We start from the raw sequence: 144,179 nt of genomic DNA, 5'->3' as shown, positions 1-144,179 counted from the left end.
AGAGAAATATTATATGCTACCACTAATGTGAACTTTGAAAAATGTAAAACAAATGGTTTATAATGTAGAATATAGGGGAACTAGCAGTAGAGAGCAATTAAGGAAGGGGGAGCAATAATCCAAGAAGAACAGATAAGTTATTTAACGTTCTGGGGATGCCCAGGAATGACTATGGTCTTTTAATTTCTGATGGATATAGTAGGAACAAGTTCACAGAAATGTTGCTATATTAGGTAACTTTCTTGGGGTAAAGTAGGAACAGGTTGGAAGTAAAGCAGTTATCTTAGGTTAGTTGTCTTTTTCTTACTCCCTTGTTATGGTCTCTTTGAAATGTTCTTTTATTGTATTTTTTTTTTAATTTTTTTTTCATACAGTTGATTTAAAAAAGAAAAAAAAAGTTAAGGAAAAAAAAACAAGGAAAAAAATATGTAGTGCCCCCTTGAGGAGCCTGTGGAGAATGCAGGGGTATTCGCCTACCCCACCTCCATGGTTGCTAACATGACCACAGACATAGGGGACTGGTGGTTTGATGGGTTGAGCCCTCTACCATAGGTTTTACCCTTGGGAAGACGGTTGCTGCAAAGGAGAGGCTAGACCTCCCTACAATTGTGCCTAAGAGCCTCCTCCCGAATGCCTCTTTGTTGCTCAGATGTGGCCCTCTCTCTCTGGCTAAGCCAACTTGAAAGGTGAAATCACTGCCCTCCCCCCCTACGTGGGATCAGACACCCAGGGTAGTGAATCTCCCTGGCAACGTGGAATATGACTCCCGGGGAGGAATGTAGACCTGGCATCGTGGGATGGAGAACATCTTCTTGACCAAAAGGGGGATGTGAAAGGAAATGAAATAAGCTTCAGTAGCAGAGAGATTCCAAAAGGAGCCGAGAGGTCACTCTGGTGGGCACTCTTACGCACACTTTAGACAACCCTTTTTAGGTTCTAAAGAATTGGGGTAGCTGGTGGTGGATACCTGAAACTATCAAACTACAACCCAGAACCCATGAATCTCGAAGACAGTTGTATAAAAATGTAGCTTATGAGGGGTGACAATGGGATTGGGAAAGCCATAAGGATCACACTCCACTTTGTCTAGTTTATGGATGGATGAGTAGAAAAATAGTTCAGGAAACAAACAGACAAAGGTACCCAGTGCTCTTTTTTACTTTAATTGCTCTTTTTCACTTTAATTATTATTCTTGTTATTCTTGTGTGTGTGCTAATGAAGGTGTCAGGGATTGATTTGGGTGATGAATGTACAACTATGTAATGGTACTGTGAACAATCGAATGTACGATTTGTTTTGTATGACTGCATGGTATGTGGATATATCTCAATAAAATGAAGATTTAAAAAAGAAAAAAAAAAGAAAGGATGCAGAGGAATAGGAACACTCATTCATTGCTGTTGGCAATGTAAAATGTTGCACCCATTGTGATAACAGTTTGATGGTTCCTCAGAAAGCTGAGCATAGAAGTATTACATGACCTGGGAATCCCATTACTAGGTATATGTCCAAAAGAATTTAAAGCAGAGGCTTGAACAGATATTTGCATATCGATGTTCGTAGAAGCATTATTCACATTAACCAAAAGATGGAAGCAACCCAAATGTCCATCAGCAATGAATGGATAATAAAATGTGGTATATACATATGATGGAATATTATTCCGCTATAAAAAGGAATGAAATCCTGATTCACGTGACAACATGGATGAACCTTGAAGACATTACGTTGAGTGAAATAAGCCAGATGCAAAAGGACAAATATTGCATGGTCTTGCTGATTTGAAACAATTAGAATAAGCAAAGTCATAGGATCAAATTCTAGAAAGTAGGTTACCAGGAGATGGAGTGATGATAGGGAACGGTAAGATAAGGCTTAAAATGTATAGGGTTTTCATCTGGAATATGGAAATGTTTTGGCAATGGATGGTGGTGATGGTAGCACAACATTGTGAATGTAATTAATAGCACTGAAATATATATCTGAATAAGATTAAAAGGGGGAAAGTTAAATTGTACAAACGGTAACAATAAAATTTTTTAAAATATCCATGGAACTACACTATCTAAACAGTGAGCCCTATGTTAAACTATGGACTTTAATTATTGATAAAATTATGAAAATGTGCTGTCATCAATTGTAACAAATGTTCCACACCAATGCAGGATGTTGGTGGTGGGGTGGCATAGGGGGGTCCTGTGTTTTGTGCATGATTGTTCTGTAAACTCACATCTTCTCTAATAAACAAACAAACAAAAATATATATATATTGCAATCCTGAACTGTAAATAGTACCTAAACTATTTATATGTGTGACATATAAAAGTCGGTAAAAATCTTCTACTGCAAAAACAAAACAAAACAAAAAATTAAAAACAAAAACAAGAAACAAAAAACAGTAGAAGCTCACAGCACACTTGCTCGCATGTCCGGCAGCCCTCTGCAGTGCTGTGCGGAGCCAGCCTGCACTCCCACTGTGGGTCTCTGACTCTCTTTGGCAAGAGCAGTATAAACCCTATGTGCATTGCTTGGGTGCCTGTATGTCCCATGCCAATCAATTGGGTGGCAACCTGAAAGAATAAGCTAGGCAAGAGTTCTGGCTTGTCCTCCAAAAACTTGCCCCACAGGCAAAAGCAGCTTACAGATAGCTAAAGCAGTGTAAGAAACTATTAAACCAAAGTATCCTGGGGCAACAGATTATCTGCTTTTAAGAAATACAATAGAGCACCCAGGAAAGAGAGAAAGTCTCTTTCATAGGGAATAGAAATGGCATTCAAATTCCTGTAAATGGAGCATTCCTACAGCCACCAGCAAGCACAAGCCCAGGAGGAGACACAGGCTCAGGAAAAACAGGCAGGACCCTGCCCTTCACTTTTGCCTCTCCATGGTAGGGCAGCTAAACTTGGAATGAGAATCAGCCAATGCAGAGCCAAATTGCTAAGACCATGAAAGGTGTTTTTTGCATTGCCTTGTTTGTTTTTGTAAGCTGCTCACAATCAAGGAAATCTCTGTCATATCGCTAGCTGAATACAAACTTAAGGACCAGATTGCTCAGGGACTAAATCCCAGAGGTAACACTTTAAAATGTTACAAATATGCAGGATGAACCAAAAGTTTACAAGACAAAGAAACAGGAAATGATGGCCCATCCAAAAGAACAAGATAGAAATCCAGAAACCATCAACAAAGAAGACTAGACTTTGGACATACTGGGCAAAGACTTGAAAGAAATGATTCTCAATATCCTTAAGGATATAAAAGGAAACAAGAGAAAGAACTAAATATATCAGGAAATTGATGAATGAACAACATGAAAGTCTCAATAAAGAGACAGAACTCTTAAAAAGGAACCGAAACAGAAATATTGGAGTTGAAGACCATAATAACTAAAATGAAAAATCTCCCAGAGGGTTTCAACAGCAGAATGGATCTGGTAGAAGAAAGAATCAGTGAAATTGAAGACAAGACAATTGAAATGATTCAGGCTGAGAAGTAGAAGGAATAAAGAATGAAAAAAAAGTGATCAGTGCCTAAGAGATCCGTGGGACACCATGAAGCATAATTATCTATGCATTATGGAATTCCCAGAAGGATAAGAAAGAGAAAGGGGCAGAAGGAATACACAAAGAAATAATGGCAAATAACTTCCCCCAATTTAATATAGATATAGACATTCAAGAAGCCCAAGGAACTACAAAGAGGATAAACTTGAAGAGAACCTTTCCCAAACTGGTTCTTGTAGTCAAACTGTCAAACACACCCAGACGCATAGTAGTCAAAGAGTCAAATGCCAAGGGCATGGAGAGAGTTCTGAAAGCTGCAAGAGAAAAGCATCATGCTATGTACAAGGGAGTCCCAGAAGATTAACTGTCAAGTTCTCATCAGAAACCATGAAGGCTAGAAGTCAGTGGGACAAAAGCACCAAAAGAAAACAACTGCCAACCTAGAATTTTATATCCAGTGAAAAAGTATTCCAAAAATGAGGGAGAAATTATGACATTCCCAGATAAACAAAAACTGAGAGAGTTCATCACTACTAGACCTTCCCTACAAACAAGGTTAAAGGGAGTTCTTCAGATTGAAAAGAAAGGACACTACAAAATGAGCAAATTGACATAAAGAAATAAAGACCTACAATAAAAGTAATCATAAAGGTAATTATAAATGCGGGTAGTATTGTATTGTGTTTTTTGGTATGTAACTCCACTTTTTACTTCTCACAGGTTCTAAAATGCAAGTGCATAAAAAGTTATGATAAATCTATGATTTTGGAATACAGGGGACGGAAGTGTAAGGAATAGGGTATGTGTATGATATTTAAATTAAGTTGGTATCAAACCAAAAGTGATTGTTACAGATTTAAGAAGTTAAATTTAAGCCCCATTGTAACCACAAAGAAATAATTCAAGAAATATATTCAGAAAAAAATGAGAAGGGACTCAAAATGGTATGCTAGAAAAGCCAAATAAATATGAAAGTAGGCATTAACAGCAGAACTGAGGAACAAAAAGGCATAAGATTTACAAAGAACAAATAGCATAATGGCAGAAGAAAGTCCTGCATTATCAGTAGTTACTCGAAATATAAATAGATTAAACTCTCCAGTCAAAAGGCAGAAAATGGCATAATGGATTTTAAAAAAAGCATGACCCAACTATATGCTGTTTACAAAAGACTCACCTTTTACAAAAGAGATACAAGCAAGTTGAAGGGGAAAGGATGGAAAAAATATACCATGCAAATAGTGTAGCACAAAGAAAAAGTATACAAATAACTAAAATCAGAAATGAAAGGAGGGCCATTACTACTGACCCTACAGAAATAAAAAGGATCATAAAAGGATACGATGAACAACTGTATGCCAAAAAACTAGATAACTTAGATAAAATAGAAAAAATCCTAGGAGCACACAAACTACCTATACTAACTCAAGAATAAATAGATCTCAACAAACCAATAAAAAGTAAAGATTGAGTTGGTGATCAAAAGCTCAGGACCAGATGGCTTCACTGGTGAATTTTACCAAACATTCCAAGAAGAGTTAACACTAATCCTGCTCAAACTCTTCCAAAAAAAAAAAAAACTGGAGAGGAGGGAACCCTTCCTCAATCATCCTATGAAGTCACCATCACCCTAATACCAAAGTCAAATGAAGATACTACAAGAAAAGAAAATTACAGACAAATACGCCTTATGAAGACAGATGAAAAAATTCTCAACAAAATACTAGCAAACCAAATCCAACAGCATATTAAAAGAATTATATACCATGATCAAATGGGATTTATCTGAGATATGTGAGGGTGTTTTACATAAGAAAATAAATTAATGTAATATACCACATTAATAGAATAAAGGAATAAAAAACACATGATCATCTTAATTGATGCAAAAAAAACCATAAAGGCATTTGACAAGACCCAGCATCCCTTCTTGATAAAAACACTCAGTTAACAAAGAGTAGAAGGAAACTTCCTCCACATGACAAAGGGCATATATGAAAAAAACACAGCTAACATCATACTCAATGGTGAAAGACTGAAAGCTTTCCCTCTAAGATAAGGAACAAGGCAAGAAAGGCCACTGTCACCACTGTATTCAACATTATACTGGAAGTTTTAGCCAAAGCAGTTAGGCAACAGAAAGCAATAAAAGGTATCCAAATCAGAAAGGAAGAAGCACAACTTTCCCTATTTGCAAATGGCATGATCCAATATATAGAAAATTCTGAAAAATCTACAACAAAGCTACTAGAACTAATAAACAAATTCACCAAAGTGGCGGTGTACAAGATCAACATGCAAAAATCAGTGGTTCTCTATGCACTAGTAATGAACAATCTGAAAAGGAAATTAAGAAAAAGTCCCATTTACAATAGCAAATAAAAGAATCAAATACATAGGAATAAATTTAACCAAGGATCTTAAGGACCTGTGCACGGAAAACTACAAAACATTGCTAAAAGAAATGAAAGAAGACCTAAATAAATAGGATGTTCTGTGTTTAGAGATTGTAAGATTAAATATTGTTAAGATGTCTATTCCATCCAAAGGTATTTACAGATTCAATATAATATGAATCAAAATTCCAACAGCTTTCTTTGTAGTAATGGAAAAGCTAATCATATATGGAAGGGTAAAGGACCCCAAATAGCTGGACACCAAAGGACAAAAAAAAACACATATTTGTTAAAAAACAAACAACAAAAAAAAAAAATTACCGATTGTGGAGTCAAAGAAGTCTAAAGGAAGTAAGTTCCATACTGAGAGAGGAGCTTTTCCTAGGTGGACAGAGCTTGGCAGTTACTTTCTTCCCTGGGGCAATCACTGATTTGGGAATGGGTGGGTAGAGGATTGGGTCTGCATTGACAGGGAAGTTGATGCATAATGTCTGGGATGCAGAGTTTCCATGGATACTAAATGAGATAAAATACATGAATCTAGTAGTTTCTTCCCATCCCCCGTCCCTGCCTTCTGAATTTCCAAATTCTGCAACTTCCACTGATTTAGACTCAGGCAATCTCAGAGCTGGCAAAGATACTTTAGGTTACTCTAGGTCAGTGGATCTCAACCTTGGCTGCATATTAGAATCACCCAGGAAACTTTTAGAGATACCCATGGGGGAGGATGGGGACATCCAGACCAATTAAAGCAGAATCCCTCTGGGTGAGGACCAAGCCTCAGCATTGTTTAAAGTTCACAGAGTGATTCAGGTATGCAGTCCCATAAAAAACCACTGATTTAATTTGATTTAATTCAACCCCCTCATGTCATCCCTTTATTTTAGGTTAGATTTTTATGTGTTCAGCGCTTTTCTGTCCTTTCTATCCCTGCAGGCTCAGACTACTTCTAGGTTACCTCTGTACCTTCTGCAGCATCAAACATAGTGCTTTGTGTGTAATCTCACTGATACGAAATAATTCAAATAAGCAAATTCATAGAGTCAGAAACTAGAATACAGTTTACCAGGGCTTGGATGGAGGGGTGGGTAGGGATTGGGGAGTTAATGCTTAAGTGGTACAGAGTTTTTGTTTGGGGTAATGGAGAGGTTTTGCTAATGGACAGTGGCTATGGTAGCACAACACTGTGAATGTAATTAATTCCACTGAATTATATATTTGAATGTGACTAAAGGGAAATTTTCAATTGTATATGTTATTAGAAGAAAAATTTTAAAAACCATAGGACTATGCAATACAAACAGGGAACTGTAATGCAAACAATGGACTATAGATAATAGTATAATTATAATAATATTGTTTCATCCATTGTAACAAAGTTACCACACTAATGCAAAGTGTTAATGATCAAGAAAACTGATATGTTTGATATGTATTCTTCTAATCTTTTTTGTGAGCATTGGCATTCGTGTGTGTGTGTGTGTGTGTGTGTGTGTGCGTACTTCTGTATGTATGTGTCAGTATATATATATATATATATATGCGGTCGGGGTTACTGCTTCTAGGGGGAGTGGCGGCCGGTAGCCGAGCCCTCAGCTCTCGGGGCTGCTTAAAGGGTACCGGCGGCGGGGGCTCTTTCCCGGAGGCGAGGGCGAGGCGGAGGACGTGGCCGGGTCCTCGGCGAGAGGCGTGCAAGGTATGGAGGGCGGCGATAAGGACAAAAACACTCTTCATCCAGTAGGAGTATGCGCCAAAGAGGCTTTATTCAGGGGTGATCACAGGTTATATAGGCTGGTAAGAAGGGCAGGGCTGGAAAGGGGGTGAAGTAGCCTAAAATGGCAATACTGAAGGAAGAGGGGCTAGGATTGGTTCTGAGAGGACGCAGGAGCCATTGCAGCGGGCGGGGGTTGTTTTGGCCACGGTGCATGCGCACTGGCAGTGGCAGGAGTGGCCTTGGCACAAGGGAGTATGTGGGTAAGATAAGGAAGTGGGGAAAGGGCAGTTGGGAGAAAGGCGGTTTCCTCCGGCAAGCCTCCCCTGCCAGTGGCATTTTGGGTGAGGAAAAGGGAGCTGCCCTGACCTCGCTCCTCAGGCTCGGGGGGGCTGCAGAGGGCACTCACGCCCGTACCTACTACCCTCCCCAGGGGGTGATATCAGGTCCCCTGGCCCAGGCCTGACAAGCCGAGGTACAAGCTCAGTCCCCGCAATTCCCCTTTCTTTTCTAATTAGAGGAAGAGGCTTTACCGGAGAGGCCCGCTAAGGGTGAGGGAAGGGGGAGGTCAGGGAAGGGAAAAAGGGGTTGACGGTGGCTCAGCGAGGCTGGAGCTCAGTGTTGGTGTGGTGCCTGGGCGCTTGACAATGGCTTCGCTGCAGCGGGTTGGGCGAAGGTGAGGGGTTTAAAGTTCAGGGGTTCAGAGAAGCTGGAACTCGAGGCGAGAGCGATGTTCAGGTGATTGAGAAGGGCCTCGCGGTTGGCGAGTTGACCGGTGGCGTTGAGGTCGCGGAGGGTTGGTTGTTATCTTGGAGTGGGGGGCGTCAGAGGTGGCGAGTCGCTGATACTGGATTTGCACGAATGAGGAAAAAAGGGCATCTGTTTGTTTTCTTACAAGCTGGACAATTTTGCGGATGAGGCAGGGTCCTAAGATGAGAGCTAGAATAATTATTAATAGGGGGCCAAGAAAAGGAAGGATGTATGGGAGGATGAGAGTGAAAAAACTGGACCAATAATTGGTGGCTTCATGATCTCTTTTACGCTTTTCTAGTCCCTCTCGGACCCTTTTTAGGCTGTCCTCGACGAGACCTGTGGAATTGGCATAAACACAGCACTCTTCTCCTAGGGCGGCGCAGAGGCCTCCTTCTTTGAGGAGGAGAAGGTCAAGACCTCGGCGGTTTTGGAGCACGACTTCAGAGAGGGAATTGACAGAATTTTTTAGATGGTAAATAGCGTTTTGTAAGTGACGAATGTCCTCGTCAACAGCCGCCCTGAGGTGAGTTAGGGCGGAGCCTTGACTGGCTAGTGCAGCGATTCCGGTGCCAGCGCCGGCAAGACCTAGGAGGGAGGCAATTGTGAGGACGGTGATGGGCTCTCGCTTTTGCAGTGGGGCTGGAGCTGCAGTTCTTTCCAGACGGAGGAAGAAGTCTTCTTCGCTGTGGTATAAGACCCTAGGGATAAGGACAATTAGGAGGCAAGTTTCTTTATATTCGCTGATGATATTTGTGCTGAGACAGGGGGTAAGTCCTGTAGAGGAGCAGAGCCATTGGGAGGAGTTATGAGGAATGAGAAATTTTGCCGAGCTGCTGGGAAATGAGTAGCTGGCACAGGCAGTGAGGTCGGGAGAGTTACTGGAGCGAGGGCGGACGCACTTTCCTGTATAGGAGACTGAATGAAAGGTCAGGGGGACGGCAGAGGTATTCCAATTGCATTCCGAGGGGCTGTCTTCTGTGCTTTCTGAAAAGGAGAGGTTGGAGGCAACGGGCTCGTACAGTGAGGAAGAGGTGGAGAGGCAGAGCCAGCAGGAGGAGGTAAAATTGGGGTTGGAGGAGTTCACTGAGGCAAAGGCGGCTTGGATGAGGCTGAGGAGGGGAGAGGAATAACGAGAAGGGGGCAGAGGAAGCTGGGGTGGTGGTGTTTGAGATGTAGTTGAAGTGCGTTTAGTTGGAACTAAGGTGCGGCTGGAGAGCTGTGGAAAAAGGGGGTTAATGGCTTTATTGGGACCAATGTTAAAGGGCTTTTTTATAACAGTATATTTTGGCATGATTGGTTTACAGCCTCCTTTTTTATTAGAATAAGTGATCCTCGGTCGCCTCCTTTCTCATAGATTCTGAAGCCCCAAGTTTGACCGAGTAACCAGGAGGGATTAGTGGGGAGCTGCACTGTAAGATTAAGATGTGTGCAGGATCCCTTACTTTCTTGGCCGAGCCAGTTAACAGTAGGGAGTTTGCACCCTGTAGGGGCCCACTTTAAGGAAAGGTAATGATTAGGAACAGGAGGCTTCCAATTAGTGGCTAATGTTTCACACCCCCAGTATGCACAGTAGTACTCGTTGGGGGAATTACAGTACGATTTTTCAGGATTTGAGGATGGGCACATGTAATATTGGGTTTGGGGGTTACTTACCTTTCTGGCGCAGGTTTCTTCGACTCTGGAGACAAAGGTGGCGAAAGGCTTACTCGGCTCCTGGAAGAGCTTGGTGAATTTATTAGGCCGACAGGCAGAGCAATTGGCAAACGCGCGTAAGGCGATGCCTCTGAGGACAGTCCAGAAGGTAGCAGGGACATTAATATAAGCAGACGCATTTAGAAACGCTCCAGTGCCCAAATAGGCTTCGGGGGGATGATAGACTCCAATGGCTGCGTCTTGCTCACTTTGCTTAGCTGCTTCTGCTTGGAAGTGAGCACGCCAGTCAACAAACTGACCGGGGTTAAAAATTGAACGGGCAAGCGAGGCCCAGTCTTGGGGGAGGCAATAGTTCATGGCGAGATCCTGTAGTATTTGGGAAGCATATGGGCTACCTAACCCGTCCTCCTTGATGGCCTTGCGAAGCTGCTTGATAGTATCTAAGTCAATGGGATACCAGTCATGCGGCCTCTGTGGGGTGGGGGCAAGGTTAAGAGGAAAGCAGCGAAAAGCACGAGAGAAAGGAGGACACGCTTGCAGAGGACTTGGCGCGGGAGTGGGGGTAGGGGGAGCGTTGCCCCAAGGGTTGCCTTGAGGTGTAGAAGGCAGCCAGGGGTTGTTAGTCGGCAGGGTGGGAGGAGCGGCGGCAGCTGCCGGTAGCGGCTCCGAGGGGGAGCTCGCCGAAGGGGGAGGCGGGAGTGGGAGGCCCCAAGCGTCGCAAGATGGCGGCGCGGTGGGAGTGGCTAAGGCATAAGATGGTGGACTAGCTCCGCCCTGTGAAAGGGCGGGGTAAAGCGCATGCGGTTTCCGGCCCAGCTTAGGGCTGACGTCATCGCCGGAGCATTTCCTCCCCTCAATGGAAGAAGAAAGAGGAAGTTCGCCATCTTGGCGTGGCGCAGTGTTATTTTGCTTTTTGGGAGTCACCTCGAGCGCGTTGTTAATCTGCTCGACTAAGGATTCCGTGTCCGAGTCATGATTTGAATTAGTATCGCTATCTGAATCTGTTGGCTGGGTTGATAGGGCCTCTTTGGATTTAACGGGGCCTCTATCAGGGGGGAGGGAGCCTTGAAGGCAGGAGCGGATGGTTATTAAGGTGGGGAGCAAGCCGGGAGGGAAACGCTTGCTCTCATGTTCCATGGCGTTGGTGACTCGATCAATAAGGCGATCATAAGTAACAGGGTCCCAAAGATGGCAAGTGGTGAGCCATGGGTTAAAGGGCAGCAGGAGATCCCAGTATATCTGCAGCTGCCGGACAGACACTTTACAGCTATGCATGTCTAGGAGACCCGCTAGAGCACGAACTTGAGGTGCCTGACATGTAGATATACGATTACCCATAGCTGAGGGGAGAGGAGGGGAGTTGTTCCCGAGCCGGGCCGGCCCGGCTGGCGGGGAGGAGGAGGAGGAGTTGTTTACCAAGCAGAGAGAATGAGATAAACTGTGGCTGCAAGGCCGAAGGAGACGGCGAGAGCAGAAAGCAGTGCCCTTTGACAACGGGAGCAGTCAGGGGGGGGCGGTTGCAAAGAGGCACACGGCACCAAATGAGGAAATAAAGATACAAAGAACTACAGCAAAGTAATGGAGGGGAAGAGGGAGAGTGTTAGGAGGAACGGGGGTCATAGAAGTGCGCATACAAGAGGACGAAGAGAGCGTGGGGGAAGGGAAGAGTTCCTACTGGATGAAGAGAGCGTGGGGGAAGGGAGGAGCGGCTTCGGAGCAAGGAACCTCACACGGCTCCGGAAGCGGCGAAGGAGAGGCGGCCCTTACCTTGCAGGCGAGGAAACGGGAAGCTGGAGAGGCGTCCGGGCGAGCGGGCGACCTGCCAAACTGTCGTGTGGAGACGTTCCTCACACGGGGCACCAGTTGCGGTCGGGGTTACTGCTTCTAGGGGGAGTGGCGGCCGGTAGCCGAGCCCTCAGCTCTCGGGGCTGCTTAAAGGGTACCGGCGGCGGGGGCTCTTTCCCGGAGGCGAGGGCGAGGCGGAGGACGTGGCCGGGTCCTCGGCGAGAGGCGTGCAAGGTATGGAGGGCGGCGATAAGGACAAAAACACTCTTCATCCAGTAGGAGTATGCGCCAAAGAGGCTTTATTCAGGGGTGATCACAGGTTATATAGGCTGGTAAGAAGGGCAGGGCTGGAAAGGGGGTGAAGTAGCCTAAAATGGCAATACTGAAGGAAGAGGGGCTAGGATTGGTTCTGAGAGGACGCAGGAGCCATTGCAGCGGGCGGGGGTTGTTTTGGCCACGGTGCATGCGCACTGGCGGTGGCAGGAGTGGCCTTCGCACAAGGGAGTATGTGGGTAAGATAAGGAAGTGGGGAAAGGGCAGTTGGGAGAAAGGCGGTTTCCTCCGGCAAGCCTCCCCTGCCAGTGGCATTTTGGGTGAGGAAAAGGGAGCTGCCCCGACCTCGCTCCCCAGGCTCGGGGGGGCTGCAGAGGGCACTCACGCCCGTACCTACTACCCTCCCCAGGGGGTGATATCAGGTCCCCTGGCCCAGGCCTGACAAGCCGAGGTACAAGCTCAGTCCCCGCATATATATATATATATATATATATATATATATATATATATCTGTTTCCCTAGAGAACCCTGACTAATACATGTTTTATAGAAATATGTAAACAGTGTATGTATACACAGCCATACATACATAGAGAAAAGAAGGAAGAAAAGAGGAAACTATACTAAACTATTAAAAGTAGTCATTTCCTGGTTATAGGATTACAGGATTACATATAGAATATACGTAAATATTATGAAATTTTTATAAGAATTGTCTCATGTGACTGAGGGAATGGGCAAGTTCAAATTCTGTGGGCAGGCCGCAAGCTGGGACCTCTGACGAACGTTTTTGAAGAAATCTCCATAAGAAGCTGACTAGCTGAAGTACAAATGGAAATTCTGTCTTTTGACTGCTGAAATCATCGCTTCTCCTTTTAAGGCCTTCAACTGATGGACGAGATGAGACGTCTCTCATTGCTGAAGGCCACCTCCTCAGTTGATTATAAATGGAATCAGCCATAGATGCAGTCCACTTAACCGATGATTTAAATCTACAAAATGTCCTCACAGTAACAATCAGGCTAGTGCTTGCTTGGCCAGACAACTGGACACCGTAACCTGGCCAAGTTGATACATGAACTTAACCATCACAGATACATAAAAAAATTTTGTATTCCATTTTTTTTTATTCAACAGTCATTCAACTCTCAGCACCACAGTCTTGTTTGCCATTAATCTCTCATGTGTCTAGCAATGCCTAGAACATAAAATTCAGTCCACATAACATTGCTGAATGCATAGAAGGATGAATAATTGAACAATATGCCCCAAGCATTTATTTCATGTCAGTAAAATTACTTGAAACATCATTTAATAACTGTATATGATTCTATTGTGTATATATATATATCATGTTTTCCATAGTCATTCTTTTATGTAAGACATTTCAATCATTTCTAAATTTGTCCTTATTATAAATACCTTTCCACACAAGTATATCTTAGGACAGATATCTAGCAGCTAAATCACTGAATCAGTAGAAATGAACTTTGTAAATCAAAAGGCATACATATTCAATTATCCAATTACCAGTCACAAAGAATACAACACTATTAATCACAAACAACATCGAAAAAAGTCACAAAGGATATTTACAGAGAAAAGTCTTTGCATCTTTTACTAATTTTACCATGGCTTTGGGCAGGAGTTTTTCCTGAACCATCTCATCCATTCTCGGATAAAACAAAGTTGAAGGCAGGAGGCCTCAAAGCCAAAATTATATCCCACAAATGCATCAGGATAACAACGTAAGTCAAAGAGATTTATTTCTATATTAACAACTCAGCAGGAGCATTTGCTTCTTGTGGCCAATTACACGGATGAATTAAACTAAGAGTTCAGGCTTTTGCGGTAGACACAGATTTGAATCAGTCCCTGTAACCTGAAGATTGTCCTCTCATAATGTCTCTCATCTCTCTCTGTTCTATTCTTACAGTATCCTCCCCCCCTCGCCATATCCTGACTCTCCAACATTTTGCTCATCCTGCCATTGCCACCAGGTTAATTTTCCCTAAACCCCAATTCATATCCCTTCCCAATGTCTATAAGGGAGAGTCCTGCTTCAAGTTGGGTTGTAGAAGTTTGTAATAGTCCATCACTCTCTGTGCAACTGCAAAAAGAAGAAGAAAAGAAAAAGAAAACTGGATAAGCTACAAAAAAACACATATTTGTTAAAAAAAAAAAAAAAAAAAAAAGATTGGAGAACTGTGGAGTCAAAGAAGTCTAAAGGAAGTAAGTCCCATAGTGAGAGAGGAGCTTTTCCTAGGTGGATGGAGCATGGCAGTTTCTTTCTTGCCTGGGGCAATCACTGATTCAGGAATGGGTGGGTAAAGGTTTGGGTCTGCATTAACGGGGAAGTTGATGCATAATGCCTGGGACGCAGAGTTTCTGCGGACATTAAATGAGATAAAATACATAAATCTAGTAGCTTCTCCCCATCCCCAGTCCCTGCCCTCTGAACTTCCAAATTCTGCAACTTTCAGTCTTAGAGCTGGCAAAGTTATTTTAGGTTACTCTAGTTCAGTGGATCTCAACCCAGGAAACTTTTAGAAATACCCATGGGAGAGGATGGGGACATCCAGACCAATTAAAACAGAATATCTTCTGGGTGAGGACCAAGCCTCAGCATTGTTTAAAGTCCACAGGGTGATTCTGGTATGCAGTCCCATAGTAGACACGAGGTTACCACGGGCTGGGAAGAGGGAAGGATGGGAAGTTATTACTTAATATCTCCGGGATTCTGTTGGGGTGATGAAAAAGTTTTGATAATGGACGATGACAGTAACACAATATTGTGATTGTAATCAATACCACTGAATCGTTCACTTAAAAATGGGTAAAGTGGGGAAGTTTATGTTACACATATGTTAATGATAAATTTTTTAAAAATTAAATTTTAACTTTAAAAAAAGGAGAGGAAATTATATGTCCAAGCCAGAAAAATTAATACCTTACACCTTTGCATTGACCAAGGAAAACCAAAAGCGAATATATTTACAGGGAAATCACTTCAATAAAAATGGAAGAAAGGGGCAGTTTATCCATATCAAAAGACTCCTCTGCTCCCACAGGGTTACTCACATTTCTGGAGACTCACTGACTTTTCTTTAATCAAGTTGGAACCAGAAAAAAAGCAAAGGCATTGACTTCATGATCAGTCAAATTCAGGTTTGGTTCCCTACTCTACCAATGAATATCTTTATGGTTTGGGGCAAATTGTCTAACCTATGAGTTTAAAACTTTTTATATATAAAATGGAAAAATATAAGCATAACTAGCTCATAGAGTTGTAGGAGAGATTGAATGCAATGCTGTAAGGCTAAAAATATCAAACACAAAGTAGGTATTCAAATACTACTGTTTATTCTTTGGAACTATTTCTTCTTACATTTCCTGTAAGAAAAATGAGCAAGTTCTTGCCTCCAGCCTTGACTCCCAGAACCTGCAAACACCAAGATTGACAACTGAAGAGATCCAAGAGATTCCGCCATTAAGACTAAAAAGGGTTCAATTAGGAGGGATCTGGAAGATAATCATCACAGAAGCAGCATGGGAGCAGAAACCAGAACTAACAGGAAATGAAAGCTGGGCTTTTCCATTGACCAAGGCAGTGCTGAACTCTTGAACCAACAGATTTGTTTTCCTTTGTTTTTGGCTTGGCCGGAACTACCCAAAAAGCAGTGGGCGGATGGATGTCCCTGCCTATTTCCTCCCAGTTGTTTTCACAGACCTACAGTTTTAGAGGGCTAATTGTTGGGGTCCTCTTCTTTCTTCCCCACAAGAAGAAGGCTTTGTTCAGCAATTAAATCCGGCTGTCTGAGATGCAAAGCCTTTCCATTTTACATCAAGTTTTGGCTGCACAATTAAAAGAAATATTGCCTCTTTTTTCATTCATCTGACAGTGTTTTCTCCCCCAGAGACTGAACTGGAGGTTTCTAACCCCACATGACATATGCTAACATCTAAACACCAAGAGGTAAGGTCCCCACTAGCAAAGCAGAGAATGAAGACACTGATGTAGGCATCTCGTTTCAACTTCCAGGGAATGAATAAAAGCAGATTGCCCTTGATTTAAATACATAACGGTCCCAGTTCTCCACTTGACTTTGGGATTTATTGCATGCCAAGTTCTATGCAACCAGACACATAGGGAAATACCAGCCACATGGTCACTACGTCAGTCACTGCCATCCCAGGAGGATTCTTTGCTGCCCAGCTTTGTAAAAAGGACACAGATTTTTCTCATGTTCTAGAACCCCTGAGAACATCTTGTTATTGCCAACTAAAATGATTACTTGTTCTGAGATTAAAGTATTGTTTGCTGTGATTTTAATCTGAGTGTAAATGCTATGGTCCTTTCTTTGGGAAATAATGTCAAAGTTTCTTGGTGCAAGTCACAGGGCAAAGTCGCTCTTTGGCAGAAGACCTGAAGGTAGCTTGCGTCTAGCAGGTAGCCAGCCTTTCCCGAAAAGCAGCCCAGAAGAGTACTGGTGCCGAGGCAAGAGGGTGGGAAGGTGGGCTGATCACATGGGAGCGTTCAGAACAGGGAAGAGGAATCAGCTTGTGGCGTGGGAAGGAAATTATCCCCTTATGGGTTAGTAGACGTTGCTATGTGTGGCTGCTAGAGCTCGTTTCTTAATGTCACCGAGTCTTAACACAGGTATCGCCCCAGGGCACTGTCTGTCCCTCACTCTTTCAGGGGAAGGACCCCAGTGAAAAGACAGCTGGATCAGGAGCCAAGGAGTTTTCGTCCCAGCTGCTAATATGCCCCAAATCAGTTTCCTCATCTGTAAAGTGGGAGAATAGAACCAAGGACATCAAAGTTCCCACTCAGCTCTGGCAATCTAGGATTCTAATAAAACACTCATATTATGAGTTTGTGCTTTTCTTTGAAGGAATAATGTTTTCCTCATTCATCTCTTATAAAAGTTTCTCCTAGCATTTAGCACAATCTTGGGTCATGACAGGAACTCCATAAGTAATGAGTGAATGAATGAATGAATGAGCGAGCCTGATTTAACCCAGCTCTTCTCTCTTCTACATAGCACCACCCCTGAGTGCTCAGGGTCTTTCTGGTAGTGCAACATGTCTTTGTCCTCAACTGCCCTTTTCAGCTTCTCATTCCACCCTAATCCTTTGTAAACCGTGGATTTAAAAAGACCAAGAATTATTTGTCCAGATATAATCTGCTTGCAGCAGAATTAATTTACTCTTGTATCAGGAGGTCCAGATTCTTGACTGTGCTGAGGTGTGCTTTAAGGTCTGATCTTTCCCAGAGCACCTACTGGATACACCCTTCCCTGGGTACTGTGTCCACCCTTAGGCCTGATCTGAATTGAACTATGGTTAAGTTGTTTTCCTAGAACAGAGTGGACAATCGGATTGGTCTGGAGAGACCACGGTTTCTCCGGAAATTCCCTTCCACTTGGACCAAAATCATATTCCTGCACACAGCCATCTTGGATGCCTTGGAAATGTAAGGACTTGACCCTTCCAGTGAATCAGATTGATTCCTCCAAGCTGCCTTGCAGAACTGTGAATTCTGATCTTCACTAAATGTGCTGTGTCAAGTGATCCCTATGCGTACAGTGCTTTCTTAGCGTGGGCTAATGAGTTGGTGTCATGCTCTCCATTTGGCACCAGAAAGGCCCAAATGGCTTAACCACAGCCACCCTCGCTCCTCGATGGGTTGGGGAAACGAATAGTTAACACATTTCACCCCTAAGTCCTAGAAGATTTAAAATGACAGAATAAGAATTTGCCTCACACCTCCTTCCATTCTCCTTCTGAAGAAATCTGCAAGGTGAATTAGAACAAGAGAACTGACCCCAGCTGGAAAACATCATAGCCCCTAAGACAGCGTTATGGGCAAATGGCGGCCTCTGTTGACGGCTCACATTTGGAGAGAATGGGACTGTAGTGACAGCCCTCAAAGGCCATCCTGTTCAGAGTGGCCGTGTCCCTGCTTCCCTTCACAAGGGAGAGAGGGCTTCTCTGAAGCCGACACAGTGGATTTCCTTCTGCTTTCCTATTCTTCTCTCTGTACTTGTCACTTCTAATTCAACAATGACTCATTCTGGGATTTAATAATAAAATAAAGCATGGCTTGGATTGAGTTTCCTTCAAATCTTGGAGCTCAACAAAAGATGCTACATTTGTTGTCCTGACACCAGATGTCTGGGACCAGTAGCTCCATTTCCAATCCTTACAATGATACAGGATCACACAGAAACTTTGAGGGGTGATGGATATATTCATTATCTTGATTGTGCTGATGTTTTTGTGATGTGTACTGAGAATTGAGATCACTGCACCCTCATGGCTGAACTATCAGGACTGAAAACTAAGACCACCTGTGACAAAATGACTTAACTATTTGTTCCAGGAAAATTTTGATAAGGCTGTAAAGAAATGAACAGCTCCACTCTTTGTTTCAGGAAATTCTTGCAAATGCATTTGTCCAGGTAAAGGGCTTGCTCATGTGGGCAGAACAGTAGCTGGTTCACCTAGACAAACAGCTTACTTGTCAAATGACAGCTTGCTTATTGTGACTAGCTCCAAGACTCTCACCTTGCTAGGTCCATCAGTCCTAAACTATTATATCATGAACTTTGCCCGTTCCCAGTCTGACCCCATCTTGAAAGACCCACCTTAAAATCTCTTGAGCCCTAAACCTATAACCACCAAAACCTGTAACCTCCTCTGCCCTCCGCTTTCTGAAACACCACCAGGACTTTATCAAGGTGGTATTCTTTATTACTACAGTAGGCTTAATAACTCGGATTTCCTTGGTCAACAAGTTATTCTGGTGGTTTAGGAAGGAGTTGGCAGTACACAATAAACATTTTGAGGCATATGAAATATACCCCTTTTGAAAGAAATTATGGAATATGCTATATAAAAGTACTAAAAAAATCAAAAGAAAACTATCAATTTGTAAGTAATTTACCCAATTTATAAGGTATTTTAAAAGGTAAATTAATATACCATTTCTAATTATTTTATAATAATTCACTCATATACAGTAAAATTATATACTATGTGTGAAGAGAAGGGTTTTATAAAAGGCATTATATTTCCCCATTAGAAGTCTTTGTGAGACTTGAAAGCAGCCATAGACAGTATGTAAACGAATAGGTATGGCAATGTTCCAATAAAATTTTATTTGTGGACTCTGAAAAAAAAGTCTTTGTGAGTATATCAAACTTGATTTTTAAATTTAGGGACAATTAAATAAGAACCAAGTATAAAAATCAGTAGTTGTTCCATTAGTTTCACAAACCACCATATTCAAATTTTCCCAGCATATATTTATTTAATGAAAAAGAAAGATTTACAGACCTAAAATCTAATCTATCAGGCAGGTGGAACACAATATTATTTTTGTTCTTAGGAGGTAGATATTACTACACATCTAAAAGATAAAATAAAAGGAGGACTGATGAAAATTGGAATAAATATTTCACAATATGATTTAATGAAATCAGTTTTAACCATCTTATTAAATAATAGAGAGAGAATCTTAAAGAATTAATGAAAAAGTTTTTAACATTTTATTTGGAAATAATTTCAAATATTCAGAAGTTTCAAGAATAAGAATAGTACAAAAAACAACTATATACCTTTAACCCAGATATCTAACAATTTTTTCCCTCTCTCAAATGTGTGTGTGTGTGTGTATGTAAGTTATTTCTGATCCATTTGAAAGTAAGATGTTGGTATGTTGGCATCATGACCCTTTACTCCTAAAAACTTCAGTAGACTAAGAAATCACTTAAAAGTATTATCTGTGTATTTTCTCAATGTTTCTTGAAATTTTTATTAGTCTTAGAAAACAGTCTAGTTGCATTTTAAAGAATATTTATGACTAATCAATGTAACATATTAGAATGAATACATGGTCATCAAAATTGATGCAGAAAAGGCATTTGACAAAATCCAGTACCCTTTCTTGATAAAAACAGTCAGAAAACTAGGAAAAGAAGGGAACTTCCTCAATTTGATAAAGGCCATTTATGAAAAACCCACAGCTAACATCATACTCAATAGTGAGCAACTGAAAACTTTCCCCTAAGATCAGGGGCAAGACAAGGATGCCCATTGTCACCACTGTTATTCAACATTGTACTGGAAGTTCTAGCCAGAGCAATAAGGCAAGGAAAGAAAGAAAAGGCATCCAAACTGAAAAGAAAGAAGTAAAACTGTCCCTATTGCAGACAACATGATCCTAAAGCAGAAAATTCCAAAGAATCCCCCCAAATCTACTAGAGCTAATAAATGAATTCAGCAAAGTTGCAAGGGACAATCAACACACAAATATCAGTTGTGTTTCTCCAGCAATGAACTACCTGAAAAGGAAATTAAGAAAACAATTCCATTTACAATAGCATCCAAAAGAATAAAATTACTTAGGAATAAATTTAACCAAGGAGGTGAAAGTTTTGTATACTGAAAAACTACAAAATATTGCTGAAAGAAATTCAAGACCTAAATAAATGGAAAGACATCCTGTGTGCATGGATTGGAAGATTAATGTTGCTAAGATGGCAATACTACCAAAATCAGATCTATAGTTTCAATGCAATCCCTATCAAAATCCCAATGGCTGTTTTTGCAGAAAAGGAAAAACCAATCCTCAAATTCATGTGGAATTGCAAGGGACCCTGAATAGCCAAAGCAATCTCAAAAAGGAAAGAACAAAATTGGAAGACTCAAAGTTCCAATTTCAAAATTTACTACAAAGCTACAGTAAATCCAAACAGTACAATCCCAGTATAGGACTAGACGTATAGACTGATGAAATAGAAGTGAAAATCCGGAAATAAACCTACACATCTATGGCCAATTGATTTTTGGCAAGGGACCAAGATCATTCAATGGGGAAAGAAGAATATGCACAATTAATCTGTAACGGATATTAATGTACTCCTCCCTTTTCAACTACATATCTGTGTGAAGCCAGATTGTCTTCATATACTTCAAGCCAAGCAATATATCACAACAGAATACAGAATCAGATGTGAGGATCTGTTATTAAAGAAATTCATGAAAATGTAAATACTGTCCTCATTAAATATTTTGTTTTGTAAATTATATTTTACATAAAATGTTATTTATAACATGTAATGAGTTTATTGTTGTTTTATTGTATTTTAATTTTAAAGCATATTATTAAATACATTTTTTTACATTTTACAGTTTTAATTCCATATACATTAAATATTGATAGAATCCACATAAGTAAGACCTCTTTAGGGGACTTAATAACTTTCAAGAGTGTAATAGAGCCCTGAGACCAAAAAGTTTGAGAACTTCTGCACCAACTTATACAGTTTCAATTGCTCTGAACTCCAAACATTCCAACAGTATTGGGTCAAGTTTCACACTGAACAGAAAGAAAGGATAGGACAGAAATCACTAGAGGTTTAGAGTGCCTGTGATAGTCATTAAAGCAGGCTTCCCCCGGAGGTGTTTCCACAGGGAGCAGTGACCTGATATAAGATTTGGGCTGGCTAAGGGGTTTGCTTTCCCTCTGTGAAGCAGAGAAAGACTACTGCGAATGGAAGTAAATCTCTCAGGAAGTTTTAGAAAAGGGTGAATGTGGGGATCTGGCAACCGATTGCTTTCAAACTTCCTATGCAGTTGTACCCCTTGGAAAGCCTTCATGAAACCCAGGAATTGGGTACCCAGAAAATGCTGGCCCTGTTTGAAAGGCCTTGGAGACCCACCAGCCCAGTCTCTAAGGTTGTGTGAGCGCCCTGAGCCACCACCCCTTAAAGAAAGCCTGTTAGTCTTTCTGCACAGGGGCAGATCTCTCCATAGCTGCAGGGACACAAAAGCCTGTCTGCTAATTAATACACGACTCAACTCCCATTCCTGAGGTCATTGCCGGGTAAGGCCTGGCTCAAGCTGCAGGGTTCTTAGGTTGTGTGATTTGACTAAATGCCCCAGCTGAGCAGTCTGATGGGCCTGGGGTTTTTTCCCCAGTTATGGCCAGGTAACATCAATCAGGATCCTCTAGTTCTCCCAGCCTCAGTCCCACATGCTTCAAGTGGGGACAGCACACAAAGTGCATTTAAAGCACACAGGTAGATATATTATCGACTACCGTTTCAGTGCTTTCCATGCCAGGCACTGCCAAAAAGCTCTATATTTATAAGATTTAGTCCTCACCCCAACCCTGAAATATATTGATGATATTTCTTCACTTCTAAAAGAATGTCTGTCTACATTTTAATATATCTGAAATTGGATTTTGTCTTACACTGGTTTGTTCTCTTTTGCACAAAGTTATTAAATTGATGATGCATCTTGTAATTTAAAAGATGGTACAAATATCTCCACTTTATGAATGAGAAAACACGTTTAAAAACATGAAGTAACTTTCCAAGTCACATCCAGTAGATGGTGGGACAGAGAGAACCCAGGACTGTCCGCCCCCAAACCTGGGGTCGCTGCCTCGTCTCGGGGCTCCAGGCCGGCCGTCTCCCCTCCCCCCAGCCCCTTCAATTCCTCTCGGTATCCAGGACTGAGGAAAATGAACCGAATCTCGCCAAAACCTCAAGAGTCCCCTCTACCCCTGTGTTCAGATCTCTGTGGCCCGGTGAAGCTGACCTGTCTGGGGTGGAATGACTCAGATGGCCTCAGCTTAATTTGGAGCCTCAAGGAACTCAAAATGGATGGCTTGCCTGTACCTCCAAAACACTCCAGGCTTGAGTATTTATTGACAAACACAATGTCATGAAATATTTTATAAATAGGGGGCATTTCTCCCCAGGGCCCATCCCCATCACCGCCTCCGTTTTGGTTCTTTCTAACAGTCCGCCACCCCCAGTAGCCCCTTGTCTTTGTTTCATCCTGTTCATTGAACTGTATATGGCAAACAATCCCCATATATAAAATATGGGGATGAGGCTTCTGCCATCATTGCCCAAGCCATTAAATAGATCCAAAGTCCTCTCTGAGAGAGGGCGGGAAGGGTCCTCTGTAGCCTTAAGTGGCTGAAGTCCCAGGTTTGGAGGTGTTTCTCTTGTCTTCACTCGCCTTCTCTTTTGGTAGGGTCTTAGCTGTGTGTCAGAATCTGGAGGTGGAAACCGGTGCCTTTGCAGGTTATTGAGGCCACTGAGGCATTGACAGAAAAGGATGGCTCACACAGAGAACAACTGATCCAAACCCACTTACACTGGGTTGGAAAAGAGTGAGGGGCCAGGTACTGTTCTACACATCAAAACGAGAGCAGTGAACTGTCCCTGGACCTTTCATTCGAGTGGTGGGAAACAGAAAATAAGTATGTAAATACATAGTATGCTCAATGGTACAAAGTTACACATAGAAGAATAATGCAGGGTAAAGGGAGATGGGAGTGACTTGGGAGAAAGCGAAGCCTTTCTTAGCATAGTCTTTAAAGATCCTTTGATATTTGAACGGGGATCTGTAGGACAGAGCCATGGTATCTGGAGGAAGAACTTCCAGTGGAGAGAATAGCAAGCACAAAGGCCCTGAGGTCAACTCATCCTTGACACATTCTAGACCAGTGTGGTTAGAGCAGAATGAGTTAAGGGAGAGAGTGGAAGGAACTGAGATCAGAGAAGAAATGGAAACAAAATCCCATATAGCTTCTTGGGTCGGCATAGTAAAAGCCTTTGGCTTCTATCCTGCGATGGACGCCATTGGAGGATTTTGAGAAGAGTGACAAAATCTGACTTATATCTTACAAGATCACTCTGGCTATTGTGTTGATAACATATGTAAGTGGATGTGCAGGGTTGAATGATATCACCTGAAAATTCACAAATACTGGGAACCCGGGAACGTGCCCTTATTGGGAAATATGGTCTTTGCAAATGTTTTCAAGTTAAGATGAGGTCTTACTGGAGTAGGGTGAGCTCTAAACCCAATGACTGATGTTCTTATATGAAGAGGGACTTTGGACACACAGGGAGGAAGGCGATGTGAAGAGAGGCAGAGACTGGAGTGAGGCATCCACAAGCCACAGAATGCCAAGGATGGCTGGAGCCACCAGAAGCTTCCAGTAGAGGCCAGGGAGGGTCTCTTCTACAGGTTTCAGATGGAGGGTGACCCTGCTGACAACTTGATTTTGGGCTCTATCCTCCAGAACTGACAGAGAATAAATTCCTGTTGTAAGCAATCTAGTGTGTGGTAATTTTTATGGCAGCCATAGGGGCAAAAGTGGAAGCAAGAAACTACAGAGGAAAATATTGCAATGGTCAAGACAAGAGATGATAGTTCTTAGCCCAGGACAATAATAGTGAAGGTCCAGAAGTGGCTGGACGTGGCATATTTAGAAAACTTCACCAGTAGGATTTGCCGATGGACTGAATGTAGAATTTGAAAATGAGAAGGCAGAGAATACTTAAATGTGGCTGGTGGACTCACACTGGAGCTTGATTATTTGTGTAAGAGACGCAAACCTCCATCTACAAATTGTAGCCCTGTGTGTGTGTGTGTGTGTGTGTGTGTGTGTAAAATTCTAGCATTTATCTTCTTAAAATCAACTTAATTCTGAGTCCCGTCACGAGCACTGTTTGCCCTTTCGTAAAAGACAGGGAGGACTTTGTACTTTGGCTGCTTCCGCTTTCTATCTGCTGAGATCTGAGGCTGACCACCCGATTAAAGTGTGTGTGTGAGGGTGAAGGGTGTGTTGGGAGAGGATTAAGATACTAAGATGAGAAGAAAACATACAAATTTATATTTTAAGAAATTAGGCTTCCATATTTAGGAGCCCCTCTCTCCACACAGTAAACCTCTTGGGAGGTTGAGGTTGCTCTCTCACCATTACATCCCCACCTCTATCCCAGGGTCCCAGTATGGAAGGTGCCACACTGGTGACAGACACTTGCATGATAATTAGTGCTTATGAGATACGCTCCCCTCTTCCTTTACTTACTATGGTCCATCCATCCAGGGGACAGAGGTTCTCAACTGGTGTTTCTTAGAATCAGACAGGACAGCCTCCTCCCCCAAAATACAGATGCCTTGAACCCTTGAATTACACATCAGAACCTCCCTGAATGGGACCAGGGTGTGTTGTGCCTTTTGGAAAATCTCTCTAAGACAATTCTAACATGTAATTGTAATTTAGAACCAAACCGAATTTGGACACATGGGCTCTGTCTTCTAAGTGCCTCAGTGTAATCCCCACCCCCAGCTAGGAGGTCACAAGGCCTATCACTCAGGATTGGCATGAAGCAAGCCTGATCACCTATGGGGATCAGCGCTGGGGTCTCCAAGGCCAAAAAGTCAGAAGCCGGTGCCTTGCTGCCAGCTTGCAAGCTTGCAAAGTTGACAAGATCATTTATGAAGACACCCCTAGCCTTTCTCCCAGGCATGCTGGCCCCCAGTGAGAACCTGGCTGCCCTTCCTCAAAGGCCTGAAAAAGCAGCTCAGCAGGATTCTGTAGTTCTCTGCCCTCCCAAGATGGAACATGCTACAACCAGAGCTTCAAGCAGCAGCAGTGGCTGAGCTAAGATCTCAGAAGTCCACCTGCTAAGGCTCAAAGTCCCCATCATCCGTCCACAAGAGCCAGACCTTTGTCACACCACGACATCCCACCAACATATGTCCTTGCTTTGCAAAGGCAGGGCATTTCATTCCTTTTGATTTCAGAAACTTCACTAAAATTAAGAGTCAATAAGCATTTGGAGAATGAGTGGACAACAAATGAATGTATAAGAAAGCTTTACCCTGAATTTGGACCATCTCACCTGCCAATCCGTAATATAATTAGTGGCCTGCTCTGCATTGACCAATTTCTGCCCAGGGTCTCCCCAATGCATATGACTACATTTGCTGTTAAGGAACTTATATTTAGGTTACTGTTTAGTTTCTACGCAAGAACCAGGTTAGGAGCAGACAGAGCTAAGACGCAATTCTGGCCAGCATTTCGCAGCTGCAGATCTTGGATGAGTTACTAAATTCCACCAATCCACAGTGGCTCCATCTTTAAAAGATTGCAGACGTTTGTAGATTAGATGAAGGCCTTTGTCCAGCATTCAATGTTTTTTCTTATTGCTCTGGGTTTTCCATCAACTTATGTTTTAAGATAATTTTAGGGGGTCACATTTGTTGCAAATATTTTCCTAGCATGTTGTTTTCCTTTTGCTTACAATGGTTTTTGATGACCTTGAATTTAAAACATGGGATCTCAATTATTTCCTTTGCAGTTTTTTTTTTAATTTTTATTACTTTTAAGATTAGTCTTTCCCCATCCAAAAATTAGATATTGGTTGATGGTTTCTTCTCCTTTTTAATAGTTTGATTTTTTGAACAGTTAGATCCATGTGTACAGTAGGATGCTATAATCTAATTAGATTTCTCCACAGAGTAGTTAGCCAGTTCTCCAAGTACTGTTTATTAGTAGTTCTAAGTACACTATTTGCAACTTTGCCTGTGATAAAAAGTAGAAAGGAGACCAAAGCCAAGGTAAGACACCAACCTGGGCTGTGCCAGTGTAAAACTGTTATGGACCTCAAAAGAGCCATGACCTTTTAAACCAATCTTGTTGGGTGGAAACTTTTGATTGAATGTTTCCATGGATATTTGACCCACCCAATTGTGGGTGATACCTTTTGATTAGATTATTTCCATGGAGGTGTGGACCCCACCCATTCAGGGTGGGTCTTGATTAGTTCACTGGAGTACCTAAGAGAACTTAGAGCCAACTCAGACGCTGATGCTTGGAGATGCAGACAGAAGGACGTTTGGAGATGCTAAGCTAAGAGATGAAGCCCGGATGTTGCCCCAGAGAAGCTCAGAAAGGACCCCCAGATCCTTAGAGAGAAAAGTCCTGGGAGAACAAACAAAGATGCACAGGAGCTAAGAGAAGCTGATGAAACCCAGAATTTGCCCTGGAGAAGCTAAGAGAGGACTCCCTAATGCTTAGAGAGAAATGTTCCAGGAGAACCAATCAGAGAGCTGAGAGAAGCTAAGAGAGACAGAGGCCCAGAGACATTTTGGAGAATGCCGTGTTGAAATGCAACCCAGGAGCAAAGGACCAGCAGACACCAGCCACGTTCCTTCCCAGTGACAGAGGTGTTCCAGATGCCACTGGCCTTCCTTCAGTGAAGGTATCCTCTTGTTGTTGCCTTATTTTGGACACTTTTATGACCTTAGAACTTAGGTCATTTGTAACCTAATAAATTCCCTTTATAAAAGTCAATTCATTCTGGTATTTTGCCTAATGGCAGCTCTAGCAAACTGGAACGTGGGCATTGCCCCTGGCCTAGCGGCAGAGAGCCTGGCACAAGGAACCAAGGGACAGTGCAGCCACAGACCCAGTAAGAGGGACACAGCCAGCACTTAGTCTGATAACACAGCTCTCAAAGCAGCCCCTTGCCCACTCCTTCACCCCCCACTTGCAGACCGTCACATAGCTACCAGAAGGGCTTACAAGGAAAGGGGAAAGTGATGCCATCTGATGCCTCTTAGGAGTGCTGTTAAAATCCTTGATGAGAGGAACCATTGTCAAGATGAATTCTGGATAGTACTGGGAATTCCCAAAATCTGGGCAGGGGCTCCCACCTTCTCCCGGTGGGCTGCTTAGGATTTCCCTGAAATCTCTGACACCCACTGGGCACCACAGCTGGGCTCCAGACTTAGCACTGTAGCTGTTGGTATGTGGCCTATTTATATGCTATGAGGGAATTCCTACTCTGATTTTTGAGGAATGAAAAGCCACATTGTGCCTAGCCCATTCTTAGGACCTCAATATTTGAATGAATTCCTGTGGTGGTTTGAAGATGTATGTACCCCCAGAAACACCTATTCTTAAATTTAATCCATTCCTGTGGTTATGAACCCATTTTAAGTAGGACCTTTTGATGAGGCTACTTCAGTTAAGGTGGAGCCCACTTCAATCAGTATGGATCTTAATTCTATTATGGGAGTGCTTTATAAGCAGGATGAAATTCAGAGAGAGAGAAAGCCATGGGAAGCAAGAAGCTGAAATAGAACCTGGAAGAGAAGGAAGAGACCAGGTGACGTTACCATGTGTCTTGCTATGTGACAGAGGAGCAAAGGCTCACTGGCAGCCAGACATAGACCACCACAGTCTTTGGGGAAAAAACATCACCTTGATAATGCCTTGATTTATACGTTTTCCTGGCCTCAAAGCCATGAGCGAATGAACTCCCACTGTTTAACCCAACCCATTTATTGACATTGCTTAAGCAGCTTATGAAGCTAACAACTTCCCTTCTGGCACCCACCCTCCCCCAGCTATCTGACCCTCCTTCTCCCCCAACTCATCTGCCTGGTTATCCATTCTTCAATATTCATCCAAAGACTGGAGAGCTCACCCGAGATCAGAGATGCTCGTAAAGGCTGCACAAAAGGTCATGGAACCTTTGCAGATTCCATAGTCCAGCAGGCAACAGAACTTTGAAATATGTGTACTTCCTCTTTTTAGAGAAGTCTTTTCATTTCCTTGGGAGATAATCCTAAAGACTAGACTTAACTTGGGCCAAGGTCTGTGTCCATCAAGGCCAGTGTTCTGCCTCCAGCACCCAACACAAGGAGCACCCAGAGCGTTTGCTTTGAACTTGGATGGAGCGTGACCTGTGGGTCTGTTTCCACCCAGGCTGGCAGTGAAAGTTCACACCCCAGCACTGTGCAAGGGTCCGGGGTAAAAGGCCCTGCCCCATTCTTATTTACAGATAATAACCCTCGGGGTGGTTTCTAAGTGGGAGTGTGAGAGAAGAAAGACTAATCTGGGAGTAAGGGCTATTTCTGGAGTGCAGCAGAGGGCTCTGAGGATAAAAAAAATCAGACCAGCAAGAGCACCGCAGACCACAAATACCAGCTGTCCGAAGGAAGGGCCTGTGAATAACTTCATGTATGTTCTCATTCAGTCCTGAATTCTGTCTGCAAAGCAGCTGCTTCATCTGTAGAATGCAAGATACTGAGGTTCAAAAGTGAGATAAGTTGCTCAAGGTTTGGCAACCACTTAGCAAAGCAGTCACAGAAGGTCTATTGCATTACTTTTCCCGTGATACCTTGAGGGCTGGGGTGGGGTGGGGAGAGGACAGGGAAAGCAAAGGAACCAAAAACGTGCTGTGCCTTCCTGTGATTCTGCAATGCTCATATTACAACCACTGCTTTTGAAAGAGCTTGGGGAAAGGGTAAGGGAGGAGGGAACTAAAAATTGATGTGGCTTATTACTTCCCAAATGCAGGTTCTAGACCCTCTGAATTTGAACATCCTGTTTAGAGAAAAATAATGAAGTGGTGGGTTCAGAACTGCACTCGTCTGACTGCAGATGTCAATTAAAGGCTCTTCTCTCCCCCATCCCTGGCAAAGAGATCAGAAGGTACACTTCACTGGAGTATTTCAACCAGGTATTTTATTGATCTGGCAACTGCAAAATATACAAATTTCTCAAAGGCATTCCCTGTTTGAAAGCTAGCATAGCTTCGTCCCAGGTAATTAATTCAGACAAATATACAGAACATGGAGAAGTCACAAACCACACATAAAAGGTCCCCCCAATCAATTAATAACTAAACCCAATCTATATACAGCTTCCTATTTCCAGGCTTCCCTTATACATATTAAATAAATAAATAGCACATCTGCTATCAAAATAATAAAAAAATAAATTTCAAGTATTACAAATGAAAACATCATTGGTGTGGTTCAAAGTCTGTTTTTTTTCCCTCTCCCCCAAAATGAAGAGTTTTGCCTGTGGTTATATTCCCAGGGCAGAAATAAGGAATGCGGGTGGGGGGAATGTCACTGAAAAACAAATATACAAAATTTAAAATGTTGGTCCCGGGGGGTTTTTGGAGGGGGGTGTGAGAATGCATTGCCCCAGCACAAGCAAATGCCCCCTTGGAGGTCAGCTGGCCTTCAAACGAAGCAACTTCCTCCTTCCCGAAGACTCTGCCCTCCAGTCCACTTCCACGTTCGAAGCCCCCCACCTGGGCTAGGCCCTCCCCAGGTTGAAGTCCTGTCCTCACTTCTTGATGCTTTACTTCCAGGAGCCAAAGGCGAGGAGGAAACACAACTTTGAAGCGCCCCCACCTGCATAAGACTTCAGAGTCTACAAATATTCCAAGAGTCTACTCTGATCACTAGAAGCAGAACAAGGCTGTTCTTCTCTGAACGGGGAACATAAGAAAACCATTCTCAAGAGCAAAAAACTGTATCCAGAAACATGACTGGCTGACACGCACACACTCACACCCACGCAAACCGTGCCTGGTAAGACTCACGATGGTGGGGAAGGGGAAACATCACCCCAGTCTCAACTTGTACAGGAGTGTACAGAGAGACAGCCTCCTGGGAAGACGGTCAATTGAGGGGGTGGGGGGCAGGGAGCACTCGGACGGTTTGGGGCATCTGAAGCGTACCCCCACTTCCCGCTGGATCCTTGAAGCTCTGCCTTCTCTCCCAGCCTCAGGCTGAGCTGAGCTGAGAGAGGAAGGGGTGCAAGGGCTCAAATCTAAGGCAGGAAGGAAAGTGACCTTTGGCACCAGCCTTTAGACACCGTTAAAGGGCCATGTGGACAAACTTTACTGGAGTTTCCAGGCTGTTTCTTCTGGGTCTCAGGTTTCCCCACTTACTCCCCAAACTTGGAGACAACAAGTTTGCCAAGAGGCGGAAACTAGACTTATTTAGGACCACAAGTCCCTTCATTCTGCTTCCAATGCGCCCCCTCGTAAAATATCGCCACGAAGGCAAGGCGGGGACTACATTTCATTCTTCGGAATTCTCCAGGGTACCTGGCACAGGGCTAGGCATACAGAAGGTGCTCAACAAAAACTTGAGGAACTGAGCCGAGTCCTGACGGGAAATCCTGGGAGCCTCTTGGAGGAAGTGGCATCTAACGAGGTCTTGCTTTGGCCACTGCCTCCACCTAGGAAACACGGGGGGAACACAAGCCCTGAAGGAAGCCAGCCAGACCCTTGCTCTCTGTGCTGCCTCCCGGAGACAGTCTTGCGACCGTTTAAAGACTTGCTGCCTGGTCAACTGGCTGGGGGCCCTTGGAGCGTCCCCATCTCATGGGCACGTCCCACTCCCCACATTCTCAGAGGCTCAAAGCCCCCAAGGGTAGAGACCAGTCACCAAAACTCCTAAAGAGAAGGTGCAATTTCTCGTCACACTTCTATTAAAAAAAAGTGCAAACGCAAGCAGCCCCCGGAAGGCGATTCCCTCAGAGGCCTCCACAAACGGGAAGGAGATGCAGAGTGGACCAGAAGCTCCCTGTAAGAGGGAGGCCCTGCCCATCCTATTTCAGCAAAAGTCCCCAGTGTCCTCTGACATCTTCCTCAGTGGTGGAACACTGCTCTGGAGCAGTGTGTGGACCCGCGGGAGTCACCATGTCACAGCTTGGCCAACAAGCCAGCTCAGCTCAGGGATTCCTCCGGAAAAACATTCCCTTCTCCACGTGCCAGTCTGGCTCCCACAGCCCCAAACCACCACGCACCCAAGTCCATTCTCTGTGAGGCATCGCCCGAGCCAAAGTGATTTTAACATCCCTTCAACGACAGCAACCGGGACCGAGTCCTCCTTTAACTTCTGGATTTGGCTGCCAACATCCTCTCCCCCAGCTGTGAACATGGCAGAATCAAGATGATGCAACAAAACAAAACAAAAAGGAACGCAAGTGCCCAGTGATCCCTCCTGGGGCCTCCTCATCTGACCTCCTCCTCCTCCCTGGAAGCCAGGAGTGAGCAGGGGACAACGTGGCTGCAGCCCCGTGGGGGACACAGGTTCTCTGTGACTGGCGGACCCCCCTTCTACATCACCCCACCCTGCTACGGAAGAAGTCCTTGGGCTCACTGGCCTCGGGTGGATGGATGGAGGAGCACAAGCTAAGCTTCGGAGATGGGGACGGGATGGAACCGGGTTCATCTGCTTCAGTGTTTCCTGGAGGAGTGGAGACTGCTCTGGGAGCCTTTCAGGTTCTGTGTCGAGGAGAAAAGAGGGAGGAGAAAGGGAATGGTTATTTACTACCAACAAAGGTTCTAGATGAAAGACTCAAAGCCATGCAACTGAGACTCCCCCGTTCACAAATGAAGAACACAACCCTGAGAACGCATCATCTACCGGAGAGGCTGCAGGGAGCCCTGGCAGGTCCCAGGGCACGGCGCTGTGTAACCCACCGGAGTCAGAAGGGGGCTGGCACTAGGCGGGGGTCCTCTTAGCAGCTGCCTCTGGGAAGGGGAGAGCCACCTCGCCCCCAAACCAGCAGCTCTAGTGCTGTTCCGGGGAGCTGGCAGACACTGGGTCCCAGCACCCAGGGAACCCTGTCAAGGTCCTTAGAGAGCTGTGGCTGCTCTCTGCCACCACACTGGCCCCGGACAAGGAGATGAGCCGGGGTGGGGGCTGGGGGTCCTCTAAATGAGCCTAAGTGTTCTACTCCTGCACCAACTAAGAGCAGAGCCACACAGCCCCAGCTCAGGGGGTCCCAATTCTAGGAATACAGGCTTGGCCAGCTAGAAGCCAAGTATGACAGGGGTGCTGGGCAGGGCAGGGCGACGCGGTGTGGGTGGGCACGACTCCCGAGGGAGCCGCTGCCGGGAAGGCAGGTCCCAGCCATGCCTGTTCTAGTCCTGGTAGAAATGTCCTCACGAAGAAACTGAGCAGCACCAAAACCCCCTTAAAGGAAAATCACATCAGCTGGGGACAGAGGCTGGCTGCCACTGTATTAACAAGTCTCTTTAACCCCCTTGATCTCCCTTCTCAAGTAAAGATACACACACAGTTTTTTAAACTGTTGTCTAAGATGGCTGAGGGTCTCCACCGAGGCAGCAGAACCCCAGCCAACAAATACGCGTGGATCACCGTGGCTCCCTCCTACCCCTAAGGCAGAGCTGAAGCCGAGGCTGGACAAGTCTCTGGATGAGAGAAGCTGGCTGTGGGGCAGCACTGATGCCAACACCCAGCTCTGAGTGTGCCTCCCAGACTCGGAAACACAGGCAACCTGACCCTCGGGCCACCAGGAAGTTACAAACCCTCTATGAGTCTCCAGGAGAGTGCCCTGCGTCCTCACGTCTCTAACAGGGATTATTAGAGAGCAAGGGGCTGCTGTTCCTGGTACAGCCACTGGCTCCACCTGCCCTCGACAGCACCAGCCAGGACACCCACAAATGGTCACAACGGAGAACCGCAAGGCATGGGCCATTCACATCACTCGCTCACGGTGTCCCTGGCTCAGGACACATGGAGGGACAAGAGAGACACTGGAAAGGAGGAGAAGAGAGAGACAGCGAGACAATGGTGCTGCTCGTGGAGAAACGCCCCGGCACTGGGATGCATGGAGTGACATGTTCACGGGGCCGCGCTGCGGAGAGCTGCCAGGGCGCAGGGAGACGCGGGAGGGGACAGAGGGAGCATGCGCCACGCATTTACCTGTCCCAGGGTTAGTAAGGAGAGAACTTTGAAAATATGTGACAGACAGTTCGTCTTTCACGCAGTGGGGAAAAGGAAGAAGCAGGTGGGAAGAGGAAAAAAAAACAAAACACAACTTTAGTGACATTTTCTTTTTTAGTGTGCACATGAAATTTGTAACGGAGGACACACCACGATGACACTGATGGCCTCTGGACCCCGGGGCAGCCAGCGCGGCCCCAGGGACAGGACCACACGGGCTGCACCGGGAGGGAGGTCCCCCTGTCCCAGGAAACCAAGAGGCTGGCGTCAGGGGGTGGGACATGCATAGCCAGGCCACTACCCCTAAAGCCCAGGGGCTCCCCCACTCTCACATCTGAGCACTCGTGCTGCCCAGGAGAAGAAAAACCCATCGGGCTGGTGTAGCGGGATCAGGAGAGCAGCAAAATGCAGAGAGGTGTGGCCAGGCCCCAGGGCCAAGCCCCTCGGTCAGCAGCAGCTCCTATCCATCAGCCACTCAGGTATGCCAGAGTCCACTCGGTGCTATGTCTAAATCCTCCTTATCACAACATCTTATAAAGTTACTATCTCCATTTTATAGCTGAGGAAAGTGAGGTCCTGGAATTGCATTAACTTGTCCAAAGTTCCAAAGACAGAGGAGAGGGTAGAGACCCAAGACTCAAACCCCCATCAGTCTGACTTTAAGAATAAACATTGGTCACGGGGCCCAGGTTGACGCCTGGAATCAGCTATGCCTGCAACCCCGAAGCTGAAGGGATCTGTGACCACCAGGCTCCCAGGCTGGGCTGGGGCTGGGGCTCGAAAGAGCATGAGTCTGCAGAACCGGAGGACTTCTAGCTAAAAGCACGACTAGCCTTGGAGATGGGCAAGGTCAACTTTAGAAGGCTGGGGGGACAGGCCCCAAATGGCACACACCCAGGTAGGAGGAAGGCGCAGTGACCAGGGTCAGGACAGTGACCTGGGGTGGGACAGACACACCAGGGTCAGCATGCACCTTAAAGGCACCAAACCCAGGAGCTGGTTTTCATACAAAGCGAGCCCTTGACCCCAAAGTATTCCATGTGCAACTCCTGGCTCGGAGCGGGTAATGGATAATGGACTGTGAGGATCTTTCTCTGTAAAGAGTGAGAGTCAGGGAGAACAGCCACATGAAGTCAACGAAACTTAGTTCTGGGAAGCAGGTGAAAGCAAGAGGCTGCAGGGGGAGGCAGCAAATCACACAGCTCCCAGGAAGTGCCCTAAGGGCTGCAAACACCAGGCAGCTTCTGACTGAGGTGGGTAAATAGTATCTTGGCTGTTCCCAGAAGTTGGTAGAGAGCAAGAAGCCGACTCTCAGAACCAGGAGACATGTTCAAGCACTGGTTCTGCCACATACTGGCTGGGTGACTGTGGGCCAGTCACCAAACCTCAGCCCTCACCCATTAAACGGGATGGTAACTGCCCTGACTACTTCCCCTAGGGTTAGTTTAAGGACCAGAGACGTCAGATACGTATGAGCCCTTTCTCTGAGCTCTAAGCATTACACAAATGCATTTTATTCCATGTAGTTCTACCTCAGTTCACCACGCTAAGCAACTCCTATTTTCCCCAAAACATGCCTCTCCTAAGCTTATAATGCTGAACTCCACAAACTTTTTCAGTTTCTGCATAAATCAGTCAAGGTAACCATTAGCAAAAAGGAAAAAATGGGCCAGGTGGTATTTTATGGTGGCTCATATGAAAATTAAAGGCCTTGGTTCTTTCTGTGGTTGGGGATCATCGGAGCAAAGGAATCGATGAATTGTCCACTGGCTGCTACAGCTAATGCTTAACCAGAAAGTTTCTGCCAGGGAGCTCTGGCTGAAGGAAGGGGGAAATCAAGTGAATCAAAAATGAAAACTACCACCAATTCTGAAAGCGACTATTAAAGGCTGAGCAGGTTCAGATACAGGACAACCTGATCCAGAAGAACAACTCCACGTGGAATATTCCGGAGTGCGAGAACCCAGAGGGGGAGGCTGCAGGGCTCGAGGCCCCACCATACTTTCTAGATTTGTTTTGCAGATCAGGCTCCCAGTAAATCTGCCCCTCGAAACAAAACAGTCTACTAGGGAGAGCAAGAGCTTATGAAAAGACTACAGTAGCAGGTACAGACCTAGCTTGCCAGCAAAAGCTGACTCCAGGAGGTAAATATTGGATTCATATCAAGCCACAGACCAGTGCAATCAGAGCACCCCAGAGCCCTGAGAAGGACTGAGGAGAAAGAAGTGGGCTGTCGCAGGGGCAGCAGTGTAACACACTGAAAAACAGCTGGGACACCATTATTTCTAGCATCCTTTTCTAGAAATCCATGAATTATCTTTTCCCTCTGCCCACCCTCATCTCCTCCTTCCCCCATGGAAGACTTCAGGCTTCACCTAAACTGTCCTTATTCTCAACACGGGAACAGGCAGGAGTCCAAATCAGCAAACAAAAATAAAGAGGGGCAAGCAGCAAAATTATTCAGAGAAAAATACTTACAAACAGGCTTTCCCTAGCAAAGGCTGCAGAGAGAAAAAGTTGAAAGAGAAGTCAGTCAGGAGACCAGCGTGGGGGCCAGGTTCCCTGAAACCAGAGCATAACTTAGTGGGACCACATCCTCCGAACCACTCCTGGCACGGCCAGCGGCTTCCAGGCTCCCCTGGGGACTGCAGAGCCCGAAGGAGCAGCTCTAGGTGGAGGGGAGCAGGGGAGGGGGTGGAGAGGGACACCAGCCACTCTGTCCACTGTGTCCTCCTGAGGCCAAGTGCAGCTGTGACCTCACCTCATCCCTCCCTGGGCCAGGCCCCCAAACATCTACCATGGTCCCTAAAACCTCCAAACACAACCCCATGCTTTACACCAAAACAGAATGTCACTAGACACCATTTCACAAGGGTTCCCAAGAAACCACCTGTGATCGCAGAACTTTTTAAGGGTCTCCCACTTCTATAGCCCCCGATGTTAAAAGATAAGGAGGCGGAAGCCCAAGAGGTGACGTGGCCTGACCATTAAAACCCTGCAGCCAGAGCTGGGGCAGAGCCACACCAGGAGCCAGTCTCCACTCCCAGTTAGTCCTCGCCACCTAACACCCACCCGGATCTGTCTGTGCCGGGCACCTTGTTAGACACTCAGCATGAACCACTCTTGACTCACCCTCGGCGGGAGATGCCATTCTCCCCAGTGCAAAGGTGAGAAAACTGGGGCCAACGGAGGTGAACGAGCTGCCAGGTCACCGAGTGCTGCCCCCCACCCCACTCCCAACACCACCACGTTTAAGTCAACTTCGGGGAAACGCGGGCAGAGCTCACGGGCTATGAGAAAATGCCCTGTGGGTAACACAGCGGCAGCCTCAGCACCCAGTTGATAAATCTGATTCAAAATTTAGCCTGGAATTTCTCTCTAAGAGACCAGGGTGGGTGGGTGGAGGTGGGGGAACTCCCAGGAAGTACCAAAATGTGTGGCCAGGGATTTCTATACCCCACGTAGTCCCCAAAGGTTCTCGGCCGTCCTGGAGGAAAATAAATGTGCTGAAAACAAATCAACTCCCAACAGCAAGACCTTCCAGCCTCAATTTAATCTTCACAGCTAATGAAATGAGGCTGGTTTCAGCTGGTCTGAGGGTAGAGCTTGAGTTCCAAGGGCCCTTCTGACTAGGGCTTTTCTGAGATGGGGAGTGATGGCAACGGAGAGAGGTAAATTAAAACACCCAGACATGGCCAAGAGCCAGCAAGCAATCTGCAGGCTCCACGAGGCCGACATCTCAACTGGGCGTCTGCTTTAGGGAAAGCGATTCACGAATGTGCGGCAAGACCCTGACATTGCTGTGTTCCCTCTGCTCTGCCTGGTTCTGAACAGTAAAGGTCATCTCTGCAAGGAGGCGCGTTTGCAGTCACCACCGCCGTCAGCAAGGACCGCCCCAGCGCCACAATTTCCAGATGGCATCTTCAAGTCTCCCCTCCTCCCCCCTCACACAAACACATGGACACGCACTTGACGCACACGCATATTCGCACGTGGACGCCACGTGCACGTGTACACGCACACCCACACGTGCACGTGTACACGCACACACCCTCTGGGTCTGAGGCCATCCCTGCACCCAGCCGGGTGCCCTCCCCTCTGCCCCCAGGGACGCGCCGCAACTGCCCAGAAGGAGAGGGGAGTCGACTAACTTGTCCCGGCAGCTGCGTGGGCACCTCCTGGGGCAGGCAGTTGGGCAGGGCAGCAGAAGGAGAAGCCGCATGCTCCTCAAAGCTGTTGATGCGAGGCTTTTTGGTGGGCTCGGGGCTGGCTAGTGGGGTGACACTATTGCGTCTCATGAGCGGGTTAGGTCCCTTCTTTGCATCCTAAGCGAGATAAAGACAAAAGAGAGAAGGAGACAGTTACGAGGAGGGGGTAGGTAACTAAGCCAAAAGGGGGTTAAAAAAAAAAAAAAAGGTTCCCTGCTTCTGGATTTGAATGAGACGAGACTGACAGAGGTGCAGGCTCTGGGGCCAGGGAGCTGTGGTTAGCCCTGAATCTCCCCGCTGTCAAGAACAGGGGTGACTCCCCCCCATACTCCTTCCCCAGGTCACTCCAAAGAACACACCCACAGGGACCAAGGCAACGTCTGCAAAGCATGGAAGATATGGCAGGTGAGGCACAGACACCAGGACCAATTCTCCAATTTGGTTCAGCACTGACAAAAGTTACTCAATTACAGCAGGTAACAAGGTCAGAGAAAAGAATTTTGCTTCTCGCCTGGGAGAAAGGCAAAGGAGGAGAGTTAGCAGAGAGAGACTGGGGTGAAGGACAGGAGGCCAGGCTCACTGGGAACCAGCAGGGAAAGGAAGATCTGCTCGGCTTCCCTTCCACTGATGGGGTCCAGGATACACACGGGGTCTGCAGAATGCACACGGACAATTTGTGCTCCACATAAATAATTCCCTGGCAGTGAAGGCTTCAACAGCGAGGAGGCTATAAAGACGCAGAAAAACTGAGAGGGGCAGAATCTGACTGCCAGGACCCAAACGCTAGCCTTCTTATCAAAGTGACAGGTTACCACGGGTGGAGGGCCAGCCTCATTCTTAAAAAGAACGCAGGGGCCCGTGTCCCCAGGCTCTGCAGGACTGTCCTAAGTAGGAGCTGCAGGGGGCTGGGGGGCTTCTGAAGACCTTGCAGCCATCATTTCTATAGCTCATGGCTCAAATTCCAGGTTGGCCTCTGTTGTGGGGCTGCCCTCATCATTCTCAGGGAACGATCAGGGACCACCAGAGCCTGGTCCAGGCCCAGCCCAAGTCTGGAGCAGCAGCCGGAGCCAGACCGAAGCCAGCCCCAGCTACCCCCTCCCTGCAGGTCCACTCCTCATGCAGCTAATGTAGCATCTGGTCAACCACACCAAGGACCGGGGACAGAGGCACGAGAGAAAGGCAGTTCTCTTTTGTTTCCGTCAATCAGCCAGGCAAGCGCTAGTCGAGGTTGGGAAGTCAACTGAGCCATTTCACACACGCTTGGTCTTGTGGGCAAGCTCCTTGGAAGAGGGAAGTCACCTGTCTGGCCAAGGAAGTCGCCTGGAACAAGAAGGGTCAGACGGACACCACTGGCAAAGCATCACACTTTGAGGCTGGTGTAAAGTAAATGCTGATGTGCTTTCACAACGGACACTTGGGAAGAACCCTGAACTGCCCTGGTAAGAGGTCCAATCTGATGCCCCACCAAATTTCAGACCTTCCTGAGGTGGAAATTAGATGCAACAAGGCACTGGGAGGTCTCTTGGGGAAAGAAAGAAAAAAAAAAAAAAAAAAGAAGAAGAAGACTGTCCATTTACCATCCCTCATGTCTCCAATTTCCAGATCAAATCTATGTCTCTCCAGCCCCACTCACTTTTCCTGTATTACCATATTCTTGCCATTCTGGACCTGAAAGTTATATATAGAGTATTGCACTGCCACCCAGCCCTGTTTTAAACGGTAACTCTGCAACCTGAAGGTATGGTTTTAACCGCCTGAAAAGGAAAAGGCAACAATAATTGTGCAATTATTACTTTTCAAAGGAAATCGTGTCTTCCTGTTTCATACTAACTATGATACTAGAACTGGGGAGAGAGCATTGGAAAAAAAAAGGGGAGGGGGGGAGCAAAGATCCCAAGAAGCCACAAGAAAGAGAGGGAAGGAATACACAGATGCTAAGAACAGGGAGGAGTCAGCCAGGCCTGTTCCAAACACAGCTCCACAGCGAGAGCCCCGAGTGGCACACGTCAGCATCTACAGGCAACTCAACCAGGACTTCATTCTTGTGTGACCCGCTGGCCCCTGACCCCGCGTGAAGGAGGGCAGGAAGGGGGGTGCTGAGGGGCCGGAGGCATCGAGGTGCATACTCACCTCTGACCTTTCCCGGTGTGTGTTCACTGACTCCACGTTCAGATAGATGGATTCCACACGGCAACCTAGGCAGAGGGTGGGAGGGAGCTCAGCTTCTGGTTAACAGGGGGCGGACCCCACTGAACACTCTGTAGTCACCAGGAACCGCAGTCACATGGCAGCCAACATCGGCAGCCGTGGCAGCACTTACCATAAGCGATGGGTGTCAGTTTCAGGACCGTGTGAAGAGGGCATTTCAGGTAGGGCATCTCCTCTGAAAGACACGGCCACACACCCCACTGTGAGGCTTGCAGCACAGGGACGTGTGGACAGGCCACCTCGAGTCCACAGTGAGCTCCCAACCCGTCTAGACCCCAGAAGCCACACCCAGGCACAGGAGCCCCCCAGCGCCCAGGCCATCCCACTTCCTGCCAGCCCTAGAAGACGACAGCTAAGCAAAAGAACAGAATCAAGGCAAAACTAAAACCCACCCTCACCCAACCAGAGGTGGAGTATAAAACAAACAAACAAAGAACAAAAAACCTGAACCTTGGCAGACACAAGACAAAGTTTTAAAAGGATTGTTAGAGTATTCTGGGCTGTTTTCTCCTGGAGGTGGGTGGAAGAAAGCTGCTCCCCCTCCACATTCCCCAGAGACCCACTGATTCGTGGAGACCAGAGGCTTTTTCAGGAGGCTGTTTTACAAAACGATAAAGCCCTCTGTGCATCAGAGTGTTTAAAGAGTTTCCAAAGGGCCAGCAAAGAGGAACATCATCAGTGCAGACCCCTTGGTAGGCCGGGAGCCAGAGGCGCTGCCCCGACTTTCCTACACTCAGCAGCAGAGCAGGCACCACGCTCACAAGGCAGATCCCCTCCTCCCTCCTTCTTGCGGTCACAGCTGGCCCAGTTCCTAATCTCTCCAGACAGAAGCTGCAGATGACGGCCATACCTGCGCTCTTATCTAGAAAGTAGGCCAGCAGGCACCGCAGGACGGCCTGGTGGCAAATCACGAGCACGTTCTCCTGCCTCTCCAGCTCCATGATCACTGGCTCCAGGCGCTGGACCAGGTCCTGGTAAGACTGCAAGACAGAGGGACAGGGCCGCAGGTCAGGGCAGGACTGCACGGGGGAGTCGGGGGCCGACAGCCTCTGCCACCCACTGTCTCTCAGCATGAGAAGCCAGAGGGTGCATGGCAGCCAATGCACACCCTGCCATGTCATAGGGGCTGCCTTCCCAGCAGAGGACTGGGGGAGGTAGGACCCTCTCATCAGGGAGCCCCAGCTCAGCGACTTCCTAGAAAAGGAAAAGCCTCTGTGTTGATAAGGATTAAGCCTCTGTGTTGATAAGTATTCAGCCTCTGTGTTGATAAGGATTTGGTGGAGCAGCGCTGAGGGGCCACAGTAAAGCTGCCTGGCTCTCTCAACAACAACGTCCTATTCCTAATGCTCCACACAGGAGTGAGGCCCTGGCTGGGGGAGGGGGCTGGGCTTGGCAACTGGCAATGGAATCTACTGCTGGGCCCTACAAAGGAATGAAATACATGCGACAACATGGATGAACTGCAAAGACACCAAATTAAAGTGAAAGAAGCCTGATACAAAGGGCGGAAATGTATGGTCCTACTTATATGAGATGTCTAGAAAAGGCAAATCCTGCAGGGACAGAAAGTAGATTAGAGTTGTCAGGAGACGGAGGAGGAGGGGGTTCAGGGTTTCCTTGGGGGAGGATGGAAATGTGCTGGAATTTGATAGTGGTGATGGCTGCACAACATTGTGAATATACTAAAAATCAGTGAACTGCATAACTGAAAATGCTGGCTTTCAGGCTATGTGAACATCTCAATTTTAACAAGGGGGGATGTAGGCTTGTGACTTTAAAGAGACCACCAAGGCTCCTGCTCGCGCTAGCCCCTCTGCTGCCACCCTTTCCTTCTCTCGCTAACCAGGTGTCCCAGCCTACAGGAGACTGAGACGTGACAAGTGCTGAGCAGGGTGACAGGTGGAGGGACCCCACCGGCTGCCACCACACCGAGGCCTGCAGCGGGACTCCCGGGGCACAAACTGCACTCTGGACCCCTGGTCTGTCCCAGCCTGCAGCTGCTGCTCACTCACCCAGAGTCAGTTCACGCCGAGCTTGGGGACAGGCCCTCATTAGTGCCAGCTCAGAGCGTCAGTGCCCGTGGCCTGAGGCCGCGTGTCCACGGCTGCCTGTCTACCAGCCTGCCTGCAGCCAAGTGCAAAACCTCTGTGCCGAGTGAACCACCACCCACAATCTCGTCTCTTCCCCGCTTCACCATGTCTGTCATTGGAGACACAACAGCTACCACTTCTGCTTAACAGAAAATACAACTGTGCTTCTCTTGGAGCTGTTTACAAGGTTCAGTTTAAGAAGACTTCATGTTAGGAGCAAGCACTCAGAATAGATGAGGCGCTCAAGAAATTGGTGAAATGTAAGATTCCTTCTTCTCCAGGGGTGATCATGCAACCATCAGCAGTGAGTTGCAGCTGGGAACACCTCCCCGGCCACCTTCTCTTGGCCCACCCTGACCCTCCTCTTGGCCTCTGCAAAGGCCCTCCGTGAGCTCCTCCACAGGACACCCAGAGCACACTTGAAAATTACTCGCTGCATGAACATGTGACTACAATGGAAGAGAGGGGAAGACATGAGGCCGTCCCCAGCACGCACCTCGCCAGTGGGATAGCGGTAATAGTACTTGTCCTGTTGCCGCAGGATGTACTCCTCAGGATAGGTCTCCTTGATCTCCTCATAAGTCATCTCCTCACACACACCCTGGCGGAAACATCCAGAAGTCACTCGAGAGGATATGTCCAAAGGGCCACCCTTAGTCGGCCAATGCAAGACAGCAAGGTAAGTGGGTCTGAAAGAAGTCTCACGAATTCAGGACGCCCAAGGGAGATATGCATGGCCACCCCACTCCCCCACTGCACCCCACGGGAAGGAGGGCTCCATCCCCTCTCCCACCAAACCCCTCACCCCCCATAGCGGGATGCAGGCACTCACTGCATCAATTTCGTTGAGCGCCTTCCACTGCTCGTAAGGCAGTTTGAGGGCCTCTGCTGTCTGGATGGTCCGTTTCAGTTGGCTGGTCCACACCCTGAGGTCCTTCAGGTTCTGTTCCTCAACAAATTTGCTCAGGGCACTGGCAAACTGAGAGGGAATGGGACGAGAGGGAACAACACTGGGTGCCGGGCTCCTGCTCTGCCATTCACGGTCAGCACTGAGGACAGCCAGGCGACCACAGTGGAACGGTGAGGAAGTAAGGGCCCAGCTGCAAGTGAGGGCCAGCCCCTGCCTGCACTCCAGGTAGCCCTCCTCAAACACAACAGACCCTTCCCTTTCCTACACACGCACACAGCAGGTACACGGAGGCAGCAGCAAGAAATGGAACACCCCACCAGCCCCATGACCCCAAAGCCTCCCTAACCTCCGGCTCCATCCCCCCAACTTCCCAGCTCTTCCGCTCGCTCTCCTCCTACCTTCTTGCCCCTGCTGGACAGGCCAGAGTCCCCCCCGATCTTCCCCTGGACGTTGTACTCGCTCTCCCCATGCCGGCACAGGTAGATGGTGCGGGGCTGCACGTGGATGTTCATCAGATAGTACACGATCCGGCTCTGGATGTGGTCCTGGACTCGGTTCACCAAGAACCGCCGGCCCACGTCGATCACCTTGATGAATGACAAGTCCCTGCAGAGAGAGGCCACCCAGGACCAGCCTGGCTTCAGAACGCTGCACCTGCCAGCCCGGCTCACCCAGCCCACCCAGTCCCATGTGTAAAAGGCCCTGGGCCCAGACCAATCTCTAAAGGACTTGCTCCTCCAGGCGGAGCGTAAGCTCCTCGAGAGTCAAGACTGAATCTACTGACTTAAAGTCAGTGAGTATAAGCACAGCCACCAATTCCCACAGCACGAGTCTGATCAAGAGGTTGGCTGGTTTCCCAGGAGGGGGAGAAAGCAAGGTATAAAAAAGCCAGTGAAAGAAACCATCGGGAAAGGAATGAACTTGTTCTGACATATGCTACAACACGGATGGACCTGGCAGACATCATGTGGAGTAAAATCAGCCAGGCACAAAAGGAGAGATACTGCATCATCTCACTGAGACGAAATAATGAGAATGTGCAAATTCACAGAGTTAGAAATTAGCATACAGGTCACCAGGACTGGGGTGGGGAACAGGGACTTAATGCTTATGGGGTGCAGAGTTTCTGTCAGGGTGATGGAAAAATTTCAGTAGTGGATGGTATTCATGGTAGCATAACTGTGAATGTAGTTAATGCCACTGAATTGTTTACTTGAAAATAGTTAAAACAGGAAATATTATGTTACCACGTTACCACAATAAGTTTTTAAATTAAAAACAAAAAAAAAAAAACACAAAAACTCACAACACAGAGAGTGAACGCTAATGTCAACTATGAACCTCAGTTAATATAATTATAATAAGAATGGTTCATCAATTGTAACAAAGGCACCAAGCTAATGCAAAATGTTAATAATAGGCAAAATGGGGTGGGGGGAGGATATAGGAATTCTGAACTTTCTGCATGCTTTTCCTGAAAACCTACAACTTCTCTATAAGTAAATTAAAAAAAAAAAAAAAAGGAAAAAGAAAACATCACAGCAACAATAGCAAGACTGGGGCTCAAATGCATGTTTCCTTTATATACTTCTACAGAGTTAGTGTCTGAAATATTTACACTGAATCTGCATTTGTAATCATGGGGAGAGAGACAGACAGAAAAAAAAGAAACTTTTAAAGAGAGTTTGTAAAAAGAATCCAGCAGCAAATGTTTCGGAGGACATCAGGTAAACCGTGAAAACATGGGTTAATTCAGAGGTGGTCCCTTCTTAGGAAATACCTGTCCCATTTATCCGGGTCAAGGGGCTGGTAGTTGGCTTCGTAGCAATTAATCCTCTTCATGAAGTCTTCCATGGCTTCTGCTGAGTTGCGATGTTTGTAATCCGGGCTGGAGATTTTCACTTCCTGAAACACCACAAAGAGGCAGCTGGTGAATCACGCTGGAGGCCTTTCTGCGTGGATTAGGCAGGATTTGGGGCTTTCAAAAGGGGAAGGCACAGAAAGACTCAGACTATAAAGCTCATCCTACCCAGCATTTAAGAGAAAAAAAAACACACCGGGAGCTGAGTCACAACCTGATGATTACGCAGTAGACAGAGAACTGCTGGCTGCAAGGCTGGCCTGCCACACAGCAGGAAATCCAGAGGACTCCTTAGTGAACACCTCCAAAAGATTCACCCATTGGGTATCAATCTAGTAAGTGAGTCACCCCCAGACTGCCTGGCCCTCAAGTCAACAGAACTGCATTTAAGCAGCTGCAATATTTGCTACACCAGAGTGGGCTGTTGGTTATAAAAGGCACAATTAGTAGTTGCTAGAGATAACACTGTCCCTGCATGCCAGGCTCAATTCCTCCACCCAGCCACCGAGGAAGCGGTGAGCACTCAAATCAAGCCTGCTACTGGTCACGCAGTGGGGGAGCAGCAGCGGCCCTCTGCTTCTCTACCAAGACCACACAGCCCATGTCCTTGTCATCTGTTTACTCATGGGAAGGGGTAGAGGAGATGTGACACTAGAGTCAGCCATATCCTGTAACTCAACAGTAAGTCTGAGAAGCCTGGTAGATTTTAGGGAAACTGAATTTTTCAATGCATATGCTTTTTTTCTCAACTATTGCCATAGCTTTGAGAGAAAGGCAGCTACACTTCAAAAATCTAAGTTCACAGGCTCCTTTCTCCCCAGCACAGCCACCCACATGGAGAGCACCGTGGGGAGGCTTAACCTGCAAAGTTATTGCTTTAAGGCTTAATCAGAGAAATTTCTGAACATAGAGGGTGAAGGAAGGTCAGGGCAAATGAGTAAATGTGTGAACGCTCCAAGAGATGAACGGTGGGCTCTGAGCTAAGCACACTAGTGACCGCTCACTGGGGGGAAATTATGTTGTGGTAGCATTTTGCTTCACTACCAAGAGGAACTAGTAGAACCACACCAAAGATATATAGAAAAACCCTTTGCTTAGGCTGCTGCAACTTCTGCTTCCTTGTGCTTTGAAGCTCTTCCTTTGGACACAATGAAACTAACCTGAACTGATTTTCCACAACTTGCACAGTCCTTCCTGAATTATCAACTTGTTTCTTAGAAATGCTTGTAAATACTTCCACTGCCTTGGAGAAAAGTCCAATACAGGAAGATAACAAATGTCCAGCCTCCCCTTTAAAAATGTATACTTTTAGGGAATGGAGGAAGATAACAAATGTCCAGCCTCCCCTTTAAAAATGTATACTTTTAGGGAATGGAGAGTTTATGTTTAATGGCTTCAAAGTTTCTGTTTGGGGTGATGAAAAGGGTTTGGTAATGGATGCGAGTGATGGTAGCACAACATTGTGAATGTAATTAATGCCAATGAACTATGCACTTAAAAATGGGATACTCTGTATTACATATGTTATCATGATAAAAAAAATTTTATATAAAAAATAAAGGGAAAATGTTTATTTCTATATAGCAATACCACAAGGCTCTAGGTATAAGTAATAAGAACAGGTTTTCCTTATAGATACATCCCATTCTGAGATATTTAAGCTGGATATAAAATTACCTGCTCCATGAGAAGGTAGACTGTGGCAAAGCCTTCTTAGCAAGCGCTTCTACCAGTATTTACTATATATAGCTATTGGCTGATAAAACTTGATCATTATTCAAATTATGCTGCCAATTACCCCTGATTTGTACAGCCAACCTTCCCTTGACAGACATAAGCATGAGCATGTTGGCAAGTTCATGGAGACACGCTAGAAGGAAGACAGCTTTACTCCCCCTCCAACCCATTTCTTCCCAAACATGGGAATTTTGCCTTCCACTTGCTAATCCTACAGGCTTTTCCCAATACAGAACTATTCTCACCTACAGGCAACCTTAACAGCAAAAGATTAGCCCACTGCCTCCCTTTCCATCCGGCACAGGTGAGCTGCCACACCTTTCTCCCAAAGAGCCCCCACGCATACCATCCAGGGCTGCAAAGCTCCTGCCATCTACACAAAGAAGCCAACCAACCTGGTCCCCCGCTTCATCTCCTAAGGCCCAACAAAGACTTGCTTACTGCCTGTGCTGGTTTGGATATATTATGTCCCCCAGAAAAAGCCTTGTTCTTTAATGCAATCTTGTAGGGGCAGACTGATTAGTCTGTTGATTAGGGCGGAAATATTTTATTAAATTATTGTCACGAAGATATGGACCTCACCCATTCAGGGTGGGTCTTAATTAAATCACTGAAGTCCTGTAAGAGAGCTCACAGACAGAAGGAGTTCAGAGCAGCTAACAGAGACTTTTGGAGAGACGCTTGCTGACACTTTGAGATGCCTGGAGATGTTTGGAGATGCTAGCCTAGGGTTTGCTCCGGAGAAGCTAAGAGAGGACCCCGACACTTAGATGCACAGGAGCTGAAGAGGCTAAGAGAGACAAGCACAGAGCCATTTTGGAGAGAGCCATTTGAAATGCAACCCAGGAGCAAAGGACCAGCAGACACCAGCCACCTGCCTTCCCAGCTGACAGAGGTGTTCCAGACGCCATTGGCCTTCCTTCAGTGAAGGTATCCTCTACCTGATGCCTTAGTTTGGATACTTTCATGGCCTCAGAACTGTAAATCTGTAGCCAAATAAACCCCCTTTATAAAAAGCCAATCCATTTATGGTATTTTGCTTGGCGGCAGCCATTAGCAAACTGGAACACTGCCCACTGACTGAAAACATCTGGATAAAGCCAGTCCAGGTCACAGAACATGCTTTGACATTTAAAATTACAGCTTTGCATAAAAAAGGAACAAAGTTTATACATGCCACAATATGGATGGACCTTGAAGACATTATGCTGAGTGAAAGAAGCCAGTCACAAAAGGACAGACATTATGATCTCACTGAAATTGATTAGAGGAAGCAAATTCATAGAGTCAGAAACTAAAATACAGGTTACTGGGAGCTGGGGTAGGGGTGGGAAATGGGGAGTTAATGCTTGATTGGCACAATTTCTGTTTGGGGTGACTGAAAAATTTTAGTAAAGGAAGGTGGTGATGATAGCACAACACTGTGAATGTACTTGATGCCACTGGTTGTATACTTGAAAGTGGTTAAAATGTGCAATTTCATGTTGGTTTCATGTTACCACAATAAAAACAAAACCAAAAAACCCACAGAACCGTACAACAACACTAAGGGTGAACCCTATGGATTATATAGTTAACATAATCCTAATGATATCGGTTCATCAACTATAGCAAATGTACTCCACGAACGTGAAATGCTAATAGTAGGGAAAACTGGGGCAGGGAGGGGGGTGCATATGGGAACTCTGGGGGAACCAGCTCACTCTGAGGGATTAGTTCTACTTTTCCAGGAATGACCTGGTTTCACACTTTTCTCAGATCACAAATGTCCCCACGGTCTGAGCTTCCATACAAGAGCAGAAGCTACTGCTTCGTCTTACCATGATGTTGGAGGCCACCACTGTAGGGTCATCACACACAGACTCAATGAAAAACACCTGGGTGGAAGGACAAGCAGACCGTCAGGAATCGGTGGCACAAAGAAAGGGCCACTTCCAATACCACTGAAACGTCATTATCCAAACAAAGAGGGAGGACACCATTCGAAATTCCCCAACACGCAGAGACGCTCCCATCCCATCCCACATCCTGTAACTCTTTCCAGTTTGGGGGTGCATCTGCCTCCCTAGTTATGTCAACATAACATAAGGAAGAGGCTATTTTTAGGCACCTAAAGTGGGGCAGCGCAGGTTAAGTACTAAGCAGGAAGCAGAGGTGCCCCAGACACAGTCATCAGCTCCTCCTGAGGTTTCCTCCTTTCTCCTGAGCTCCCTGGGACAATATCAGATGGGAATTTGGCTCACCTTGAAGTCATTTTCTTTGGCAAAATGAAGGATCATGTGTCTCCTCTCTCTAGTCGTATTGGTAGCATCAAAAACCTGATAGGGAGAGAGAAGAGCAGTGAAGAAGATACGAATTTTCAGTTTAACAACAGTCACCAAAAAACCCAAGCAGGTCAGGCTTGCCACTTCCATGAACAGGACAAAAGAGGTGGCTCATGGAGAGACTGTACTGCCCACCAAGGAACCCACCGAGGGCTACAGAGCCCAACGCCCATCTCCGTTCCAGCCTCCCCTTTTCTGCTGCCCATGACACTGAGGGACAGTAGGAGAAGAGCTGAGAACAGCTATGGAAAGCAAATGAAGGTAATATGCAGGGGAGGGGCAGGGATTGAGATGGAAGGTCCATTAGCTTCCATGCCTGACAGCAACCCCAGGACCCCTCTCCCGTGGAGGGTGGGATGGTGCTCGGCTGCCCGAGGAGGCTAGTGAGCTGAGCACGCCACTGGCTGGGTCCCAGAGCCCACTTCGCCCACTGCCTGCCAGGGCTGCTCCAGCTCCTGGACCCTCAGCTCTCAGGCCAAGACACTTTCCAGGTCTGCAGTATCCAAGCAACAGCTCTTGGCACTGCTCAGGTCAGTGTGCCCTTCTCGCTCTCTAGGGGACACCACCATCCTGAGATGGGATTAGGGACCAGCACAGCTCTACTCCTGACTTACCGCGATTTGGCCTCCTTCCTCCATCAGGTATGTTTTGACATCTCTCAAGGCAGCTAAGGCACACTGCCTGAAACACACAAAGGAGAGAAGCCGAGCCTCAGAGCAGGGCCCAAATAGATGGGGAGGCCCGGCCTTGCAAATTCTCTATGTTGCTCAGTGCTGAGCCAGGCTGGCCAGGTCTTTCTGGGGCCTCAGCACCACAGACCAGAGGCTCCCCAATTTGCAGTCCAGGGCAGATGCACTTCAACCACCCTCAGGAAGTAGTCTCCTGCCTGGCTGCACAGTGGAATCCCCTGAGGAGCTTTAAAAGAAGTGATGGCCAGATCTCATCCACAGATTCTGGTGGAGTGGTGCAGGGTGTGGACAACTACGGGGACTTTTACAAGCTCCCTGGGTGATTCCACTACACAGCCATGGTTAAGCACCATTATACCAAGGTTTGATGATCACCCTGTGCTTAAACAAAATCCTTTCTGAATGTAAACAGATGATTTCCCAGGTAAAGCCTGTCGATCATTCCTCGGAGACGTTAACATCTCCGTGTCAGCCAAGTTGGACCACCTGGGAAACTCTCAAAGCAGCGAGTCTCACACAGGCCAAGAGACTTGCCCTAATAGTGCCCAGCAGGCACCGGCAGGGGTAGGGCCTGACCCACTGCCCGCGCCCCACCCCCAGCCCTCTCCATATAAGCCAGAAGTCAGAGAGCTGCACCACCACCTCCATTCTCTTTCTCTTACAGAATGTGGTTCAAAGCCGAAAGCAAAAACCAAAGCCCGAGGCCCTCAGGCAGCTGGCAGCTTACTTTCGGACTTTCATGGCCTCTTCGTTGTCAGGGCGAAAGAAGTTGTAGGAGCTGTACTGCTTCACAGCCTCCCGGCGATACTCTCCCACGTTGAACACTGTGGATGGAAGAGAATAGGGCAGCCTTAGAAAACCAAGCAGGAAGAAGGGACCAATTCACAACTGGGAATACTATCTCAAAAAAACTAAAAGAGAATAAACAAACCCAAAAACACCAACGTGAACAAGAGCATGATAAGATATAGAAACCAGAGAGTGAACTTCCAAGTCCAGGGTTACCATCTGCTTTCCTGAAGGAAATGGGCTGGGAAACAGCCTAGCTTCCCGATGACCAAGCAGCACTGCTCGCTGCTGTCCACTTTATCTGAGGTTGTCCCATGCAGCCCAGTCTCCAATCCCAGTCTCAGGAAGTTGTGGACCAACCACAGACTGAGACTGGAGAACAGGGGTAGTCAAGTCTAGTGTGCAATGGTTTCTGTCAATGGCATCCAAAAGCGGGGTGGGGGGGTCTACAGCCACAGCTGGGTCCAAACCAGCCATCCTCCTGTCAATGTGGCAGCCACAGCCAAGGGGAAGCACTTGGCTTTGACTAAGCACTTGGTGTGCACAAAGGTCTGTGCTTGGCACAAGGGAGGGCAGAGGTAAGAACTAGTCCCCAACTCCAAGGCATTTCCCATCTAGCTGGGGAGCCCAGGCAAGGAATCATAAAAACACAATCGATGGCAGGAGCACTTTATGACACCAGTAGAGGAATGTTACAGGTAAGAGTATGGGGGTTTACAGGAGAAAGGTCTGCACAGGCTGGGGTGCTCAGACAGGGCTTCACGCAGGAGGCAAAATCCTGAGCTGAGCAGGATTCAGTGGCGTGGAGACGCAGGGATTGACATACATAAAAGTAAGGGCGTGCATGCCGCAGTGCTGGGTGACACTGCTGGAATCCAAGGGGACAGAACAGACAAGAGGGGCTCTGGGCAGTGAGCAATGACAACTAGAAAAGGGAGGTGGTGTTTTCAGTTGTGGAGGGCTGGGCCAGCAGGGCTGCAGCCCGTGATGTCACGGCCCTGGCCCTGCAGCATGGCCTTACCTTTCGTTGGGACACCGATCCAGTTGAGGTAGCGGGTCAACTTCTTGGAGACGTAGGTCTTCCCCCGGGCTGGGAGGCCCACCATGACAATCACCGTGGGGGAGTTGGTCAGCTTCGGCCCGCAGGCTGGAAAAGAACAATAAGGAAAGGTGCTGTCGATAAAGGGGCAAAGGCTGGGGGACAAAGTCCTACACCCCACAACAAACTTTAAGGAATTTCACAGGCACTGCCTTGTTTCATTCCTCATCTCAAAGCCCTGGGCACACGACAATCAAATGGGCTAGGGCCCCCTGGTGGCCATGGGTCCCCCGCTCCCCCGCTGCACACTGTGGCTCCATCTTGGAGTCCTAGTCCCACCCCCAGTGCCCAGCCTGATGCCCTGACGAGAACCATGTTACCAACCCCAGAGTGGAAAGAGTCCTCCTTGGGGTGGAGGGAAGGGACTCCAACACCCACGAAGATGATGCTAATGGCAGGAAGCGGTGTTTTCCAAAACCATATATAAATAGAGGTGGCAGGTATAGGGGACACAACCCAGCAAGCCAAAATCAGAGAGAGAGCTCCTAACACCACACAGTAGGTCTGGGTGGTCTTTCTACAAGAAATGTGTTCCCTGTGGAGGTTGACAGATAAATTCCTCCACCCCCAAGACTCTCAGGGCAGTTCCTGCCAAACCCTGATTGATGTCAGGGCCCTGCTGAGTGAAAGGCAGATCAAAGGGTGCCCGGGAGGGGGCGGGGGGGGGCGGCGGCTCCCATATTCATCTCCAGTAAACCCAGGGCTCCTGCCTGTGACTTTCCTCCTGGCTTCAGCCGCTAAGCTCCTGACCCACATCTGGAATCTCAGCAACACAAAACGCCAGGGAGATTTTCACTGGCTTTTAAGAAAGCAGCAGCCAAAAGAACTCTGTGCTGGAAATCTAAGGCACAGACCACTTCCTTGGCTGTAGTCTAGCCCTAGACTCGCAGGCGACTTCAGTATCCTGGTAACGGAGACTTCTGAGAGCCGGTGTCTTCCTATTGGAAGCAAGAGACCCAGGGAGAAAACTCCTGAGCCAGGCAGAGGCTGCTGTGATCAGCTGAGCTCTCCTTGTCAGCTACGCAAAACATGTTCATGGAAAAGGCTCCGGCAGGGCTGGCCAGGCTGCAGGGAAAGCTGTTAAAGTGCACTCACAAATCTCAGCAGATCTCAGATTCAGATGAAGCCTCTACTATGCACGTGTCAGCAGAGGAGAGCCAGCAACGGGGAGGAAGGGACCACCGACAGGCACCTGTGTACCGACAGGTGCCACCGACAGGCACCTACCTGTGTACCAGCAAGTTCAGGCACAAATAAAGGAGGAAGCCCCCTGGACATCCCAGGCCGGTCCAAAGTTTACCTGCAATCAATCACATGTCCAAACACCCACTGTGCTATTCTAGGATCTGCTTCCTAGACCAGCAGGCTGGGGATCAGGAGGAAGCAAGTATGAAAACAGGGAAGGGGCTTTGTTTCTAAGAAACCAGTGACCACCTCAGCCGGCAGAGTGAGGAGGGAGAAGCAAGGCTATCAGGAGATCAGGAGACATTCAGGAGCCACACACACAAAAAGCCTTGGCTGGTATCCCTCAGCTTCCAGTGACCTCAGAACAAATGAGTTCTTAGCAATCGGCAGCACTGCAGGGCCCGGGATGGACCAGCTGGGATGGGCACCAAGGGGCTTTCTGATTCCCCAAGGGGCAGGCGGAGAAAGAGGATGTACCGCCCCACCCCTGAAAAACAACGGGGAGGCTAAGACAGACCCTGTCATGCCCAGAGTGCATCGGCAGCTGCAGAAAAGTGACAGCGACTGGTGACGTTTTCTCACTTATGCCTAGAATGATACCTGCTCCCTGATCTTCCCTCAAGGAAACAATCAGCCCACCCCACCCCAGTCTTATCAGACGTCCCCATCGTGCTGCTGCTCCCAAGAGCATCAAAGCATGCATAGGGACACACACACACACGCACACACACACACCCAGCTGTACATATGCATGGAATACTTCTGCCAGAATAATGTCAGGGAGCCAGAGCAGAGGTTGACCAGGTTAAGTTATCAAATTGGGGATTACGTCTATCCACTAATCTCATGAATAAATCTCCTCTGCAATTAGATACTTTGGGGGAATAAAAGTAAACAATAACAACATGGCAGAGTAAACATCTTAAGCCAGGAGTTCAGGTTGGGTTTCAGCTGCAGACAAATCATCACTCCCCTATATGGCAGGGCAGAACGCACTCTATCTGTCTGGCTCTTTGCATAGATTCAAAGGCGCGGCAAGAGGGATGGTCAAAGTGGCCTCATCTGTCACTCAACCAGGCATTCCCTGGCATGCTAACCCCAAAAAGAAGGGGTGAAATGAACCATTTGTGTTCTTTTCTAGAGCTACAAAACCTTTGGACTACAGCTTTTTTTGTCGGATTCTCCCTCATCCCTCCCCTTTTAGAAAGGGATCCCACCACCATCTCTCTTACCATCCTTCCTGGATCTCGGCTTTTTCCTCTCCATACCCAACAGCACAGCAATTAGGGAAGGGAAGTATTTGGTTTAACACAATCGGCTGGTTTGAATCTGTTACGTACCCCATAAAAGGCCATGTTCTCGTAATCCCCTCTTGTGGGAGCAGACCTATCATGGGTGGGATCTTTTGATTAGGTGGTTTCCATGGAGATGTGACCCTGCTCATTCAAGGTGGGTCTCACTCCTTTACTGGAGTCCTTCAAGAGAGTTCAGAGAGAGAAGGAGCTCAGAGAAGGTAAAATATGTAATTCAGAGTTTGCTTCCAGAAGAAACTAAGAGAATAGCTAAGGTAGAAGCCCAAAGACATTTTGTAGAAAGCCACAAAACCAGAAACTAAACCCAGAAAAGGACCAGGAGACTCCAGCCATGTGCCTTCCCACGTGACAGAGGAACCCCAGAAGCCACTGGCCTTTCTTCAGAGAAGCTATCTACCTCTTGATGCCTTAATCTGGACATTTTCATGGCCTTGAAACTGTAAATTTGTGAATAAAATTGTAAAAGCCAATCCATTTCTGGTATATTGCATTCTGGCAACTTTAGCAAACCAAAACACAAGATCCTCCAAAGGGTACTTATCCATCTCACTTCACTTTATATAAACGTTTAATATTTTCAACTCATTATTGACAAAAAAGTCTTTTAAACGTAGATAAAACAAATTTAGTATCAAGTTAAACACATGTAAGGGAGTACATAGGTATTGAATCTGTTCAGCATCCATTAAAGACCACTGGTCTAACACCTTGATTGCACAGTGACCACCCCCCAAGCCAAAGGCGTTGTCCATGGTTAAGGCCGTCCCTTGAGTAAGAGCTCAGAGGACACTGCCAAGTTGCACAATGCTACAATATCATCACATTCATTCACTCACTCGCTCAGTGAGCCCATCTACTCAGCCGCCATGGAAGACGCAGGAGATATGTGAGTGAACCAGGAGAACGATCCCTGCTGCTCAGGAACATCATTATGGGTTGGGGGTCAGATGATATACAAGCCAACTAACGCACAAGATAATTTCAGAACATGATCAATGCTTGATGAAAGCACAGCAGATGTCTTTGTAGAGAGTGAGGGTGTCAGATGTGGGGGTGAGTTTGTATTGGGTGGCCAAGGTCAGCTTCCCTGGGAGTAACACTTGACCTAAAAGCTTAATGATGCAATTTGTTAGTATATGATGCAAACCGGCTACTTGTGCTACAGGAAACCACACTTACCCGAAGAGCGTCACTGGTAAGCGTGATGAGCAGCAGGCGATGGTGACCTGGTATAGCCAATTATGAAAATAAGCGGGTAATGACAGTAAGTCAGCTGGACAAACCCCTCCACCCTGCACGGTGCTTTTCCAATTCTCAGTGAGGTTGGGAGGCTGGCATTTTGGGGCTCCCATTCTAGCCCTCCAGCTAGATTCAGTTACGCCTCTGAAAACGTGTCAAGCACTGGCAGCCATCCTCACTCGCCTTACTGATGCCCCACAATTCGTTCTCTGAAAACACACTTCTGTTGGGAACACACGTTGCTGTTGCCCCTGCACCTCTGGCAGGCTTTTTTCTACCCAGGCCCTCTGAATGCTAACCACAAAAAGAAGGGGTAAAATGAACCACTTGTGTTCTTTTCTAGACGCAGTAAGTTATACTTCAATGAAAACTTCAAGGGAAAAAACCCAAAGTAACTTTTGACAGACGGCAAGCAGCAATGTAAGAAGGGATCCATCTGCCTAACTACCTAATGGAACTTACATGTTTACAGGAACCACCATGACCTATTGCAACCAGCAAGGGGGAAATGAAAGCTGTGCAAAAGGGCCTGCTTTGACCCTGTGTTAAGACACACACACCCGCCCCCCAGGATGGTCTCTCTGGGTAACAGGCTGAACAGGACTGGCCCTCATGAGAGGGGAATGCACACAACACCAGCAGGAGCTTGACTGTTGTCTATCACACTCAAACCCTTCTGTTAAAAGATAAACCTGGAGTACCCCAGGAGTCTGCATAGTCACTATTAGGAATAAATCTATAAGTGGGAGGTGGGGAGGAAGGCTCGTATAGCTTTCTAAAGCTCTTTCAAAAGCCTTCTCTACACATTGGTTGTTACATGTGCTAGTATTACTTTGCTAGCAACTAAACTATTAATCTTACGTCTAACAAATAGTCTTCCCAACCCAATGCAGTCTCTGCCAGTGTACAAGAGATAGGGCATTTTAGTGCACCATTTGGTAAGTTTAGGTGGCTATATAACAGCATAGCGGTTACGAGGGGAGGCTCAGGAGTGCAACAGAGTTTAAGGCCCAACCTCCCACTTCCTGGGACCTTGGACAAGATACTTAACCTTTCAGTGTTTTCATTTCACTTCTGTAAAATGGGTGAATGCCTCAAAGGATAACGCAGGATTAAACATGTATATAACATAATACATAAAAAATGTTTTGTACAGTGCCCTCGATCAGTATACACCATTATGGCTTTCACTAATCTCAACATTAGAAAACCAAGTGCAATGGTCAATTTCATGGGTCAACTTGTTGAGGTTATGACACTCAGCTGTTTGGTCAACTGCTGGGCTGATTGTTACTATAGGTGTATTGATGGATTTGCATCTCTACTCAGCCCATTGTATCTACAATTAACAAAGGAAGATTGCCCTCCTCAAGGAAAGTTTTCTCAGCCAACCAGCTGGTGATCTTAAAGGTCAGAACTTGGGACTTCAGACATCAGAAAAAAGAATTTCTGCCTCTTCAACCAGCTGGGGTCCCCTGGGGAATTCAAAATCACTTTTATCAATTTCCAGCTTGTGGCCCACCCTATGCAAGTAGGACTTGCCAACCCCACGGGCACATAAGCCAATTCCTTACAATAATTCTCTTTATATATGTATATCCTATTAGTTCTGACAAATACAATAAAATACAATATAAATACACCAAAACTCACAGCAGGAGTGACAGAATTAGGGCTCAGCCTAGGTCTGTCTCACCTGAAGAAATCCTTTAAGTGCTCTTTCCTAAACTAGTAGTTCTCAGCTAGTGGCTGGACCAAGGAATCACCTGAGGCACTTAAAAACCAGGATGTCCAAGGCAAATCTGACTTGGTTTGTGGCTACAGAATGGTTTCTGCTTTTGATTTCAAAGTCTCCCCAGCTGATTCTAATGTGCAGCCAGGCTGAGAATTGCTGCTATGAACTGTAAGTGGCCAGTTCATGCCTGTAGGATAAGGTAGGAGTTTTCTCCTGATGATGTTAGAAACACCATCAGTGTGGGTTTAACCTCCTACCAAGATGAAAGTCTTCACATCACTATTTGAATACCAAGCTGATCTTTCTTCAACCTCAATTCTCTTCAGCGTTTATTCTAAATCCTTGAGCAAAGACAAGCTAGCAGTTTGTCTCATCCCCAAGTATTTTTTTTTAACGTTGGTGCTTTAAGATGTTGTCTTTCTACTTGCTGTTTCGGATAACCATGTACTGGCCAGTATCAATACCCTCTCACTCTCATTTAAGATTTGATGATTGATGACCCCATCTCACGCCTACTCAGTCCTAGCCATTCTCTCAAGACCCACTCCTTTGTATGGAATCCCTTACAACCCCATTAAGTATAGAGTAATGTAACCTACTTTACAGAAGAGGAAACTGAGGTTCTGAGTGGTTCAATAAATAACTCACCCAGCTAAGTAGGGACTCGAATTCAGAGGCTCTCAATTTTTAGTAGGCAGCCAGTCCTTGCCCAGTGACTAATTTACTTCCCTGTCAATTAAGCACAGATCCATAAATTCAGTAGTCTCCCCCAAGTTGTGGTTTGCATTTGAAAGAAGCTTCAGGTTTTGTAAGAAACATTTCCCAGAACTTTGGTGTAGCAACAGGGGGCCTAATGCATGTGCTACAAAAGAAGATGTATCAACCTAATCAGCCTCAGGGTTTTGCTGTTTTACTGTTCTTTATATACGGACAGTAATATCCTCCATGTCCTACTTTAGTTAATAAAGCACAGAGGAATCTGCTGTAGACCCCCAATTAAGAGACCACTTATAAAGAGGGTAACAGACTTAGAAGGAAGGAAACCACATTAGTGTTCAAACGCCACTAGAGAAGGGGAGGGGACAGAGAGGAAAGAGGACAGAAAAGATGTCAAGAAAAAAATACCCTCTTTTCCCTATTCCAATGAGACAAATGTGGGTAAACCAAGAAAGACACCACTACTTGAAATAAAGACATGTAATAAATATCCAGACTGGGGATATTTTTGCAAGAAACAATATGTTTGAGACCACGGCCCAGAACCACACACCAGGGATTCCAGGAGTGGGCGATGACAAGGGACATAATCCATCAGCTTTAACCTGCACTTCTCCCCCAAGCTCTGAATGGTACTGACGGGGATTTTTAGGCAAATGGCTCATGTGCGTGAGAGACATGCAGGCTGGTCAAGTCTAATGGATCGGTTTCTAAAGCCTGGAGGCAAAGGAGTGTCGTTGCACACTTGCTGTCTCTCAAAGTCACACTACTGAGCTCATGCCGGCCAATCTCAGTGCCCTCTGCAGAAACTCAAACTGCATCATTCCTTCCAGATCCTGTCCCCACCACCTTGACCCTCAGGGGACAACTAAGTCTGTGCATGTGTGAACACACATACATACAAAATACACACACATATAAAACCAACCTACATTTGTTGGGCCAAATTATGGTTTACAAAGTGCTTTGTAAATAATGTGAGCTTTATTTAAACATAAAAAGGGAGAGGGTTGTTTCTGCATCTTGCCTTCACCAAATTCCTCTCTGGATTTAAGGAGCTTCTGCTCCACACTACCATCAGGTTTAACAGAAATGCATCCAAACCTTGAACAGCCCCGTTTAGTAAGCTATTTAAGAGCTTATCTGCAAGAAACAATTTCCAGATTTGCAAAACCCCCAGACCTCTATTTTGCCAAGAACTCATTTATCCTGAAGGGAGAATAACACTTCTTTTGAGGAAGACCCCAACCCGCCAACCCCTCAAACCCTCACTTCCAGCAGAGAGAACAAGCTGGTGGGGTGCCCACCCCGGGGGGGAGGGAGCACCTCGCCAAGTCCCCACCACCGCTCCGCCCTGGTGAGCATGAGCACCGAAGCAGGTCAGAGGCTGCAAGATGTCAGGGCCCGCGGTGGCCACAGGCAACCAGCAGCCCACTGTGCGCTCGGGTGCCATAAAATGACCAGCACTGCGGACGATAGGGAGGCGTCAGGTTTAGCTGTCAGGGTCCCAGACAAGGCCCAGACCAGGCAGCACGACCTTACGCAGCTGCCTGACTCAATGGCGAACCTCCCTCCTGCATGATTTACCTGGAAGAGGCGAAGTCCGCCTTCAAGTCATTGTACTCGCACTTTTTAAAGAGGCAACTATTTTGTAGGTAGCGACGGCTCCCAAAAGAAAACTTTCCAAAGCAGTTATGGCAGATGATTGACGGGGGCGGGGAGGCGGACTGTCGGCAAATTCCAAGTATGATGAAACGTGTGTGTGTGTGTAAAACTCCGACTGTGCAGTCACGAATCAAATGACCCGCTCCAAAAACAGGGGTAAAGGCTTAGTTCCAGGTGGCTCTCCTGTCGCCAACCTCCCCCACCCCCCGCAACCGCCCCCGCAGCAGCAGGATGCACCGTGTGGTGGGTGCAGGCTCAGAGCCGGGTTGTCGACCGGAGAAGGGACAGAGAGAAGTGACAGTAGAGAGGGAATGGGAAAACATGCACATATAGATTAAAGACTGACGGAGAATAGAGAGAAAGAATAGAGACAAGGGAGGGAGCGGGGCGGGGAGAGAAAAACCAGGGAGAGGAGGCGCGGCGCGCAGAGCCGCGGGGTCACGAGACCTGCCTGCGCTGCGCCGCAGAGGATGCCCAGGAAGGGGAGACTACGGACGGTCTTTTTCAAATTTCAAGAATCCGAGGCTCTCTGAGATTCCCTATAGTTCCCACCCCCAACCCCTCCGGAGCAGACAGCAGCAGGCCCGCCGCAATCGCGGTTTCGGATTTCCCTTTTTCGCTTTCGGGAGAGAGCCGAGCCGCCCCGGCCGGCAAGAGACGCAGAAGAGGCGCCCGGGCGGCCGGCTGCATGGCCCCAGCGCCGACCCATGCCAGCCAGGAGTGGCGCAGGCGCCCCCGGCAACCCTGCTGTCGGCCCCGGATCCCACTAGGGCCGGGTCCACCCCGAAGCGAAATCCCACCGCAGCCGGGGGCAAGCGACGCCCCTGCCCGCGGGGACGGCCCCGCACGCCACGCAAGGGGGAAAGGAAGGTCCGCACAAAAGCGCCTCTGCAGCGCCGGCCGCACAATAGCCCTCGCGCTGCATGCGGCGCCCTCCCCTGCAGCCCCGGCCCCATGCGCTTCTGTACTCACATCTGGGCAACGAGGGGCGGTGGTCGATAGGAATCCATATCTTCTGTACCCGGCTCTGAGTCAGCTCCAAGGGCATCTTCACAGCCTAGTTTCAGGCAGCCCTCCAACCCTCACGGAGTATTCAAATTTGGGGAAGAAAGTGGCCTGGCGACCTCAGAAAACAAAGGAGAGAAGAGAATGCCTGCGTGGGCGCACGACCCCCGGGCACTCTCCCTGAACGCTGCGTTTTGGAAAAGTGCTTTGTGTTAAGTAATTAACGCTGGCTAAGTGTGTGAGGCTCCGCAACAACGCCAACTGCTGCGAGAGGGGCGGGCATCTAGGGGCGGCACGTGCAGCGGGGATGCTCTGGCGGCGTGACAATCGCGATGTCGCCGGGTCCGGCCAGACGTGCGCCCGCAGCAAGATGATCACGCCTCCCTCGGTTCAGCTCCCTCTCCCTCCACTCAGCTCCTGCGAGGCTGGCCCGCGCAGCACGGGTATTTCTAAGAGTTGAAGCCGACAGCGACACACACGTCAGCCTCGGGGCGGGGACACATGCTTGGGTTCCAGCCCCTTTTCACGTCGGGGGAGGGGGAAGCCATGAGGCGGCCCTCTGGTGCCCTCTACAGGTCACAAAAGCAGCTCTCCCTGCTCCTGCATCCCAGACCCAGGCGTGACCAGCCCCGCGCCCCCACCTCTGATATGCCCACAGGTAGACCACGTCCAGCCCAGGCTGAAGGTCTCTGTAACTTGAAACTCCTGTCATGCCCAAAGAACAACTGGCACAGCTTCCTAGAAGAACAAGTCGGCTCCCTCACCTAACTGGGCTGGGAGAAGAGAAACTTCGCTGCTCAGTGTGGTCCGAGGACCACCACACTGCAATGGGGTGCTCGTCAAAATGCATCCTACTGGTTCGGCCTCTCGGGGGTGAGGCCCAAAATTCTGCATTCTTAACGTGCGCTCAGAGTCAGGCACAGTCAAGTTGAAGATTTAGGGTATAGGGAAAAAGGAGGGGAGGGGCGGTGTTTGAAGTGACCAGGGGGTCTCTGCTCCCCTAGAAGGAAGCCCAAGGGGAGGATGTTAGGACAGCCTGGAGGAAGAGCTCTCCGATTGCTCCTTGCAGCGATCGAGCTTTGTGAGGACCCCTACCCCTTCCCAGCTGCTTCATAGTAACAGTGTCATCACCTATCCATGACCTTTCCCTTCTCCTTCGAATCCTCTGAAACCTTGATTTGTGCTGAACATTGCACCCCCACACCCAGCCCCAAGACCTGGACCTCGGGCGGCTCCAGGGTGGTTGCTGAGAGGCCTTGGGGTGCTTGGCATGAGGAGGGGGAGCAAAGCCCATGGAGGCTGGACAGAAATGCAACGAGGCAGGCGCTTTACAATCACCATGAAAAAATATTGTAAATAAACCTTTTTTTTCTTTCCAAGAGTAAAGAATCAGCAACCATGATTATGCAAACCCTAAAATTCATGACATTTATCTGACACAGCCCTAAGTCTTTTCCTCAGCAATTTTTGGGATGTGTGCACGTGCATGCCCTTACTTTCCATTCCTCGCAGTTTTGCATCCATGGGACATATCTGATAGATTAGTGGCCTGACTGCAAAGGCCACCCCGACCCCCACCATCCCAAGTACGCGAGGGCTAACGCACCACCTCAGCGAGCCCAGGGGCGCGGCGCTGCAGAGAGATGCATATTTCAAGTTGAGGTGATGCCGTGATTGGAAGGAAGAAGGGCGGCGCTTGAAATACTTCAAGGGAAAAGTATGAGCAGAAGCTGCTACACGTCTCTCACGTCCCGCACGACTCCATCGGGAGCGCGCCTTCTCTCAGCTGCAGCTTTGCTGCCGCCCCCTGCCGCGGCAAGGCGGGCGGAGACAGCTGCTCCCGCGCCGGCTCCGCCTCCTCTTCCCTCCCGCGATGAGCATCGCCCACCAGGCGGGTGCCCCGGCGGCCCCCAACCCCACCCCATCCCCCAACTCCGGGCACCTTGCCCCGCACCGCCCTCCCCGGAGTCCCTGCTGTCCGACAGCTTTGCTGACTGTCTGGTTTTGAGCGCTTGGGCAGCTGTTCAGAAATCCGAGTGCATTGCATTTGAACTTGTTTTTCTGCAGTTGGAGCAAATGCCAGAGATGACACCCTATAACGCCCAAAGGAGAGAGTGTCTCACTCCGCTCCTGAGATATGGGGGCTGATTCAAGGGAAAAACCAGCAGCAAACACGCACCGGCACTCCAATGGAAAGTTCCTGCCCCTGGGGTGGGCTGGAATCCCGTGAGGGAGGCTTTCTGAAACCTCTACAACCTACCACACCAGCCTCTGTATAACCACTGGACCTGCGTTCCTGCTTCGTCCCCACCAGGATTCTCTGCACACACACTTACAGACAAGGCACATGGAGGAGGTGGCATTCGTCCCTTCCTCTAAACTTGCAAACAACTGCCATTGGTCTCAGCTGGGGAAGAGAGGGCACCCCAGCAGAGGTACATCTTTAATCTCATGACCTAGATAACATATCTGCCCAAGGGTCGGGTCTCAGGGTTGGAGACAGTTTATATTCCTCAGGGATCCTTGGCTTCAGAGCAAACTAAATACTTCCTCACCTCCTGCACCAGATAGGGATGCAGGCAGGCAGAAGTTAATTTAATCCCACCCTCTGGCTTCTGACAGCACCATGGAAATTGGGAATGGGTGGGGAACAAGGCGAATTCACACTTGGTTTAAAAAAAAAAAAAGGCAGCTAGAATTCCTGGCAGGATTTATAGCCCTCAAATAAATTAGGGTAGAGATAAAATTGCTTTGTTATGCTTAAATACAACCCAACTGCAACTGTATTCCGAAAATTTACTGGTTCAGAGGTTCCTGGTTTAGACATCCTCTAGTTGTGCTACTGGCCCCATCTTCACTCCAACTGATGCCCTCCAGGCCTTGCACCAACTCCCCTGCCTCCCATCTGAACAGCATAAAGAGCAATCAGTCCTTCAGAAAAGCCTGCTTAGAATGTAAAAATGTCTCGAACACAACCACATTTTTATAGCCATGACTACAACAAGTACTAGGAGGAATGTCTTGTGGATTCTGTGATTCTCAGTCCTTGACACTATTAGGATTAGCAGGAACCTTCGAGATAATCTAGTCAAACACCCCCCACCCCACCCCACCCCCGTTGTATTATAAAGGAGTAAACAGATGAGAAGTCAAGGAACTAGGTAGGTCAAAGGGCAAGGAACAAAGCTAATTAGGGACAGGGCTTTTTTGGTTTTTCCTGCCTGACACAGACTGCAGGTAACTCCACCAGCGGGGTCCTGAGAAGGTCACACTGAGATGCAGACCCTCTCACCAGAACCACTGAGCTGAGAAAGAGCAGAGAGAGACCCTCACGGTGTAGAACAAGACCTTAGCTGGGCGATTATGGAAAATAATACTATACCATTTATTAAGACCCTACCAAGTGCCTGGTGAGGTGCTTTAAAGTGGTTAATGCATTTAGTTAGCTCCACCCTTGGAGAAAGGAAGGCTGTGATTTTTCTCCATGGCCTTCTTTCTTCCCCTCTCCTCTGCTAGCCAAAGTCATCTAACTCCTACCCAGCTCTCAAATGCTGATCTAACAGAAAGCAGCCCCATTTCCATGATGCTATACAAGCCATCGAGATTCAGACATCTAAACCATGCTGACACCTACCTCCTCCCAGCAGGAGATCACAAGAGAATTAACCATCTGAAACAGGCTGTGAGCAATCTGATGTTGCCGGATATTGCTAATTAGACCAAGTGTCATTTACTCCCTTGAAAACGCCCATATAAGAGAGGGTGAAGAAAGATAAACAAAACTCTGAAATCAACCCCTTATCTCACCACACATCCAAAGAGAAGAGGGGAGGATGATTTAAAAAAAAATTATAAAATAAAATGTCTGTAACTCTTACCTGACTCAGAACAGAGACATCGACTGTCTACATGATGGGCTGGAAAAACCAAGTCGTCATTTCTCTACAAACGTCATATACTTTTTTCTCCAACCAAGTGGACCTGAATGTTTCGTTATGGGGGTGGTTTGGGGTGTGAGGAGCATTATTCAGTGGCCACAGCCTGGGGTGTGAGTTGTCAAACTGTGCAGCTGAAGTCCCACCAACTCTTCCAGTAAGTTTCCATTTCCCTCTGCTCAATCCAAACTGCTCCACCTCCAGCGGTCCTTTCCATTTCGAAGGCACAACCCTACACCTCAGGACTATGTTCCTAAAGCTTTAGGCTGGTCCTGGCTATGCAGCATTGCCTCTAGTACTGCTCTGAGAGTATTTCACACTCCTTGCCAACCGCCTCACCCAATATGAAAGCATACACTATTTGTGTTAAAAAGCCTTATTTTATGGTATGCTGTTATTTGATGTTAAAAAGCACTATTTCATGACTTCAAAATATTTGTGCTTTTTAAAGATCAGATATACTGCATTATATGTACATATGCATGTATACTGTATTATAAATGTGATATTAACAGTATTGTACCAATGTCAATTTCCTGGCTCTGATACTTTACTACAGTTATATCAGATACCACCAGTGGGTGAAGCTGGTGAAGGGTTCACATGTACTATTTTTGCATATTCTTGTGAGTCTACAGTCGTTTCAAAATAAAAAGAAAAAAATACAGTTTTACTGATAAATTTTAAAATAGCTCACTTTGCTCAAATTCTGAAAAAAAACCTCAGATTGTTTAGATTCAGGCATGGAGGGAGGAGGGGATCGGGAGAAAGGTAGTCAGTATTACAGAGCTCTGTGATTTGTATGTGTTCACAACACCTTTGCTTCTTGCAAATTATACAAATATACAAATGGAATTTGCATGAATCCTGCACCTGTGAAAAAATGGCATCAAGCTCAAGCTGTGTTTTAACTGGGGAGAAGATTCTGTTTCCAGTCTTTAAGTAGAACTATGGGAGAATATCAGTGGGTTTACAGTCTTTGTCTTCAGCTCGTGTTTAAAACAAAACAAAGAACATACGATCACACTGAGTTCAGTCTAGGACCCCAAGTGGTTCACACTGAGCCCGTTTCTCTCTGAGGTCAAAGACGGGTAACTACTCAAGAAAGCTCCCTGCCCTGGTGCACATGAGTCAGCTTGGGACCCAGCATTTATTAGATGCTCACAAACAGTAGCTGGGTGCCAGATACCCTGTAAAGAACAAGCTGCTGAAGGAATCTCCGTTATTTTCGATCCAGCCAGAGAAGAAAAATAGGTGATGAAACAGCTGTCATCATGGTGTTATGCCAAGCCTCATGCTGAGAATTACAAAGAAATACTCCCCGTTCCCAGGAGCTTATAATTTAGGACAAAAGGGAAAAATGTGCACATATTAGAATAAAAGTAGGGAACTAAGGGAGAGGGATTATGTTAGGTAAGAATATATCAAACGCAGGCTAAGGGTAAGTTCATATTGCACTAGTACGAAAAGTTAGCACATAAATGGGAACAGCTCAACTGGGAATTTTATATCTCTCACTGTTCTTCAGTTTTTCTCTACTGAGGAGGGCACCCGGAACTGAAAGTTTAAGGCCTCACATTTCTTTCTACATTCACCAAGTATTCACTGAGAGCAGCTGGACCAGAGGCTAAGTGACAAAATAATAAATCCAGCTTCGAATGTCAGAGTCTCCTCCTCCCCCAACACATACACGCACACATCTTCTTTCCTTAGAGTTGATGAAACTGAGGCTCAGAAATGTTAAATGAATTACCTGTGATCACAAAGCTAGTTAGTCTGGTATTCTTTCAGGTTTCTCCCAATTAAACCACTTTCCAACTGGAGTGCTCCATCTCCTTCCCAACAGCAATGCCAACGATACAATTTCCTGCTGACTGTTTGAGGTGGCCATCTCTAAGGTTCACAGTGCTCACTTACAATGTGGATACTTCATTTGAATATGAAGCTTTAGAGTCTGAAAATCTGTACACCTAATTTAAAAATAAAGGTCCCTGCTGACAGCTTAAATATTTTTCATGCTAATGGAAGACCTGTGAGGCACCAGCAGGGCGTGGGGGATGGAGAAGAGACAAAAAGTTGGGGCCCAAACCAAAAGTAGTAAGGAGAGCTCATATCTTCAGAGGCAGGGAAGAACATGGTTACCACTGATCCCCAAATCATTCCCAAAAGTCCCATCGAACAGTCTTCTATGATCCTTATGAGACTTGTTCCCAGATCAAGGATGGAAAAGAAACAAGAGCAGGAAATCCACCTCTGTGGTAAGAAAGACTACCCAAGCAAGTCACTTGATAAATCTGATGTAGAACTGTGCAAGGTGGGAAAGTTAGAAAAAAGCCTGGCATTATTGTTTTTGACAAGTGGGAGACTGAACTGTGTGCCCCAGTTGGGACATGCTCTTGGCCTTGGTCCACATTCTGGGGGGTGTGGACCTATTGTGAATAAGATCTCTTCATGAATTGGGCTTTAATCCAGATTACTGGAGTCTTTTATGAGCAGAGTGAAAGTCAGGCAGAGAGAGAAGCCATGGGGAGCAGCCAGAAGCTGGAATTCAACAGAACCCAGAGGAGAAAGAAGAGGCCACCATGTGCATTGCAATGTGAAAGAAATGCCAAGGACCAAGGATCACCGGCAGCCAGGATCAGCATGCCACAGAATTCGGAGAGAAAGCATCACCTTGCTGATGCCTTGATTTTGGACTTCTGGCCTCAAAACCATGTACCAACAAATTCCCATTGTTCAAGCCAACCCACTTTAAGGTATTTGTTTTAGCAGCTGGGAAATTAAAGCAATAGTTTAGGCTGTTTCCTCATCAGTAAGAAAAACTATCACTCAGCCCTCAGTCATTGTGGATAAAGAGGCCAGACAAATGCCAAGGGCAGTGTGCACCCAACTGGACAGTGAAAAAACATGCTGGAGGCTCAAACAGCCAAGCCCTTCACTGTCCCCAGGGCAAACTCACAGCAATGCTGCATTTCACCAAATACCTTGTTTACCCTGTATAAGGAAAGGCACCAGCCCAAGCATTGCCCCATACAGAAGGCCACTTCCCACCGCTGTCTGGGGCCAGCATACATGCGTCTCACCTGGCCCTCCTCTCCCATCCATCCCCCAACAGCAGTAACCTCTTTATGTAAAAAGACAGTGCAGTAGGAGAGAAAAGAATGGCAACAGATATCCAGAAAATCAGGATGTTAAACCCATCATAGTCAGAGCAGGGCAGTACTAGACAAGGAAAAGAGAGTGCTATAAAGAGTAGGGAAAGCAAATGCAAGAGGCTTAAGCTGATTGAAAAATACATCTCCAGCCCAGCCCTCCGCCTCAACAGCCCAACACCCTGCTGAATGCCAGGTCTCTCCATGGGAGGTCCCACAGGCATCAAACAGCATGGAGGGTGGGGGAAAGAGGAGAGGTAAGAGCTTTAGGGCCCTGAACAAACCATGTCACATCAAGCCATAGCTTCCTCAACTAAAAAATGGGAACAATACCCATCTATCAGGGTTTTTGTATTAAAAGTGTATCACATGTAGTGCCCCCTTGAGGAGCCTGTGGAGAATGCAGGGGTATTTGCCTACCCCACCTTCATGGCTGCTAACATGACCACAGACATAGGGGACTGGTGGTTTGATGGGTTGAGCCCTCTACCATAAGTTTTACCCTTGGGAAGACGGTTGCTGCAAAGGAGAGGCTAGGCCTCCCTGTATTTGTGCCTAAGAGTCTCCTCCTGAATGCCTCTTTGTTGCTCAGATGTGGCCCTCTCTCTCTGGCTAAGCCAACTTGAAAGGTGAAATCACTGCCCTCCCCCCTACGTGGGATCAGACACCCAGGGAAGTGAATCTCCCTGGCAACGTGGAATATGACTCCCGGGGAGGAATGTAGACCCGGCATCGTGGGATGGAGAACATCTTCTTGACCAAAAGGGGGATGTGAAAGGAAATGAAATAAGCTTCAGTGGCAGAGAGATTCCAAAACGAGCCGAGAGATCACTCTGGTGGGCACTCTTACGCACACTTTAGACAACCTTTTTTAGGTTCTAAAGAATTGGGGTAGCTGGTGGTGGATACCTGAAACTATTAAACTACAACCCAGAACCCATGAATCTCGAAGACAGTTGTATAAAAATGTAGCTTATGAGGGGTGACAGTGGGATTGGGAATGCCATAAGGACCAAACTCCACTTTGTCTAGTTTATGGATGGATGTGTAGAAAAGTAGGGGAAGCAAACAAACAGACAAAGGTACCCAGTGTTCTTTTTTACTTCAATTGCTCTTTTTCACTCTAATTATTATTCTTGTTATTTTTGTGTGTGTGCTAATGAAGGTGTCAGGGATTGATTTAGGGGATGAATGTACAACTATGTAATGGTACTGTAAACAATCGAAAGTATAATTTGTTTTGTATGACTGCGTGGTATGTGAATATATCTCAATAAAATGATGATTAAAAAAAAAAAAAAAAAAGTGTATCACAGAGCTCCTGGGACACAGTAGCAGCACTCAATGCCTCTTGGCCAAGAGCCATACCTAAACTGAGCCCGTCAGCTTCCTATAGAATGTGCATCTCTTCCGGAACTCTCTATACCACTTGGTGGCCAGAAAACCGAGTGAGGCTCCTCCTCTTCCTCCCCCTGCCCCATATTCCGTCCAGGTCAGGCAAACCAATCACATTTGGAGGTTCTGCTTCCTGAGGCTGTCAGTTACTTCCCAGTGTCCTCTCTCTCCGTCTTCCTTGGCTGTAGCACCCTAACTCTGAGCTGCCTCATTTTTCAGACTTGCAGGTTAGATATGGCCAAGTGACTCAGTCAGTGCTAGAGGAGAAAGTTCTAAGCTTCAAACTGCCTCGCTCGGCCTCTGCAGTGGGCATCCTGCTTTGCTCCTGGGGCTGCTTCTAAAAGAGGAACAGGAGTTATGAGGTGCTCCTAACAAACCACATTCTTCCTCTGAACCACAAGAACTGAAAGGGTGCATGGATATCTGCAGGGCCATCTCCCCACTCACTCTAACAGCCCTCATATGCAGCCTTATCTTGAACTGCTGGCTCCAGACTGTTTGTTCCGTTATTAGACGGTGCTGCTGGGTACAAAGACATTTCTTACACAGAGCCAAGTTTATCTTCCTGTAACTTTCCCCTACCGGTTCTCATTCTGTCTGCTGGAGCCAGAACAATAAGCCTATGCCTTCCTTCAACAACAGATGCTCGCCCTCCAACAGTTGTAAGCAGCTATCATGTTCCCACTGAAACATGCATTCTTCAGGCTAAGGAGCCACTCCAGGACTTTAAGAGAGCATAAACAGTTTTCCCACAGGACGTAACAAGGCAGACTAAAAGAGAGACTTCACCTTGTGATGTTAAAAGAATAGGGTTCTACTACATAAAGGTGCAGTAATGGAAGATTACAGGAACACCATTTGTGTATGCTATTGAAGTTAAGTTGGTATCAAAGTAAATGAGATTGTAATAGATTTATAATGTTAAATTTAAATCCCATGATGATAACAAAGTATGACGGAATACGCAAGCTCATAGAGGCAGAAATTAGAGTACAGGTTGCCAGGGGCAAGGATCAGGGGGATGGGGAGTTAAAGCACAATGTGTGTTGCGTTTCTGGTTGGGGGTATGGGAAGGTTTCAATAATGGAGAGGGGTGAGGATACTGCAATATGCAGAATGTGATTAACAGCATTGTATGGTATGCTGGGGGATGACTGAGATGGGAAATTTATGTCGTGTATATGTTCCCACAACTGAGATACAGAGAGAAAAAGAGAGAAGAAGAGGGAGTGGGAGGGGGGAAAGAGAGAGACTATGATAAATGAGTACATGATCCTGGATGGGATCTAGAAGGAAGAAGAAAAGACTCAGAAAATCTGGGGGAAATACGGAAAAATTAGTAGATAGACCATAAGCTTTTTATCAATGTTAAATTTCTCGTGCTTGATAACTGCATTTAAAGTGGTTACTAAGTGAATATCCTTGTTCTTATGAAATGTATATGACAGTATTAAGTGTTCAAGGAGCATGATGTACACAACCTACACTCAAGTGTTCAGAAAATGGGTGGGTGGATAGGTAAGTAGCTAGCTAGCTAGACAGATAGAATGATATATAACAAACGTGGAAAAATGTTTAAGTTGGTCACTCTGGGTACATGGTGGGCATAGGGGTATGTGGGGTTCTCTATATCAGGTTTGTATTATTTTTGTAACTGTCCTGTAAGTTTGAAAGTATTTCAAAATAAAAAGTTATAAAAAGGAGAAATGGGGAGGAAAAAATCCCCATTTTAAAGGTAAGAAAACTAGAAGGAAAAAAAAAGAATCGGGTTCTAGAGAGAGCTAAATGTTGAGTGACACTATTAGACCAACGGTGAATCCTGAAATAAGCCAGGACTCAGAATTATTCAGCCAAAAAGCAATTCTAGGAAACGTATGGCTAACCTAGGTTCAGATCCTCAACTGCTGGGAACCATACTCGTCCGAGCTCCAAAGCTTACCCCAGGGACAGGGAGGGCAGCGTTGGACAAGCAGATCCTGATTCTAACCCTGTCTACACCCAGTCATAGGACTTCCCTCTCTGGACCCCGGTTCCCTTTACTGGCTGATGAGGCGTCTGAACCATCTCTAAGCATCTCTTTCAGTTCTCCAGTGGCACTGACCAGTGATTCTAACTATTCTCAATGAACTATTAAATAGGAACCTCATAGTACATTCTAGACCATAAGCAACTTAAAAACAGGGACTGCTGTTCATCTTTGCATCACCAGAGCTTACCATTGTGTCAGATGCATAGAGAGTGTTCAATCCAGGTTTGTTTAAAGAACTGTATCTGCAATGATTCCACTAATCAACCAATAACCTCAAGTAGGAACAAGGGCTGATGCACATCGTGGCTGGAAGTAGTTGCCATAACTCCTCTGGGAACCACAGGGCCCTGGGTGGGGTGCAGACAGTTACCCACTCACTGGGGCCAGGGGTTGGCTCTTCCGGAACATGAGGATAACAGTCCCATCCACCTCGAGAGGTTGCTATGAAGATCACATCAGACATAAGCAGTAGTGCCCTTTGGAAGACTGTACAATATTCAACACATACTCAAAGATCAGTGTTTTCTACATTGTCCAGGACCACCTGGGGGGTGACTGAGTTGTTGGACTAACTTCCTCTCATCTTGAGGGCTCTGTGGGTCCATCTCCTCCCTTGGTTTCTGTGCCGGTTTGAATGTATCGTGTCCCCCAAATGCCATTATCTTTGTGGTCTTGTTGGACAGACCTTTTTGGTGCTGGTTAGATTTGCTTGGAATGTGCCCCACTCAGCTGTGGGTAATAATTTTGATGAGCTGTTCCCATGGAGGTGTGGCCCCGCCCATTCGGGGTGGGCCTTGATCAGTGGAGCCATATAAATGAACTGACTGAGCGAGAGAAAACTCAGTGAGTGCAGCTGGGAGTGATGTTTGAAGAGGAGCAAGCTTGCTAGAGAGGGACGTCCTGGGAGAAAGCCGTTTTGAGGCCGGAGCTTTGGAGCAGATGCCAGCTGCCTTCCTAGCTAGCAGAGGTTTTCCGGACACCACTGGCCGTCCTCCGGTGAAGGTACCCGATTGCTGGTGTGTTACCTTGGACGCTTTGTGGCCTTAAGACTGTAACTGTGTAGCAAAATAAACCCCTGTTTTATAAAAGCCTATCCATCTCTGGTGTTTTGCATTCTGCAGCATTAGCAAACTAGGACAGTTTCCCAGAACAGATCAACTATATCCTCCCTCCCTTCTAGGGTGTGGCCCGAGACAAGGTCAAGACAATTGAGGTTCCTAACCCAGGACCTGTGGGAACAGGAGCTCTCAGTCACCACGGGGATCCGCAGAGAGAGGCCAGAGTTGAGAAAGCGGGCACACGGGGATCCGCAGAGAGAGGCCAGAGTTGAGAAAGCAGGGAAAGGGTGCTGTGTTGCAAGGCCAGCTCACGTGGGGGGTGCAGACAGCAGAGTGGTGCAACCCTGTGATGGACAAATCAGAACTGGCATCCCTCCCCTCTTCTGTTCCCCTCACACTTCCTTCTCCCAATGGAAAACATGCAAATATAGAGCTGAATCAAGCCAAAGATAAAAATAATAATAAAACAGGTTTTGGAAACTGTTGACCAGATGCTGGAAAACCTAGCCCAGTGGGACTGCGTTCATACATGTGTAGAGTTCAAACTACCAAATGCGACCATCCGTGGTTGCCTATGGGAAGGCCACAATGCATGTCCCATTCAGTTTTGGGTGATCCTTTTAAGGGGAACTTTAACAAACTCACATATCTCCAGAGAGAGACAGTCACAATGCTTGGGCCATCTGAAACCATGCCCTGTGAGGAAGGGTTAAGGAACTAGGCATGAGATAAAGAACAAGATCATGAGATCCAAAGGCAGCTATTTACAAACATGGGACGGGCAGTCTTGCATCCCGTGTGGCTCCCATGAGCAGAACCCGAATGCTGGCTGGAAGGTACAAGGAGACGGCCTCTGGCCATCCCACAGTGGACAGCAATGGAATGGGTGAAGACAATGTGAGCAGAAGGAAAGCCAGAGGATTATACTTGGAACTGTATAACACAGCGAACCCTGCTGTGGACGACGAAGATGGTTAACAGTACAAATATAAGAATGTGCTTCCCTGAACTAGAACAAATGTGTGTCACTATGACAAGATGTTATTAACATGGTGGTATATGGGGGAAAACACACCTAATGCCAACTATGGACTACAGTTACCAGTAATATTTTAACAATTTTCCATCAGTTGTAATCATTAACACACCAATGTCAAGTGCCAATAAGATGGGGGTAGGGGGTTTATGGGATTTTTCTTTCTGGAGCAATGAAAATTTTCTAAAATTGATGGTGGTGATGAATGCACAACTCTGATTATACTGAGAGCCACTGATTGTACACATTGGATGAGTGTGTCTTGTTTTGTTTTAATTACAATAAAATTGAAAAAAAAAAAAAAAAAAAAGATAGGGAGTGCCTGCCCCCAGTTCCGGGAGCAGCTGGATGACCACCTGTCAAAAATGTTACAGAGGGATTCCCACAATGGCAGGCGACCTGGCTGGCCTCTGGCTCCCCCTGCCAACTGGGGACCCTGTGCTTCTGGGGAGGCCCAAGGCCCCTGCAGTTTGGAATGCTCTCAACGATCTGTTTCCATTTTAAACGCTTCCCTATAACCTGAAGTGAATCTGGGTGTAAAACTGCTGACCTAGCCTTTGGTCATACAGCTGACCAACTTGGGTGGCCAAGGGGCTGCGATGAGCACCCGGATGGGGTAAGACATTCCTCTGACAAACCCTGCGGAATGCAACGGCTCTCAAGTGATCCCTGCTGGCCACTCAAATGTGCACTAATCCCTCCTTGGAGTATATGGAAAGTATCATGGCACCTCTAACCAAACCAAAGACTCAAAATGTGGCTCAGAACTCCAGAGGAGGAAGATTGTGGATATCATCTCTACTACTGAAACCTCAGAGATTCACAAAAGTTTGATATGGGGTTCACATCCCATGTAGAAATGCTGTGTTTCAATTTCTAATTTTATAACCAATAAATACAACCTTTCAATATGTTTCCTGTGGCACTTTTAGAGGCCTGCTGCTCTGATTTCCCTTGAAAAAGCACTTCTTGATTGGTTACAAGGGGTGCAGTTAAATGAGGCCGGCAGCCCCGGACCCACAGCGGCGCTGGTGCTCAGGCACACTCCTCCCGGGTGACCCCATGACTCAGCACAGCGGGTCCTGGGGCCCGGCCATTCTGCCCTACATGGGAGTTCTCGACAGGCTGTCTGGCACCGAGCTACCCATGGGGCTGAGACACACCCCGAGCAGCTTGAGGACTGAAGCACTTCCTACCCTATCCTGCTTCCTTCCCCCTCCCCTTTTGACAAGTATCAGACCTGCAACCCTCTACCTTTAGTATTCACAGGCATTACCCCAACAAACCTTTTGCATGTCTATCTCCATCTTCATCTGCTTCCTGAAGGACAAAACCAACACCTTTCTCTTTAAAACAAAATAGTTTGAAAATAACTTGACACCCTTCAAGTGTGTATGGAGTGTTATATGCAGAGGTCAGGGTGCTGGGGGAGTGTGCACCTGACATTCAGCTGGCTTATGACTCAGACAAATGTCACCAGCCACTGTGATGGGACTGGTGATTACCCAGTGTGGGGGGCTTGGAGCTACATACCCCAGAAAAAACATGTTCTTTACTTTAATCCATTCCTGTGGCTGTGAACCCATTGTAAATAGGACTTTTTGATGAGGTTACTTCAGAATTAAGGTGTGGCCCAACTGAATCCCATTACTGGAGGCCTTATAGAGAAGGCCACAGAGAGAAGCCAGAGGCAGCAGCCAGAGACTGGAAGTCAATGGAAGCAAAAAGAGAAAGGAGAAGCCAGGAGAGGCTGCCATGTGCATCGCCATATGACTGAAAATCCAAGGACCAAGGATTGCCAGCAGCCAGTCCCAGAACACCATGGTATTCTGGGAGAAAGCACTGCCTTGATGACATCTTGACTTTGGACTTCCCCCAGACTCAATACAAGTTAATGTGAAAGTAATGAGGACATGTTAAAGAAGACACAGGGGTCTACGTTAAGGGGTTTCCACTGGCCAAATCTGGTATACTCGGAGCAAATAAAAATAATGACAGCAATAGATTATAACCCAGAAAAAATAAAAATCCATTTGTTTTAGTTTGCTAAAGCTGACAAAGTGTAATATACCAGAAATGGACTGGTTTTTAACAATGAGGATTCATTAGCTTGCAAGTTCAAAGTTCTAAGGCAATGAAAACACCCAAGTGAAGGGATCAACAGGATGACCAGCTACCTGCGAGCCTCAGCTCCTCTGTCACACGGCCAGGCACATGGAGGCTGTCTGCTGGTCTCTCCCTTCTCTCCCGGGTTTCTCTGCTTCCAGCTTGTGGCTTCAATGGCTTCCTCTCTGAGCTTCTGCATGTTTCTCTTTTTTAGCTCTGTCTCTCTTAATTTCTCTCTGTGTCCTTCTCTCTAAGCTTCTCTGGGGCTTTTTTCTGCATTTTCTCTCTGTCTTTTATCCTCTTCTAAAGGACTCCAGGAAGAGGATTAGACCCACTCTGAATGAGGTGGGTCACATCTCAACCTAAGATTCTACTCACCAGAAGATCCTACCTACGAGGGGTCCACACCCACAAGAATGGACCAAATTTAAGAACATGATATTTTCTGGGGTCCATAAAACCTCCAAATCATCACACCATGAATCCATTCAAATACAAATAAAATAAATGAATACATACTCTCCCTCCCTCTTTCTCTTATTATATAGATATAAAATAAGGCAAATAGGGTAAAATGTTAACATTTGCAAAAAAAATATACACGAGATAATATCCTTTCAACACTCATAACAAAGGTACTGCACCCATGCTAAGTGTCAATAATAGAGGGTGAAAGGGTTATGGGATTTTTCTTTTCGGAGCAATGAGAATATTTGCAAATTGCTGAATGCCCAACTCTGTGATTTTACTGAGAGTCACTGATTGTACACTTTGGAGGGAATGTATGATGTGTGAATAAAACTGTTTAAAAAAAATGTTAACATTTGCAAAATCTGGGTGAAAGCTCTATGGGAATGCTTAGCACTATTTCTGCAACTTTTCTGTAAGTCTGAAATTATTTCAAAATGAAAAGTTAAAACTCAAAAATTTTTAAGTTCTTGAGGATCATAAAATAGCAAAAATCCACAAATTTGCTTCAAAAAGGATCTCCACCAGATCTGGAAGTTGCACATATCTGATCAAACTTCATACACAATGAATTACGACATTTCTGGTATTTCAAAAACTAATGCCGAAAGATAAAAGTATAATGATGATTATATTTAGTTTCACATTTGTTGGCAACAAAAGACCTGACGTAGTTGACATGGATAATCTGCAGAGAAACAACCTAGAATAGCCACCTAAAACTTTCTCATTGCATCATTTATTATATATTACATAGTATAAATAATGTAGTATGTACACACTATTTAAATATTATAAAATTATGTATAAATACTATAAAACATTAGTTGATACCCTAAGTACAAAATGCCATCATTCAAATACCTAACAGTGACTTCTAAGTATTGTCTTCCTTTTGTGAAGGGCTACCTACTAGGGCTGGCCTTGTCATCTGGTCCTGGCCTAAGTGGAAGGTCCAGATCTAAGTGGAAATCTAGTCTACGAGGGTTTCTGGCAAAGTTGTTTGCACCCAGTCCAGGTCCTAGAACCAGGCCAGGGAGCGCTTTCAATAAACAAAATACCTAGGAATAAATTTAACCAAGGAGGTGATTTCCAAACGTATTACAAAGCTACAGAAATCAAAACAGACTGGTACTGGTATAAGAACACAATTGAAATCTCTTACACGTAAGGTCACTTGATTTTTGACAAGGGTGCTGAGACCAACTCAATGGAGAAAGAACAGTCTTCAACAAATGGTGCTGGGAAAACTGGCTGTCCACATGCAAATGAATGAAGTTGGTCCCTTACCTCACACCATATACAAAAATTAAATCTAAATGGATCAGAGACCTAAATAAAAGAGCTAAAACCACAAACCACTTAGAAGATAACATCGGGGAAAATCCTCATGACCTTCAATTTGGCCATGGATTCTTAGATATGACACCAAAAGCCAAGCAACAAAAGAAAAAAAAAGATAAATTGGACTTCCTCAAAATTTAACACTTTTGTGTAAAGGACATTATCAAGAAAGTGAAAAAACAACCTACAAAATGAGAGAAAATATTTGCAACTATTTTATCTGCTATCCAGAATATATATATATAGAACTCCCACAAGTGAGCAATGAAAATACAAACAACTCAATGGAAACATGAGCAAAGCATAAAACATAAAATGGCATAGCCACTGTGGGAAACAGTATGGTGAATTCCTCAAAAAATTAAATACAGAATTTCCACATGACTCAGCAATTTCTCTGCTGAGTATGCACCCAAAGAAACTGAAAACAGAGACTCAAACAGATACTAGTACACACCAGCACTATTTACAAAAGCCGAAAAAGGTGGAAACAGCCCAAGAGTCCATAGACAGACGAATGTGGTACATATATACAATGTACAATGGAATATTTGGTTTTAAGAAGGAATGAAGTTCTGAGACAAGCTGCAACATGGATGAACCCTGAAAACATTATGCTGAGTAAACTAAGAAAGGCACAAAAGATCAAATACTGTATGATTTCATGTATATGAAATATCTAGAAATAGCAAATTGGTAGAGACAAAAGTAGATTAAAGGTTACTAGGGATGGGAAGAAGGGGTAAGGGGCAGTTATAGTTTGGTGGGTATAGAGTATTTGAAAAAAACAAATGGGCAAAAGATTTGAATAGATACAAAGAAGATCTACAAATGGCCAATACGCACATGAAGAGATGTTTACCAAATGTTCATAACAGCATTACTCACAATAGTCAAAAGGCAAAAACACCCAAATGTACATCGACAGAAGAATGGATAAACAAAATGTAGCATATACACACAGCGGAATTATTCAGCCATAAAAAGGAATGAAGTTCTGACACATGCTACAACATGGATGAACCTTGAAAACATGCGAAGTGAAGTAAGCCAGATACAAAAGGACAAATAAACTATTTCACTTATATGAAATACCTTGAATAAGGAAATGCATAAAGACCAAAAGTAGATTTCAAGTTACCAGGGGATGGTTATATAGTTTAATAGGTATATAGTTTCTGTTCGGAGTGATAAAAAAAAATTGGCAGTGGATGGTGGTGATGGCAACACAATATTGGGAATGTAATTACCATCCTTGAATTGTATACCTATGGTTAAGATGGCAAATTTTACGTTACATATACTGAAAGGTTCCGACACCCAAGTTGCAGAATTGGAGGAAAGGCACTAAAAGGGGAAGAAAATCCTGGGTCTCAGCAACTCGGTACAGGCCAGCCCTGGGATGGAGGAAGGATGTGCCCAGACAGGAGTATTCTGGGCACTTCCTGTAATTTGTTAACATTTGTTGACACGCACAATATCAAAAGGAGCTTTCTTCCCAAAGTATTCAATAACACAGAGACCCGTGTATACTGTTTCTGAGCTGTGAGAGCCCTTGTTTGAAGAACACCTGGGCCACTGCAGCCCTTTCCATAATGAAAACAAGACTGAACCACTTGCCCTGTTACCACTTCATGGCCTCTGCAACTCTGAAGAAGTTCTGCAATTTGGGTGTCTTGCCCTGACACAAGGAGCCTATAACTAGCTCTTCATGACTCAAAACTAGGTATCACATGTATACTGGATAGCAAGTAGGGGCCACAGGGACAGTGAGCACCCCCAGAATGGGGACCAAGGTCAGACACATTAACTTCTGGGAATAGACGTTAAAGCAAAGGTGTCCAACTGGATGAGCTGAGCTAGCTGCAGGAAGAGCCTGTGCTAAGACAGTCTCTAAATGAATTGTGATTGATGCTAGGGGTTGTCAACTCGATCTCCATCATGAAACCCAGCTGCTTCTCACACTTCAAGTCCTGATGCGATAGCACAGTTTTTTTTGTTTTTTTTTTAATCTATTTTCTGTTCATTATTGCTCTGTACATACTTGTTAAAAATATAGAAGAATTATGATACATCATCTTTGGTTGTACATTTGTCAGGTAACATTTAAAGATATTATCTGATTTAACCTAGATTTCATAATTATGTTTAGGGTTCTATGAAAAAATAGAAGTTGAAAATTAGAATTTTCAGCCAGTTTTTACCTCATAAATATGGATAGCACAGTTCTTATGTGACATAACCTGGACTCTGGAAAAAAGGAAAACCAGGTGCCACTCCCTCCAAATGTCCACAAACCAAGCAACCTGACTTTAATGACTGTGCAAAGTTCTCATGATGGAAATAGCTGACAGAAATATCTCTAGAACCACTTTCTCAATCTTGGCACTACTAAATCTTGGGCCAGAAACTTCCTTGCTGTTAGGGGCGATCCTGTGCACCGTAGGTCACTGAGCAGCATCCGGGGCCTCTGCCCACTAGATGCCAGTAACAATCTCTTGGTTGTGACAACCAAAAACATCTCCAAATATCCTCTGGGCAGCAAAATCGCCCCAGGGAGAGAAGTGTGCTGTCAGCCGAGTGGATAAGTGCCTGAGAGCGCTGAACTGACTGCTCCTCCACGCCTGTGTCCCGGTGAGAGGGTCAAAGGAGAGGAACTACGAAAGGAGCTCGAAGGCCCTGGGGGCAGATGGACGTGGGATGCAATTCTGGGCCACAGTCCCACCACCTCAGTATGGTATTTATTTCTTTTACCACAGGACCCATAAAGGGTACTTTCCACCTAATAGATTCCTTGTGGAAAGCATCCTGGCATCCTGGCTACTTATATCAGTTTTTGGTGTCTGTGACTTGAGACCCAAGGCTGATTTGCTGGATAATCTGGGGAAGAAAAAAAAAAAAAGAGAGAATCTGACTATGTAAAACTGATTGCTAAACCCAGATCATGATCCAGAGCAATGGTTTCCAACCCCAGAGGCATGGAAGAATCATCCAGATATTTTTTTTTTAAATACCCAGTGTATAAATCCCATCCCACACCAATTAAATCAGTCCAGGCTTCGCAAGGTCTCACCATGTAAAGATTCTACAGTTCACCACAGGCCAGTTTTCACCGTCTCCTAACCACAGTGCCAGCTATGGGCCAAGCATCAGGCTGGAGCTACCAGAATCGGGAGAAGTACATGGTACCTGCCTACAAGGATTTTATGCCTTGTCAGGTAAACGAGATTTATGCACAGGAAGCAATTAATAAATTAAATTATAGTGAAATCTGGAGGTGTTCTGGGGAGATTCATGAGCAAAAAATGAGAATAAATGAACACATTTAGTGGAGGAATCTTTTGGAGTTGGTTTACGTGCTATGCCTGCAGCCTTTTTTCTAGGCAGCTTAGGACTAGTCACTTAGCAGCCTTGAAAGGCTTTTTGTTTTGTTTTTGAGAATGAAGAACTGAGTTAACCTTCTCCAAGTAGGATAGGTAAATTATGAGGATACTGAACTGCTAGGTAGTTTCCAGAGAAAATTCCCTGCTGCTCCCTGCTACTCATGCCTAGAAAACCACCCAACCAGAAAGATATTGCTATTCTAGAGATAAAACAATCTCAGAGACGTGAAATAACTTGCCCAAGGGCACTAAGTGGTGGCAAGATGATGGAGGACTGTGATAGCAGTTATCCCTGGCAGGGAGCAGAAAACTGGGCCTGGGGAGTCTTTCCCAAGGCAGTGAGCCTCCAAGGTAGTGACCGGGAGTAGCTATGTCCTTTGTCACTGCTAGCGCCAGCCAATCCCACTTTCCACAAGCAGACAGAGAGGCAAGGCGCCCGGTGGGCCAGAGGAGGCGGGCGAAGGCTGAACACACAGGGAGGCACCAGAGGGGCCCTTCTGCCCTTAAATACTACCCCCGCCCCCACCCGCACCTGCACAGGCAGCACTGCTCTAACAGCAATAAATCCTTTCATTCCACAATCAGAGATCAAACTCAAAGACTCGCCCCCACTCCTGCCACCACCACTCAGCCCCAAGAGATGATGATGCCTGGCTCAGTTCCAGAATAGTCGCTACACGCCAGAAGGAGGGGAGGGGAAGAAGGGGACCCAAGGGCAAGCTCTGATGTTCCTGCTGCCTAGAATAATCTACCCCAGACACCCCCTGGCACGTTCCCTCACTTCCCTGTCTTTACTCCAAGTCACCTCTCAGGAGGCCTTTGCTGGTCTCCCCAACGAAAATTTAACCCACACCCCTGACATTTCACATCCCCCTCCCCTGGCTTTATTTTTTCCTCCTAAGCACTATCTCGCATACTGATGTGTTTTGTGCATTGTCAGGACTTCCCCAAGAAGGCAGAGTTTTGTTTGTTTCCGTCATCAATGGCTCCTCACTACCTAGCACCAAGCCGACACAACGCAGGGGCCCCGTAAATGCTTGGTGACTACGTGGATGAAGGCATGACAGCCGTGCAGGTCAGCACAGGCCCACAATTCCACAGACAGGCCTAGCGCAACCGGACCATGGAAATGGGGGCATCTGAATAGAATCATGAACAAAACAAAAATGAAGTCTGAAAAGCTTTGTTGGGTACCCTGGCCTCTCCCATATTTGGTGTCTTTCTTCACACCAGTCCCTAACCCTACATCCAGAGCCCACATACCTGTCCCCAGCCCAGGTGCCCAAAGCTGTCCGTGGCGTACTCCATTTCCCAGTACTTGTCCATGCTCCCACAATAATGCCCACCTTTTTCCTACTTGCCTGCACCAAGAATTTCCCCACTTACCCCTTTTTATTGAACTCTATTAAAAGCAATCTAGTAAGAATAATTCATACTAAAATGTGAATGGCTGTATTTCACAGTCATCAAGTGGCTCTGAATTTTTGTTCTGTCCACTGTGAGGAAAACCAAATAATTTAGGCAAGCCCTACCTCCTAAGAGTTTATAGAAGAGCTAAGAAAGTGTCACAGAGGGAACCATTAGAGAACAATGAGGGCGCTGAAAGGACACTATCAGGAGAGCTGAGTGTGAGCCAGGGCCAGGCAGCTGCCTCCCAGTGCAAGAATGGATGGCTCTCGACTTCCAGGAGCCCAGGCTGCCTGGCTGGGGGGCTCCAGACAGCAATCTGCCTCGCCTATCCTGAGTTCATTTGGGTTCCAGGTAGGTTTTTTGTTTGTTTGGTTGGTTGGTTTTTTGGGGGTTTTTTTTGTTTGTTTGTTTGTTTTTTTATTAAATTCAGTTTTACTGAAATACATTCACACACCATACAATCATCCATGGTATACAATCCACTGTCCACAGTATGATAACATAGTTATGCGTTCATCACCACAAGCTATCTCTGAACATTTTCCTTACATCAGAAAGAACCAGAACAAGAATAAAAAAATAAAAGTGAAAAAAGAACACCCAAATCATCCTCCCATCCCACCCATTTGTCCTTTACTTTTTATCCCCATTTTTCCACTCATCCATACACTAGATAAAGGGGGTGTGATCCACAAGGTCTTCACAATCACACTGTCACCCCTTGTAATCTACATTAATTAATTAATTAATATTTTTAATATTATACAATTGTCTTCAGGAGTCCAGACCGCTGGGTTGGAGTTTGGTAGTTTCAGGTATTTACTTCTAGCTATTCCAATACATTAAAGCCTAAGAGGTGTTATCTATATAGTGCATAAGAATGTCCACCAGAGTGACCTCTCGACTCCATTTGGAATCTCTCAGCCACTGAAACTATTTCGTCTCATTCTGCATCCCCCTTTTGGTCAAGAAGATACTCTCAGTCCCACGATGTCGGGTCCACATTCATCCCCGGGAGTCATATTCTGCATTGCCAGGGAGATTTGTACCCCTGGAGTCGGGTCCCACGTAGCGGGGAGGGCAGTGAGTTCATCCAGGTAGGTTTTTGTTTGAAGAGATGGTTCCATCGTCATAATAGATTTGAAAACCATGAGCCAGTCCAGGCCATCAATTTCATAATAAAGTGGATCCAGAGACTGGTCCCTTGGTTGAGTCACAAACAACTTTGTGGCCGTCAGGACTCAATACAGGTCTCCTGTCTCCCAGTTTTTTGTTTGTTTGTTTTTTTAATTTCACCATCTCCTTTGATTTACTTATTTCTTTTTTCAGGAAATTTATGGAAAACTAAATTTAACACTATTAAGACAGCACCTATATTATTATCAATTCATGATGGAATTACTTCTGCTGTCAGCTGTACACCTCTTCACTGCTGTACTTCCCTCAACATCCCTGTCTCCCTGAACACATGCTTAGAGCAACATCCAAAATGACTGTCACCGGAAGACCTGCTGGCACCTGGATGGTGGGGCGTGAATGACAGTTTCAATCATTTATTTTTACTTTCCATATTCCTTGGAGTCTCACAAGATTTTTAATTAACTTTTTAGAGAAGTATAACATATATGCAGAAAAAGCACAGCTTGATGGGTTATTGCCAAGTGAACACACCTGTGTAACCACCACCTAGCTCAGGTCACCATCAGAACCCCAGAACCCAACCCCCACCCCCTCCCAGTCACCACCCCAAAGGTAACCAGTATCCTGACTTCAAACAACATGGGTTAGTCTGTATGTTTCTGAACTTTCTAGCAATGATACGATTATGTGTTCCATGCCAAGGAGTGGAACTCCTCGGTCTCAAGTGTATGCGTATGTTCAGCAGACACCAAGTACTGCCAGTTTTCCAAAGCGACGACAGCAATGTTCACTCGCATGTGACAAGAGTTCCTGCTACTCCACGGCCTCCCCAACACTGGTTGTCTTGGTCTTTTCCTGTTTAAGTCATTCTGGCTATAACGGTGGTAAGCGGTATCTTGCTGTGGCTTTCAATTTTCCTAGATGTCAAGGAGATTGGGTGCCTCTGCGTAAGTTCATTGACCATCTGGGGCTCCTCTTTTAGGAGCACTGTAAAACAGAAACTGTTTTCCCATGTTTGAGATTTTTGTGGTTTGATTCTCTCTCTCTCTTCCTTTGTTCCCACAGTGGCTTCTGGTTGATTTATTTGTACAGGGGACAAAAAAGTTTCCTGGAAAAGAACATGGGCTCTGCAGCCAGGCTGCCCAGGTTTGCGTTCCAGCTCCAGCACCGACCAGCTCTAATTCTGGGCTAGTGAATTCCTCTCCAGGCCCCCAGCTATGCCATTTTTAAAACAGGGATGAGGCCAGTGTTTTATCCCATAAGACTGAATGAATTCTAAAACATTTAGAACAATTCTTTGCATATTATAAGCACTCAATATATATCGGCTTTTTGCTCTTAGACCTAGCCATCTGTGCACCCCAAAGTGCCATGATGGGAAGGAGGGAAAGGAGAGACAGGTACAGAGCAAGGCTGAGAGAAGCACGCTCACACAATTTTTGGCAATTTATCGCCATTGAAACAGAAACCTCTTATTTCTTCCAACTCAAAAGTGATGTTTCCCTTGTGTTTGTAAAATTGGTAAACTGGTGTTTGAGGAGAAAGGGGACATTTTAATCTCAATTGAAAAGAACCAAAAGAAGCTCTTCATGGGGCCAACACTCCTTCCATTAAAAAGGAGCCCCCACGGGCCTCACCCAGCCAAGCCCTGCATTCACGGACCCCTTCCTGCAGGGGGTAATGCAGAGGCCACAAGGGGTGGAGAGGCCCTTCTCTGAGAGCCAACATGTCAACTTCTGACATTGGCTGATCACCCACTTTTCCTCTCTTGTGAAAAGCTCATCTTCTAAAGACAGTTATGAGATGCAGCGCTTCCCTCTGGGCTCATCCCCAATCCCACCCCCATCCCCATCCCAAGCTTTAGCCCTTGGTCTGTTCAGCCAGGCCTGTGAACCTGGCTCCACAGAAACAAAAATAAGCCTGACAACTGAGCCTCAGGTCTTGGTTTCCTTGGACAGGGAACTGAGAGGCCAGCAGGATCCGGGAGGTCGAGCCAGGCCAGTCCCGGCACGGAATCCCTCACCCCGCAGAACTTGACACTGCAGATTCTCTGCCTTAACTGTGTGTGATATGAGCCAGGCCGGGTGTTGGGAGGACTGTGGGCTGAGATGGGAACTGGGCTTGTTTGTTATTGTTTACTGAAGATGACTTTTCTAAGAACCACTACCCTTAAAACAGGTCTTGCGGCTAGACAGGAAGAGGTCAGAGTCTCAGTTTCTACTGGTAAACAGCCCTGGGCCAGTGAAATGGTGTCAACAGCAGATGTGTGTTCCTAATACAAGAACCACAATGAACCCTGAGATTTTTATTTTACAGATAAGGAAACTCAGGCTCAGAGAGGTTAGTAAAACAATACAGGCTTTGGAGTAAGGTGCACCCGGTTACGGCTGATGCTTCTTTTCATTGCTCAACAAGCCCCTCCAAGCCCTATACCTAATTAGGCACCAAGTTCTCTCAGATGTTTCCCACATAATTAATATGTTCTTTCCCTTCCAATGGTCTTCATGTAGATTTAAACCCTAAAAACCTAACTCAGACCATAGGTCATCACTTCCCATCTCCTTGCCTTCTTCCCACTCTGCAACCCGACACGGAAGTCTTACTTCCCTGAAATAATACTTTGGTTCTGTTCTTCTCCTGCTCAGGAACTATCGCTGCCTCCCTATTTCCTCTGAGACCACTATTCATTGAAGATACTCTACAATGGGGTCTCAAGCAAACTCCTCCCCATTATTTCCTATCCACTCCAGCCATCTGGAGCCAACTGTACCAGAAACCCCTTTCTCTTCCTGTGTCTATTCCCCACCTATCCTCCCTATCAGCATCTCTCCCTTGCTGTACCCATGAGCTTTTTTTTCCCACGTTGCATCAAAGACTGTGTTGTCTGGTCTGTACTCCTAGCTGGTCTTTGTTCTTCATGGTGGGCTGAGGGCCACACCTGATAGATACGGAGTGCGGGGCAGCCACGCCTACTCTTAGGGCAGAGGCCAGCCCGCTAAAAAGACCAAATATGCGATTAAGGTCCTATCATCCCACCTCCCCTACCTCTGGGAGGGGAGGCAGCAGACTGAGCTCAACCACGCGGGCAATGATTCTATCAATCAAACTCCAGACACTCAAAGCTCTGATGAGCTTCCATGATTGTGAAAATATATCATTGCTGTCCCAGGAAAATAAAGTGTTGTGACTTCACGTGGAGAGGATGCATTTGAGACCCTCCCAGACTTTGCCCTATGTGTCTCTTTTTTGGCTTCTTTTTATTTGTATCCTTTTCACCATTATAAGGCTAAAATCATTAAACAGAGTGCTTTCATCAGTGAGTACTGTGAGTCACTCTCTAGCAGATTATCAAATTCGAGGGCGTGGTGGGAACCCCCAAATTTGTAGCCAGTTGGTCAGAAGTGCAGGAGGCCTGAGTTTCCAAACGTGTGACTGGAACCAGGAGGGAGATTTCGTAGAGGACTGCCCTTCACCTGTAGAGTCTGGTCTAACTCCAGGTTGGTTAAAAGTCAGAATTGAATTGAATCGCGTTATTTCAGTATTTGCTGTTGCTGAATGAATTTTTGAGGCTTCTGAAACCTACATGTCTTGTGTGTGTATGTTCTCATCCTCACTCTAAGCTTCCTCGGAGCTTGAATATACCTATTTTTTGAATTCAACTCAGCATCTACCACAGTTCTTTTACAGAAAGCAGGTGATAAAAATACATTAACTGAGTTAACACATAAGAGAAGTCAAAAATATGTAGTCTTCTTAACAAGTATGTGCCTGGCACTGAAACATGAAGATTGCAGAACACTGACTCTAACTTCCATGGGCTGCGGATAGAGATGACACAAACACAAGCGAAGAGCACAGTGCAATAGTTTCTTTCATAAAAGTGCCTAAAGGCCCATGGACATATTGAGAATAACAATCAATCTGCCAGGAGAAGTCAGGGAAGTGGAGGAAACAGAGAGAGGTAAGTTCTGAAGAAGGAGTTACCCCAGTGGACAAGTGGGAGGATGGTGCGGACAGGACTGAGAGAGAAGAGGGAGGCCCAGGAATGGGCCAAGGCTGGAGGACGTAAACACAGAGCACGTGTAATACTGAGAAGACCTGAGTAACCGCAGGGACGGTGGCTAATGGGAAATAATGTGGGGCTTAGTGAGGCTTAACAGTCGTGAAGACTCAGAAAGCTATTAGAGTAGACTTCAGAGCAGGTGAATTTCAGCATTTCAGTCAGAGGTTGTCTGGGGCCTGAGCAAACTTCTAATTTGCTCTGATCCCGGTACCTCAATCTTCAAATGGGTGTTTTAATCCTGTTCCCCACTGCTAGGGGATGAATGGTATCCCCCAAAAAGACATGTTCAATCCCTAACCCCCAGTCCTGTTAAAATGAACTTAATTGTAAAGAGAATCTTTGAGGATGTTATCGGGAGGACCCTAAACCAATATGACTGGTGTCCTTATAAGATGAGAAGCGGATACAAAAAGACAGATACAGGGGAGAAAGCCATGTGATAAACGGAGACAAAGAACACCACATGACAATGAACGCAGAGACTGGAGATATGCTGCCACAAGCCAAGAAACACCAAGAACTGCAAGCAACCCCCAGAAGCTAGAATGGCAAGGAAAGATTCTCCCCTACGGGTTTCAGAGGGAACAGGGACCTGCCGACACCTTGATTTCAGGCTTCGAGCTCCCAGAACTGGAGACAAATTACTGTTATTTCTCACCAGGCAGCTCTAGGAAACTAAGCCATCTCTGACCATGAGGGTAACCGTGAAGGACTCTAACAGTGACTTAGAGAAACCCAGATCTGAAGGGTACCCCGTCACCATGTCAGGGCCTTCCTGTCACTGGACCCTGGGCCAATGGCTCCATTTTAAGGTGCTAAAAATCACGCCTCTTGTGCTTGGAGCACAAAGCAGCCCACTGCCATTGACAATAGGTCTTGCTACAGTTGAACTATCAAGTGACAGCACACATCGATGTTTACCCAGGAGAAAGATCTTCCACGTGGATGGTGTCCATACAGAAGTGGACAGCAACCTTTCCCACACCCAGTGCCAACCCCTTCTGTTACAAGACTCATCAAACCAGGCCTGCACATCACATTTTAGGCTTGAGGGAAGTTTCACACCAAAAGTTTCACACCAAAATAACGTACTTCATATAAGTAAACTCTTTGTTAACTGATAAGCCACTCATAACCATAAGGTATTGCCACAATGAAGTCAGTGGGCTTTTTCAGGACAGAAAGGTATTGGCAGGTAAAGGCTAGAAGCCCTAAAGGGTGGGACATGGGGGAAGGGAGGCAGTGGTTCCCAAGGCTAACTCTCTTAACCACCATCCATCCATCCATTTATCAAAGAGTACTATGCAGAGAGACCACCACTCTGAACTTGAAGACCTCATCTGCACACCCAGAAAGTTATCAACTCTGAGGCCTATTACTGAGGAACTCTGGCTTTAGAGGAAGTAGGCCAAAGCTCTTTCAGTTCAGCCCTGACTCAGGTACACAGACTGCAAGAACCCTATCCCCTAATGCTCCCACTTTCTCCCCTGAGGAGAAAGTGTGTGAAGACAGTTAATAATCACATTAAATGTGAATGGTCCAAACACTCTAATCAAAAGTGCTGTCACACTGGGGGAAAAAAAAAAAAGCAAGCCTAACCATAAGAAATCCACTTTAAATATCAAGACACAGATCAAGTGAAAAGGGGGAAAAATATATCATGGAAACACTAATCAACAGAAAACTGAAGTAGCCAATTAATAGAGTAAATTCCAGAGCTAAGATTATCAACAAGGTTAAATAAGGCCGTTTTGTAACAATAAATAGGTCAATCCATCAAGAAGAAATAATTAATGAGCATAAAGAACTAAAATTATCTTTATTAAATTTTAAGCTTAATTATCATTTCTATTTTGGCCTCATCAAGGAGAAAGTCCTGATCTTTGCATGCTGCTTCCAGTGCTGGTAAAGCCCTCCCCCATCTTTACCTGCTGCCATTATTCAGCCTTTACATCTCAGCTCCAAGGACACTTCTTCCAGCTAACCTTCCCTGATCCCCCTTCCTATGGGTAATGGGACCCTCCTATGTCTCCCACAGCACTGTGACCCCACCCCATTCACAGCACTCAATGCAGTTTGGTGACTGCATCTGTACTTATTTTTCTGCCTTCACAGACCATGAGCTTCTTAAGGGCAAGGACTGTGTCTTGTCCATCTCTGAATTCTGAATATTTAGATTAAATAATATTGGACATTCATCAGGTACTTATTTGATGAATGAATGAATGAGAATTTAAGTCCTTTAAAAACTCAAGCCTCTTAACACCCATTGACTCCCAGAAGAGAGACATAAAGAGACTTTTTATTGAAATAGAACTCTGAGCAAGAAAGTCAGGAGAATGCATCTCTGCTCTACCACTGAAAAGCCCTGTGATCTCAGATGAGTCACTTAACCATTCAGAGCCTCAGTTTCCTCATTTGGAAAGTGGTCAAAAAAAAAAAAAAAATACTGGCCTCATGGCATTGCCCTTTCTAAGTTCCACTGTTTAAATGTGCTTTACAACTCTTAGTGAAAACATCAGAAGCAGAAGGTATTATGATTCGTGTGTTACAGATTGCCAAATCTGAGACAAGGAAAAGAGAAAGTAAAAATCCCAAGTCCTCCCAGCACAGAATGGTAGAAGAGGAAACACTATGCTGACTCCTAATTCCTGGCTTCCCCTGCTCTCTGGGACATGCCTGTTTCCCCATCGCTTCTCCTCAGTTCTTCATCTCTACCTGCAGAGCCAGCACCTTCACCTCCCCTGAAGTGGGCCACAGAAGCCACTTGCACCAAGAGGCAAACTGGCACAAGGAAGCACATGACGCATCCCTTATGGGAAGAGACCCCAGCAAATTCTGACGATTGCACCGACGGGGAATTCCTCATGGTCTCCAGGATAACAACTGCGTGTTCCAGGAGGAGACGTCACAGCATCTGTTCCTGACACCCATGTGGTTTTTCGGGCTTCCCTCTATGACTAAGCCTCCAAATGAAACATTACAGAAAAAAAAAAACAGGTGGGGGGGACAGCAGCCTATCTCACAGTTTCTGAAAAACTGAAGAATCCTGGAGCCCAGCCCAGAGCTACTGAATCAGAATTTGCATTTTAACAAGATCTCCAGATGACTCATTTGCATTAAACTTTGAGAAGCACTGGTTCTCTTCCCCACTCTGTCATCATTTTTTACAGCAGCAGTACCCAAACTTTTTGATCACAAACTACTACCTCCCAAAAAGATATTTATCTGTAAATTACAAGTGCTACTATATCGATGTAATATGAATATAATGGAATTTCCATTAAAAAGAGAAATTAAAAAGGAGGAGTTAGACATTGAAAGAGCTGTCATATTTGCTTCCTGCACTCAAAGTAACCCTTTGGGGACCTAAAGAAGGACATGAGGCAGGTCTCGCCTTTCCTAACTGCTGGATGAAAGGGGGAGCTCTTCATGCACTGTTTCAGGGTCCCCAGTAGCTGTAACCCCCTCCAGCTTTTCTGAAGCACTTTCTGGCAGGCTGTCACTCCTCAGCTACACTCACAACCCAGCTGTTCACTGCTTGGGCCACACAGCAACTGTCCCTGCTCTCACTCAACCACTGCCTCCTTAGACAGCACATCAGTTCTAATCTTTCCCTATTTGCATCATTGGCACCAATAATTTTTAGAGCTGAAAGTTTTTAGCCCAGTTTAAATTTATCTTCTCTATTTCCTTTGTTAGAGGAATAAGAAATAAAATATAAACCAGGAGAGGGAGGTGAGAGTGGAGGGAATATTTCTTTTTTAATGTTAAAGTAATCTGTGTTCACTCTAATTCCTAGGTCACTACAACAGTCTAACAAGTCCTTTGACACAAGGTGACCAGTTAAAACTAGAGAGGTTTTCAAATTCTTTCTAAGCATGCCACCGCTGCATGTCTTGGGATAAGTATCTATTTCTGGAGTTCTGGTACGTAGTAAACACAGCTCTCTTGCTTGAAAGCAGAACTGAGGTCTCCTCGTTACAGAACCAGAGGGTGGGCCCAAGGCATGCCCCCCTCTTCATAACATGCACAAACAAAAGTCCAGGACATTCCGTGCAAAGCAGAACCCCCAAATGATACTAATTTAAGGTTCCTCTAAATCAGGAATAGTAGTAATTGGGTAGTAGTTTCAGAGAGTAAGCCATACACACTGTCAATATTTCATTCCCCACAGTATCCTAGACCCATAACCTAAACGATGCTGGGAAACTTAAGAAAATGCACATGCAAGAAATAAAAACTTTATAAAACATAGACTTAGGAGTCAGGCAGGAGCCAGTCCTTCCTTGGGTTCTGATGCTTGTGGCCAATTTTGTACACCGAGCTCAGTGACTAGAGTTTCACCCCAGGGCATAAAGATTTGGAGGGTACCAAATATTTTAGAATATTTTAAAATTCTGCAAATTTGTAAGCCTTTTATCCTGGGCAAATGAATCCCTCCTCCTCCCTGTTGTTCACCCCCCATCCCCACCCCACCAGTCAGCAGGAGCCAGTTCCTCCCCATCCAAGTCACCCCCAGGGCAGCCTGAGGGACAGACACAATGGCCGGAAGTCAAAATCAAGGATCCCAGGGCAAATGGGAAGGCGGGTCACCTCTGAATTTACTGATGCCACCTGCCATTGAGCTGTGGCCCCGTTCTGAGCTGCTTTTTCCCCTTCCCTTCCCTAAAAGTAGGATCTGGCTCTGAGTGTAGCTCCCAGAGGCACAAGAGTGAGAAGATGGAAAAATGGCTCTTCCCAGGGTGCATCTACCACCCCAGCAGGTCCACCCTGGCAGTGAAGTACGAGAAGGAGGGGCTGTGTTAGAGAAGGAGAAGGTATTCGACCAAGGACCACTTTGGAAGGCTCTGTCTTGGGCAGATGGACAGTATGGAAGTTTCTTGGATACTTAGAGCCCTGGACACTGCCTGGCATTTCACCCAGGGAAAGAAGGCCTGAATGCAAGCGCTCAGCTATCCTGGGAAGCAGGGGCAGCGGAGGGGCTGTCTGCCCCATTCTGGCACTTTCTAATCCATTTAAACTCACACAGGAGTGGGTGGTGGCAGCAACCACAGAGCTGTCATCGCTGGGCTGAGAGCTCCCTGAAGACAGGAATGGTGTCAACTGCTTGCTTATGAAGCACAAAGCATGGGCCAGGCCCCGTGTGAAGTGCTTTGGGTTTGGGAACTTATTTAATCCTCACAGCCCCTCCATGCAGGTGTCAGGTGAGGAAACTGAGGCACAGAGCCATTAAGAGCTTCAAAACTAGCAAGTGACAGAGGTGGTATGTGAACCCAGGGAGTCTGACTCCAGAACCCACACCCAGCATCACACTACTTGGGCCTCTCCCCTTCCCAGCCTCCGGCACAGGGCCTTCAGGGTCAAGTGTATTGCATGAATCCCACCTCCCTATAAATGATGCCTGAAGCAGCACACTATGGAGGCCCAGGAATCGGAGGACGACCAGGGCGTGCCTTAGCGCAGCAGGTGGAAGCAAAAGCAAAGCGGAGGCCCCCAAGACTAGTCTTCAAAGGCGCTTTACTTCAGTGATCCACACACCTCTCACCACCTCCACAGCTCCCCTGAGAGCTGCCCCTTTGTAGGAAAGGCTGGGATGAGCAGTGGGGAAGGCAAGGGAAAGAAAAAAACAATGTGACTTCATCTCTGCCGGACTCGACCCCTAAGGTCTTTGTGCCCTGAACTCCCTGAAGTCCTTCAGTAGGATTTCCTCTCTCCACCAAAGGTCAGTTAAAATGTTTACATTTTACATTTCCTCTCTCCACCAAAGGTCAGTTAAAAGTTTACATTTTAACTGAGCGATTATCATTTAAAGGTGGTGCAAATGAAGGATCTGAGGACTAGACGGAAAAAGGAGGAGAAAGGAGGACAGTACTTGAAACCTAGGAACTTACCAGGGGGAGAAAGGGACCAGAAGGAAGCAGGCAAACAGAAACATCATTTCACCTTCTTTAGTGTTGCTTAGGGCTGGGCTGGGCTACCTCTGTAGATCTCCAATTCCTTAATACCCTAAGGGCAGAGGAGAGAAAGGAGACCAAGGAGGTTAAGGATGAATAATACACGAGACTTACTGAAAGGAGGAAAAACGGACCTTCAGAGATTCAGAGAAGTCTTCTACAGCTCTAAAAATTGTGTACAGGGCAGAGAAGTGACCAAGTGTGCACTCCACCTCCAACAAATTCCTCTGTTGGGAGAGGGCTCAACCTGGTATTTTCTGGCTGGGTTCTTGCTAAGAAATTGCAACAAAAAACAAGATATACCCACCCCTGGACTGCTTTTTTACACCTATTCCATAACCTCTATCTTCTTCCCAGGAATATTAAGATGGTTTATATTTGACAACTTAAACACGGTGGACACAGAGACTCCTAAAGCACACCTGTCTTTTCAGAAATTAAAAAAACAATAATTTATAAAATGAATCCAAGACTTCAAGGAGGGTTATTTCCTTTATGCATGCGCCAGCAGGCTTCAACTTAAATACCAAGCTCTGAGGGCCACACAGGTGAATTAGACTCACCCAGGTGCTTCTCTCCTGACTCTTTGGGGCACTGAAGATGAAATATACTTGGGTCAAAGTTACTCACTCCTCCAGGCCTCAGCTCTTACTGGGTTAGCCCCACTTATAGTCTGGGATGACAAAGGAAGGGTTAGGGTTAGGATTAGGGTGGAAAAGACTGATGGCAATTGGATACTGTGATCACATTTGTCAAAGCGAAAGTCAAGATCATTTTTTAATAAGGACAATGGCAATCAATAGGGACAGTGGGTCAGAAATGGGCACTCTCCTGGAATCTCTGATTTGTTGTTGAGGTAGGAGGCTTCCTCCATTCCTGAGTAGCCCTGGCATCGTCATCTGGGCCAGGAAAGTCCCCCTTCACCTGAGCTAGAGATACAGGCAAAACAGGGCTGGGTGAATCCTCTAGTACAATACAATCAGTGCAGAAACCCTTTGGCAATAACCTTACTCCCAAAGTAACACATTCCATTAAAACAGATGCAGCATATATAGGGAAGAGCTTTGGAGGCTGGCAGATGGCTATTTGAATCTTAGCTCCACCACCCTCTCACTAATATATGTAAACACATAGCTGGTACACTAATATATGTGAACACGGAGCTGGCGGTGACTCCATGAACTTTCTATTCCTACCCTTTCTCTGTAATCAACTGGAGCTTTACCTACCGAAAGCCCTGGTTCTGCCCCCTGAGGCCACATAGCACCAGCCTAATCACTTGTCCACAGAGGAGCCTTACAAATATTTGCAGGCAGTTGTCCCGGGCCCCCTAAATCCTGTCTTGTGGGAGTTAAACATCTCCAGTTCTTCACCCATCCCTCATGTGACTTGATTTCCTGACCCCTAACCAATTTAGTTACTCTTCCCAAGCTAACTCCAGACCTTTTTAACCAAGAGTCGGTTGCAACCACTTTGCATTTCATTCTACCCCCTTAAGGGTCGTAGCTTGGGTCTGGGCCCCGAGGTCCTAAGGCTCTCTCAGAGCAGGCACCGAGGAGACAGATGTGTCACTGGAGGCCCACTGTGGCCCCTGACGTTCAAAGGGCCTCTCCCACAGCTGGCTGGTGAGGGGTGCACCCACGTTATATGGGACACTGCGTCCTACAGCACGGAACAGTTACATTATTTACTCCTTAATCAAAGATAAAAACACTGCATGCTCTTAAGCAATCTCACAAGCTCAAATCTTAAAAACAAAAATACCTCCTTCTATCTCCTCCCTCCTCAGCGGTTTGCATCCTGCCCCCAGCCCTCACACCGCAACCCGATTCCGGGATGCAGATAAACAACCTCCAACCTATCTCCTCCAGCAGGTTCACAAACACGGCTGCTCCCCGGACTTCTGGGGAGGGGGGGTGGAAGCCCTGAAAAGGAAAACAAAAACAGACCGCGGTCGGTGGGGGGGCGGGGGGAGCCTCCACGCCGCGCACACGTGCACGGGAAGTCCGGGGGCGGGGCCAGGCGGGGCGCCCACGTGAACGCGGCGTGCTGCGAGCGGCAGGCAGGGGCGGGCCGCCCACGTGAACGCGGCGTGCGGCGCGGGGCAGGCTGGGCCGGGGCGCGTGAATGCGGCGAGCTGGGGCGGGGCGTTGGGGGCGGGTGCGCGCTGATTGGCCGAATCCGCGCCGCCCTCCCCGGCCCTGGCCACCGCCGCGGGTCCCCAGTTAGCCTCGGTGGTGGACGAGGCCGCCTGCCGGGCCAGCCGGGCTCAGCTGTCCTTCGTGCCAGGGATAAACAGGGCGCGGGGAGAAGGGGGTGCCCCCGGCGGTGCGGACCCGGCCCTGAGGGAGAGGGAGCCGAGGGTGTTGGAGCGTCCTGACGTGGGGTTTGGGACTGTCCAGCCACGCCGCCCGCTTCTCTTCTCCACCCTGTTGGTCCATTCCCGACTTCCCGTCCCCTTCTTACCGCGGGGCCTTGGGTTACCTGCGATGGGGCTCTAGGCTACCTTAGGACAGAGACCCACGTTCTTCTCTCTGCCCACACCGCCCGTTCCCAGGGGGTATATGTCGGGCTAGAGTGTAGACATTCAGTGTATACACATTTTTTCTGCCTTAAAAATCCCTTTTGCTATTTTAAAAGTCATCTCGTGAAATAGGCTCAAAGCCATTGTGGCATAAATCGAAAATATAGAAAGAGATAAAGAACCTAAAATATACCCGGTTGTATTTCCTTCCTGACTCGTCCCTCGGCGCAGGTATTTTTTAAAGCCCCAGGAGATTGAGCATCGGCCTCACCTCTGTGCCTAATTCATGAGCTCCCTCTTCTCAGTGTCATCGTTAATGGGGAATCGGATAGTATCGTGAAGAATTTTGTTTCCCTAATAAAACCAGCCACAAAGGAAGAGACTGAAGTTGGGGCTTGAAGAGCAGCGCACAAATCTGTGGGCGGGGCGTGAGGAGGGCTTCCTGGGAGGGAGCTGGTGAGCAAAATAAAAAGCAAGCGCAGAATATAAATATGGGATGGGTGAAGGAGAGGAAGACCCTGTGGTGTTGGGTTGGAATCACAGCCGTTAGTGTGAATTCATGATTTTTAAAAATACCTGTTTCCTAACTCAGGCTCTTGAAAAGGGCCTAGAAACAATGTTGGCCAGTAGCCAGGAGCACACCTGTAGCCCGGATACTGCTTTCTAGCTACCTCTCTGCACTAAAAGAGAAAGCTGATTCCAGGGCTGCAGCAGTGAAGACGGAGATGCGCCTGGAGCATCTGATGGTGCCAGAAATAATGAAGACCTCAAAAACTGATGCGATGTGTCCAGAGGACACAGTGGCCACCTTAAGAGGACTCTCAGCCAAACTTAGGATAATTTGAGCATCAAAATGAATGTCAGCAATGGATTATAACACAGGCAAAATAATTTTTGAAATCCCTGATGATTTTACCACATATACCTTATCACTCTCTCTATATATCCTTTTTTCTGAGTTATTTAAGGGTAAAATGTACCATTTCCCCTTAATTCTTCAATATGTATTACTAAAAACAAAGATAACTCTCCTACATACATAACCACAGCCTAACCATCAAATTAACTGATAACATAGTACTGTCTAATCAACAGATGATGATAGAATTTTGCCAGTTATCCCAATAACATCCAGTCTCCAAGCTGAGATTGTGCATTGCATTTATAGTCATGGCTCTTTGATATGGGTATCTGCCTTTAAGGCACTATTACTTAAAAGGCCATATCTGGCTTTTTGGAAAATGGATTCCCCAAATAATTTCATGTCTCTGTTAAAACCTAAAAATACTTGGTAAAATTAAGAAGCAAGAATTTCAAAATATTTGATTTTATGTGTTCTGAAGTATAACATTGTGTCTTAGATTTCCTGTTCTCTTCTTGATGTCTGTCCGTTTCATCTAGAAAATGATCAAGACTCTTGGCACAGATGGCAATCTAATTGCTTTAAAACTATTTTATAAATGATGAAAAGTTACAGCTTTGGATGCTGCTGATCTTTTAACAAGTAGGAGGGAAAAATCCTCCTTCATTTCATCTTGATTTTTGGACTTCAGGTATGAAGAAATGCATTAATTACAATCCTTGCTCTCCTCACTGATCCTTGAATGACTCTCTTTTGTGTCTGTTTAATGAAATAATATAATAGACAGCTACAAAGCCAACTTGAAAGGTGAAATCACTGCCCTCCCCCCTACGTGGGATCAGACACCCAGGGAAGTGAATCTCCCTGGCAACGTGGAATATGACTCCCAGGGAGGAATGTAGACCTGGCACCGTGGGACGGAGAACATCTTCTTGACCAAAAGGGGGATGTGAAAGGAAATGAAATAAGCTTCAGTGGCAGAGAGATTCCAAAAGGAGCCGAGAGGTCACTCTGGTGGGCACTCTTATGCACACTTTAGACAACCCTTTTTAGGTTCTAAAGAATTGGGGTAGCTGGTGGTGGATACCTGAAACTATCAAACTACAACCCAGAACCCATGAATCTCGAAGACAGTTGTATAAAAATGTAGCTTATGAGGGGTGACAATGGGATTGGGAAAGCCATAAGGACCAAACACCACTTTGTCTAGTTTATGGATGGATGTGTAGAAAAGTAGGGGAAGGAAACAAACAGACAAAGGTACCCAGTGTTCTTTTTTACTTCAATTGCTCTTTTTCACTCTAATTATTATTCTTGTTATTTTTGTGTGTGTGCTAATGAAGGTGTCAGGGATTGATTTAGGTGATGAATGTACAACTATGTAATGGTACTGTAAACAATCGAAAGTACAATTTGTTTTGTATGACTGCGTGGTATGTGAATATATCTCAATAAAATGATGATTAAAAAAAAAAAAAAAAAAAAAGAAAAAAAAAAAAAAAAAAAAAAAAAAAAAAAATAGACAGCTACAAAACTACTAGCCAACTGACATATGCATTACAATATGTTACATCTACCTATATGTTCCCCCTTCCCCTGCTCCTGCCTCCCTGCAAAAAGAAATAACATTTTCCTGAATCTTTGATTTTAAAAGAAATAGTTTTATTTATGTATTCTTAAAAATATATTGCTAAATGAAAAATAGGGTGGGATGGGGGATGCTTTGGTTGTTCTTTTTCACTTTTATTTTTTATTGTTATTCTGATCCTTTCTGATGAAAGGAAAATGTTCAAAAATAGATTGAGGTGATGAATGCACAACTATATGATGGTACTGTGAACAATTGATTGCACACCATGGATGATTGTATGATATGTGAATATATCTCAATAAAACTGAATTTAATTTTTAAAAAGTATATTGCTTAGTTTTAGCTGTTTTAGTTTTATAAAAAAGCATCTTATAAAATATTATACTGTATATAATATTTTAGAATTTTTAAATCATCCATAATGTTGAGTGTAGCTCATTTACACTGCTGTATAATATTCTGCCATGAGAATATGCCAAAAATTATTTGGTATTCTCCTGCCAATGTGCCTTTGGGTTGTTTACAATTTTTTTTTTTCTGTTGGATGCTGCTATGAACATTACTGTATGAGCATCACCTGGGGAAACGTTGCTGTCAGGTACACACCTAGGAATGGAATTGCTGGTTTAGGGTACATGAATTTCAGCTTTACAAGATGTTTTCGCAAGGTACTTGTACCAATTTACACTCCCACCAGCAACATGTAAGAGATCCTTTCGAGCCACATTTTCTTCCCAACACAATACTGTCAGGTTTCTTAATTTCTACCAAATAGGGGAAAAAATCATGTCTCATTGTGGTTTTGATCAGCATGTTCCTAATCATGAAGGAGGCTGAATTTCTTTATTTCCTTACCTAATGTTACATACAACGTGTCTTTCGGTTATTTCTAACAGAAGCCAGAGAAAAGAGCATAGCTATTAAAGAAACAAAGGATCATCTCCTTGCTCAGTAAAATTTGTTCTTCTATAACAGGAATTATAATTTTCCTGTTTTGTCATGCATTATTTATTGGTATTCATTTCAAAATGAGATGAACCTTCTCAAGTTTTAGAAGATTAAGAAATCAATTTCCTATAAAGCTGTAGTGATAACATGACCTTTAGCTTCATTCAAATGACTTTAAATGAAAAGCTTTTCTTATAATGCAAGATTTGAACAAAACCTGATTTCATCTTGAAGTGGATTCCCTGTTCTCCTTCCATACAGGAAATATGACAATAGAGAACATGATTCTTGGTAAAGTTCATTTTTCTTATAAAGGAATGACATTCAAGTTTCAGATTTTTTCAGAAATCAAGCAATTTGCAGATTCAGATTCCCATGTTGTTGTTACGAGGCAGCAACTTGTTATGTATCTTTGGCAGAACCACTTTGATGTGGTTTCAAGCTGTAACCCAGGGCCATAAAATGAACTTGGCTTCTTTATTTCTGTTGTTCAAGCATTAAATGAGACTTTAAAACATTTTCCTCCAAAGTGAGGTCATCTAACTGTCATCAAGTATATGGCACAAGGATTAACTGGAGGCACAGCAACCCAGGGACTGAAGAGGCTGCTGGGATGTGTGACTTTCAGTGCTAAAACCAGGGACATCCCAGGCGAGCCAGGATGAGTTTGTATCCCTCTCTGGAGGCTAAACTGGTCAGCTGGTGGCTTGGCTGAGTTTGTTCAGGAAGTCTTCCTGGGGTAGGGTTTTACCCTTCCCCTATAAAACAGAGCCCTTCACAATTTAAGGAAAACGAGGAAAGGATAGAAATTTAATTGGTAATTGGGTACTATTTATATAGAAACTATGGGAACACAGAAAACCTCATAAATGCTTCCCCACCAAAGAGGAAAATATCTCTGCCTGGTGCTGATAAGTAAACCACACTGAAGCTTTCAGATTTCTTAATGGGTGGCGGTATCAGCAGCCCTGATTTTGAGAACCAGTTTCTTCTTGAAGAAGTGCCTGGTGATTGAGCTAGAGCATGCTGCAACCCCTTGAGCCTGCTTGCTGAGTGCTGCCGCTTTTGAACCATGGACAGAAACTGAACCTTACTCAGGAAGTCCCCGTGACCTCACATGGGCCACTCAGGGCCAACAAGGGCACCCACCAAAGACAGGGCACAGAGAAAGCTGCCACTACTCAACACATAGAGCTCTACTGAAACTGCCACCTGCCACCTCTACTGGTTTGTGCAGCTGTTTAAAAACAAAATAGAAATCAATGCTCTCAGCATCTCTATCTATTAGACAGAAGGCAAGTCTAACCTGGTTTACTAGGTGTTCAATAAATATTTGCCGATAGAAGGGCTGGTGGAAGACGAGGGCAGGTGCCCGCAGAAGGCTTCCGATTGTTTCGACTCTTGTGCCTCTTGCCTTTTCTACCAAATTTCCTCAGCTACTGAGTCTGTAATCCTCCCTTTATTAGTGTCACTAAAATCTTTAGAACTCTTGTGAAGGCCCAAGAAATCTGGCTCTTGTGGATGGCTGGTTACTGGTGATGCTTCCCACCCTTTTACCCAGATTCACTGTTCCTCCATCACTGTGGGCTGGTTTTGTTTTGGTTTTCTTGTTACATTGTGTTGTGTTATTTGGGGAGAAACAGATTCAGGGAGTGGTACCAAATGAGACTCTTTCTACCCAAGTCTCAAGCATTTTCCTTAAAATCTTGGCAGCACACCTGAAACTGCCTCCCATGCAGTTCTGTTATCCCCCAAGTTCCTGAATGGCAGGCAAAGTTATTATTTCTAGTTTCCCCTCTTCTGGGGCACAGTTAACTCCCCAGTGCATGTCCCCCACTGTAAGGTGGTTGTAAGAACACAAAGCACGAGGGCTGCATGCGGTCATCCACTCGTTCAACAAATCTTTACAGGGTACCTAGTAAATGTAAGACGTACAGTACATGGCGGGTGCTGAATAAAAGCAAAATCTTTTGCTTTCGATGTGAATACGACAGAAACCCCCCTTCCTGAGTTCACATGTAATGATTGTAGCAAACTTGCCGTGTGTCTGTCATCATGCTAATACTAACATATTGAAGCTCACGGTAACCCTGTAATGGGGGTACCACCTAGTTCTTTGACGTTAAGAGGCACATTTCAATATCTCTGAAGTCAAGACGCATTTTACTACTGAGGGTGAATCACATGGCGATGGCAATGCTTTTCCCTCTCAGTGGTACATCATAATGAGTATTAAAATCAATATTTTCTTCGATGCAAAGAAATGGGATTTTACCCCCTTTTCAACAAAAGGGAATCTGAAGCTGAGAAAGGCTGAATCACTTGCCCAGGATCACACAGCCAGGATGTGAGAAGCTTCAAACCCAATCGAGTGGGGCTCCGACTCTGGGCTCTTAACTCTGCTAACCGGACGTGTCCTCACTGACCCCGGTGCTGGCCACAATGGACGGGGCTGGGTTTGGTTCTGAAACTGGGGATGATTATAATAAGTCCACTGGGCCACCACACCTTCCTTGCCCTCCTGCCTCTTCTCCCACTTTTCCCCAAAGTGCAAAAGCAACAATATATGTTTTGAGACCCTCTATTGACCCCCAATTTATGTCTACTCCCCTCAAAAAGGAAACGCATTTCTCATTAACTCACTTTCCTTTGCGATGTTGAGACTGAAAAAGTTAACCTGGTCCCTGGACTCAGCTTCCCAACATCAGGTGCCAGCTGTGGACCCGGGACCATTTCCGAGGGTAAAGGCCTGGTGCTATCTTCACCGTCGGCAGGGAGCTGTGCTCTGGGCATCGAGCCCCTTTCCACCCACCCCACAGACACCAGGGCCAGCGGCCTGCTGGTTACTCCAGAATACGTCTCTGTCCCTGTCTCCTGTGTGAACGTCCCTCCACCATAAGGTGACAGCCCTCTAGAGTCTAGACCATCATCACGGTGAAGTCAGGGCAACTTTCCTGCGGACAGCCGGAGACCACAGAGGGGCTCGGGCAGGGGACGCCTGCTTAGCATGAAGCCCTCCCCTCTTGGTTCTCTCATTAAACAGCCATAAGGGGCGGTGGCCACTCAGTCAAGGGTTAAGGATAACCCAGGACCCCCTTTATGAAGCTCACAGCTCACACAAAATAACCCCATGAGCAGAACTTAACCTCACATTTAGCACTGATCTCAAAACCTGGGCCTTGCACACTTCCATCCCACTTTCGTTCTCCCTTCTTCCCTTTCTCCCATTTCCCTCCTTCTTTCCTGTAGTTGGACATGATCAAAACAGTTTTGGAAATACTTCTGATGTGATGAAAAAAGCTTTATGAGCTCTGACCCTGAATGATGAAGCAGGTGAGCTGACAAATGGAAGCATCCATTTCATTGACATGTTGCTTGCCTACACCAAGCCAGGCCCAAAGGGAGCAAACCAGCAAACCAGCCGTGACCACAGCTGAGACCAGTGGCAGCAGCTCACACAAAATCAGTGCTCCAGGACAAGAAAGAAGACACCAGAAACACCATTAGTTTTTCTTAGTTGTATGACGTGCAGCTGATTATTATTTTTTTTTTTTTTAGGTCAGTGCTCACTAACAGAAAAAGAGAATTTTGAATGCTCTTTTAGCTTAATTCAATTCCTGAGCCCCGGAGTAATGGAGGCCACATGCAAAAACCTTAATCCTGTTTGTTGTTTCTTTTATTTTCCTAAATCTAGTTTCTGCTTGGGTAGACATCCCCGCTCTGTGCCCCCAGGGGCCCTCCTTGCTTATTTCTGTGGCACCAGATCATTCTAGACAAGAGAATTTGACTTAAAGTAAACAAACAGTAAGGTTGTAGAGGCAGGCGTGAGGGTGGGAGAAGGGGATTTTTACAAATTCTTGCCCACTAGTACAACCCAAATGAATATACACCCTTTAATCTTCAAGGGCCAGCACCCCAAAACACATTATAAAACCGGAAGCTAAATCCCACCTCTTGTGGCCACATCCACTCCAACAAGGGAGAGCAAGGGTCAGGTAAAAACAGCCAGCAGGAGAGGGGGAAAAATCCACTATCTCCACCCCTCTCAGAAGCACTGCAAGGTAAATTCAGAGCCAGCACAGAGATCAACTTCCTAAAGGCCCTCTCTTTGTTGATTAGACCATAAATTTCTCCGTAATGGGTGTGTATGTAAGGGGCAGGGACGACACTTGAGTGTAAATATGCATCACAGTGCGGAAAAAGATGGTCCCTGACTGGGGGGATGATGGGTGCTTTTCATTTCCTTCTTTACACTTGTATGTGCTGTCCCTGTTTGTTTGATTTAATGAACGTTTTTCAGTCTGGGTGCAGCTGTGGAGAGTCAGACAGGCTCTAGAGTGTTTAAACAGAATGATGTTTTATTACATGAAATGAATGGCTGAAGACACTGTTTCTAGGTAGTTTTTGGTTTTTTTTTAATCCTGGCAACATATATACAACATAAAATTTCCCATTTTACCCACTTTCAAATATATAGCTCAGTGGTATTAATTACATTCACAATGTTGTGCTACCATCACCACCATCCATTACCAAAACTTTTACATCACCTCAAACAGAAACTCTGCACCAATTAAGGCAGAATTCTCCATTCCCAACCATCACCCCTGGTAGCCTGCATTCTAATTTCTGACTCTATTAATCTGTACATTCCAATTATTTCAGATACATGAGCTCATACAATATTTGTCCTTTTGTGTCTGGCTTATGTCATTCAGGCTGATGTCTTCCAGGTTCATCCATGTTGAACCATGTATCAGAACATCGTTCCTTTTTATGGCTGAATAACTGTGTATATATTCCACATTTTGTTTATCCATTCATCTGCTGATGGATGTTTGGGTTGCTTCCGTCTGTTGGCTGTTGTGCATAATGCTGCTATGAACATCAGGGTGCAAATATCTGTTTGAATCCCTGCTTTCAATTCTTTGGCATATATTCTAGGTTGAGTTTTCAGAAGCAACTCCTAGAGCCACAGAGCAGAACCACCAAGAGAGTCTCCTTCTCTGGCAGTGAAAGTTATCTGCCAATTAAGAAATCGCTGCTTTGGCTGCCTAGCTCAGGAATCCTCCACAGAAAGGTCAGATACCTCGGCAAAAGGGGCTTTTGAGACTAGGACTCCTCTTAGCCTAAAACCGTGAGACAGTAAGTTCCCGTGGCTTAAGCAAACCCACGGTATGATATTTGTTTTAGCAGCTGGGAAACTAAAACAGTGTCCCTGAAATCAATTTACCATAAACATTATTAATGAAAGGGAATGGACTAGAAAATATGAGACGCTGTCATATATTCTAAGGGTAAGTATTGTTTCATGAAATTTTCTGTCCAGGCATCAGCCAAGATCTATGAAATCAGAATTTCTGGGGGTAGGGACTCAGGCAACAGAATTTTTTAAAAGCTCCCTCAATTCAACTTAATGTGCAGCCAGGAATTGGAGCCCCAAGAGTCTGATTTCAGAGAAGTGACGTTTCTGTATCCATTGTTCTAGACCAGCCTTTCCCTAACGACTGCCCACATCATAACACAACTTTATCTTCCTGTCTCCAAGTCCACACTTCCTCTGGGGATACCTCACCAAGTTCCTGCCCATCACCCTCTAACGGATTAAACCTCTCTCTACGGCTGTGACCAGCCTGGCCCACTTCCCCAGGCCACCGCAGGGGACAGGGCTTCCAGAATCCTTGGGTTCAGTATCTGAAGCAGACAGTCAAAAAACAGCAAGCCAATCTCACCCTAAAAAAGAACATAGTTATTGCCTCAAAACACGGGTACCACCTCAGCATCCTTGCACACCAAGGGGAAACGGCCAAAAAAAGCAAGGGGCCAATGACCTCTGGGACACCTGCTTATTTTTCACCCGGCAGAGCACAGTGGAGAGAAGGGGAACTCTCTTTCTGATTGTTAAGACACAGAGGAAGCGTGTTTGCCGGAACTATTGTGTCAGAGTGCCGTCTGGAGGGACACTAGATAGGGGGCTCTCAGATGTGGCAGTACAACCACCACACCCTTCTGCTCCTCAGACATACCTCTCCTGCCCGCTTACAAGAGCTTCCCCTTGCTCAGACCCTGGTCACAAGGTGCCGCCAGAAGCCCTTCTCACAGTTTGGGGGTGACAGGAAGGAGACCAGTGTTCTACAGATGCTCCCCGAGTAACCTTTCTGTTGTTCACCTCCACATTCTAATCATCCAGGAGGAAACCGTGGAGATCCTTCTCCCCCCATCAGGAAATTGTGAGCAGTTTTTGTGTTCTTCATCATCTTCTGCATTTTCCAGTTACTTACAACTGAACATATTTAGAAAAAACTAGGGCTGACTAGGTGGTTCTTTAACTAATTTTTCTTAATTAGAGAAGCTGTACATTTACAGAACCTAGGAGCTGTTTTCAGAATGAATGAATGAATGAATGAATGAAATCCTCCCCCTGCACACTGTGAAAGCAGCCACAGAGCAGCACTTTCCTGAAGTACCACGGGAAGGCCCTCCTGGTGATGAAGGCTTCCAAGTCTGGGAAAAGGATCAAAGGACTCTTTGCCCTAAAGGTAGGGCAGACCCAGGATCGCGATGGCCTGGGTCAGAGACAGCGAGTTCCAGACTGGCTGAACGGGAGAGAAGAGTGTAACGTGCCTCCATGGAGCTGGGATTCTTTCTGATGTGGAAGACGCCAGTCAAAGACTGGAGGAACACAGGGGTCGTGCCTTCCTCATCTGCCACCAAGGGTAAGGCGTCAGAGGGCCAAGGTGCAGACGGAATCCTTTTTGCCTCCTGCAGCCAACTGAGCCAAGAAGTTTGGGAGACGGGAGACTCGGCAGGTGGGACAAGCCTCAAAGCAACTGGAAAGCAGAGATCTCAGAACAAAAGTGTCGATGGAATCAGACTTTTACAGATGAGTAAACTGAGGACAAGTGGCCAGTTACAGCCGCAGGTGGGCCTGTCAGCACCTGGCTTGGTTTCCCAGCTCCCAGGTCAGCCTGCTCTCCTGGACACCGGGGCCTTTTCCTAAGCATTTTCAATTCCTAAACAGGGGCGAGTCCCAACCCTCTGCTGCTTCATCCAAATTCCCACACCATCAGTTCTACTGCTTGTGGCTACCTGCCCGAGCCTCTCAGAACTGTCTCAACAGCAGGAAATCATTAATAAATACTGACAAACTAATTGATCTACATATACAAGCACAATCCTATGGAACAAGCTCATGGTCGTCACCTGCAGAGCCATTGTACCTGGGATCATCCGGGAGCCACCGTATTTGGGGGTGGGAGGTGGAGAGAGTAGATACCCTAAAAGACCTGGGTGGGGGGGCTTACATTCCATCAGTCCCTAACTCCTACAAAAGAGCAGGCAAGGGCATATCTTCTCTCCCCTGACCCGCCCTTGCCCTTCCCTTATTGCCAGGGTGACTTTTGTGACTTCTTTCCTCTCTGTTCATTTTTATCCAGGTTTCATCCGAATACAAATATTGGGAAAGCCAGGATATGTGGCGTGAAGGGCCTTCCTTACGGCCCCTGAGGGCGGTGGGTCCCAGCCCCTCCTAGAAGGCAGCTGCAGATACTGAGGACACAGAAGGGCCACAGCCGCCCTGGCTGGGTGCTGGGACAGCGATGAAGACAGTGGCCTGCCCCCAGGAACTCCCAATGGCCTGTGATGAAGTTAGAGGAGAGACTCATGATTTATTGCAGGGGGCATGAAAAGGTAATGGAAACTGGAAAATTTCTAAGAACTACAATTCTTGGTGAAGAAAGCCTTCCTGAGTGGGACCCCCAGGACTGAATTAACCACTTGATAGACAGTACTCATGCTTGCGGCACCTGTTTTTTTGTTTGTTTTTTATGACCTTGATATTTGAGGTTTCCAAGAAAATACCAAAATAGTGACCACAGTAAAAATTGGAAAGTTCACCTTCCTTACACTTATGGCTTGGTGTACCATTATTTTAAATTACATAGTGGGGAGGTCCATAATCGCTGCAGTGTTTAGGGTGTCTAAGCCTGTTACTTTGGCTCTGCAAGTACTCATTCCCATGCAAGGAGCTCACAAAATTAACACACAGGAGGCATTCTGAGGATGAGTAATGTTCAACTCTGGCTCCGGGGCAGGAGCTACATGCTGTGGAGCAGATGGAAAAGGCAGCCCAGAAAACGTGAACTTGGGCAGGGCCTTAAAGAATGATCAGAAGCCTATATGTGTGTGTATCCATGTAGCATGAAGGGTGGCAGGCATTTGGAAAGGTGAGGCTGTGTCCGAGGAGGGGAAAGGATGGGGGAGGGAGACAACAGGTGAAATGGCACAGAGCAGGCCCCGGGCCCCCAGGAACACACCTGACTGCAGCAGAAAGTGCACTTCAAGGAGGAAGGGGGAAATGTTAGAAAGGTGCAGCTAAATGCTAAAAGGCCTGGAAAGGCATTGTCGGCAGAGAATGCACATGAAGAAGGGAAGCCTGGAGACAAAAGGCCCTGACCAAAAGTTGAGCAGGCTCAGCTGGCTGGCAGATGCCTTCCCAAGTGAAGGTCCCTCAGTCCCTTTGTCTTGGGATCATGTTGCAGTTGGTGTCAGGGACTGTGGTAGTTTGGACTGTGAACCCTAAAAAATACATGTTCTTAAACTTAATCCATTCTTGTGGGTGTGAACCCTTGTAAATAGGACCTTTTGATGAGGTTACTTCAGTTAAACTGTGCCCCTACTGAATCACGATAGGTCTTAATCCCATTATTGGAGTCTGAAGAATGGAATTCAGAGAGAGAAAGAGAAAGCCACGGGAAGAAGTTGGAAGTCAACGGATCCCGAGACCCCAGGAGAGGCCACCATGTGCATTCCATGTGACAAAAAAGCCAAGGGCCAAGGATCACTGGCAGCCAGCCCCAGAACACCACAGCCTTCTGGGAGAAAACATCGCCTTCCTGACACCTCAGTTTGGACTTCTCCTAGCCTCAAAACCACAAGCCAATAAATTCCCATTGTTTAAGCCAACCATTGCGTGGTATTTGTTTCAGCAGTCAGGAAATTAAAATGGGCAGAGCCTCTGAAATGGTCAGGGGTTCCAGTTCACATCTGGCAAGCTCCTGGGCACTAAAAGAAAAAGAGAACGTAGCCTCCTGAGGGGGCCACAGAGAGCAGAGGGTAGTGTCTGGCACAATGCATGAGCTAAGAGAGGAAGAAAGAATCAAGGAATAGCTCAACTCTCTCCATGTATATGTCTTTTCAAGATCTGTTTTTTGCTCTCCCAGTGGGGAGAGAAAAAGAGGAGAGGTCCCAGGTTTGGAGTTCAAAAATGCTGACCTACCTTTGACCGAGTTCCTATTGCAAATGGCTGACCTACAGGAGCTCCACTCAGATGGTGTACCTGTTACTCTGTTATGTCCCCTTGGCATCCATGAACACCCTCAGTGACTAGCAGATGACCGAGCTGTCCTTGTGCAGCTGCTGCCTTGACATCTGGAGGTTCTCAGTGACACCCCAACCAGAGCTTATGAGTTGAGCCCCTATGACAGCACTGGCCTCGGGACCCCTTTGTCGTGCCAGTGAGGGAGGCAGAGCACATGGGCTATTTTCACCTGCACCCATGTCATCAAAGATTAGAGATGGGTAGTAGAAGATTTGGGCATCTGAATCTGTTTCTGGACTTGCCTCTAATGTGAACTAGTTAACGGCAGACTTAGCTTATAATATGGTTTCTGCTCTACGTGTCATATCATATAGCACATATCACTGCGGTCCATGTGGGAAAGGCAGAATACAGTGGTTAACGTCCCAGCTCAGCTTATCCCGTTATTTGCTAAGGGACCTTAGGTTATTTACTTAAAACTCACTAAGCCTCACTTCCTTAATCTTTAAAGTGGAAATAACAGCAGCATGTACCTCAGAGGGCCGTTGTGAAATTAAATGAACACAAGGAAAGCATTTAACACACTACCTTGCACTTGGAAGATGGTGAATCAAGGTACCTGATGTTTCTCCCTATTGTTTAATTATCAGAACTTCCCGTTGCTATTCCCCTTGTCCCTTCTGAAGGTGGGGATGTGCAAGAATCTGTAGTACACTGTTGTCTGAAAACAAAGAAGTCTGGACCTGAAAGGGACTTCAAGCATTTGGTCAAGTCGCCAGTCTTCAGGCAGAGCCACACACCTGAGAACAACCACCTTTCCTATCGTTCAAGTTCTCCAGCAGAAGGACCACCTCAACCTCCCTTAACCCGTTATGACACTGCTCCTGGTGTCCAGCCCAAGTCCTTCTGGCCCCTTTTGGTTCTCATGGATTACTTCCCCATTTCATATCACATTTCCTTCTCTTCATTCAAACCAATCACAAGACGTACTTCTTCCAGTTTGGCCAAAGATCCAGCTCTGATTCTCCTACCACCCACCACCATCCTGGAGGCTGACCAAGAAGAGTCAAGACCACAGAAGGCGGCGCTGCCCTACACTTCTTGGCCACCCAGGCTGAGTCTCACCCTGAACAAGGGTAACACGGTGGCTCCACTCCAGAATTCCAGCCAGCACCACACCACCAACCCAGCCACAGCCCAGGACAGTCCAAAGAGCTCTGGTAGCGCCACGTTCCTCTCAATCCAGAGTCCAGTTCCTTCAGCGGGGCCTTTCCAACTCAAAACTGCTCTGTTTGACCCTGGACAACCCTTCCTGGCACTTGCTGGAGAGCATGGGAGGTTAATTTGGGAGAGGGAGATACCATGTCTCTTATCACCCAATGCATGCCTCATACATAACAAGTGCTCAATCTAGTGAAGGAATGAACAGACGGATGAATGACACATTAATCACACAGTCACCTTTGACCTAAATAAGTTCAATGGACACTTACTGAGCACCTCCAATAAGCAGGCACAGATACAGGACCAGGGATCCTTGGCTGATTATCTTCATTGGACTCCCCAGATCCATTCTCCACCAAAAGGTAAACCCACCCAGCCATATGTCCCAAGAGAATCACCTGGACAGACATCATCAATGGGCTCCCATGCCCTCTGGCTTTCAGTTCCAATGTCATGAGTTCAGAGGGAGGGAAGAGAGGGAAGTTTGGGTAATTTATTCTCCTCTCTGTGGGGTTACCACAAGCCACTGGCATCCCCCAGGGAAGATCACAGCTCCTGGCCAGTAACCACCCCACCCCTCACCCTTCTAGGCCTATAGGTAATACCCAGGCCTGTGCATTCCCCTTTGGGGTTCTCCTATGCCCTACTCAAACATCCCTAATAGTCCTTTTATTATATTCTTCTCAACTTGCCCAATACAAGTATGCCAAGTGTTACCTGCCCAGACCCTGATGGAGCTAATCCCAAAGTCTTATGCTTGTCATGAACAGATACATAGCACCAGGAGGGAATGAGCAGTCACTTCTTCTGAGCTCCTATCCCAGGAGGGCAGCAAAATCTTTTCCTATTGTTTGTTTAATAGGAACAGCTAATACCTTCAGATGGTTCGAAATCCAAAGAACATTAAATGAAGTCTCCACCATCTCTGAACAATCTTGGGGATACGGTGCTGTGTTCCCTCTCCCCCAAGGCGACTACCGATGATGATGGTTCCTCATTCTACTGAACCAAACCCTTGCTTCCTGCAGAGCCCATGGGCTGTGCTTCCTTCTAAATAAGAAGACATCAGAGCTCAAGAAAGTGGGAAAGTTCCGCCTCAAAGCCCTCCAGAGTCCATGCCCTGGCTTACACCAGAGCTTCAGGAAGATGCAAACAGCATTGATTCCAAGTAATTACTGCTTCTCACCACAGGTCTCTGGGAGGGAGCAGTCACAGAATGCGTGCACAGGATGCTCCCTGTCCCTCTTCAGGCAGTGCTGTCTTTTCGGATTAAAAAAACAAAGCTTAAAAAAATTTTTTTAGGTTGATCAGCAGTTTGCAAATGTTTTTGTCCTGTGTGATCTAATAATGCACTAAAATATACTGTCATAAAGTGAAATTTTCACATCAAAAATAATGCTGCATCCCGGTTATTTATGTTGCTTTGCTACATGAAGTGAAAGACTTCTCCGCCTTCCAGGAGTTTGCCATCAGAGACCTCAATGACAAAAGAGGGCAGGGAAAGTGATGAACGCAGCAAGATAAGTGACTGCATTTTGTGGGAGTAGGAGGGGGCAGCTCCAGGAACCTGGAGACAAGAACGCACACTTATACTCCTTATAACTGGAGGAATGGAGACATTGAGGACAGCCACCATGGGACTAAACATCAACAGCTGACTGAGTTCCAAACCCTGAGCCCCGAATAGAACTAATCATCCCTGCTCTTTACCTGTCCCCTTCCCTCTTGCCCCCTTCTCCCATCACCCCACCCTCAAGAGGGCAGGCAGCATCAACTAACCCCCTCCATGGCCAGGAGCTCATAATGGCATCTTAGCAACCTCTGTTTAAAGGAAAAAGGCCACCGTGGCATCAACGGCAACTAATACATAGCATTAACCTGGCAATTAATCTGAATTATGAGAGAAGTGATGAGAGAGACAAGAAAGGTGGGGGATGGAGGGAGCAGGAGAGACAGCCCCGCAGCGCAGGTCACAGTTACTGGGTATCGTCTTTTACAGTGAGCCCTCTCAGGGCGAAGATGGACAGAGGGGCTTGGGTCTTGAGTGACAATCAGTCTAGCCCCTCTCAACACAAACAGAAAATGCAGGAGCCAGACAACTCTGGGTTTGAAATTAAAAGTAAGTCTCCTCTCCCCCCATACTCTGGAAGCTCCCACTTCTATAGCAACATCTCTTCTCCCAGCAGCTGGGACCTGAGCGCAGCCGGGGTTCCAGCTTAGCTCCAGCGATGACCTGGGGGCACAACTGGGCCTCCACTACCCTGCCTGTGTAATGGGGCTGAATACAACGGCGACCCCCTTTCCACGCAGGTGGCCACAGGGAGAAATGAGACTTTCCAGCAGTCCTTGCACCTCACCACCGCCAAGAGCAAGGGCCTGCAGAAATGGGGTCAGGTGGGGCGCTCGGTGCAACGGGGCCAGGTGCAAGAAGGCCTTGCTTGGAGGGCCCCTTCCTCCGTCGGGCCTACCTCACCCCATGCATTCATCTGCTTTTATGTTCACTGTCTCACCAATCTCCTTTGCCCAAGGCTCGGGGTGGTTAAATGACTTCCTGAGAGTCAGAAGGCTAGAAAAGTACACACAGCTCTGGCTCTCCACGACAGCGTGGCCTCCCCGCGGCTCCAAGACGCAGACCGCAAGCAGACCGAGCCCCGGATGGCCAACCCGGCACGCTCCCGCCACCAGGTAAGAGGAAAAGCGCCCCTCCGCAGGGGAGAACACCCACAAACATTCCAGACTCGTATTTAATCTGCATCTTGGACTTGAGTGCAGTGGAACTGGGGGACACGGTGAAAGTCCCGCGACTCGCGGCGGGAGCTCTGCGCGCCATCCTCTGCCCGCCCGCGCTGCGCATGGCCTCGGGCACATGGTTTCGGCCGCGGAGTCACCGCCTCCCCGCGAGCTGCATCCGGCGCAGTCGGGGATCGGGGCCGGCTCTCGGCATCCAGCCGGCGGACGAGACTCCGCGCCCCGCAGCAGCGAACCGCCGCGCGGCGTTTTTGGCAACGGCAGGGACCCGAGGCCGCCCGGCCAGCGCCGCCGGTCCCCGCTCGGCCCCAGCGCGGGTCTCATGGCCCCGCGAGCTGGGCGCCCGCAGCCCAGACCCCTGCCCAAGTGGGTTTCGGGGCCGGGGGCGCCCTGCCTACCCTTCCTGAAAGGCATCGCGGAGGAGGCGCTCACTGCAGCGTTGGTCCCGAGCCGGGCGGTCCTGGGCACCGAGGGAGGGAGGCGTCGAAGTGCCAACCCCGCGGCTCGGGGGCGCTTGCGGGCGCCGGGCGAGGGAGGGGGAAAAAGACAAATTTGGGCAAAGCCTGAGCGCGTCACGCGAGCCGAGGGAGCAACAGCAGCCAACCAGGAAACGCAGGCGCCCCGCGGGCCACTTTCGGAAATTGCTTAACCCCTCCCCTGCCGCGCGCCCTAAGGGCCGAGGAGGGGCAGGAGAGGGAGGGGAGAGAGGGGCCCGGAGTTTGGCCCGGCGCCGCCAGCCGGGACCCGGCCTCGCCCCGCCCTTCAGCCGGCAGGGGCCCCAGGTTGCCGCCCCCAGCCTCAGCCCCGGGGTTGGGGTCGTGAGGGGGAGAAGCCAGGGGACTGGAGCTGTGATCTGCCTCCCAGATGCCACCGAAAGTTAAGGAAAGCCCTCCCGGTCAAGGAAGAAAATGAACTCATTCATCAGCTCCTTCAGGCTGTTTGGGGACATCCCTGGGAGAGATATATATGGGGGCGATTTGCCCCATTCTTATTTTTTTTTGTCCTTCAGGCACGTAGGACGGGCATACGGACCGGCGCCCAAATGGGTGGTTGCCTTGAACTAAATGAGGGCTGGAGGGAGCAAGCCAAAAATTACATCTCTAATCGTCTTCTTGGCTACCCAGATATAAAATCGCTCCTTACTGCCTCCCTGCCCTGCTTTATGCTTCTTCAGAGGACTTATAACCGTCTGACTAACTTTGGTTTATTTGTGAGGTCCATGAAGGCAGATTTTTCTCTTTTGTTCCAAACTGCTTTTCCCCAGAGCCTAGAACAGTTAAAACGAAGTAATATTGGGATTTAAGGAATTGTGACAGACAGAAATGGAGGGAGAAGGATCATCCCTCGGGTTTCCACTTCGCCTGATTTATGGACAGCACCCAAGAAAACACCTTCATTTGATGGGCTCAGATGTCTCAAAGGCAGGTCATCTTTCAGATCAGTTAAGAGTTAATTCCTGAGAAAGGTACTATTTTATATTCGCTTTGAAGAAATGATGTTAGGAAGACTCTCCTGAGCTAATATTTAAAGCACCCGTGCAAATAGCAATTAGCCTACTTCTGGGTAGTGAAAGATCCACCCAGGTGAGCTTTTTGGAAAGTTAGTCAGTGGGGTGGTGGTGGAGGTTTTTAATATTTTTAAAATCAGAATCTGTTTCTTAGCCTGCTATCTTTGACGGAAAATAGTCCAAGCTCTTTCCCTGCTTTTGAAGGGAGAAGGAAGTAATTGCTGGGTCAGACAGCCTGCTGTCACTTGGCTTGGAAACGCAGTGGCTGGCAGGGCCTTCCAAAAAAACGCTGCTGTGCAGCTGTGACAGAAGACCCGGCTTCTGCGGCTCAGGCCTCAGCTCCTGCCGTGGCCAACCTGGGTGTAGGTGTCAGTGTATGTGCAAGAGGGATGTGGGGGGAGACCCAGATTCAACATTATGAGGTATCATCAGCACCCTCTGCCCTTTTCCCTGTTATAACGCTGTCAGTGGACATGGACTTAGCCTCATGGACTTAGTTGCCACAGAAGGCAAATTTTATCTAAGGCCAACAGGTCCAGATAGAGTGTGTGAGACCGAACCTGCCAGATCTGCCACAGCTGCTTATAGTGGCAAAGTTATCCCTTCTACGGGCACCTTTACCCTGCTCTGGACCCACATGTTCACAGGGTTCCGTGGCAGAGGGACCCTGCTCTCTGCCCTTTGAGTCTGTTTAATCCCGTGTACAAAAAGAACGTTTGAACCCATTTCTATCTTGTTCCCATTCCACATCCAGACAGATAACAGCCCTCAGATTTTTATCGTTGTTTAATAATCTTTGGGAACATTCGTTCTTTCGCTGCAAATCAGAATCAGCCAAACAAGAACTGATGTCAGTGTTTAATAACTCAGAGACTTTCTGCCTTTGTCCTTTGCAGAAGGCAAAAAAGAAAGCTGCTGGGGGGAAAAGCCTAGGCAGATACACACATGTGACAAAACAGGGGCCTGGAGGATGGGATTTCTGAGCCATGCAGGGCTGAGGAACTAACTGACAGCCAGGACCGGAGGCGGAAATGGGCAGGGGGAGTGTGGACATGTCCCCGCTGGTTTCCAGACCTGGAGAAGAGATTTAAAACCATTTTAAACTGAAAATAGATTATCAGGCCCTGCTGACATTATAGTATCAGTCATAGAACCAAGTAATTTCATCATTATTCACCAAACTTACGATTGCATGTGCTGACATTTCTGTTCTCAGTCTAATGTACTATTGATTTGAAAACACTGCTCATCTAAAGAGCTCTTAGGACATCAAAGTGGTATTTTAAAAACCTAACTTAATTGGTAAGAATCATGAGGAAACTACAAGGGTTGCTTGGCCACATTCAGCTCTTCCTCCAAGCCCCAGTTCTATCATCATCTTAGAATAGTCACTTTAGGTAGCATAATTTGATAATCTGAGTTCCTTGGGACAGAGGTTCTCAAATTTGCACAGGCATCAGAACCACCTAGAAGGCTTGTTAAAACCCAGACTGCTGGGTCCCACCCCCAGAGTTTCTGATTCACTAGGTGCCCAAGAATTTGCATTTCTAACCAAGTTCCCAGGCAATGCTGATGTTGCTAGTTCTGCTAGCTTGGGAACCACAAACTGAGAACCTAGGAAGAAAAGCTTGATTTATATCTGAAGTTGGGTTGGAGCTCAGCTGTGAGGAGACAGCCCTGGAGGAATTAATAACACTGCAACCCAGCGGGAGCTCTCCACTGATGGGACGGGACACATAATCCCCTAAACAGCGCACCTCTTCCTGGTGTTAACCTACCCAGGGAACTACAGACCAGAATCTTCAGAATATTCCACACAAGCCATGGGAAAAGCTCATGAACCACTTTTCTCCCTGGCAGTGGTACCTAGTTAAGTGTCTCTCTGCCCAAGCTCTTGGGGCAGGAAGTGCCCGTGGCCACAGCTTCCGGTTTTCGTCACTGCAGGGAAACAATGGCCCCCCTTCTTAGAGTTCTTTCCCAGGTACATAGGCCACAAGCTTTCCAACTCTCTCCAAAGAAGGGAGGGTAACATGCAAATAGGGAAAGATCTAACTCTACCCTTTGACTGCCCTCAGTGAAAGGATTCCTTTCACTGCCCTCCTTTCTCCAGATATTTGCATTTTAAGCCTTTCCTCTCTACTTATAGGAGATAAGGCTTTGTCTCCCAATGAAAGAATTTGGGGCCAGAGGAAGCCCATTGAGAGGCTTTTGATGGGGGGCGGGGAGGGAGGGGGGCAATTGGTAGTGAAGAACGTTTGTAAAGGAAAGAAGAAAGGAAGGAAGGAGGGAAGGGAGACGGGTGCCTGGGGATGGGAGCCAGCAAGATCCGTAAAGTATTGGGAACTTGATTCCTTCCTTTTCTTTATACTACTCTCTTCCCACTCCCACCCCCATGCCTTGTCAAACTCCCAGACCAGTTCTCTCGGTGCTGGTATCCCTGTGCTTAGCCTTCCCTCCACAGGACCCCTGGGCATGGAATGCCACCTGGGGTTTAAAGCTTGGGCCTCCTTAAACTTCCCAGAACTCCAGGGTGGTGTTTGCCAAAGGGCTGGGGGGCTGCGGAGTAGATGCACAGAGCAAAGCAGGGAAAGGTAAAGCAAGTCTGGGTTTGAATCCCCACGCTGTCACCTCCTGTGCTACCTATCCTCTTTGAGCCTCAGTATTTTATCTAATAAATGGGGACAACACATTCTGCATGGAAGGTTGTAAGGATTCAATGAAGTTGTGTTTGCCCGGAGCTTAATTAGTGCTCCACAAATGGTAGTTGCTATTATTATCATTAGAATTGGAAGCTAGGGGAGGCAATTTTGAGGGTCCTTGAGCAGTGGGAAGCCTGGGTCTCAGAAAAGGAGGGAAGTGATGGGGGCACTTGGGTGAGCACAGGGTGGGAGCATGTCAACCAGCCCAGGAAATGTTGGCCCTGAGATGCAGCAGGGGTGAGTGGGGCGGGAGAAGCCAGCTGTTGGGGGAAGAGCTTCCAGAGTTCTAGCCTTTTACCAGAATGTGAGTCCCTGTGTACATGCACACGTGTGTGACTATAAAAAGATTAATGATCCGCCATATCAGAGAGAACTATGAACACTGAAAGTAATTATATGCACATATCTACCTGACAGGTCTTTGTTTCTAAATACTGTTCTCTGATAAAAGGAACAAGGAGTCCTTGGGGAAATGGAGGGTTGGGGCAGGGAAAGTACAAGATTGTAACTGAGAAATTAAGATTTAACAAATAATTATGATGACTGAATCATTATATAGATGCCTTTTTCTTACTTTCTAGTATGTTATAGAATAGCCAAAAAGAAATAAGTGAAATTACTGAAATCCACTGAAGTGCAATTTCAGTGACAGGCTCCTCTTGCAAATTCAGCGACCGGTCCTCCTTGTACTCCCTTATCCTGTTTTACTACTTTATAGTCTTATAAAGACACAAAGACAATCCTAATGTTAGTGAAGGAACTTGAGTTAGCCCAGAACTCATTGCTGACCACAGTGTTCTTACTTGTTATTGAAATGGCTATTCTAGCTTGGTTCTACCTTAGCTCCAGTCCTTTACATTTGTAATCGTAGTTGTGTATACTTATTATAATGGTAACAACTCCACCTCTCCTTATTTGAATCCATAGAAACCCTAAACTCCTTAGACTTCAGGAGACAGATTTTAGGCAGATAGGCCATCTATTCTCCTTGCTTCGAAAAGCAGTACACTCTTTCTCCTTTTGAAACCCGAGCATCATAGATTGGCTGTCAGGCACATTGGACAGAGAACCCTATGTTTGACCCATATCAAGATGAGCCTGGAACATGCAGTGGTGCCGGAAAATAAGAAAGTGCTCAGAAAATGACCAGGACATGTCCAAAGGACACAGGGGCAACCAGAAGGAGCTCCTCTGGAACAATTTGAGCAACAAGATAAATCATGGTAGTAATGGATTCTAACCTCTAGAATAAAATAAGAATGCATGAATCCATCTTGAGATAGATAGATAGATAGATAGATAGATAGATAGATAGATAGACAGATAGATAGATAGATAAGAAGGGAAAACTTTGGCTTACAGTAAGATTCCAACTAAGAAATGTAGATGGAATCATGGAAATAGAAAAACCACTGTTTTAGTCTTCTGGCTGCTAAAAAAATACCACCACAATGGTTGGCTTACAGGAATTTACTGGCTCACAGTTTAAGAAGGTAGAAGGCTTGCTTCTTCCCAGGGTTGGTATCTTCTGGCTGCTGGCAACCTCTGGGGTTCCTGGGCTTTTCTGTCACATGCAGTGCATATTGGCGGTGTCTTTTCCTTTCCCTTCTGGATTCTATTGACTTCCAGCTTCTGGCTGCTCCCCGTGGCTTCCTCTTTCCATGTCCAATTTCTTTTGCTTGTAAGGACTTCCATCATATTGGTTTAAAACCCACCCTCATTCTGTTTGGGCACACACCCTAACCAATAACATCTTCAAAGGTCCTATTGACAATTGGGTTCACACCCACAGGACCAGGGGTTGGGACCTGAATGTGCCTTTTGTGTGGAACATGATTCATACCCAAACAATCACCATTTGGCAAATACCGCAGGGAAGAATCATCAATGGATGCTACAATTACTGAGTGAAAATACAATGAGGGAGGCGGGGCAAGATGGTGGACTGGTGAGCTGTATGTTTTAGTTACTCCTCCAGGAAAGTAGGTAGAAAGCCAGGAACTGCGTGGACTGGACACCACAGAGCAATCTGACTTTGGGCATACTTCATACAACACTCATGAAAATGTGGAACTGCTGAGATCAGCGAAATCTGTAAGTTTTTGCGGCCAGGGGACCCGCGCCCCTCCCTGCCAGGCTCAGTCCCGTGGGAGGAGGGGCTGTCAGCTCCGGGAAGGAGAAGGGAGAACTGCAGTGGCAGCCCTTATCAGAAACTCATTCTACTGATCCAAACTCCAGCCATAGATAGACTGAGACCAGACACCAGAGAATCTGAGAGCAGCCAGCCCAGCAGAGAGGAGACAGGCATAGAAAAAAACAACACGAAAAACTCCAAAACAAAAGTGGAGGATTTTTGGAGTTCTGGTGAACATAGAAAGGGGAAGGGCAGAGCTCAGGCCCTGAGGCTCATATGCAAATCCCGAAGAAAAAATGATCTCTCTGCCCTGTGGACCTTTCCTTAATGGCCCTAATTGCTTTGTCTCTTAGCATTTAAATAACCCATTAGATCTCTGAGGAGGGCCCTTTTTTTTTAATCCTTTTTACTTTTTCTAAAACAATTACTCTAAGAAGCCCAATACAGAAAGCTTCAAAGACTTGCAATTTGGGCAGGTCAAGACAAGAGCAGAACTAAGAGAGCTCTGAGACAAAAGACGATAATCCAGTGGCTGAGAAAATTCACTAAACACCACAACTTCCCAAGAAAAGGGGGGTGTCCGCTCACAGCCATCATCCTGGTGGACAGGAAACACTCCTGCCCGTCGCCAGCCCCATAGCCCAGAGCTGCCCCAGACAACCCTGTGTGACGGAAGCGCTTCAAATAACAGGCACACACCACAAAACTGGGCGTGGACATTAGCCTTCCCTGCAACCTCAGCTGATTGTCCCAAAGTTGGGAAGGTGGAGCAGTGTGAATTAACAAAGCCCCATTCAGCCATCATTTCAGCAGACTGTGAGCCTCCCTACACAGCCCAGCAGCCCAGAACTGCCCTGGGGGGACGGCACTCACCTGTGACATAGCACAGTCATCCCTCAACAGAGGACCCGGGGTGCACAGCCTGGAAGAGGGGCCCACTTGCAAGTCTCAGGAGCCATACGCCAATACCAAGGACTTGTGGGTCAGTGGCAGAGACAAACTGTGGCAGGACTGAACTGAAGGATTAGACTATTGCAGCAGCTTTAAAACTCCAGGATCACCAGGGAGATTTGATTGTTAGGGCCACCCCCCCTCTCTGACCGCCCAGAAACACGCCCCATATACAGGGCAGGCAACACCAACTACACACGCAAGCTTGGTACAACAATTGGACCCCACAAGACTCACTCCCCCACTCACCAAAAAGGCTAAGCAGGGGAGAACTGGCTTGTGGAGAACAGGTGGCTCGTGGACGCCACCTGCTGGTTAGTTAGAGAAAGTGTACTCCACGAAGCTGTAGATCTGATAAATTAGAGATAAGGACTTCAATTGGTCTACACATCCTAAAAGAACCCTATCAAGTTCAGCAAATGCCAAGAGGCCAAAAACAACAGAAAATTATAAAGCATATGAAAAAACCAGACGATATGGATAACCCAAGCCCAAGGACCCAAATCAAAAGACCAGAAGAGACACAGCACCTAGAGCAGCTACTCAAAGAACTAAAGATGAACAATGAGACCATAATACGGGATACAAAGGAGATCAAGAAGACCCTATAAGAGCATAAAGAAGACATTGCAAGACTAAATAAAAAAATGGATGATCTTATGGAAATTAAAGAAACTGTTGACCAAATTAAAAAGATTCTGGACACTCATAGTACAAGACTAGAGGAAGTTGAACAACGAATCAGTGACCTCGAAGATGACAGAATGGAAAATGAAAGCATAAAAGAAAGAATGGGGAAAAAAATTGAAAAAATTGAAATGGACCTCAGGGATATGATAGATAATATGAAACGTCCGAATATAAGACTCATTGGTGTTCCAGAAGGGGAAGAAAAGGGTAAAGGTCTAGGAAGAGCATTCAAAGAAATTGTTGGGGAAAACTTCCCAAATCTTCTAAACAACATAAATACACAAATCATAAATGCTCAGCGAACTCCAAATAGAATAAATCCAAATAAACCCACTCCGAGACATATTCTGATCACACTGTCAAACACAGAAGAGAAGGAGCAAGTTCTGAAAGCAGCAAGAGAAAAGCAATTCACCACATACAAAGGAAACAGCATAAGACTAAGTAGTGACTACTCAGCAGCCACCATGGAGGCGAGAAGGCAGTGGCATGATATATTTAAAATTCTGAGTGAGAAAAATTTCCAACCAAGAATACTTTATCCAGCAAAGCTCTCCTTCAAATTTGAGGGAGAGCTTAAATCTTTCACAGACAAACAAATGCTGAGAGAATTTGCTAACAAGAGACCTGCCCTACTGGAGATACTAAAGGGAGCCCTACAGACACAGAAACAAAGAAAGGAGAGAGAGACTTGGAGAAAGGTTCAGTACTAAAGAGATTCGGTATGGGTACAATAAAGGATATTAATAGAGAGAGGGGAAAAATATGACAAACATAAACCAAAGGATAAGATGGCTGATTCAAGAAATGCCCTCCCGGTTATAACGTTGAATGTAAACGGATTAAACTCCCCAATTAAAAGATATAGATTCGCAGAATGGATCAAAAAAAATGAACTATCAATATGTTGCATACAAGAGACTCATCTTAGACACAGGGACACAAAGAAACTGAAAGTGAAAGGATGGAAAAAAATATTTCATGCAAGCTACAGCCAAAAGAAAGCAGGTGTAGCAATATTAATCTCAGATAAAATAGACTTTAAATGCAGGGATGTTTTGAGAGACAAAGAAGGCCACTACATACTAATAAAAGGGGCAATTCAGCAAGAAGAAATAACAATCGTAAATGTCTATGCACCCAATCAAAGTGCCACAAAATACATGAGAGAAACACTGGCAAAACTAAAGGAAGCAATTGATGTTTCCACAATAATTGTGGGAGACTGCAACACATCACTCTCTCCTATAGATAGATCAACCAGACAGAAGACCAGTAAGGAAATTGAAAACCTAAACAATCTGATAAATGAATTAGATTTAACAGACATATACAGGACATTACATCCCAAATCACCAAGATACACATACTTTTCTAGTGCTCATGGAACTTTCTCCAGAATAGATCATATGCTGGGACATAAAACAAGCCTCAATAAATTTAAAAAGATTGAAATTATTCAAAGCACATTCTCTGACCACAATGGAATACAATTAGAAGTCAATAACCATCAGAGACTTAGAAAATTCACAAACACCTGGAGGTTAAACAACACACTCCTAAACAATCAGTGGGTTAATGAAGAAATAGCAAGAGAAATTGCTAAATATATAGAGACGAATGAGAATGAGAACACAACATACCAAAACCTATGGGATGCAGCAAAAGCAGTGCTAAGGGGGAAATTTATAGCACTAAACACATATATTAAAAAGGAAGAAAGAGCCAAAATCAAAGAACTAATGGATCAACTGAAGAAGCTAGAAAATGAACAGCAAACCAATCCTAAACCAAGTAGAGGAAAAGAAATAACAAGGATTAAAGCAGAAATAAATGACATAGAGAACAAAAAAAACAATAGAGAGGATAAATATCACCAAAAGTTGGTTCTTTGAGAAGATCAACAAGATTGACAAGCCCCTAGCTAGACTGACAGAATCAAAAAGAGAGAAGACCCATATAAACAAAATAATGAATGAAAAAGGTGACATAACTGCAGATCCTGAAGAAATTAAAAAAATTCTAAGAGGATACTATGAACAACTGTATGGCAACAAACTGGATAATGTAGAGGAAATGGACAATTTCCTGGAAACATATGAACAACCTAGACTGACCAGAGAAGAAATAGAAGACCTCAACCAACCCATCACAAGCAAAGAGATCCAATCAGTCATCAAAAATCTTCCCACAAATAAACGCCCAGGGCCAGATGGCTTCACAGGGGAATTCTACCAAACTTTCCAGAAAGAACTGACACCAATCTTACTCAAACTCTTTCAAAACATTGAAGAAAATGGAACACTACCTAACTCATTTTATGAAGCTAACATCAATCTAATACCAAAACCAGGCAAAGATGATACAAAAAAAGGAAAACTACCAGCCAATCTCCCTAATGAATATAGATGCAAAAATCCTCAACAAAATACTTGCAAATCGAATCCAAAGACACATTAAAAAAATCACACACCATGACCAAGTGGGGTTTATTCCAGGCATGCAAGGATGGTTCAACATAAGAAAATCAATCAATGTATTACAACACATTAACAAGTCAAAAGGGAAAAATCAATTGATCATCTCAATAGATGCTGAAAAAGCATTTGACAAAATCCAACATTCCTTTTTGATAAAAACACTTCAAAAGGTAGGAATTGAAGGAAACTTCCTCAACATGTTAAAGAGCATATATGAAAAACCCACAGCCAGCATAGTACTCAATGGTGAGAGACTGAAAGCCTTCCCTCCAAGATCAGGAACAAGACAAGGATGCCCGCTGTCACCACTGTTATTCAACATTGTGCTGGAAGTGCTAGCCAGGGCAATCCGGCAAGACAAAGAAATAAAAGGCATCCAAATTGGAAAAGAAGAAGTAAAACTGTCATTGTTTGCAAATGATATGATCTTATGTCTAGAAAACCCTGAGAAATCGATGATACAGCTACTAGAGCTAATAAACAAATTTAGCAAAGTAGCAGGGATACAAGATTAATGCACATAAGTCAGTAATGTTTCTATATGCTAGAAATGAACAAACTGAAGAGACACTCAAGAAAAAGATACCATTTTCAATAGCAACTAAAAAAATCAAGTACCTAGGAATCAACTTAACCAAAGATGTAAAAGACCTATACAAAGAAAACTACATAACTCTACTAAAAGAAATAGAAGGGGACCTTAAAAGATGGAAAAATATTCCATGTTCATGGATAGGAAGGCTAAATGTCATTAAGATGTCAATTCTACCCAAACTCATCTACAGATTCAATGCAATCCCAATCAAAATTCCAACAACCTACTTTGCAGACTTGGAAAAGCTAGTTATCAAATTTATTTGGAAAGGGAAGATGCCTCGAATTGCTAAAAACACTCTAAAAAAGAAAAACGAAGTGGGAGGACTTACACTCCCTGACTTTGAAGCTTATTATAAAGCCACAGTTGCCAAAACAGCATGGTACTGGCACAAAGGTAGACATATAGATCAATGGAATCGAACTGAGAATTCAGAGATAGACCCTCAGCTCTATGACCGACTGATCTTTGATAAGGCCCCCAAAGTCACTGAACTGAGTCATAATGGTCTTTTCAACAAATGGGGCTGGGAGAGTTGGATATCCATATCCAAAAGAATGAAAGAGGACCCCTACCTCACACCCTACACAAAAATTAACTCAAAATGGACCAAAGATCTCAATATAAAAGAAAGTACCATAAAACTCCTAGAAGATAATGTAGGAAAACATCTTCAAGACCTTGTATTAGGCGGCCACTTCCTAGACTTTACACCCAAAGCACAGGCAACAAAAGAAAAAATAGGTAAATGGGAACTCCTCAAGCTTAGAAGTTTCTGAACCTCAAAGGAATTTCTCAAAAAGGTAAAGAGGCAGCCAACTCAATGGGAAAAAATTTTTGGAAACCATGTATCTGACAAATGACTGATATCTTGCATATATAAAGAAATCCTACAACTCAATGACAATAGTACAGACAGCCCAATTATAAAATGGGCAAAAGATATGAAAAGACAGTTCTCTGAAGAGGAAATACAAATGGCCAAGAAACACATGAAAAAATGTTCAGCTTCACTAGCTATTAGAGAGATGCAAATTAAGACCACAATGAGATACCATCTAACACCGATTAGAATGGCTGCCATTAAACAAACAGGAAACTACAAACGCTGGAGGGGATGTGGAGAAATTGGAACTCTTATTCATTGTTAGTGGGACTGTATAATGGTTCAGCCACTCTGGAAGTCAGTCTGGCAGTTCCTTAGAAAACTAGATATAGAGTTACCGTTCGAACCAGCGATTGCACTTCTCGGTATATACCCGGAAGATCGGAAAGCAGTGACACGAACAGATATCTGCATGCCAATGTTCACAGCAGCATTATTCACAATTGCCAAGAGATGGAAACAACCCAAATGTCCTTCAACAGATGAGTGGATAAATAAAATGTGGTATATACACACGATGGAATACTACGCAGCAGTAAGAAGGAATGATCTCGTGAAACATATGACAACATGGATGAACCTTGAAGACATAATGCTGAGCGAAATAAGCCAGGCACAAAAAGAGAAATATTATATGCTACCACTAATGTGAACTTTGAAAAATGTAAAACAAATGGTTTATAATGTAGAATGTAGGGGAACTAGCAATAGAGAGCAATTAAGGAAGGGGGAACAATAATCCAAGAAGAGCAGATGGGCTGTTTGGCGTTCTGGGGATGCCCAGGAATGACTATGGTCTGTTGATTTCTGATGGATATAGTAGGAGCAAGTTCACAGAAATGTTGCTATATTAGGTAACTTTCTTGGGGTAAAGTAGGAACGTGTTGGAAGTAAAGCAGTTATCTTAGGTTAGTTGTCTTTTTCTTACTCCCTTGTTATGGTCTCTTTGAAATGTTCTTTTATTGTATGTTTGTTTTCTTTTTAACTTTTTTTTCATACAGATGATTTAAAAAAGAAGGGAAAGTTAAAAAAAAAAAAAAAGAAAAAGAGAAACAAGGAAAAAAAAATATGTAGTGCCCCCTTGAGGAGCCTGTGGAGAATGCAGGGGTATTCGCCTACCCCACCTCCATGGTTGCTAACATGACCACAGACATAGGGAACTGGTGGTTTGATGGGTTGAGCCCTCTACCACAGGTTTTACCCTTGGGAAGACGGTTGCTGCAAAGGAGAGGCTAGGCCTCCCTATGGTTGTGCCTAAGAGCCTCCTCCCGAATGCCTCTTTGTTGCTCAGATGTGGCCCTCTCTCTCTAGCTAAGCCAACTTGAAAGGTGAAATCACTGCCCTCCCCCCTACGTGGGATCAGACACCCAGGGGAGTGAATCTCCCTGGCAACATTGAATATGGCTCCCGGGGAGGAATGTAGACCTGGCATCGTGGGACGGAGAACATCTTCTTGACCAAAAGGGGTATGTGAAAGGAAATGAAATAAGCTTCAGTGGCAGAGAGATTCCAAAAGGAGCCGAGAGGTCACTCTGGTGGGCACTCTTATGCACACTTTAGACAACCCTTTTTAGGTTCTAACGAATTGGGGTAGCTGGTGGTGGATACCTGAAACTATCAAACTGCAACCCAGAACCCATGAATCTTGAAGACAGTTGTATAAAAATGTAGCTTATAAGGGGTGACAATGGGATTGGGAAAGCCATAAGGACCACACTCCACTTTGTCTAGTTTATGGATGGATGAGTAGAAAAGTAGGGGAAGGAAACAAACAGACAAAGGTACCCAGTGTTCTTTTTTACTTCAATTGCTCTTTTTCACTCTAATTATTATTCTTATTATTTTTGTGTGTGTGCTAATGAAGGTGTCAGGGATTGATTTAGGTGATGAATGTACGACTATGTAATGGTACTGTGAACAATCGAAAGTACGAGTTGTTTTGTATGACTGCATGGTATGTGAATATATCTCAATAAAATGAAGATAAAAAAAAGAAAAAAAAATACAATGAGAAACAGATTACTTACAGCCTCAAAGTATCATTCTCAGATTAGCTCAAAGATAATTAATTTCAAAGGCAAAAATGGTAATTTTACAATAGAAACTTGTCAAGACATCACCTTAGCCCAATGTCAAAGTCAACATCACCAGTAATGGACCAAATCGATGTCATTAGCCTCCTGATACGATGCACTGAGAAGGAGACAACATCACATCTGTTCTTACCCAAAATGCATTACCTGAATTTAATCAAGAGATACCTAAAGTAAGGACATTCTACAAAATAACTAACCAGTACTCTTCAAAGACATCAAAATCATGCAAGACTATCCAGATTAAAGGAGACTAAGGAGACATGACAAACAGAACATGTGATCCTGAATTAGATCCTGGACCACAAAAAAGGACAGTATAGGGCAATTAGTGAAATTTGAATAATATTGTATTTAGATTAATTTCCAGAATTCAAAAATTATAGTGTGGTTATGGGACATTTGGAGAATTTGGGTGAAGGGAATATTGGAATTCTTTGAACTATTTTTACAGCATTGTTGTAAGTCTGAAATTCAAAATGAAAAGTTTAAAAAATTAAAAAGCAATTAAAGATGCTCAAGAACTCACTAAATGGAAGAGAAAACCCCCAAATTATTTTGGCTGTGTAAATATCTACTAATTATCATTATTGATAGAAACAGCCTAGTTCCAATGAAGGAAAGGAGGACCATGTCTCTCTTTAAATGAGGGCCGGACTTACATGTATGTATATGTTCTGTATTTTACTTTGTTATATCAGAAAAATCAGTTTTCTGTCATTAGAACAATATGCCTAATTTTCCTAGTTTGTCAATTATACAGTGTGGTCATCTGCTCCAAACTAAAAAAAATTTATAGGAAACATTGCCTTTCCGATGAGTCTGAGATGTAATGGTTTTTCCTTCAAAGGCAGAGTTGAGCAGACACTTAGGTGCCCCTGTCCCTTATGAAGAGTCCATGCTGAGGTGCAACACAGAGAAAAAAACAAAAAACAAAACAATGGCAGAATTAGTTATTTCAGAACTGGGATGAACATTAGAGAGCATCTCACCGGACCCTTCCATTGTGAAATGATGTGTTCAGAGGCCAAGGGACTTACTCGTACCAGGCCATCCTACAAACTACAGCCAAGACCTGCAGTCAGGTCTCCCAAGATCCCAGAGCAGTGAGAGCCTGCAGGGCCCCGCAGCCCACAGGCTCTAGAAGTATCATCCATGGATCCAGCAGCAGCCACTGGAGTGTGGGCCCCTGGGTTCCTGCTCAGTGGGAGTAGTAGCAGCTCCACCCACCACAGCCCAGGCGGCAGCCCTCCAGAAGCTTCAGTGGTGAGTGCGTTCTTGGCTGTGTGTAACTCCACTTCCCTCTTTGTTTCCTCCACATTGAACAATGGTTGAGGCTTCCTACAGTTACTAATCCCTGGGTAACTTGCTCATCCAGCTCTCCCCAAAGTTATAAAGCCAATTCCCTATTTTCAGTCCCCACTCATTGAAATACCTACAGTGGTTTCTATTTTTTTTACTAGATGCTAACTGAAACAGATGTATCCTAAAGAAAAGGGTTTAGACTTGAGAGCCAGAAACCTGATTTTGCCACTTACCGTTTGTGTGACTTTGGATATGTTACACAGCTTTGCGCCTTACTTTTCTCCATCTGTAAAGTGAGTATATGCATACTTACTTCAAATTAGGGCTGTGGAATAGATCGTATTTATCAATGCTGAATTTTTAAATTTTATAAGAGTACTCTGGTTATATAAGTGGATGTTTCCCTTTGTAGGGATGAAGGGGCCTCAGATGATTCAGAAAAAGTTACATCCACACATAGATGGAGAGAGGGAGAGACTGTGATATAGCAAACATACAATTGGTGAACAAAGGAAAATCTGGGCAAAGGGGATACACATGATTTTTGTGCCAGTTTGGATATATTATGTCCCCCAAAAGCCATATTCTTAAATGTAATTTTCTGGGGGCAGACCTATTAATCTTTTTGATTAGGGTATGACCTCTTGTTTGAATGTTTCCATGGAGATTTGACCCCGCCCATTCAGGTGAGGTGATTAGTTTACTGGAGTCCTTTAAAAGAGAGAGACTTTTGGAGACAGGCTGGGGAGCTGATGCTTAGAGATGCTTGAAGTTGCGAACAGAAGGACATTTGGAAATACTCAGCTAAGGATGCACAGGAGCTGAGAGAGGAGCTGAAACACAACCCAGGACCAGCAGATACCAGCCACATGCTTTCCCAGCTGGCAGAGATGTTCCAGATGTCATCAGCCATTCTTCAATGGAGGTATCCTCTTGTTGATGCCTTAGCTTGGACACTTTTATGGCCTTAGGACTATAACTTTGTAACCAAATAAACCCCCTTTATGAAAAACAATCCATTTCTGGTATTTTGCATAATGACAGCATTAGCAAACTGAAACGATTTTCTTAAGTTTGAAATTATTTAGAAATAATGCTTTCAGGAAGGAAGTGACTGAAGCTAATTCACACCTGCAAACCTTTTCAGTGATATTTGCATTTTAATGGGAGGTGTTTATCTTGCTTTCTATTGTTAAAAATTCAGCAAAAAAAAAAAAAAAAAAAAAAAATTCACCACATTTTAGTGCCTTAAAACAATGCCCATTTATTAGCTCAAGTTTCTGTAGGTTGAAGTCAGGTGTGATAGCTGGTGTTCTCCGCACCAGGTAGGTATCACAAGGCTGAAATCAAGGTATTGGCTGAGCTGAGTTCTCTTCTGGAGGCTCTGGGATAAAATCTACTCTCAAACTGATTCCAGTTGTTGGCAAAATTCAGTTCCTTGTGGTTGTAGGTATGGGGTCTTCATTTCCTTGCTAGCTGTTGGCTGGGAGTCACCCTGAGCTCCGAGAAGCCAGCCACATCCCCTGCCATGTGGCCCAACAATATTCCCATCCGCCAGGGCAGGTCGGATCCTTCTCCTGCTTTGACTCTCTGACCTCTTCTTCTGGGTCCAGCCAGAGAAAACTCTCCGCCTTACAGGGCTCACATGATTAGGTCAGGATCACCCAGCTGATCTCCCTACTCTAAGATCGGCTGATTTGGGACCTTATTTACATCTGCAAATTCCCTTCGTAGCAACTCCTAGATTAGAGTTTGACTGAATAACTGGAAAACCCCAGGAACCAGGAATCTTGGGGGGCCATATTAGAATTCTGCCTACCACAGAGAGTAATTTCTTAAACCGAATATTAATTGGCAGCGGGTTTATGGTGAGGGGGAAGGGGCTACCTGCAATGAGGAGGGGGGGCTTTCTAGAGCACCTCAAGTCGGTCAGAGGGTGAATCCTTTCTCTCCCTGCTAATTCTCCAGTTTAATCTCTTACCCTATTAGAGTTGGGGTATAGTTAATTATCCTTTCCCCCCTTTTCAGTTGAAGTTTGCAGAAATCAGGATTTGGTCTCCAGGGGACAGGTTCTTGTCAAATCTGTGGTTCATGTCCCTGACGGAAGGATATCCATTGTGTCTGTTGCTCAGCTGTCCTTGCAACTTCGTAAGCACCCAGCAATTGTAGCCCTGGAGGCTGGGAATGTGTGCTCCCCAAGCTAACCAGCTCCCTGTAAGTCTGCCACAGTTGCCGCTTTCTTCAGAAGGAGAGAGTAACTGAAGTGAGACTGGCAAGGCCAGCGGGAGGCTTTTGCAAGCTGTGCAAAGGGTTTAACTCGGGCGTTTGAAAAACACTGAGCACTGGAGATGCAGACATTGAAAAACATCAGTGCCCTAAATGACTCTAAAATGTAACTATCCTGCTCTTAGAAACTCACCCCATATCAAATTTATAACCAGGCTTTTTTTTTAATTATTTTAAATTTTACAAAGAGCTTGCATATCTATTTTTCCATAGCACCCTGACGGACTTTGATTCCTGCAGGGCCAAGTATTAACCTCATTTCACTGATGAGAAAGCTGGGTTCAGCTAGGGGAAGTGACTTGATCTGGTTGCTCCACCAGACGAGGGCAGAGCAGAGACCTCCTTCTAGGTCTCTCCACCAGGGCTATGTTTCGGACAGTGCCACACTGCCTTTCCCCAGGGAGCTGCAGTCTCCTTCACTGTCCCGGGGTCTGGGTGTCACAGTTTTTAGAGGGTCAGCTGAGCTGGGAACCAGGGGCCACTCGGTCTTGGTTCATTTGATCTTAATATACTATGTACAGCAGAGGAGCCTGGATGTCTTTCCCATAAAGCAGATGAAGGCTTCTTCTGGGCCCATGTGATTGCTTTCCATCCACATTATGTTCCTAGAATATGATGCTGTTTTCTTAAGAGGAAAACAAGGAGTCACAGTGATTTTAATTAATCACATAATCATTTCCAGAGAAAGGAGATAATTCTCTGTTACGGGGTTTCACTTCACCTATCATAAGGACACGTCCAAGGCCAAGCTAAACAACAGACAGGAGCCCAGGTAGGGGAGGAGGGCAAGCTAAGGGCAGTCCTGGGTTTTGTTTCCGCTTGCTAGAGGTCACTTTTTCCTTCTTCTCTTTGTGTTTTCCTACCTGTAAAATGCAGAGAATATTAGCTATTGGCCAAATGCAAGAAACAAATGATTGCTTAACCAAAGAAAGAAACCTCAAACAAATTTCTGAAGTTAGATGAATGTACATTTTTACTGTAACTGAATATACATTTTTACTGTATATATAAAACACTGGGATTATTTTTATTTAAAAATTTATATTTTTTTGTTCAAATTAAAAATTTTAGGCTTTTTGTATGCTTTAAGTTAACTTAAAAACTGCATTATTCTAGTTAAATGTCATTTTATAAAATTAGTAAAATTTAACAGTGTTAAGGGAAATTTTGATAACTGATATCATTCAGAAATTTAGTTATTTGAACTATCTTAAAATTTTAAACTGCATTTATAAAATCAGTGCTTCATGTTTCTCAAGACTTCAGTTTGCTCACAAAACTTCCCATGTTCTTAACCAACTAAACAAGGCAAATTGTAGGTTCTTTTAAATGTTCCCATACTGCTTACAATCTTATATTGCACCTTTGTGCTTAAATCACAATTCTGAATCGATTACTCAGTTGTATATTTTAAATTGAATCACAAGGCTAGTCCATTGCATATTCTACTATACCGTATTCTATGAAAACTACACGTTTTTAAAATACCATATATAGAGAGATCACCTAAACTTAACCCCCAAATATCAAAAGTATGATTTTAATTTACTTCTACACTCCTCTGCTTAAATAGAAACATTTCTGGGGCTAAAAGGAAATTAATAAAGAAACAATTAGCAGTTGGGAGTCCTATCTCAGGGCACTGAAGCTACTTGTTGTCCAGAAAGACCCCTGATCAGGACCCAGAATTAATTCTTGTTGGTGAAAGGGTCAGAACACACTGAGGTCTATTTGCAGTCACTTTACAGGAACTCTAAAGCTTACGAAGGAGCTGTTCTTGCAGCCTGTTCCCCTGGATTTGTCTTATGATTACCTAATTCTTCTGCCTATCCCCCCTTGTTGGGGCTAACTTCCTTTACTGCGTAATAAGATGCTTTCTGTATGACTCTCTGAAGATATCTAATTATCTTTCTATATAATGTCATACTGTTGGATCTTTTGAATCTGTGACATTCTATTACATGTCTTTGTACTTGATAGAATTCTATGTTCTTTCATGTCTATCTTGCCTGGCAGGGCCACAACCCTTTTACAGAGTAAATAATGTCTGATTGGATTGGCCAATGACGCTGTCCACCTATGTGTTCTCATATTAGCTGTGGGATTTGGTCTAGTTACAACCTTTCCAAGCCGCCATTTCATTGACTTCAACTGGAGGCAATAGCGCCTGCCTTTCACGATTTCAACTGAGGGTTCAAGATAGGGCTTGTAAAGGGCCAGGCACACATAGTAGATGCTCAAAAAAAGCAGCCTCCATTGAAGTGAAATAGAGTGTAGAAGAAAAAGCGGGTTTCTGTGAGGATTAAATAAGATTACAATGAAAGGGTCTGGCACTGAAGTGGACTCTAAAACAGTAGCTTTTATTTCAAAACAGTAGATGTGGGTGGTGGGAAATGACGGTATTGCAAGAAAATGCAACATTGCATCTAGTCTTTTATTACAGCTCTGCAAAATAACATACAAAAGGGGGAAAGGGAGTGGCAAAAAAATACACCACAAAATAATAGTGGTTTTCCAGGTTTCTGAATTGTGGGTTATATATATGTATTTTTTTAATCTTCATTTTATTGAGATATATTCACATACCATGCAGTCATACAAAACAAATCGTACATTCGATTGTTCACAGTACCGTTACGTAGTTGTACATTCATCACCTAAATCAATCCCTGACACCTTCATTAGCACACACACAAAAATAATAAGAATAATAATTAAAGTGAAAAAGAGCAATTGAAGTAAAAAAGAACACTGGGTACCTTTGTCTGTTTGTTTGTTTGTTTCCTTCCCCTATTTTTCTACTCATCGATCCATAAACTAGACAAAGGGGAGTGTGGTCCTTATGGTTTTCCCAATCCCATTGTCACCCCTCATAAGCTACATTTTTATACAATTGGCTTCGAGATTCATGGGTTCTTGGTTGTAGTTTGATAGTTTCAGGTATCCACCACCAGCTACCCCAATTCCTTAGAACCTAAAAAGGGTTGTCTAAATTGTGCGTACGAGTGCCCACCAGAGTGACCTCTCGGCTCCTTTTGGAATCTCTCTGCCACTGAAGCTTATTTCATTTCCTTTCACATCCCCCTTTTGGTCAAGAAGATGTTCTCCGTCCCACGATGCCAGGTCTACATTCCTCCCCGGGAGTCATATTCCACGTTGCCAGGGAGATTCACTCCCCTGGGTGTCTGATCCCACGTAGGGGGGAGGGCAGTGATTTCACCTTTCAAGTTGGCTTAGCCAGAGAGAGAGGGCCACATCTGAGCAACAAAGAGGCATTCGGGAGGAGGCTCTTAGGCACAATTATAGGGAGGCCTAGCCTCTCCTTTGCAGCAACCGTCTTCCCAAGGGTAAAACCTACGGTAGAGGGCTCAACCCATCAAACCACCAGTTCCCTATGTCTGTGGTCATGTTAGCAACCATTGAGGTGGGGTAGGCCAATACCCCTGCATTCTCCACAGGCTCCTCAAGGGGCCTCTACATATTTTTTTCCTTTTTTTCTTCTTTTCTTTTTTTACCTTTTTTTCCTTTTTAAATCAACTGTATGGAAAAAAAATTAAAAAAAAAAAGAAAACAAAAAAGAAAAACATACAATAAAAGAACATTTCAAAGAGACCATAACAAGGGAGTAAGAAAAAGACAACTAACCTAAGATAACTGCTTTACTTCCAACCTGTTCCTACTTTACCCCAAGAAAGTTACATAATATAGCAACATTTCTGTGAACTTGTTCCTACTATATCCATCAGAAATTAACAGACCATAGTCATTCCTGGGCATCCCCAGAACATTAAATAGCATATCTGTTCTTCTTGGATTACTGTTCCCCCTTCCTTAATTGCTCCCTATTGCTAGTTCCCCTACATTCGACATTATAAACCATTCGTTTTACATTTTTCAAAGTTCACATTAGTGGTAGCATATAATATTTCTCTTTCTGTGCCTGGCTTATTTCGCTCAGCATAATGTCTTCAAGGTTCATCCATGCTGTTATATGTTTCACGAGGTCGTTCCTTCTTACTGCCGCGTAGTATTCCATTGTGTGTATATACCACATTTTATTTATCCACTCATCTGTTGAAGGACATTTGGGTTGTTTCCATCTCTTGGCAATTGTGAATAATGCTGCTATGAACATTGGCGTGCAGATATCTGTTCGTGTCACTGCTTTCCGATCTTCCGGGTATATACCGAGAAGTGCAATCGCTGGATCAAATGGTAACTTTATTTCTAGTTTTCTAAGGAACTGCCAGACTGACTTCCAGAGTGGCTGAACCATTATACAGTCCCACCAACAATGAATAAGAGTCCCAATTTCTCCACATCCCCTCCAGCATTTGTAGTTTCCTGTTTGTTTAATGGCAGCTATATTATTTTTATAATTAAATGTTTAAAACTAAAAAGAAAGCTAATTTATACGTCTGCTGCTGGGGAATTTTCTAGACGGGATCTGAAAAGAGCTTTTTAATTTTTTTTTTTTAATTCATATTTTAGGGCTGTTGTAGCTTTACAGAAAAATCATGGAAAAAGCACAGCTTTCCCATAGAACCCTCCAACACAGTTTTCCATTATTACTATGATTTTGCATCAGTATGATACCTTTGTTACAACTGATGAACCAATATTATCATAACTATATTAACTAAAGTCCATAGTTTACATCAGGGTTTGCTCTTTGTGTTGTATAGTTCTATGGGTTTAATTTTTCAATTTTTATTGTGGTAACAAACAACTATATGTTAATAAAATGTTTAATATATACAACTCAGTGCTGCTAATTACATTCACAATGTTATGCAACCATCACCACCATGCATTGCCAAAACTTTTCCATCACTCCAAACAGAAACTCTGTACCAATTAAGCATTAACTCCCCATACGCCACACCATCCCTGGTTAACCTGTTATCTACTTTCTGTCTCTATGAATTTGCTTAATCTGGATATTTCATATAAGTGAAATCATGCTATATGTTTTCTCCTTTTGTGTCTGGCTTATTTCACTCAACATGATGTCTTTAAGGTTCATCTGTGTTGTTGTATATATCGAAACTTCATTCTTTTCCATGGCTGAATAACAGTCCCTTGTGTGGATATACTATGTTTTGTTCATTCATTCATCCATTGATGGATACTTGGATTGTTTCTACCTTTTGGTTATTTTGAATAATGGTTGCTGTAAATATCAGTGTACAAGTATCTGTTTGAGTCCCTACTATCAATTTCTTTAGGTTACAAACCTAGGAATAGAATTGCTGTGTCATGTGATCATTGTATATTTAGCTTCTTGAGTAACCACCAAACTGTTTTCCACAGTAGCTGCACCATTTTATAGTCCCACCAGCAACGAATGAGGGTTCCAATTTTTCCACACTTGTTATTTTCCATTAATTCTTTTTTATTGTAGCCATTCTAATGGATGCAAACTAGTATTTCATTATGGTTTTGATTTGCCTTTCCATAATGGTCAATGATGTTGAGCATTTTTTCATCTGCTTATTGGCCATTTGCATGTCTTCTTTGGAAAAATGTCTATTCCTTTGTCCATTTTTAAATTGTGTTTGTTGTTGTTGTTGTATTTTAAGAGTTCTTTATATATCCTGGATATTAGACCTTTATCAGCTTTATGATTTGCAAAATATTTTATACTACTCTATAGGTTGTCTTTTCACTTTCTTGATAATGTGTTTTCATGCACATTTTTAATTTTGATGAATTCCAGTTTATGTTTTCTTTTGTTGCTTGTGCTTTTTGGTGTCATGTTAAAGAATCCAATGACAAATCTAAGGTCGTGTAGATTTCCCCCTATGTTTTCTTCTAAGAGTTTTATAGTTTTAGCTCTTAAATTTAGGTCTTTAAACCATTTTGAGTTAATTTTTGTATATGGTGTGAGGTAGGGTCCAACTTCATTCCTTTGCATGTAGACATCCAATTTTCTCAGCACCATTTGCTGAAGAGACTGTTCTTTCCCCAACTGAAATCAGAAATCAGTTGACTGAAAACTGTAAGGGTTTATTTTTTAATTCTCAATTCTATTCCAATGGTCTACATGTCTATCCTTATGCCACTACCACACAGTTTTTTGTTTGTTTGTTTGTTTTTAATATTCATTTTATTGAGATATATTCACATACCACGCAGTCATACAAAACAAATCGTACATTCGATTGTTCACAGTACCATTACATAGTTGTACATTCATCACCAAAATCAATCCCTGACACCTTCATTACCACACACACAAAAATAACAAGAATAATAATTAAGGTGAAAAAGAGCAATTAAAGTAAAATAGAACACTGGGACTACCACACAGTTTTGATTACTGTAACTTTGTAGTAAATTTTGAAATCAGAAAGTGGTTGAGCCTTCCAACTTTGTTCTTCTATTTCAGGATTGTTTTGGTTACTCCAGGTACTTTAAAATTCCATTTAAATTCTAGGATGAGTTTTTCTATGTCTACAAAAATGCCATTAAGATTTGATGGGAATTGCATTATCTGTAAATCTCTTTGGTTAGTATTGTTATCTTAACAATATTTCATCTTCCAGTCTATGAACATGGGATATCTTTCCTCTTATTTGGGCCTTCTTTAATTTCTCTCAGCAATTTATTGTAGTTTTCATTGTACAACTCTTGTACCTCCTTAATTAAATTTATCTCCAAGTATTTTATTCTTTTTGATATTATTGTAAATGGAATTGTTTTCCTTTTCAGATTGCTCGTTGCTAGCATATAGAAACACAAGTGATTTTTACATGTTGATTTTGTTTCCTGCAACTTTGCTGAATTCATTTATCAGCTCTAACAGGCTTTTGTTGTTGCTGTTGTTTGGTGGATTCCAAAGGGTTTTCTACACATAAAATCATGTCATCTGTGAAGAGAGATAGTTTTACTTCTTCCTTTCCAATTTAGGTGCCTTTGATTTTTTTTTCTTGCCTAATTGCTCTAGTTAGAACTTCCAGTACTACTTTGGATAGAAATGTGAAAGCAGGAGTCTTTGCCATGTTCTTGTTCTTAGGAGAAAGCTTTCAGTCTTTCATCATTAAATATGTTACCTGAGGGTTTTTTATATATGACCTTTATCAGAATGAGCACATTTCCTTCTATTCCTAGTTATTGATGATCATGTGGTTTTTTCCCTTCAGTCTATTATTGTGTGGTATTACATTGGTTGAGTTTCTTATGTTGAATTGTTTTTGCAACCCTGGGATAAATCTCACTTGGTCATGGTGTATAATCCTTTTAATATTCTGCTGAATTGGGTTTGCTACTTTTTTGTTTCATTATCTCACTGCAGACCAGCCCTCTCCATGTGGCAGGGAATATGCTGGTAACAGATGGTAAGCAGTTTCTTGTGGTCCCCCTATCTCCCCCTTTCACCCCACCACCACCACCAGAGAGGGTAATAAGGAATAAGACAGCGCCCCCTGGAACCATGTGTTCTGAGTTGGGGAAAGAGTAGTTCCCGAAAGAAAGAGGAGCTATTCTAAGAAGGGCTGTTGGTGAAGGTTCTGGGCTGCCCAAATGGGACAAACTTGCTTCAGAAATAGCAGCTCATCTTCTTGGGTTTCACCAAGGCAGACTTATCCAAGTTTTATTGGACTTGAGACATCTACATCTATTGACTCCTGTCCGCAGTGAATTCTGTGACCGTGGACAAGCCCCTTCCCTTCTCTGGGCCTCAGTTTCCTCAACTATAAAATGACTAAAAGTCCGCTAAGGGTGCTTCCTAGCCTGACATTATAGTTCTATGAATTAGGGACAGAAAGGTAGATCTGGGAGCAATGGAAAGGAATAGTGCCAGAACTGGTCTCTTGGCAGATTGATGGAGGTGCTGATATTTATTACACAGCAAACACCCTAAAGGAAATAGGGCTTTAGACAGAATGACACTTTGCCAGGAGAAGTTGCTCGGCCAGAGAGGAAACAAAGAAGACAGAGAAAGGCTGGTGGCATAAGTTGTGCAGGAGCTCCTGGTCATCCCACAAGGAGAAAGCCCCAACTCTTCATGCCTCCTGATCCACTGAAGTGTCTCAGTCAGGTTCTCAAAATGCTGGTCTCCCCACCCCTCATCTTATTCCTCCCTGAATCTAACTTCTGGTACCAACTGCAGCATTCAAAAGAGCTGAATGCTTTATGTAGCCATTCTTCCCGATGTTTTCCCCTCATGAACTGTAAGCCTGCCTGGTGCATAGTAGGTCCTCAATAAACATTTATTGAATGGATGAATGAAGGCTATATAGAACTACCTTCCTTCCAAAGACTGTGCTCCTAAAAGTTTAGAACTGTGAATTCACCTTTGCAGTCCCAGTTTCAAGAGTCTGGTTCATTGTAGATGCACAGTATTTTATAAATAAATACTCAATGAGTGAATCAATCACAAAGCAATCCTTGCTGCAAGGCCATGGGCTCCTATTTCTAGGTGGCTTGGATTCCAGATATTTCTTATTCCCCTTTGGGTCATCAGCCTTGCACAATGACTGGCACGCACACAAAAAATGTTCAATAAACATTTATTAAAATGCAATTAAATTTTATATTAAATTTAAAAACCAAACAAAAATAGGAGAACAAGGAGGTCTGGAATAGTTAGAGAAAGCTTCCAGGAGAAAACTAAGCAGCAGACTGCATATTTACCTTGCATTATTCAGTCAGCTGTAAATTGGGCTCAGCCACAGCTCAAGGGCATGCTGAAGCCATAATTCCTAAAGATGTTCAGATTAATCTAATTTGGTCTTGGTACTGTGAGTTTTATTCTAGTTTTACCTGAGAGGGAAGCATAAAAAATAACCCCTCTGGAGCCACAAAACTGTGTTTGGACTGTAGGCAAATGAGGAGATGCTGCAGAGGAAATAGCCACCTTCTCAAGCCCCTGCTGGCAACACTGGCTCTGCCCTAGACATTAAAGGTTTTACTGTCTTTGAAAGTAGAAGACTCAAACTCATAGCCATTGGAGCAAACCTTTTTGTCTTTTTCTTTTCTTCTTCAGGCTTCAAGTTTATATAAAGTTTCTGCCCTGAGTTCTCAGAGTGTGCACACCAACAGAACAAAATCCCACTGATATTGTGTTGTTAAAGTGCATATATGCAAATCTAAATATTTGCATTTATATTAATAAAGTGACATTTTCATTTGGGAACCATTTGCAAGCAACGTTGCTTTTAAAATTAGCTTCTTAAATAGCTAACACAATTTAGTTATAAACAGTACTCATTTTGAGTCCTAGGACTCCCTGAAGCTTAGACTGTCCTTAAAAAATGGGGGTGGTCTGAGGAGGAAGAGTCTCCCCTCTCTAAGTTCCTAGGTTGGGTGGCTTCAGCCGTTGCTGGCACATTCCCAACAGACTCCAATTCAGGTACAAACCAACCACCCAGCTGTCAACAGCAACCCTCTCACAAGCATGAGGAATCAGTGCTTTTAACCACCCTCGCTGAAAACTATTTCAGTTAATGCAAATATAAGAAATCAGATCACCTTTCTCTCCTCACAAAAGAATAACTAGCTTTATTAATTCTGATGTGCAAAGAAGTCATATTGTATTTCCTGCTAAGACCAGGTCAGTCAAGGAGAGCTTTTCTTGTCCTGATTTAGAGACTGGAATTAAGAAAAGAGCATTTTAACTTGATTACTTTGACAAGGCAATGTAATGAGAGAAGGTAATTGATGGTGTAGCAGATAAGGAATGAAGGCGGGAAGGATACAGGGGATCACCACTGGACCCCTTTTCTTCTTTTGTCATCTATATTCTATATGCTCTTACAGAGAAAGAAAAAAATTTTGCTCTTTCCCTAGAAACAGTAGATTGCACATAGCCAGACCTAAGTGGTAAAGACAAGAAAATAAAAAAAAAAAAAAAACTCCCTGTCTTCACCCACAGCCACACAAATCTCCCATACATCAGGGTGCTGCATCTTCCCATACACCATCTCTGCTCCCAGCAACTGCACCTTTTGCTCATCCACCAAAACAGGCCCCTGTGCCGTGCTCCAGTGGGATTCTCCCCTCCTTTGCACGCTCTCACATTCCTGGGTGTCTGCATCGTCATCACAGATGAGTCATGCTTAGTGGAGGGAGCACAGATAGCTCAAGGAGTGAATCATTACAAGACCATGTGAGTTATTATCCAGAACACAGAATGTTTCCAATAAGGCAGAGGTGGAGGTGAGTAGGTTAAGAAACACCCAAGATGGGAAGTAGTGACTTGGAAGTCATGTAAATAGAAACACAACCTCAAAAAAAAAAAAAAAAAAAAAAAGTCATGAGAAATGGAATGGCTGAAAGAAGAGGAAAGGAGTTTATACTATAAAAAGAAAGATTGTATTATATGAAGAATGTTCTGAAAATGAGGTCTATTAGAAATAGATATGGATTGTGGAACATAAGATCTTCAATGAGCAAAATTATAGGCTGTCCAGGATCCTCCTAACACTTAATATTTGTGTACACACAATCATGCATGGCTCTGCACGTAGAATTTCAGGCAGCAACAGGACTAGAGAATTATGTTGGGTGATAATCTGCAGCCAATGGAGCAGGGTCAATGAAAAGCCATATATTCCGGAGATAAGATCATCATCCAAGGTGATAATTCCAGATGAACAATGCTGCTTTCTTTCTCTATTACTGGTTTGTTTGTTTTTTGTTTTTCACACACCTCAAGGTAATAGCCATTAGGCTAAGTAAGAGGAGACGGGCAGATAACCAAGGCCAGTCTCTGAGAGACAAACATTTGGGGGCTAGATGACTATGTCTAGACAACGTCTTTGCTGTGATTACTTAAGCATGCAATTGAATCAGAAGCTTACTAAGTTTTTGAGGAAATTAGGTTGTCAAAGGAAACCCTAATCCTGGCTGGCAATAGCCCAGGCCAGGTCAACCCCTAAAGCAATCCCCAGTCCCTGAACTCATCGCAACAAAAATTGTATTACAGAGCTGTATATACCCCATGAAGGTCATCCTGCCCAATCCTCACCTCAGATAAGGTCTTGGAGAATCTTTCCTAAGGCAGAATGAGAGGCTCACCCAGAAAACGGAAATAAGGCTGCCAGATTGGCTCATCAAACAACTTTTTTCTATTGGCAGGGCAGGGAGACCTCACACCTCCTTTCCAGCAGGATTTGGCATGTATGACTAGTTTTGTTTTCCTTTCCTCTTAGTTTCTCAAAAAGAATTTTATAAGTATTCTGTTCCTTTTCTATCATTAATTGTTGATGTGAAGGGGATAGACCACTTATCTTTTAGCTATAATTGGCCAGAATATGAGGATCTACATCTAGACCTAAGAAAAGACTGCATATCATCCAGCTACCCCTGGACTTGATAAATTGGATGTAATTACTCAGCAGGCTTTAGGGTGCTTTTCCAAACCCTTGAGGAGGGGCATATTCTATATAAAGTGTATGTCTGCAGGGCAGCCAGGAGAGTGGACTGGGTCAGATTTGTGAGAAGTTCAACCCAATTCTCATTCGCCAACTCTGTCATATTTAACTTTTTTGGAAAAGTTAAATACTCTCTTTCCCAGCTTCCCTTGCAGCTAACCAATAAAACACAAGGAGAAATCTTCTGGGGTGGGGGGTGGGGGTGGTTCTGAGAGGGCTTAGTTTTCTAGATAAAAGAGGCATACTGCTGCCATCCCTACCCCAAATACAGAAATGATGTCTGTTGCTGTAGCAGCTAAATTATGGTCTTGAGGGAAAGGAGAGGTGGATGACAGAGAGGCTCATCTTGATATTACTGAGCCTCTGAGCCAGGACTAGTGCTGCTGCCTCCAGACTTTCTTGTTAGTTGAGAAAAACAAACCCCAATTTGTTTAAGCCTCTATTAGTCAGGTTTTCATTTACGTGCAGACAAAAACATTTCTAATGGACATAAACACACCCAAGGCGAAGATTCTGGGTGAAGTTGACCAATCTTCCTTAAGCAAGACTGGTTTCATGTGATAGCATAGGTGTCTTCCTGTGGGGTGAGATTTTCAAGGCTGACACTGGGGGACAAAAGGGTAGCACAACCTGTATTTTTCCCTTTTAACAGGAGAGCAAATGCTTTCCCCCAAAGACCCCAGTGTTTCTACTTTCATCTCATTAGACAGAATTATACTTTAGCTGCTAGGAAGTATTTAGAGAATTAGTGTTCCTAGAATAGGGACGTGTAAGAAAAAAGGGGGTTGGGGATTGTGTGTTACCCAACACATTGATGGCCACAGTGCTGCTGGATAGAGAGGGAATTTGATGGCTTTTTGAGTCTTGTTCACAATCACCCAAAGTTGGTTGGGAGAATTCTCTGTACTATATCTTGGTTCTTCATATTCCAGTCCTTAAAACACATTCAAAGCAAATGTGTTAGACAAGCGCCAATATTGGACTAAGGATTTTAAAACATCTTACTAAAATGAATTATTTCAGATTCCCAACATTAATTCAAAGTTCACAAATGACACCCTGTTTTGCAGGTAAGTACATTGTTACGGCTTTGCTATTTGGCCAAAGGTGCATAGTGATCTATCTCTGGCTGGACAGACTGAGACCTGAAAACTGATGGGAACTTAGAACCAAAGTTTCATCCATCTCTAGCTGGAGAGGATGTCTATTTTTCGGGGTTCAGGAAAACTGCATGAGCCAATTCAACATTTATGGGTTTGGTGTGGATGAGAATGTTCAGTAGCTTTGCTAAAGGACCTATGCTTTGGAATTTTTTGTTCTGTTTTAATAAGGCTCTAATAGCAAAAAACAGGAAAGAAATTAGTATCTTTCATTTTCCCTAAGCTCTGAATTATATTATAAATTATTAATATTATATTATATATCAAGCCAATTATATTGTAGTTCCATTTGTTTATTAGCATTATTGTTTGAGTATTTTAGAACCATTTCTGTGTTCTTTTCAACATGATTTCAGGACATCTGATACCTAACACGTATTAAAATGTTTAATTTCCCTGAAGATTTCATCAACCTGCCCCAGTCAACAAATAAATTACATAATTTGGCTTACATAATTACTCTATGAAGATAAGCAAAGAGATGGTATCTTTTAACACTGGAAAAAGCAACCATTATATCACTATCACCTCTCGCCCAACATTTACAAATCCACTTATCTCAAAAAGAAGTTCACCGTCTTATTCCAGTCCCTTTCCCCTCTAAGCCCCGAGAAGAAGGTATATTTCATCACAAATAAGCTTGCTACAGGCCACCAAATAGCAAAAGTCTGTTAGAAATGTTATCTCTGTCTTAGGAAGCAACTTCTGGGTCTGCCCAAAAGGTTTGTCATCTAGTAGGAGAGAACTAGCTATTCAGAATGAGCGACTGTGTGGGTGATTGGTGGGTAACCAAAAAGGACATTTGAGGAGGAAGGTTTATTTTTGCCAGAAAATGTGCATTTGTCTAATCACTGGGAGGAGAAAGCATTGCCTTTATTTCTGCACAGTCACTGTAACAAAAATTGGTGAAGTGTAGCAAAATGTGGAAATTATACACCATCCATGTTGCAGAAGGAAATGCATTCATAAGTTTTATAAGCGAGTGTCCATTAAGAAGTCCCCAGGGAATCTGAGATTCTTTATTAAAGGGAAAACTATTGATTTTTATTTTCTGAGTTATTTTCTCCAGGAAAAGGATGGAATTCTTTGGTTTGGAAGTGCTGTCAAACAAAAGTCCATTTGGCACACTGCCATTAGGCGCATACTCTACTCCAAGATGAGGAATATATGAGAAGAGAGAAAGATGTGAAAGAAAACACTTAGGCTCGGGAACAAAACAGCCTCACACCCTAACTGCCTCTCGCCCTATTTCCGTCTACTTGCCCAGTTCCAATCCCTGCCCTCAGCACCCCCAAACCCAGGACTTGAGCTAAGAAACTACTGAGTCCTTTCTACCTGGGAGTCTCCTTGACAAGGCAGGTTGAAATACATTAACTGCCTGGCCAGTGGCAATAGTTTGCATTATTAAGGCTGAAAAGATGACAGAAATGTGAACAAGAAATTCAGAGGAACATGATCTTTGTAGCTGGGAAACTCCCCTCAGGAGTAACATTAAGAATAATTTAACAGAGAAAAGAAACCAAATGAGTCAGAGAACATGAGTCAAAGTGAAAGATGATTCTTTGCACCAGGGGAGATATGAGGTGACGGGAGTGAGAAAATATTCCTCCTCCATCCTTTGTCTCATTCTCAGTAAGACTTCCTACAGGGCTCAAGTTTTTTTATTATTATTTTGTGTGTGTGTGACTATGATGTCTTCACCAAAAAAAGTTCTTCCTTTTGCTTTCTCTAATAATGTACAGACTTATTAGACTGTTGCAGAAATCCTAACTCTTGTCATAATGTGAGTGCTTACTAAGTCCCTCCTAGGAAGGGGGGCATGAAAGGGGATGCACCTGAAAAAAGAGCAGAGAGCAGACGGCATGGCACCCACGTGCAGGAAGGAGAGGGCACACTGACTTGTGAGCTGAGGGAATCTTGGAGTATAATATGGGACTGGACTTTAGCTACAGAGTTATGCTTGAAAAACAGGTGGTAAGCATAACTTCTCTTGAGCTTCTAAGGTAACACAACCACTCTGAATTTCATTAAAAAAAAAAAAAAGTCAGTTCAGGAGTTCTATGGCCATCTCTTATTCCTTT

General features: G+C 45.2%; 1 protein-coding gene across 7 annotated transcripts; it reads right to left on the bottom strand.

Moving 5' to 3' along the window:
* Positions 1-29,412: 29,412 nt before the first annotated feature.
* PFKFB3 (6-phosphofructo-2-kinase/fructose-2,6-biphosphatase 3) lies at positions 29,413-112,490 on the bottom strand. Of its 7 annotated transcripts, none has more exons than XM_037845298.1 (17): positions 112,333-112,490; positions 51,306-51,431; positions 50,223-50,319; positions 49,421-49,487; positions 48,726-48,800; positions 48,303-48,359; positions 44,665-44,789; positions 43,283-43,490; positions 42,807-42,953; positions 42,471-42,626; positions 40,735-40,864; positions 39,997-40,059; positions 39,807-39,871; positions 37,620-37,793; positions 35,947-35,969; positions 33,448-33,501; positions 29,413-32,000 (listed from the first exon to the last, which is right to left on the bottom strand). In XM_037845298.1, the coding sequence occupies exons 1-16, from the start codon at positions 112,346-112,348 to the stop codon at positions 33,459-33,461; spliced, it is 1,572 nt and encodes a 523-aa protein (XP_037701226.1). In that variant the 5' UTR covers positions 112,349-112,490; the 3' UTR covers positions 29,413-32,000; positions 33,448-33,458. The 7 variants fall into 7 exon arrangements, 6 of the variants coding, with proteins under 6 accessions (XP_037701226.1, XP_037701222.1, XP_037701225.1 ...); XM_037845294.1 differs by lacking the exon at positions 112,333-112,490 and adding an exon at positions 60,210-62,110; XM_037845297.1 differs by lacking the exon at positions 112,333-112,490 and adding an exon at positions 60,210-62,104 and having other exon boundaries at positions 42,471-42,575.
* Positions 112,491-144,179: the final 31,689 nt, after the last annotated feature.

The sequence above is a fragment of the Choloepus didactylus genome, chromosome 8 (assembly GCF_015220235.1).
Source record: "Choloepus didactylus isolate mChoDid1 chromosome 8, mChoDid1.pri, whole genome shotgun sequence".
Classification (NCBI taxonomy): Eukaryota; Metazoa; Chordata; class Mammalia; order Pilosa; family Megalonychidae; genus Choloepus; species Choloepus didactylus.
Note: the sequence above shows the minus strand (reverse complement) of the source record. Positions and strands in the feature narration are given on the sequence as shown.

Bases quoted from the DNA above. Each gene is read 5' to 3' on its own strand.
- PFKFB3 (XM_037845294.1), bottom strand. From the start codon at position 60,285: ATGCCCTTGGAGCTGACTCAGAGCCGGGTACAGAAGATATGGATTCCT. The intron at 50,320-51,305 runs GTAAGGCCATGC...TTCCATCCACAG, and splicing joins GATCGGTGTCCCAACGAAAG to TGTTCAACGTGGGAGAGTAT. The intron at 42,954-43,282 runs GTAGGAGGAGAG...ATTCCCTCTCAG, and splicing joins TGTCCAGCAGGGGCAAGAAG to TTTGCCAGTGCCCTGAGCAA.